This window comes from Catharus ustulatus, chromosome 2, assembly GCF_009819885.2.
Source record: "Catharus ustulatus isolate bCatUst1 chromosome 2, bCatUst1.pri.v2, whole genome shotgun sequence".
Taxonomy (NCBI): domain Eukaryota; kingdom Metazoa; phylum Chordata; class Aves; order Passeriformes; family Turdidae; genus Catharus; species Catharus ustulatus.
This window is the reverse complement of record NC_046222.1, coordinates 116767921-116907715: the sequence shown is the minus strand read 5'-3', so window position 1 is coordinate 116907715 and position 139795 is coordinate 116767921. Positions and strand designations below refer to the sequence as shown.

At 52.9% G+C, this 139795-nt stretch overlaps 3 protein-coding genes across 13 annotated transcripts; all 3 read left to right on the top strand.

Annotated features, from left to right (window-relative positions):
• Window positions 1-38751: 38751 nt before the first annotated feature.
• Window positions 38752-41546, top strand: LOC117010397. The gene is made up of 2 exons (XM_033084832.1): window positions 38752-38797; window positions 40319-41546. Exon 2 carries the CDS (start codon window positions 40364-40366, stop codon window positions 41108-41110), a length of 747 nt encoding a protein of 248 aa, XP_032940723.1. The 5' UTR covers window positions 38752-38797; window positions 40319-40363; the 3' UTR covers window positions 41111-41546.
• A 2019-nt stretch (window positions 41547-43565) lies between these two features.
• BCOR (BCL6 corepressor) lies at window positions 43566-124886 on the top strand. 11 transcript variants are annotated; one of them, XM_033051575.2, is made up of 15 exons: window positions 43566-43760; window positions 85957-86086; window positions 87558-87636; window positions 88550-91375; window positions 92052-92105; window positions 92558-92741; window positions 100594-100875; window positions 101273-101626; window positions 107251-107579; window positions 107910-108173; window positions 114000-114166; window positions 120857-121002; window positions 122151-122228; window positions 122438-122588; window positions 123763-124886. In XM_033051575.2, the coding sequence occupies exons 2-15, from the start codon at window positions 86001-86003 to the stop codon at window positions 124055-124057; spliced, it is 5295 nt and encodes a 1764-aa protein (XP_032907466.1). In that variant the 5' UTR covers window positions 43566-43760; window positions 85957-86000; the 3' UTR covers window positions 124058-124886. The 11 variants fall into 11 exon arrangements, with proteins under 11 accessions (XP_032907466.1, XP_032907464.1, XP_032907471.1 ...); XM_033051573.1 differs by lacking the exon at window positions 43566-43760 and adding an exon at window positions 66772-66834; XM_033051580.1 differs by lacking the exon at window positions 43566-43760 and adding an exon at window positions 66845-67437 and having other exon boundaries at window positions 101375-101626.
• On the top strand, window positions 57338-58987 carry LOC116992292 (translation initiation factor IF-2-like). Its single transcript, XM_033051748.1, has 3 exons — window positions 57338-57421; window positions 57972-58321; window positions 58615-58987. Exons 1-3 carry the CDS (start codon window positions 57338-57340, stop codon window positions 58955-58957), a joined length of 777 nt encoding a protein of 258 aa, XP_032907639.1. The 3' UTR covers window positions 58958-58987.
• Window positions 124887-139795: the final 14909 nt, after the last annotated feature.

The following is a 139795-nucleotide window of genomic DNA, read 5'->3' as shown; positions in this document are numbered from 1 at the left end:
TAGACTAGCAGCAGACATTGGAAGGGCTCCCCTACCTCAAACCACAAGTCTGTTTCCCCAAGAATGCCTGAAATTAGAGGTCTGGGAGTGGGAATAAGCCCACAGCAAAGGTCTGCTCCTTTCCAGAAGGCTCTCCTCCTGCTCTGGCTGTGCCCAGGCAAAGGGAATGCTCACACCTGGACATTCATACTATGATGTGTCTGTTCCCAGCCCAGCACTGAGCAGCCACAGGCACCAGCAACCTTCCTAAGGGCAGGTCCCTCCTGGGCAGGCTCAGGCCAGCCCTGCTGTGTTTGGTTCCATCAGACTTTAAATCACCAGCCACGAACAGCTGAAAGGCCACATAAATAAAAAGAACTTCAGAATTTTCTGATAGTTGCTGAACTTCTTGTAAAAAAAGTCAACAAAGACGAATGAAGCTGATGCTAAATGTTTGAGATTTATGGCCTACAGGATGACCTTCCTTTGAAACAGTGTCAGTGTCATTCCCCTTGCTGGCTGAGTGCACACACACTGTCTCTGCAGCAATCCCCAACCATTTCTTTCTGGTTTCACTTTTTCTCCACCCTGATTTATAAGGATGTGTCCTGTCCTCATGTCTCAGGGAACACACTGGACTTTTCAGTAAACATACACAATGCAGTTCCTTTTTTCCCAAGAGCCAAAAGGAAAAGGCTCCTCCCTACAAGATAAACAACCCACCCATCCATACCCTCAAGCAAACACATCAGGGAAGAGGTGACCAGCTTTGTGCTGTGCCCTGGAGGTTTCCAGCCCTGGTGTCTCCTGCAGTGGAGAGCTCTATCAGTGAGTGCCCTGCCATGGGCCATCTCAGGTTCTGGGACTCTCAGAAAGACAGATGTTTTCCACCAGGGCAGTATAGTGCCCAGGGAGCCAGGCATTACAGACTGCTCTCCATGGCCTGCAGGAGTATCAAGTGATTTCTATGGCTGATGGCTGAAATGTCTTTTAGACTAATAGCATAGCATGGTTTTGATTTAAAAGAAAAAAATATCCATTGACCTAGGGACCTTGAAACTTGTCAAATTTGTCTTACAACCTGACCCCAAGACCATTAAAGTCAGTTTAAAGTCCCCCTTTGATTCCATCGAACTTTAGATTGGCCCTTGGCAAATGTTTCAATTAACCTTTGCTGGGTTCCATGTTTGTAATGAAATCTAAATTCAAGTTAGTTTTGTGCAGCTCCCATTTCTATAATAAATGTTCTTCACCACCTTGTTTCCAGCAAAGAGATGTTCTCAGGCCCTACAGACCGAGTACAGCCTTAGATAAGAGAAAAATCAGTGGCCACGTGGGATCTGTGTTTAGAAGGATGCCCCAGCAATGTCAGAAACAAGGTGGTTATTTATCAGAAGGTCCCAAAACCACTTTTCACCTTAGTCTGCTTATCCCTTTAGCTCTGTAGAGGAACAATCCTCTTACTGGGCAGCACGGGACTCACTGACTTGGTTACCTGAGGAGGGAGGAAAGAATTGTATTGAAGTAAGAAATGCCTCTAAGGCAAAAAACCAGGCAATGAGAGACTCATCCAGGCTCAGACAGAGGAACAAGAGAGCACAGGAGAACCAGGTGCCACCAGTCAAGTGGTAGAAGACAACTGTCTGCATGGCAGCTCTTGAGCTGCACAAAATGTGAGGTCATTCACACCAGCACAGATCTCTCTCATCTGCCACGAGGATGCAGAGATCTCAAATTATCCCACATTTGCCACCTTACAAATCATCAGGGACAGTTGCCATGGATCAGCAGACACCTGATAACTTGTTACCCAGCAGTGAGTTCTTCATGTGTTCAAACTCGTGATCTCCCTTGAGACTGAAAGGTGCTCTGCTGTTTTGGAGTGTGCCAGGCTTCACTCAAATGCTGTTTACCTCTCTTTGATGCCCCTTTATTGCTATTTATTTCTAAGAATACCTTCAAAATTGCAGTTCATGCTATTTTTTTTATTAACTGGAATTTCTTGTTATTCACCTGCTGAGTGGAGTGATTATCTCAGAATACCCTCAGTGCTTGCCCCTCTCCTCACTGCAGCTTAAGGACTATCATTTTGGAGGCTGCTTTTTCTGGAATGGCTGTGTTTGGTGGTACCTCTGAGTGGGAATAAATGACTTCCAGATGGGCTGTGAAAACTAGTCCTTCAAAACACCAGTATTAATCAGGCTCCAACACTTATCTTTTGTATTGTGGCTGCTTGTCTCCCTCATCCCACCAGAACCAAGAGAGCTTAAATTAGCTTTCAAGGACACAAGTCCTACATAATTTTCACTTCCATTCAATTTTGTTTACTTTCTGAACAGTCTAGGCTCAATAGTACCCTGGTATTCCCATCCAGTGCTTACTCAAGATCAGTCTGCAGAGCACATCTGATGATAACTTGGATTTTCAATTTGTCATCCACAGAGGGCCATGATATGAAAGTGGTAACAAGCTTTGGTGCCTTCTAGAATAAAACCTTGCACAGGCAGAAGCCACAGGATGTGCCAGAGCAGAAAGGCAGGCTGGATAGCACACAGTATATGGGAGACCTGGAGAAATTAATTTGGAGCAAATCTAGCTTCCACAGCAACCAGCAGCAGTGTCAGGTCCTTGGGGTGTGTTCAGCCAGGAACCTGATGATGATGATGATGCTCAGATGTTGCTATCACAGAGGAGTTTCCTGAGGGCTGGAACAGTGTGGCACTCCAGTTGCCATTGTCACTTTTCTGCTTTCTGCACACATTTCAGTTCTGTGTGCCACATTCAGTGTGGGTTTCCACAGAAGTAATTGTATATGCTTGTAATAGTACATGCTCATAGTAAATGCTTCACGATCTGCAGAAGGATGACTGAACACACTGAAATCCCTTGCTGAGGTGCTTTTTGGGTACCTTTCTTTACCTTTGGAACCTTTCTTTACCTGGCAGTCAACCAGTAAACTAGCACAGGTATCAGCTGAACAAAAACTCCTTTCACTCAGGGTTTAAGGCCCCACTTCTTGAGGACTGTGACAAATGTGGACTAAAAAGCCATCTTAGCTAGTAATACACTGCAAAAGATGGCTTTAAGAAAAATACTGTATTCTTTACAAACCCCAAGATAATTGTGTTTTGTTAAAGAACTCCTTTCAAGAAAAAAAATAGCTTGATATAAAGCAAATCCTTATGTCTGAGTCAGGGTGGTTAAAACAACAACAACAACAGCAAAACCCCTATAAAGCAAGAATTGAACTAAAAGGACAAGCAAAAGCAAAGGGTAAAAGCAAATGCAAAACATACAGAGCCTTGGAAAGTACAAGAAAGCAGAAAAAGCCTATAAATACTTATGTCAATAAAACAAGTCACTGGTCCTCATTTAATTAGCAATTTTTATTAACAGTGGTTTGTTGACTTGTGCAGTGTTTACCTAGGGCCCACATAAAAAGCATTACAATCAGGAGATAGTGGCATTTTAATCCCCCTATTCCCAGAGTGGAAATGAAAGTGCTAAACTGGTCATTTGTGTGCATCAATAGATCAGGGGCAGAGAGATCACCAATCTTTGTATTTTCCTCAGGAGTCAGGATGCAGGGGGTATAGCCATGGGTCCAGCTGAGCTGCAGCTTGCAGAGAGACAAGAGGTAAAATAACTTTGGCAGATGGCATTTCATCTGTTGCACATGGATTCATAAGACCACAGCCAGCAAAACAACTGCTGGTTCCCAGATCCATCTCTTCCTGCTGTAAGTGTAGCAGGATACAAGCCCGAGGTCACATATTATATTTCCAATCTTTGAACTCAAAACCCATTAAGTATTAATATAAAGTTGTGTCTATATCTAAAATGCAGAATTCCATTCCAGCAAAGAAAATCTGCTGGAGGTTTTGGGCTGGAGAGAAGGGGCCAGGATCCACCTCACCTGGTTTATTTACCACTGTGAAGTGGTAAAGTACTGGTACTACTAGTACTGCTACTGCTGAGTACTAGAGTGATCCTCCTCACTCACTCTGTTGGCAAAATAGGAAACATGATGGTCCACGATCATTTATTTCAGCAGGTCCTTTCTAGAATTCATAAAACATTGCTCTCTGCCCTCTTTCTGCTTCCCTCAATCTGAGGTCAGGCAGGGGCTGAGCCACATCCAGAACTGTCTTTAAAGGTCAAAAAGAAGTGTTAGATGAGGCTGCTCAGGGTGACCCCAGGGGGTCAGTGCACTGCTGAGGATTGCTGGTCCCTCTCCACTCTTGCTAAGGGCACTGTGCCTGCCCAGAAAGGTCTGTGCTACAGGGCAGGGCGTGGTGACAGGGAGCCTGTGACACTGGCCATGGGTACAGGAGGGTTTCCCCTCCATCCCCCCTGTCCCAGGTGAGCTGTGCAGGGCAGGTCAGCCAAGGCCACGTGTCCGGATGGTGTGGGAAGTGACAGGATATTGTTTGCAGTCCTGGCCTGCACCCAGCACGGATCATCCCCATTGCTGCTGGATGCTCAGCCAGCTGCGTGGACTGGAGGAGTTCGTGCAGGGAAGGCTGGGGTGGCAGGAATGCAGCCTGTCTGGGTTACAGTACCTGCAACCCCTAATTAGTCAGATACATCCAAGTCAGACGTTGGTGACTAAATGGGTGTGGATTGAACTCCTCTTCCTGGTGAATCAGCTGGGCTCCAAGGGGCTGGCATGTGTCTGGGATGGGCTAAGGCAGCCAGTCCCTGCCTGGTGTGGGACAGCACACGGGCAGCTCTGCTGGCATGTCACAGGGGTTCTTGTGCCTGCCACATCCCAGCTCTGCTCCTGTCACCCTCAGCATGCCGAGGTCAGCCTGTCCAGCCAAATCCACCAAAGCCTTCCTTGACATTCAAAGGGCACCCCCTGGCTGATGCTGACATCTTTCCACTACCCCAAATAACACAACTCTCACACCTCAGCCCACTGCAGGGAACAAGGAAAACACAACTTTTTTCCATCTTACGTATCCTCAAAAGTGAGGGAGACTGAGCTGTCCTGGGTGCAGAGCCAGTGCCAGAATTTGTGGCTTGGTGCTGGGGCTGGGCTGAGTGTGAGGCATACCTGGTGGCTGATGGCATTAATGACCTTTACCTCCAGGAGCAGGGACAGGAGAGATAACTCAGAAGCGGCTTTAATGGGTGACCATAAATATAATGGGAGACTAGCAATCACATAATTATCTGTCTAATCCATCCATCTGTTGTACACACACTATTGATTATATACACACACACGTATGTATCTGCAATATGTATATATATTTGTGAAATGCTTGACAAATCATCCACATATTGGAAGATTTATCCTACTTGTCACAGCTGCTCAGGCTGCCATTTCCATTACAGCTATTCTTTTCCAGCATGCCTAACTTTCTTCAACGTGGCACTTTTATGCTGGCATTTAGACATTGTGTTTCAGAGGAGTCTGAAAGGAAGAATAGGAAGAGACCTCATTTGACCACTTTTACACTCAGTAAAAATGAAAAATTACTTTTCCCACATTTTTGTGGTAATAACAAACTCCTGTACTCTGTCTGACTGATGATGAGACAATTTACCTGGGAGGCATTGTGATTCTGTCAGCAAAATAAAGCAAGAAACTTCTGTAACTATCGCTGGTCCTTGCTGCCTCAGGGGAAAGGAAAGGGGGGAAAAAGCAAATAAGACTATTTCCTTCCAAGGGAAGGAAAGAAAATGTATGCAAAAGAAAAAAACCTTTATGTCTGAGTTTATTAGCACTATTTGTAAATATTATCCAAGCTTGAAGCCTTTTCCTTCCTTCTTTTCAATAAGAAAAAAAATGTGGGGAGGGATTTTGTCTCATTCCATGAGAAGACTTGAGCTGTTTGAATGTAGGTGGGGATGCCACTGCCCTGCTAACCCCCTGCAGCAACGCAGCATTGCCAGACAAAATGTGAGGGGTGTGAAGGCGGGGTGACACTAAAAGCTGAAAGTTTGAGACGGCTCAGTTTCAAAAGGTTCAGCTGTATATAAAAGGAAATAAGCATTGATTTGGATGATGTGTTTATTTTCTGTTACCAACACCAACAGAAATATGTGGAAGCAGGGGTACAAAGAGTACCTCTCCCTCAGTGTGTGAGCTGGGCTGCTCTGTGTCCTGCCTTGTGCAGGAGCTCAGAGGGATGCTCAGCCAGGCTGCCTGCTCTGGGGAGCTTTAGGTCCAAAAGGTGTGCATGGGAAAGAACTACAGGTGTGCACGTGGCCAAGAGAGCATTGTCTTAGAGCCTTAACTGTCACATTTTCCTCTCCTGTAGCCAAAAGCCAGATATGCCAGGACAATAGCTGCAAGGCAGGAGATGTTGAGCCAAAGTTTGCCGAGGCTGAGCAAATATTTCTAATTTTGGGATCACTTTGTGTTCTGTGCTTTGCAATCCTCCCTGTGCAGCTGTGGCCAGATGCTGATGGAGACAAGACAGTGGGAGGGGATAGGATAGGATAGGATAGGATAGGATAGGATAGGATAGGATAGGATAGGATAGGATAGGATAGGATAGGATAGGATAGGATAGGATAGGATAGGATAGGATAGGATAGGATAGGATAGGATAGGAGAATAGAATAGAATAGAATAGAATAGAATAGAATAGAATAGAATAGAATAGAATAGAATAGAATAGAATAGAATAGAATAGAATAGAATAGAATATTTCAATTGGAAGGGATCTGCAAAGATCATCTGGCCCAACTGCCTGACCAGTTCAGATGGATTTCTGATATGACCTGACAAAGCAGGTCTTATTTTCTGACATGTTATCTGTCAATCTAGTCCCTCTCTGTTTAGGTATGTTACAGTATACAAGGTGCCTACCCAGTCCTTTTTAAACTGCATTGGAAAGGTGTGAAATTTCCCAAACTCCCCTGGGAAAAACAAGGTGGTGTTACTGCTGCTGCCCCATGTACAATGGCTGAGCTGGTGGTTGGGATCAGGAGGCTGCTCTTCACAAGGCTGAAGATGCTGGGGAAGAGGAGATCTGGGGGCTTTGGAGGCAGCATGGTGTCAGTGCAGAAGGTATGTGAGAGCTGAGGGTGCACAGATAGTGAATTCTGACTTTGCTTGATGTTGAAGGATTGCCCTGATAAGAAAGATGTTCTGTAAGCAGGAACAGACTGGATTTTTCTTTTTTTTTCATAATAATTGGGCTTTCCTGACTTGAGCATAGATGTCAGTCTTTCTGTGTGTAAATTAGTCTTAGCTGGTGATTTAGACCTACCAAAGGTCCTATGCTGAAGCAGTGCAGCCAAGGTGCAGTGATCACACATCTCAGTGTGGATGGATGGGATGGAGGAGCTGCCTGGTCCTGGGCTGGGATGGGCTGGAATAGCAGGGAGGAGGGTCCCAGGGTCCCAGCAGGGCTTCTGCCCCTCCTGTGCCACTGCAGCTGTGAAACACTGCAGTTACAGGTGTCCGCCCAAAAAGCTGGCACAGCCTGTGTGTCTCTGGCATAAAGCAGCATCATAAGGGAGGCTACCAAACTGTGACCCTCTTCTGACAGGGCCTTCCCTCCCCAGCTGAGCTGCGCGATCAATCAGCCCTGCAGTCCAGGCAGCGCACACGGGCAGCTCCTGCGGGCTCCATCCCCGGGGATGGGACAGGAGAGCCGGGCTCTGAGCGGTGCCTCCGGCTGAGACAGATCCCGAGCATGCAGGAGCCTGATGCCAGCACCCCCCTCGCCGGCTGTGCGATTTGGGAGTGCCCAGCAGCTTGTCTGGCATGCCCCGGTGCTGGCCACGTCCATAATCCCGGGGCAGGAGCCGTGCTTGAACTGCATGTGAACCGTAAATCCCCGCTCCTAAAGCGGAGGGCAGTTCCCGCTGGCACGCCTGCTGCGGCGGCTCAGCCTGCTCCCCGGCACTGCCGCCCACAGCAGCCGGCTCATTTAAATTGCTTTATAAATGGGCCAAAGAACTCTGGCTCCAGCCTTCATCTGAGTAATAAATACACAATAAAGCAGCCTCAGTGGCTGAGGGAGGCCAAACAATCAACACTTCCAAAACGGGGAGGATGCTCTTACTGAAAAGAGGTCGTCTTTTGTAATGTTTTAGCCCTTTTCTGCCCCTTTTAAGGATTTCTCCCGGAGGAGATGGAGTAGAGGCTATGTTTAGCCAGCTGTATGCCCAGATGGTCACAACACTTATGAACAACATCCCCTAGAATAATTGTATTAAGTCTTCTTTGGATTTTATACTCTTGGGGTTTGGGGTTTTTTATATTAAAAAAAAAGAATTTCTAGAATTAACAGTTTGGCACTTCTGCATTTGATTACTGTATTAAGAAACCAGCCAGTGCCTGACAGGTTTTTGTAACCTCCAAACACGAGACGTCACACAGAACTATGACTTCTTAATGAAAAGATGCAAAGTGTATAATTGAGGCTGAAGTAGGATGTGCTGATGTACCAGAAAGGACATTTGAACCCTGCTATACCAGTGTGCCCACGTGGATTTAACTCCATACTCCCCAGCCAGGTGAGGAGCTCTCCTCACAGGGATCAGAGCCAGTGAAGAGTTCCCATCCTCCTGTTAAGCAGCGCACATGGGAATGAACGTGTGCTCTATTTGGCTTGCAAATTTTACATCACCTATTGCCTTTCCACTCACTTCTTTCTTTGGAGAGAGAGAAAAGAAAGCAACCAGAGAAAAGAAAGCAGCAAACAAGAGAGATCAATGAACCATGGCAGAGCACTCTGCTGCACACACACCTCGCACCCGCCTTGGGAGAAGGCAGGGAAGGGTGGGGGGAATGAGGGGATTAATGAAGGCAAAGCCACACAGTTCAGTTAAGAAACGTGCTGAGATGAGAGTGATGGTGGGAGCTGGATAAAAACTTTCCAGGGAGACCATTTGGAAGGGTATGTAAGTTTTAAAAGCTAGCATGCACTTTCCTGGTGCATCCCAGTGGATTGCAAAGTGCTTGGCAAGAAACAGCACTGCCCTCCTGTTAGCAAACTCCTGTCTGATGCCACCCGTTTTACAGACAGGGACCCTGAGGCACAGAAAGGTTATTGCAAGGAGAAATTAACTTCCATTAGGGACAGATAGATAACACCTGTGATTGCAGAGATCTAACCATAATGGTCAGGAGGCCCTTGCTCAAAAACTTACATTTCTATTTATTTTTGCAGTGTTGGAAAAGCCATGAATAGAGACATAAAAAGGATCTGCAAAACATCCACCCCACACTAGGATCACCAATATTTCTCTGCAACCTCTCACAAAATGTAGTCAATGACCTGCAGCCATAAGTGTTATATTCAGTAAAAAGCAGCTGAAAAGGGCATGACTGGTGGTCTGGGTCCTTGTGATAGCAGGGAATGTACAAAATTGCTAAAGCAGATGTGAACACTGCCTGCTGCTGCAGTGAGATCTTGGACACCAAAGATGTCCTGCATGTAGTGCATGGGAAATTAGATCTGTGCTTCCCTGAAGCCATAGCAGCCTACAGAACATCACACCACAGGCAAAACCAGCTGTTCCTGGCCCAGGAGACCCCAGCAAAAAACAGCTGTCTAGTGTCAGATGAACATTGCTCTCTGCCTCATGTTTGGTGGTTGACATCTGAAAAGTGGCTGCTGCAGGACTGCCCAGGCCTGGTGTGGGTGTGCCTCAGTCCCCAGAGGCTGCTCTGAAAGCTGGGAACAATCTGCAGCAGTAACCTGTCAGTCCCTGCCATGGCCCTTGTTCAGGTGCTGTGGGGGAGTTTGGTAGATGTGATTCCTGCACAGCCACTCCATTCCTCAGGACCCTGGTGGAATGGCTTTGCTGCCCCTCTCTCTTCCTGCACCACTGCAGGCAGCTGCAGCAAACCCCAGAACTGAGGCTACTGCCATTATCCTCCCACCACACACAGGATTCCTGTCTCTAAAACAGAGCAGGAATGAGATTAGCATCTTCTCCCTCTCTTGCTGTGCCAGCTTTTGACAGACAGAAGGATGGGGGAGTAGAAAATGGGGTAAAGATAGAGCTGTGTGTTTTGATAGGAATTGTCATTGCCCTGATAGCAGTGAGGTTAGGTGGGGACACGGTGGCTCTGACTTGCTGCAAACCACTGGCTGGAAGAAAGGGTGGCAGAGGAGCTCTGCATGGAGTGAAGGGGCTTTACCTTAGCACAGACCATGGAGTGCATGGAGATAACAAACCTCTGGCTCTACTGGCACCATAAATATATAATACACAAACCCCTAGAGACTCAGGTCACATTATTCATCCTACTGAATCCCACAGCCCACAGGACCAGGCACAAACTGTAAGCCTGTTTAATGTGTCATCCAGGGATGTACCAAGTAGCTTTTAGTTGTCTTTTAGAAGACACATGTTTTCATTGTATATGCTCCAAGTAGAGGCTAAAGATCCAGAAACTATGGCTATGGAGTTTTGGAGTTCCCTCTCATCAGTTTGGTTAATTGCTCGTTTCATTTACTAGCTGGGTTTTAACTTTCCTATGGATCACTTGGCTCTTGAAATTCCATAAGTACTGAAAGTCAGCAAATTTTGGGAAGTGTTCTCTGGAGGAAAGTCCTGGAACTCTTACAACAGGCATAATTTTCATTTGTGCAGGTTTAGTGCTCTCACAGAATAAATAAGCATTAACTATCCCACAACTGTGCCAAAATGCAGTTGGTTTGTAGCCTGCTGTGTGCTGCACTAGAAGCCTGAGCATTTTACCTTGCAGGCTAAATGCCTCTGTGAACAGAAATTGTGATCATTACTCAGGAGATACTTTCCAGATGAAACCTCACTCAAAAAGAGCTATGCCTGGATTTAATACCTGTAATACCAAGACAATTGTATTTGCATTTAAACATTGACTTGAGTGTGAGGAAACTCATATGGGAGAAAGGTGTATTTTTAACTAACCCTTCTAGCCACTGGGTGCCACTAGTGACTTGTTGGGTTGAGGGAAGAGCAGCTATCCTGAAACTTTAGGGGAACAACCCACACATAAATCCTCACAATACATTAATGCATAGGAAGTTGACCTCCAGCTTATTCAATTTACTTAAAAAGCATCCACCCTGCATGTCTCTGATTTCCCTCTGTTGTAACTCCCAGTGGCTGTATTTCAGTGCCAGGGTACCATTCAGGGTGCTGGGTTAGAGGCTGTGTAACCAGCTCTTGGAAAGCCTGATGAAGCAAGCAAAGCACTCAAGCTTACACTTACATTTATGACAACTGAGCGGCGCCTTTGCAATCAGTGAAACTGCTCACGTGCTTACAGACAAGCACATATTTGACTGGATTAGTGCATGAAGTGACTGGAACTGAAGGCATGATCAGCAAAGAAGCCCAGTGAGCTACTGTTTTTGCTGCTGGTTATCCCTCCCAAATTCATCCTTTGCAATGCAGACACAATTCCAGACCCTCACATACAGCACATGTAATGACTGCTATTAATTCTTAGCAGGAACAGGATCAGACCCCTGGGTTTAATGATCTGCTTTTCATCTCTGTAATCCTCATCCCATCTCTTATTCTGCTTTTCACTTCAAAATTATTTTGCCTCCCTCTCCTCCAATCTTACTGTTCTGATGTTCCCTGCCATGATTTCTCCAAAGGAGGATGGTGAAGCAGTTCATCTGCAACAGTCCATTTCCACAAATAGGTAGATGCAGGTGGAGATATGTACATGAGTTTATTCTACACCTGAAAACATACAGGGCAAAATAAACCCCTGGAATCTACTTGAACGCTATACCTACAGAGAGAGCTCCACTGTTTTATTATCTGATTTAAACCAGAGTGAAACAAATTCTGTGTAGGGACAAGTCATAATGAGCCAGTGATTTGTACATGTACACGAAACCCCTACAAACCAGGTTGAAATAGAAAGTGGGGCCTCAAATAAAAAATCCAACAGATGAACAGGTTTCTGGAGGACAGTGAGCTACTGTGTGTCAGCTACCTCAGGGCAACAGCCTGGTTGCAAATGCCCTAAGCCAGTGAACGTACTCAATGTCTGTGCCAGTCCTGGTTCTCACATCTCCAGTGTGAGAGCAGGTACACAAGCACTTTATGGCACTGGCTGATGTGCTGTAGATCCACAGGCTGGTGTATCTCACAATAAGAGTGCCCACAGACCCCAGTTCACCTTTCTTTCCTCCAGTTCCAGGGCTATCCAAAGTCCACCACTGGCTCTGTTCACCCTCCCTGTGGTCGCCCTTCCCTCGCTGCTGCCGCTGCAGCCGCAGGGCTGGCTGCTCCCACGCTCCCATTTGTATGTCACTCACGCGTCTCTCCCCACTTAGAGCTGTCTTCTGCTTCCTGCTGCCAAGAACCGTCTCTATTTGAGACTCCATTTCAAACCCATGATTACCAGGAGCCTTCCTCTCATCTCATCTCTCTTCAGTTCTTTCTTACTCTTCCCTTCTTCATCTGCATTTTATTTTGGTCTGCGAGCACGTGCTCTGGGACAGGGAAGCCCCACGCTCACTGCATTGCAGGAATGATGTGACAACGTGACCCTCACTGTGCAGAAGTGACCTGGAAAAAGAGGCACTTCATCATCTGAAGGCAGAAGGGACAGTGTTGTGATGAATTTTTAACTGTTATCCCTGATTCTGTGGTTGGGAATACTCCCCTGCCTTCTTCCTGCCAGTAAGACAGCCTTCTGGATCAAGAGTATGGGAGAAGAGGAGCAGAAGTGTCACAGATCTGCCTCGAGTCTCAGCTGATCTCCTGAGCTCCTCCTGGCCACCTTCTAGCACAGGTTGGGGACAGGACTGGGAGCAGCTGGGTGTGTCAGGCTGCAGAGACGCACGCTGACGGGAAGCTGTGGGTGCAGACAGGCTGCACAACAGAGTGAAAAGGTTCCAACCAGAGTTTCATTTTCCAGAAGCTGTACTGGGTAAATAGGGCCAGGACACAGACGGATAATCTGCATTGCTAAGGTCAAGTTCATGGACTGTGTTCAACTGCTCATACTCGCTAGGACTCCCTTTTTAATTAATAAAGATTTTTCTCCTTCAGACATTTTAAAAATTACCCAGACGGTTCCTTCGAGCTGCAGGTTTCACACGAGAGAAGGGTTGCAAGAAATCACCATTTAATTAAATAAACATCTCTTTGAACGATGACCCTTCTCCAAAGCTGGAACCTCCTTGCCATCATTAGAGCCCCACATAAACTGTAGCAGTTAGCAGTCTGCTTCGGGATTACAGTGTTCATAGCAAGAGAAATTGCTCCTGAGATCATTTAACCTCCCTGGGGAGATGACAGGAAGGAATTAATCTTCCGCTGCTAATCCGCCCTGTGCTGCTGGATCAAAAATTGGCATCGATGGGGGTGCCTGTGCAGGGGAGCCTGCGGTGGCATTTACCATCCGCGAGCGCTCCCTCCCACCTCCTCCTCAGCGCGGCTGAGGAAACAGGGGGCAGCTATTTCAGGAAGCCTACGTAACGTACTATTAAACCATTTGTGCTGGCTGAGAAGGAGATTTGGTTTCTGGTGTTCCCCTCCAGTCCTAGCTGTGTCGGCAAGGTGAGCACTACAGTGCTTTAGTCCCAGGATCAGGCTGCTCGTTGGGTTTGTCGCTAGTCGCCATCTATTTTATTTTATATCAACTTGGTTTATATTATTATTGTTATTATATTTGTTAGTGATTCGTATGGATTATTCACCAGTGCCCAGGTACACCAGGTTTTTATCCCCCAGAAAGCTTTTAGGAAGTAAATTTTGCTGGCATGACCCTCTGTCCATGAAAGCCTTTGTGTTGGAAACAGTTCTGCATGGAACGGAAACCTCCATTTTTACTTGTTTTTTCTTTTCTTGGTGAGTAAAATAGACCCAAGAAACAATTCAATATGTTTGTGAGCAACCTGTGAGCAGAGAAGGGGTTCAGGTTTACAGAGTTGAGGCGGGGCCAGACCTGGAACAGGGACAATTCCTTGGGATACAGCACCCAGCCACACAGCAAGAATAGCAAGTAGTGAACGCCCTTAGCAACTGGCTGGTGGAAAAAAATTAATTTGCTAAAGAGCATCGGCACTAAGTCGCCTTGAAGAGTTGTAAATCACAAGGGAAACCTGCTCCTGCATAGTCTGTGAGCAGAGACAGACTATTACTATGGATTCAACTATTCCTAACTAATAAGAACTTAATAGGAGTTCAGAAAATGTTAGGCTCATCCAAATCAAAGACCAAGCTCCTGCTGATGTTGGAAGAGGCAGGATGGGACCCAATGAGCAGATTTTTCACAGTAGAGGACAACAGCTTGTTTCTTTCTCCACAGCATTCAGATTTTCAGCCCAGGACCAGCTGCCCCTGCCAGCCTTTGTTGTCCCACAGCTCCCACCTCAGCAGGGGATCCAGCAGCATGCCCAGCTCAGGCCCTGGCACAGAAGGTGCTGTGGATAGGAAAGCCAAGCCCAGAGCAGGACAAAGCTGCAGTGACGGCTCTCAAGAAGGCCCTCACCAGCTGGGTGGTGTGGGAGCAAAGTCAGAGCCTCCTATTGCTGAAACCAGCCACAGGATCTTTTCTCCCCTGACTGATCCAAACACTTGCAAAGACAGGTTTTCTTTTCTCTAGCAGCACACCACAAATGGGATTTGCAACAAGGAGGTGTGAGGGATAACAGCCCATCCCTCATACCCAACAGAGCCTGCAGGCTTCTTTTGCTGCTTTTAAGTTTCCTGTGCATTAATCCCCACAATAACACACGATTACCAGAAAAACCTTAGGAAATAGGGGGCAGAGGGATATGGACACTTTTCAGAGAGAAAGGTATAAAAGGAAGCAAAAAACAATCACAGTGGAAAAACATAGGTCGTTTGCTCTTCCATTTTGCTGTCAAATGGTGATTAGAAGAGAAAATGTTCTTTCTGTACCAGTCAGGAAAGGAAGAAACATGTTCCACTTCTCTCTCTTGAAAAAAAAAAAAAAAATCCAGTGAAATAAGAGTGATGCCATTTCTCTAACTCAGAGAAGCAAAGTAGTCTCCAGGAGTCTGTGAAGGTTTGTGAAGGTGCCCTTGCAGTTATTGTGTTGCACACTGAAAAAAGCTGGTTTCCCAAACATGTTCAGTAGCACAGATGACTCCAGTAAGCTGCTTGTCAGTTCATGGGTATCCCCAGCTACCCAAACTTGCCTCCAGTGTCTCTCACCTGCAGTTTTGGAAAGTTTTCTAAAGGTTTGGAGAGTTTCTCTGAAGCTGCTTCCCCATCTCTCTGAAGATCACAGAATCACAGAATCACAGAATCACTGGTTGGAAGAGACTTTCAAGATCATCGAGTGCAACCCATCCCTAACACCTCACCAAACCCTGGCACTGAGTGCCACATCCAGTCTTTTTTTAAACACACCCAGGGATGGTGACTCCACCACCTCCCTGGGCAGACCATTCCAGTACTTTATCACCCTTTCTGTAGGAGATTTTCCTAATATCCAGCCTATATTTCCCTTGGTGCAGCTTAAAACTGTGTCCTCTCATTGTGTCAGCTGCTGTCTGGAGAAAGAGACCAACCCCACCTGACCACAAACACCTTTCAGGGAGTTGTAAAGAGTGATAAGGTCACCCCTGAGTCTCCTTTTCTCCAGGATGAACAACCCCAGCTCCCTCAACCGTTCCTCACAGGATTTGTGTTCCAAGCCCCTCACCAGCCTTGCTGCTCTCCTCTGGATGTGCTCAAATGTCTCAGTGTCCTTCCTAAACTGGCCCACAACTGGACACAGCACTTAAGGTGTGGCCTCACCAATGCCAAGGGGAGGAATGGCCTCCCTTTTCCTGCTGGCCACACTATTCCTGATACAGGCCAGGAGCCACTGGCCTTCTTGTCCACCAGGGCACACTGCGGGCTCATGTCCATCCTGCTGCTGACCAGCACCCCCAGGTCCCTTTCTGCCTGGGCACTGTCCAGCCACACCGTCCCCAGCCTCTTACACTGCAGGGGGTTATTGTGGTCAAAATGCAGGACTGGGCACTTGGACTTGTTAAACTTCATCCTATTGGACTCTGCCCATCCATCCAATCATTACAGGTCACTCTGCAGAGCCCTCCTACCTTCCAACACACACTCCAAGCTTTGTGTCATCTGCAGATTTACTGATGAAAGACTCAATACCCTCATCCATGTCATCAATAAAAAGATTGAACAGAACTGGCCCAGCACAGACCACTGGGGTGGCATTAATCCTCAGCAATGTTTGTCCTGGTGTGCCTTGCTCTGGCTGTACCCTCCTGATATTGGTACTGAAGGAAACCAAGGTTCCCTCTGAATAAATTTTTTTATTTCTCTGCTCCACAATAGGAAGCTACAGGTAAGAACTGGGATATACAGAAATGCACTTGTGGAGCACACAAATGCTGATGTTCTTTATTTCTGATCTGGGATCATGCCTTCTTGTATTCTAGAACAAATGATAGCTCACATGACACAAACACTGATGTTTCAGCTTACCTGAGAAGTATATTTCTTGTTCATCTCTTTCCTTCAGCATTTCTGCATTGTGATACCTCTTTTTTTGTACAATGAGCATTGTGGTTTAAGCCAAAAACAATGTTTGGATGTGTTTAGGATAAACCTATTCTGCATTTTGTTTCAAGGAGAGTACGTTTGCCTATGCCAAGGCAAGTCTTCTAATTTATGAGCTGGGGTAACAAGCTCTACAAAACTGGAGCACATCACCGAATTTGTGGCATTAGGCACAGACTGGAGCTGCCTGGTCAATCAATGTGCAGCAACGAATGGGGCAGAACTCACAAATGGCAATGTCACCCCTGTGGGTTCTGGCACCACAGTTCAGCAAGTCCCTGTGCCCAGCCATGCTCTGTATTAGTTTTGTGGGTGCTGATGGCATGCACCAAGCACAATAAGGTCTCATCTAATACCATATCACACAAGGAGTCACTCAGGCTAGTGGGTGCAAAAGTCCTTTATTCGACCCGGCCCTTTGACAGTCAGTTTGTGTTCCCTAGCACAACATGGTTAAAAACAAACAAACAACCCAGTATAAGACATAAGCAGCTGCAGCAGAATATATATTTCATTTTTCCTTTAAAAACTACTTACAGTGATAGATGACAGCCCGGTACAATCCAGAAACCAGCTGCCTGTATTATGCATTATATCAATATTTATTTTAATTCTAAAGAACCGTAGTCTGGGGACTTTTACTAAAATAGACACTGCAAATGGTATCCTGGTGGATTATTCTTCCTTCCAAAGTAACTTTACTTGGACATCTCTGAATTCTGTTTGTCACTTCTCTGAGTTTTTCAGCAGGCTGAAAAAAGAAATGATAGAGTAAAAATAGAGCTAACTGTGTAACTGAGGTGAGAATAATCTTCCCTGGCAATGGAGCGCAATTGGTCTCCAACTGTAATTACTGCCTTTCTCATGCTCTAACAATAGATCTGAAATGGTGTTCTGGGGATACAGGGCTTTCCTTCACAGAGCCATTGCTGTGTGATGCCCTGTGTTGGGTGGCTGTGCTCCTTCCCTGCCCCGCTGAAACCTCTCCCAGCACCAGTGACAAACTGCCTAAGCAATACCACACACGTGCAGCACGTTGTGCTATGCAGAAGGAATCACCTCAGCACAGAGGCTCTGCCAGCACTGCCAGTGGTGCAAACTCTGCTGGGAGCAAAGGAAGCCAGGGCTGGGCAAGGGGAGCAGCCAGAGCCCCCTGTGCACAGGAGCTTGTGCTGCCTCTGGAGTGACCCAGGGTAGCAGTTCCTTGAGGCCAGACAAGGACTCGACATTCAGAAGCCTCAGAGACCATAAATAAGGACATTTTGCTGTATCACCCATCTACAAGATTTTTCTGCTGCTCTTCCCTTGCAGAGCCAAAGGTGAAGTAGCATAGAAAACACAATTCAGGAGTTATCAAAAAGCAACACAGACAATTTTCACTCCTTGAAAATGTGTTTATGTTTTTGTGTCTTCTCCACTGCATAATTGCTCTTTTTGGTGGGCAGCATAACTAAAATGTAGCATTCATGTCTATTAGAAATTGGAAACAGTGAGCTATTTCTTTGGTGGAGCCCTGTTTATTTGCAAGTAATTGGTACGTAGAATGCGGGAGGAATCAAACAAGAGAAACAATTTCTTTTCCTCCAGTTTCAACTTTGTTTCTGGAAGCACTTTAACCCCAGAACTCTTTCTTTGAGCATTTTCTCAGTCCTGCTACAAGTGATGCTATGATTACTGCTTGCTTGCTGACTTTCCTGAAGCTGTCCATGTGGTTTCTCTTATTTATCATACATACAAGCATCCTCTTCTACTCATTTTCATAGCTACCTATTCCAGTTTAATAATTCTCTTAAGTGAAAGATGGTGGTTGCACACTTCAGTTCCCATATAACTTTATTAGCCAGGTTAATGATGATATTTAAAAAGCCAGCACTTTGTTAAGGATATTCAAATCAATGATCATTCCTTTTTTATTGCAGTTACTGCAATGATCCAGAATCAGAGAATCATAAAATCACATTATCACAGAACGGGTCAGATGGAAGGGACCACCATGGGTCATCTGGTCCAACCTCCTTGCTCAAAGCAGGGTCATCCCACAGCACATGGCACAGGATTGTATCCAGATGTGTCAGGAGTATCTCCAGTGAGGGAGACTCCACACCTTCTCTGGACAATCAGTTCCAGTGCTTGGTCTCTGCACAGTGAAGAAATTCTTGCTCATGTTCAGGTGGAACTTCCTGGCCATCAGCTCCTGCCCGTTCCTGCTGTGCATTGCTGGGAGCAGGAGCAGAGCCTGGCCCATGCTCTGCCCCTCCCTGCAGACACTGACACACAGGGATGAGGGCCCCTCTCAGCCCTCTCTTCTCGAGGCTGAACAGCCCCAGCTCCCTCAGCCTTTCCTCCCTGAGATGCTCCAGCCCCTCCATCACCTTTGTCACCCTCCCCTGGACCTGCCCCAGCAGCTCCATGTCTGTGCTGTGCTGAGGAGCCCAGAACTGGGCACAGCACCCAGGTGATCCTCACAGGGCTGAGTAGAGGGGCAGGATGACCTCCCTGACCTGCTGGCAGTGCTCTTTGTAATGGACCCAAATCCTTCAGCCAAAATCATTTTGGGGCACAGTTTCAGAGGGAAGCAGCCACTGCCATGTGCTTTATGCAGTTTGTGCTCCCCTGTCTCTGCAGGATGACTCCTATGCACACTACAGGGCCAACATCCTGCTCCTTGCTGAGCTCTGCACCTTTACCTGCTTCTCCAAGGGAAGCTGGGGCAGGACCAGGATGTCATCTCCTTCCCCAGCACCAGAGGAGGCAGGACCTGCCAAGACAGGGGCTGCATTTCCAGGAGATCCCAAGTGCCTCTGTTGTAGGGTCTGACTCTGAGGCAGATGCCTGTGGTGGGACACAGGTTTGTCTTGGGTAGCTTGGAGCAGGCGCAGAGAAAGCTCAGCCCCAGTACAAAAGCTTTCATTTTCTTCAGACTGCTGGCTCCAGTCATGAGCATTTTTAAAACTCTGGAGTTGAAAAGTTGTCTAATCTCCCAGCAAATCTAAGAAAATCAATCCCACCTCAGAAACAAGTTTACTGAAATGTTATGATGCTTTTATTATTGACATTAAGCTGCAGTCAGATTTTACTGGGAGGTCCTCAGTGGTGACAAGGCTTTTTCTGCCCTTGCATTATTTAAAGGTTAAAAGTAGAAGGGTATATCACTTAAGATATAGGACAATATATATATGTATGTAAAGATAATGATCCTTCAAATAGTGAAACCTGAAAAGGGCTGTGTGGGTGTAGCCTAAGGAATGACATAAACATCAACCAATTATTTTTACATTTTCTCTTTCTTGGTGCAAGCTTCAGCAGCTGGGTCCCATATGAATATGTCATGACAGATGACAGTGATATGAGCAGATGAACCCCAAGGCAACCCGCTATCCTGTCAAGGAGAGGGCAGAGCTGGGTCCCCTAAATATGCATGGGCTGTGTCACTGACAGCAATTTACTGTTGTGGTCAGGCGCCTAGAGTCTGTATTCTTCCCCAAGAAGCAGGTTTTAAAGTATTTTTAGGCATGAATACCATTAAAGTTTGTCTTCAGTAAAAATCGCTGACAAAGGAGAGCCCAATCTTCCACAACCTGGTGAAATTTTGTCCTTTTTTAATCTGGCATTTAAAATTATGCTCACCTAAGCCCTGCCAGCTGCCCTACCTAGCAACATTATGCTGAAAAGATAGGAAAAGAGGTTACTGGGATGATTTATAATAAATGATTACATTTTATAATAGGCTTACATCTGTGTTTTGTCTGGTTGTGTCCATGTGGTTCAAGACACTGAAAATGGAGGCAAATGCACAGTTTCTTCTTATAAAGGTGAGGTTCCAAGCACCAGAAGAGTGCAAAAGGAGTGACCACTCCATTACCTCCCTTAGGAGCTGTATAAGCAAAGTAGCCACCCTGTGATGCTGACAACACACAGCCTGTTGCTTGAAAGGTTGGATCAGTTCCTCTTCTGGCTTGCACCACAAAAAAGGCACAGTGACTATCACAGATTGTGTTTGACAGTGCAAAGCAAGGGCTGAGTCTTGCTCCTGGTGTGTCTGTAATGTGAGGAATTCAAGAGCCTCATTTAAATATTAAATCTTTCCTTTTCCATACCCCATTTTCAGTTGCTTTCTCCATTTCAAATACCTTCTCCACTCTCAAGCAGGGACCAAAAGCTTTCCATGGTATTTTGAAGGGATGCCAGTGATTTCTTATGGCAGGAATTTGTATTAGGGAAAGCTGGTGTGCATACTGCTAAAATAAACTGTGCTCAATCGAGTAAAAGGGGAGATGTTAGTGCTAAGGTCATAGTTAAAGCCAGTCTGGAATTCAGCCAAAACAGGAATCAAATCCCTCTGTATCAAACTTCCCTGAGTTCAATCTCCAGATTTTGGAGACTAGATTTTGCATAAGGCACAGAGGGGTTAACATTATTTTCTGGCAAATCAACTCATTTCTAAATAATGTTAATTTTCTTCCTCATTTATTTCTAAATAATTGCAAATACCAGACTTTACAGATGGAAGATCTGTTGGCACCAAGTTTTCTGTTGTTTTGTACCTGGGGTATTTCAGGCACCACAAATGATTCCTGCTGCTTTGGGGGGCAGGTCCGAATTATGCAGAGTTTAGCCAAAGGGAAGGGTTGGGTTTGCCAGTAATGTGAGTTTAAAAGCCTTCCACCTCTTGCTTTGCTCACCTGGTAATAGAAACTACGGAGGTGGATTTTCAAGATAACAGGGGAGTGAGATGTGTGGGATATGTGTGCTGTGCACATGATGTGACAAGCAAGTGACAGCACTGGGTGTAAGTGGTTAAGCCCCACTTAAGCCCCAAGTGCTCTGCAGTAGAGGAGGAATGGACTAAGCCTGGCTCTGAGCCCTGAGGTTCTGCACCAGATCAGCAGCACTTGCAGCTGTCCTTGCAGAAGTCTCGCCCACCTCACTGTCTTCTCTCCTGCTCTCAGCCCGTGCCAAAGGAGCTGCACCTTTGTGCTGACTGCCCTGACAGCCCTGACAAAGCTGAGGCAAGAGCAAGGGGCATCCTCTGAGGGCTGACCCCGTGGGGTTAAGGGCTGCTGGGCTTTTACCCCACCAGGAACCCAGCCTTGCTCCTGCTCCTTCAATCTCTCCCTGGCACACTGATTATCCACACCACAGGAATCTCAGCTGGCAGGGCAGAGGGGTGCAGGCAGCTGCAGCAATGGGACTGTGTGGGGCAGCATGGAAGGGGAAGGAGAGCTTACATGAAAGCTGTTCAGGGTAGAAGGGCTGCCCAGGCTTTGTAAGCTCGCAGTTCCCCTGTTTCTCCCTGCTTGGGTCCAGATTGACTACAGAGCCAGTTTTCTCACCTCTCCCTCCCCCTTGGAGCTTGTCAGTCCTGCAAACCCACAGAGAACATTACAGACAAGCCCCCACCTACACTTCAATATCTTTACCACCTCTTCTCATGCTGCCCTCCTTACTGTCCCACACATATCCCCTTTCTCTTCTCCCTCACTGCCTTTATTTTTTTCTCTGTGCCTATATACAATGATCCTGTATAAGTGAGCAGTGAAAGAGCTGACCAAAGAGTCAGAAAACAGGAGAAAATAGTTAGTCTGGGCTCTAAGAGCAGCAGAATATAGAATTAATCCAGGACATGGTCTGGGAAAGGAAAGGGAGAAGGGGAGTCCAGTAAAGAGGTCATACAGAAGACAAGGTGGTAAAGGGAAGATTTAGGCCTTTGCAAGACACTAGGGGAGGAACAGAGATGAAAATACATGAGCTACCCATGCCATCTGTCAATGTTTGCACAGAAATCCCACCAAACCAAAAATATTGTTTCAAATCCATTAAAGTTGCTCATGGCACATCCCACCAACAAAAACATTAGAAAGCCATTGAGTCCCTAGCCAAGCTTTCACTTGGTTTTGTAGCCCTTAACCACAGTTTCATGTTCAGCATGTCACCCCACCACCTTCTAGAACCCACAGGCTTCCTCCCTCCCTTCCCACTTGAAACCCTCAACCTGAACCCTGCACACAAACCTCTCCTGCCAAGAAAACAAAATTCAGCATCAGTGCACCACCTAACTCACACCAGCACAGGGAGCAGGGGAGAACTCCAAACCATGAACTCTCCAACAATAGATTCCCACTTCCAAACAAACAAAAAACATTTGCACCTTCTCACATAGCTCCCTCCCACCAGCTGCTGAGACCGTACACCCTGAATTCCTGCTGCTTCCCAGGGCACCACCGATCCACACAATTGCTCCTCCTGCAAACCACACTGCACAGTGTGAGTTCACGGTTACGCAGTTTGTGTGGGGACAAAGGGAGGAGGTGTATGGGTTGTGGGTGGTGGATGTGGCTGATATAATGTGGAGAAGGTGAAATCATGCTCACAGATAGCTGAAGGCTACACTAGCAATTTCATTGATTATTTCTATAGCTTTGAAGTGCCTGGTGTAGGTAAGACACTCCTTTTTTTTCTCTTTTCAGTAAATTCTGAGAGAGGATGAAAGTGGTGGTAAGGACTAACCACTAAAACACAGCAAAATAATAAGCTGTCTTTCTTTCAAAATGTTTTTTTTTGTTGACACATTAAGGTCACAACTGTTGGCTTCACTCTCCCACTGTGAATGAGAGTGCACTTCTGCATTGGCCAGGATGTGGCCCTGTCGTCTCATGAAGATCTGGGCTGCTGCAGCATTGGGTAGGAGGAGCAGATGGCCTGAGACAGTGCAGTCATTGGTTAAAAAACAGAACTCAACTGTATTTAGCAAATGTAGTAAAGTAAATTATTCAAAAATGGATAATCTCACGGTGCAGAGACAGTAGAAAATATCTTGCAGTGCATCCTCTGCTCACAGTTTTCACCATCTTCCAACATTATTACACGTGCATGTTTTAGCATGTTTATCCATTCTTGGCTGACCAGAATTAAGCAGGAATTTTTCTAAATAGCTGCTGATTGCAAGTGCTCCCACTTTTCCACACAGGCTGTAGCTGAGTGCCCAGAAATTAAGGCCTTTATAATCAGTGGCTTTTTCTGAAAGTGTCTCCCATGATGTACCTATCCAGTGCACTGGGCTTTGTCTTTAGAGTTCTTACATGGCAGCCAGAAGATGCTTCTCAGCAAATCACAGGGCTCTGAGAGAATCTCTTTGCTCATCAAATGCTTTGCTTTTTCTGCCAGAGATTCCCCCAAAGATATCAGTTGTGTTCATACTGGGTCCCCAGTTCAACCTACCTCATTTAACAGAGACCGTAAGTTTAAAACAACTTTTAATATAATCATGGACATGAACTTAGTGGAACACAGATTAGAAATTACCCTGTATGAGAGCTGATTTGATGGCCACTGGGAACAATGTGAATCTTTCCAGTGATCCAGCAACTGGGACAGATTTCTGGGAGACTGGATCAAGCGAAAAAATTCTACATCTGCTCAGTGTTACTCACAAGGTGCCAAATATTATGTTGGTATTACAAGAGCTGGATCACTGTGCATGGCACAGGAAGGGCTCACTGTTTTGAAATTAGTGTTTGACCGGGCACCAGTGGACAGACGTAATGGCAATAGAGAAGCAGAACACAGAAGAGCATTTGCATCCAGTGACTGGCATGGTTGTTGGCGCAGAGACCACTGACTGACTAAAATAAAATAAAATAAAACAATGACATAGTATAGCATAAAGCCACATTACTCGAAGTAATGAAATCCCTCGCGTGTTGTGAGGATTTCCCATCCGGCGGGAAGTAATTTCTCCAACAGGAGGAGCTCTTTGCTTTGGTGAGACGATGTCAAAGGAGTGGCCACAGTTTTACTCCAAACCTCCTCCTCCTCCTCCTTCCCCTCCCGCCCCCGTTTTATACGAGAGCGGCAGCTTAATTGATTTGATAACAAAATAAACAGCAGCCGAGGGCTGCCCGCGGGAGACGGCAGAGGACGGTGATGGATGCTCGCCGCACGACTTTCCCCGGCCGCCGGCGGGGAGCGAGATGAGCGGTGCCTGCGCATCCCGGTGCCCCGAGCCCGACACTCCCGGGGGCTCCGCTCGCTGCCGGCCCCGCGGCTCGCAGCCCTCCCGGCGGGAGCGAGGCTTTCCCCGCCGAAGGAGGAGCGGGAGGCAGCCGTGCAAAGGGGATGGCAGGCGCGGCATCGAGTGCTGCCCTGGGGGCTTCTGAGCGGAGCGAAGGGTCAGCGCCTGGGCTTTCTCCCGGCGCCAGCGCGGGTGATGTTTTATTTAGCTTGGATCCCCTCGCTGCGCCGAAACTTCGAGGGGGAAAATGCCCCGCACGTCTGATTAGTCTAGGGGTTGTAGAGTGACTGTTGCCTCTGGGTCGGACACTGCCGTCGCCTTAAACCTCCCGAACCCACCGCGGGGAGAAGCTGCCTCCCACCCCCGAGTTACCCTGCTAAGCCATCCCTCTGACCGAGAGCAGTGTAGGGTTTCGCCCCGTCTTGGCATCTCTCACCTCACTTCCCACCCGTGAGAAATCCCCCCCAGCAGCCGCCCCAAGCGATAGTGGCTGACTTTGCAGGGCAAATTAATCTGCTGTCCGTAAAGGCACTTCGCTATAATACTGGGAATCAGCGGGCCGAGAGCCTGCGTAAAGGTTGCCACGGAGGGAAACCGCCGTGGGGGCTGCGCTTGCCCGCAGGGCATGTTTGTGACGGGGAAAAGGGTTCCCGAGCAGCCGCAGCAGCAGAGGGAAAAGCTGCCGAAATAGCTGCGCTAAGCGGCGCTCGGCCACAGCCGTGCCCTCCCGAGGGGACTGCCCGCGACCTTCGTCTCCCGCGGGCTGCGCTTGCCCTCCCGGGAACATCCCCACATTGACCCTCGGGTCCCCGTCCCTGCCGCAGGAGAGTCACTGCGCCTGCCCCTCCACCCCCTCCGCTGTCCCTTGGGCACCGCGGAGCCGCAGGGAGCCCCGCGATCTCGGGGGGGCTGCGGGATCCCCCGCGGATGCCCACGCGTGTGCGGGTGGCCGGGCGCGGACGCAGAGGGCAGGGCAGTGGCCAAGGGTTCCGTCTGCCCCCGCCTTCTGGGATTAGCGCAGCCTCGAGCAGCACCAGCGTGGAGTTTCCAGCGCCTTGTCCGCAGTTTCAGCTTGTTTTCCTTCCTAATTATTTTTTAAAGACTCGATGACTTCTCTGTGTGGGTTGTGCCTTTTTTTTTTTTTTTGTAATTTTTTTTCTTTTTGCTGTTTGGTTGATGGGGGTTTTTTTCCCTCTGGTTTTGTCTGCTCTGCGCTGCAAAGGGGATTTTGGGCTGTAGAACCCAAAACCGGGAACCGTGACTAATTTAGGGGTGTATTTCTTCAGTGCATTCATTTTAAGACAGTAAAACTTAAAAGATGGAGGTGGGGGATGGGGGGAGGTGGCTGTGAAGGAGAAAGAGAGGCGGGCACGCGGTGCTGTGGCTCTGGGGAAGTTTGAGACCCCCTGACACACGCACGGTGTGCGGGGCTGGGGGCGTGGGGGCTGGACAGGCAGCCGGTAACGAGCAGATTGCCGTATGATTTAGAGCGATGATGAGGTTTATCATTTGAACACTGATGAATTCAGGGAACATGAGAGCTGCAATTGACATTCCTAAAAACAATTAAATCGGTGGGGAGTACTGCTGGAAAATCGATACGGCCCAATGTAATACGGTTTGACTATAAACAGATTCCTCCCGTAGTAATAAACCACGAAGTGAGTGTGAAGTACCGCGATTCCCTGGCTGAAAGGAGGTCTTCTCCCTTCAGCGTCTCAAAACACATCCCCCCTCGCCCTAGGCAATGCTCCCCGGCTCCCGCGGTGCGTCCTGGTGAGCCGGGGCGACGGTACCAAATACCTTGGGGAAATTCTCCAGCAGCAAACCTTCATAACCCCGAGGGGAGGTCGGGGGAGGTATTTAAATAGCTTCCCGAATAAGTAGCGAGCGCCTTTGGTCTTGGACGAAAATAAACTGGGAGTTAAGCTTTAAATATCCAGGCTTGATTTAAGAGCACGATGCATTCGGCTGAGTGCTCTGTCGGGGTGGCCCCCCGAGAGGAGGCCAAGGAAAGGAAGGGGAAAGGGAACTGGGAGGGAAGGGAGGGAAAAGAGGAAGAATGAGGAATGGAAGGGAAAGGAGGCCTCCGGGCCCCGCTCGGGCTGTGCCGCCCCCGCTGCTCGCTGAGCGCGGAGGTAACGTTTCCTGCGTCCCCTCGGTCGGATTTGGGGGGGTGTGGGGGACCTCGCCGGCGCCACGGCCTCGCACCGCGTGAAGGCTTCCAACAGAGGGCGAGGGAAGCCCGGCTGGGCTCCGAGTCCGCGCGGGGACCGGGATCGACACGGGGACCCAGGGACAGCTCGGCTCCCCGGGACCCCCCCACGCCACTGCCAGCTCCCACTGGAGAGAGCCTGCGGGGAAGGAAAGGGGAAACCGGCGCCAGGCAAACCCCGGGGGCGTTTGCGGAGCTGGCTTTCATTTCGGCTTTGGCTGGCGAGCGGAGCGCTCGGGGCCGCCGAGCCCCGCCGTGCCCGCGGCTTGGCACGGGCAGGCAGCGCCGGCTGCCAGCGCCGCGCCGCCCTCCGTGGCTGCGATCGTGCGGTTTGCAAAGCAGCGGCTGCACGCCGGAGGCCCCCGCCCGCGGGCGGGAGCCGGGCCGTGGCCAAGCCCCGCAGGGGACGCCTGGCAGGGCCCGGGGGCCGCCGCCGTGCGCCGGGCGGGGGCGGAAAGCGACCGCTTCCCCCGGGACCGCCGCGCTCCACCGGCTGCGAGGGAAACAGGATCCCGCTGCCGTGCGCTGCACGGGAGCCTGTTCCTGGCAGCCGCCAGCTTCCCGGTGCCTCCAAGGAAGAGGATACAAGTTGAATATTGTTTGTGCGGCCGGGACAAAATATCCAGGGCTGACGGGGATGGGGGAACGGGGGAGGGATTGTGTTCGTCCGCCCATGATGAATAATCCGGGCCGGCCTCCCGGCTGTGGCGGCCAAATCGCTCTTGGATCTGCCAAGAGATCAGCCGCTACCTCTGCCCGCGCCTCGGGCGCCGTTGGCCTTTCCCCGGCTGGCTCTGGCAGCACGCACATCGCAGCCGCCGAGCGCACAGCTCTGCCTCCGCCGGGGCCACCCGCCCGGGGGCCGGGCCGCAGCCTCAGCATCAGCCTGGGACGGAGGATGGGGGACGGGCGTGTAAAGTGTGGCAGCGAAGTCTGGAGAGGAGCGATGGGGGTTCCCCGGTCTGGGGATGCCCGGCAGCAGGTGGAGGCTGCGCCGCCGCCCCGCGCGGCCCGGGGCGGGGGGCACGGCGGGGAGCGGAGCCCCGGGCTGCGCGGTGCGGGACCTGCTGACCTTTCCTCCCCCCGCCCGCCCGGCCGTCTGGTGGGAACAAACACAAGCTGTTCCGGACCGGGGCCGCGCAGCTGGCCCGGCGGTGGCGGCGGAGCGCTGCCAAAGAGGCCGCAGGGAAGGTCCTCGGGTTTCCCGCAAGCGCACACACGCGGCCGCCTGGGCGCGGCGCTGGGACCGCTCCCAGCGGCCGTGAGCGGCGGGGGCCCCGCGTGTGTGTGCGGGGTGGGGGGACGGGCGTGTGCGGGTGGTGACGTGCCCGGAGAGCAGCCGGGGACGGCGGGAGGTCCGCGAGTGTGGAAGTCTGAGGCGGCGAGTGCCTGCGAGACGATGTGCGTGGGGAGCGGGAGCGCGCTGCGGGGGAGGCGCCGCGCGTGTCCCTGCGTGGGAAACCCTGCGCTTGTGCGATCGCGTGTGCGGGTCAGAGTGAGTGTGTGTGGCTGTGTGACAGCCCGGGTGTGAGAAAGGGAACGTGAGAGGCGCTCGGCGTGTGTCCCAGCTGAGAGAAGCAGCGAATGCGCGAGAGCTGCCGTGCTTCCCCCGGAGGATGCAGTGCCCGTGCGATAGGGCGAGTGTGCGTGGGAATAAATGTGCGTGTGGCACGGAACGTGTGCGTGACACGGCACGATCGAGAAGCGGCAGTGCGTGTGCCACACGGAGCGTATGCGTGACACGGTGTACGAGAGGCGGCGTGCCCGTGTGACTCAGCGTGCGACCGTGTGAGTGCACGCGTGGGCGAGAGCTGCCGAGCCGCTCGGGGGGCGGACGCGCTGCGGGGCCGAGGGAGCCGGGCAGAAACTGTGCCCCGCTGGCGCCCTGCCCGCACCCTGCCCGGGCGGCCCCCACTGCCCCACTGAGTCTATTGGCCACCGGCGGTCCCGTCCCTTGGCCGGACCGAGCCCCCAGGCCCATCCGCCTCCGCGCAGCGCGGCCGGCGCCCGCCGGAGGAGGGAGCTCCCGGGGCAAGAGCCGTGGCTGGGCGGGCAGCGGGCCATGGAGGAGGGACCCCACGCCCCTCCCCTCCCGCTCATCGCCGAGGGCCGTTCTGCCCGTCCCCACCTTGTTTATGTGCGGCAGGAACGGGGATTTTCCATCTGCCTGCTCCGCTGGTCGTGACCTCCGCGCAGAGCTCGCAGGCACCGGCTCTCGTGAGCGGGCCCGGGCTGCGGGGGCAGCGGGAGCTGCCGCCGCCTCCCCGGAGGAGGACGCTAATCCTCACACGGGCTCCCGGGGTGGAAAGGGGACGATGGAACGGCGGGGGAAAGGGATGGGACTGGCGGTGGGAGGCCCTGGAGACCTGCCCTTCCCGAGGAACCCTGCCAGTCCTGTCCTGCCTCTGCACGTCCAACCACTTCGGCACAAGTTTGCCTTTTCCCGCCTCGGCCCGATCCCTCCTGCCAGGGACAACACAGGCCCTCAGAGGGGTTTCGGGAGAGGGAATCCCCAGCTTACTGACACCACAGAGAGTAGGCAACCCCGCTGTGGCTGTTGAAGTGCTGACGAGAGCAAGGCCCTCGGTTCGGAGCGGGAATCTGCTCCTGCTCCGCTGGATCCCAGAAACACGAGCAACTGCGTGGGAAAGATGCTGCGCCGGTACGGGCTCCTGTTCCCACTCGCGGCTGTGTGACTCTCGCCCGAAAGGGCTGGCAGGAGAGTGGGACGTGGACCCCGGTCCTGCTTGCTCTGGCAGGGAGCGGGGCGTGCCCGTGTCTCCGATCCGCTGATCCCCTCCAGCTCCCGGACACGCTGCCCCGCCGCTGGGCTCACCCCCGGAGGGATGGGGGTGCCGGCGGGCCCCGCAGGGAAGCGGCACGGAAGTAGCGCTGCGAGGGAGCAATGGCTCTTCTCCTGTGCTACAGAGCAGAGGCTGGCTCTGTCTGAGCAGCCAGCAGTGATAAGAGCTGATTTACAGGTAGAGGTGAAACGTGCTCTGAAAATCTCGTGACACTTTCCTCCGGTGGATTCAAATGATATATAAAGACCGTGAGGTGGCGATCTCCCGGGTAGCTCCTAGGATGCGTGGCGTTGTTGTTAACACATGTTTCAATTTTGGATTGAGACTGTCAATTACCCGCTGAGCTGTGAGTCTTAGCCTCAGGCGGGCTGGGAAGAGGGGACGGGTGTATTTATTAACCTCTCAAGCCTGGCGAAGATGCGCTTCCAGCCTCTCGCTCGGCCTTTCTCGCACCTTCCCTCCGACCCTGCAGGTGCCACCCGGGCTGGCCCGGCGGCTTCTGCTGCCCGTGGCAGCCGTACTTTGCCTCCTCCGGCCCCTGCAGAGGCTCCCAGTCCTCGCATGGGCACAGCACCGCGATGAGCCCCACAGCTGCGGGGGGAGGAGGCGATTCGCCTGGCCGAGCCAGAGGTGTCTGCCTTGGCCAAAACGACCCCGGACGGAGCGGGGAAACGCACGGGCGGCGATTCCCCTCGCTGCCCAAATACATTCTGTTTCTCAGTCGGAAAAACAAACCATCTCACCATAAACGTAGTCGATTGGGTTTAAGGTTTTTTCCCTGAGCGGAAGAGACCCCCCATCTCCCCGGGAGCATAAGCAAACAGCTCCGAGAGCCCGCTCCAGAGGCTGAAGCGGAAGGGCTGACAATTAACATTTCCTCTGGTAGCAGAGGATCTGCACGCAGATCGCTCGGGAAGCGCATCGCCCCCTCCCGCGGCGTGCCCTCGCCGCATCGCACGGTGCCTGCTAAGCACTATGCGCTGTTCGCAGAGGAGATTTCTTCCTGGAGGAGCCCTCCCGCTGCCCCGGACCCTGCCCCGCACCACCCCGGGCACGCTCCGCTAGACCAGCCCGGGGAGGCCCCCAGCGCCGCGGTTTGCCCTTTTTGCGTCTCCACCGTCCCCCTGCAATCACCTGAAAACAAGCCACCCTAACTCGCTCAGTGCAGCGCCTCTGCCTTGCCTTTCTGTTACTTTCCCTTTCCTTTCCCTTTCCTTTCCTTTCTTTCCCTTTCCCTTTCGTTTCCCTTTCCCTTTCTTTCTTCCTCCTCCCCCTGACCTCCCAAAGTTCGCTGGTCGGGGCCGAGTCGAGCCCTGCGACCCCCGCCCGGCCCCGTACGCCTCTCTGTGCTGGGAGCTGCGAGTGCGTCTCTCCGCACCAAGCCTCCGTGACGAGAAAGGCATCGTAGGCAGCCTATAAATAATTTCCATTATGTTCAGCTGACAGCGCGAGGCGATTAATTTTAATAGCTGTATATTTGCCTGTTTCTCCTAATGCTCTGTAATGAGATGAGAAGCCATCCAACCCCAGATGGCTCCAGCCGCCTCGTTATTTATTTATTTTGTGTGTGCGTGTGTGCAAAAGAGGGGCGAAGGGGAGGGGGGGTGGCGGTTCCTGCGGGACCCGCGGCCCCCCCGGAGCTGCCCTGTCCCCGCTGCTCCCGGTATCGCTCCCGGTATCGCCCCCGGGCCGTAGGAGCCATCGTGACACTGCACATTCAGCCGCCGGACTCTGCCACTCGTGCGCGGGGCCGTGGCAGGCAGGACCGGGGGCCACCACCGGCTGGGTGTTTCGGGAATATTTATTTATTCTCTCCGATCGCGCAGAGAGTGACTGCGGGAGCGCCGGGGGCCGATCGGCGCGGGAGTAAATGCAGCGGATCGATGTCGTTCGGGGTGAGGGGCGGGCGAAGGGGACCACGGATCAAAGCCCATCCTATTAACCTAAATTTCGGCTCTGCGTGGCCTGCGGTCCGGGGGCCGGCGGGAGGGGAGCGCTTTGTGGGAGCCGGGAAAGCGACCACGCCGCCCGCCGCCGGCACCAGCCAGCGACGTGGTGGTGGTGTGTGTGTGTGGCGGTGTGACAAAGCCTCGCCGCGCTGAGCAAGCTGTCCCTCAGCCCAGGCGGCGGGCGGGGGAAGGGAGGGTGAAGGGAGGTTTCGACAGGAACGGTGGAGCGAGTCCCAGATTTGGGGACTCCAAAGCGGGGGAAGGGGAGACGGGGGCATTCCCTGCTAGGACGAGGTTGCTTAACCAGGTGGAACAGCACCGAAGCGAGCACCTGTGTCTTTTTCTAAAAGGCGTGTACTGATAATTACGAGAGTTAATTGCATTGCTTTGAAGGTCATTTGAAGTTACGGGGCTGTGTTTTCTTTTTAGGCTAGCAGACAATGCCCGTGCACTGTTTTAAATGTAAATCAGAGGGTATCCGCATAAACCTGTATTGTAGGATCGAGGCGTAATGGATTCACTCCGGCTGTGCCTGAGCTCGCCACAATACAGCTGAGCAGCCGAGCTGCGAGCGCGCCGGGGTTTCTCTGCGGAAACGCAGTTGCCGAAGAACATGAAAAGCATTAAATCGTGACGGGAAGGGGGTGGCGGGGACGGGGGGGATGCGTTTACGCTCGGGGGGGTGAAATCTCGGGACCGAAAGATGCGTTGCAGCGGCGCAGCCACCCGTCGCTAGCAGCCAGGAAGTTTCTCGCCCCGGAGAGACACGGGGCTGGCGTGTCACGCACCGTGGCACCGGCGGGGACGGCCCCTGGCATCGCTCCTCCCGCGGGCGTGGAGAAGCATCGTCCCTTGTTCCCTGTCATGCCCTACCTCGGGCACGGCCCTTCCCAAAGGCTGGGGAGAAGCCTTCCGGGCCGGGGAGAAGGGCTGGTCACCCCCAGGCCCAGAGGACCTTGTTCTCGCCGCCCCCTCCTCGGAGTGGGGCAAGTTCCGGCCCGGCCCGATCCAGAGGAATGTGGCATAAGGAGGACGGGCCCTTACCCATCCCCACTGCCTCTGAGCCTTCATTAATCGCACCGCCCGGGGCCGCGACGTGCCGCCGAGCTGGCCTGCCATGCGATTAGCCCGACGCTCCGGGGTACGGCTCTTCCCGGCGGCGCTGACAGCGAGCCCGGCCCCCGTTGCCCTCGCTCCGGCACCTGCGAGCAGCTCCGCCGGAGGCGAGGACGTGCGGAGGAGTCCGCAGAGAGCCTTTCTTCTCTCCCCCTTTCCCCACTAATAACAGGGCACCGCTCGCAAGACGGTCGCGCCGCACGGAACAAACGTTCATTGATTTCCACCGCCGGGCTGCGGAGGGACGTGGGGCGCCTGGGGAGCGGGCAGCCGCTGGCAGCCGTGCCGCGGTCCCGGCCCTGCAACAGCGGGGGCCAGGGGGCACGAACGGGGGAGGGACCCGACCGCATCCCAGATGGGAGGGTGTGCGCACATCCGTGGGGCCGCCTGTAAGGGAAGACGTTTCTCTCCCCAAAGATGTGCCGGTGGTTCGCGGCTGCCTCCCGGACGAGCGGAGGGGCCGCAAGGCGAGCGGCGGCCGCAGGAGATGCGGTCTGTCCCTTCCCGCGATGCCGGGCCACCCTCATGCAGATCGCGCCGTGTCACCTCCCTGATTGGCAACCACCACCCGCCTCTCCAGAAAAGTCGTCAGCCCGGTACCGCCGCTTCCCCCGTTGTCCACGGCAACCGGCGTATCTGATTGAACCTCGTTGTAGGCAGTGACACCCGCGTAATGGATCATCCTGTCAGTGCTTTTTTATCACAGGCATTTATTTTGGTCACGGCTGGTGATAACTTTGGTGTTTATCCCTTGTGTCGTTATGGGCCCTGCCGCGATCTCCCTTCCGCCCTCCCTCCCCGGCGGGCGTGCTGGGTGGACAGGCTGCGCTAGGACGGCGGGAGCCGCTGCGAGGGGTGCCCCGATACCGCCCACCGCTGCCCTGGGCTTCCGCGGCCCCGGCTGGGGACGGATCGATCTGTTTGGTTGGGTTCGGTTTGGTTAAGCGCCCTCCCCCGATCGCCCCGGCCTCCCCGGGGCCGGGTTATCTTGGGTCATGCTGGCGCGGAGCGCCGGGTGCGGTAAGAGGCTCCGGCGGAGCCCTGGTGCAGGAGGGAGCCGGGGGAAGAAAGTGCCGTTCGCAGTTCTCCATCAATCCAGACACTTCAAAAGTAAATAAAGCAGGGCAGGGAAGGGCCTCCAGGGAGGGGAGAGAAGAGGCCTCTGACAGGCGATTGTCCAGGGCGGAGCCAGGGCTATTTCCAGCCCGGGAATAACAACACTTGGGCTGCGGTGGCTCCGACCCGCGTGTCCAGGAAAGACCGGATCGGGGTGTTTGTTTTGCTTTTAATTATTATTTTGACGGCAGACTGACGCAGCGCAGGCAAACAATAACCCCAAGCTGTCCGAGAGGGGCACCGGGGAGCAGCGCCGCCCCAGCCCGGGGGGGAAAGAGCCCAGCGAGGGGGCGGGCGCGGGGCCAGCTTTGCTGCCTCCCGCGGAGGTCGGGGCCGGAGCCACGGGGCCGGGAGGAACTCGCCGGGGCTGAGGCAGCCGCCGGGGGCGGCCCCGCAGGGAGGCAGTGGGAAGCAGGACCGGGGCCCCCAGCGCGCTTGCGGGCGGGGGTGTGGGGGGAGGCCGCCGCTCTTATCTGGGTCACCGGGGTTAGAGGGAGCAGCTGATAGAAACAGAGGAGCTGAGCTCCCGCTGCTGCAGAGATAGAGCCGCGATATGGGCCAGGCAGGCACCGAGCTGGAGGAAGGGCGGGAGGGAGGGAAAGAGGGAGGAGGAGGCGGCGGCTCGTTCCGGCTCCCGAGCCGAGCCCAGGTGCGCTGTGGTTTCCCTGCGCTCAGCGCTGTGCTCGGCGGCCCCCCTTCCCTCGCTCCCCATCCCCCGTCCTCCTCCCCGTCTCCCTCCAACGTTTAACCCTTTCCCACCTCCGCGGGGCTGGAGGCTGAGGCGTGCGTTGGCCCGGCCGCGTCCCCTGCGGTTCCCCACTCCCTCCGTGGCAGAGACTGATCACGGTGGGGGAGAAGCCGGGGGGGGCCGGGGGGGTTGGCCTTGTGCTGTCGAGCACCGCCCTCGGGCAGCTCCCGGGACCCGGCTTTGTACACACACACACGCACACACACACCCAGCTGCGCTGAGCCGAGCCAGCCCCGGGGCCAGCCCCCGCCTGCCGCCGCCGCTGCCCGTGCGGCCGATCTCGGTTACAGCCAGCCACCCAGCGGGGTTGGCTGCTGCAGCCGCCGCCTTCCTCCTCCTCCCCGGTCCCCGCCGCCCTTTTCCTTCCTGCTCGGGTTGAGCTGCCCCGGAGCTCCCCTGGCTTGCCGGCGGCGGTCAGTCCCCGCTCCCGGGCCGCTGCCGGTGGGGAGGCGGATGCGGAGCGACCGGGTAGGCGAAGGGCTCTCCGAGCGCCCCCATCTCGCGCCCAGCCCTTTAATCAATTTCACCCTATTAATTATTAATTTTACGCCAGTCAAGCTTGCCCAGGAGGAGCGAGGAGGGGGAGGGGAGGCTGATGTCAGTCGGAGGCGGCGGCGGGGCCGTGTGCCAGGCTCCCCGCTCAGCCCCGGCCCAGCAACTTTCGGCTCCGCTGGCTCGGGCAGCTCCGTTCGCCGAGAACCGGGGGAGGCGGCGATTCCCATTCCGGTGAATGATGCGGTCCCCCCCTCGCACACACATCTACACACGCTCTCCCTCTCTCTTTTCCGCTCCCTCCCCTTCTCTCCCCGCCCGCCCCCCGTGTAGACACATCCATACAAGGGCCCATTGCATCGTAGCGATGATGGATCGTGCCTAGCGGGGGTGATTTGGTGTTGATCGCATATTATCACGGGCAGGTTGGACTGGTTGCTGATGGACGGCTTTCTAGCAAGCCGCTCCTTCCGACGCTCGGGGAAGCAGCTCGATCGAAAAAGCAGCTTGCTTTTAACTCCTTCTCTCACCAGCACGCGTAGGGCAAAGCTTAGCATCTGTCACAACAGCTCTCCGGATAGCACTTTTCCCTCCTCCCACTCCATTTTCGCCGCGGCAGCCCCACCGCCGGCTGGTTCTCCCCGGCACCGGCCGAGCACCGGGCAGGTCTGGGGGGACTGGTGACGAGGGTTACCCCGGCTCTTCCTCGGGCGAGCTGCCTGCCGGGCGGCGCAGTGCCCTGGCAGAGATGATGTACCTGGGGGTCCCCACACCCACCCGGGGAGAGCCCGGGCTCGCTCCCCGCCTGGAGAGAGCTGCTCTCTCTCCGTCGTCTCCTTCTCGCCTGTTTTTTATGTATGCTCCTGCAGATACAAAGGCGGTTTCGTAATGCCTCCCGTCTGCGAGGACCGGGGACCTTGGCTAACCTTTGGAAAAACTGATTGCAAGTGCCTGGCAGCGGCCCGCACTGGCGGCGCACGGCACCGGGAGAGGGTCAGCGTTTCGGTGACAGGCACCGAGGTAGCCATGGATCCCCTGCGAAAGGCCTGCTCGCAGCCTGCCTCCTCAGAAACGCTTCGTGCGAACGCTTATTCTCTGGCGAGAGAGGAGGGCGGTGGAGGGGAGGCTTAACCCTTTCGCTTCGCGCCGCCAGCCGCCTCCCAGCCGCCCGCCCGCTGCGAGCCGTGCCGTGCCGTGCCGTGCCGTGCCGTGCCAGTCAGCCCGGGGCTCGGGGCACCTCCGCCGGGACCAGGTCGGGCGCTGCCCCGGGATAAACTTGCTCTTCTCCTCGTGATGACGCAAGACGGGGAGCCACAAATTGTATTTTTATTTGTTTATTATTTATTTTAATTTCATTTTTCTTTATTTTCTTTTATTTTTTTTTAACACAGGACTGGAAAGCGATGGTGCAGCGAGCTGCCTCCTTATCGCACTCTTCGCTGCTAGTTTAACTCCTTCCGCCAGGCCCAGCACAGGTTCCTCGGGCCGGGGATTGTTTTCTGTTTGGAAACTGGAGAAGGGGGGAGGCTATCGGCAGGAAAGCAATAGCTCGCTCTCTCTGGAGAGCTGCTCTCCAACAGGCAGCGCCTTGAAATCTATTTAAAGAGAGGGAAAGGCGGAGGGGGGGGAAGAACAAAGGGGGAGGAGGAGGGGGCCGAACCAGAGCCAGCCAGAGAGGGAGAAAGCGATGGATCAGCCGGTTTGCAGCGTACATCAAGCTATCACATCTGTATATGCTCCGATCGATGAAAAGGATGGATAATATTTGTCAGCTGCAGACCTTTTTCTTCTCACTTCCCAAGGAAAGGACGGGGGTTGGGGAAAGAGAGGTAATAGGGAGTTTCAAGGCCAGAGGCACTTCCTGGTACAGCCAAATAGAAAAGAAAGGCTAGGGATTATTATTAATTATTTTTATTATTCTGTAGCCGTCAAAAGGACGATCAGGGGACCGTGCGGCCTTCTCTGCCCAATTCTTCAAGCTCTCACTCCTTTTCCTCTGCCTTTTTCTTTCTTTTTTTTTTTTTTTTTTTTTTTTTAACTCTGATTCCTTGCAAAGCTCTAAAGATTTAACCCATTGCTTGAGGCTTGAGGTGGATGAGGCACAAAAGCAGACCGTGAAGGCCTTGGAATGGAAAAAAAAAAAAAACACCAACCCCCAAAAAAACCCACCACAAGCTCAGCGAGAAGTCAGTAAAACGCACCGTTACACACACATGGCTTTAGGGAAGGCAAGGTGGGGGGAAAGCGCGAGAGAGACGAAGCCTCGGTCTCCACCGTCCCCCGGCTCTGCCAGCCCCTCGCCTGGTGCCTGCAGTTGCACTCTGAGTAAATAGTTCCCACACATGGTCCACATTTTGCACAGCAGCAGCGTGTTTCCTCTCGGTCTCTCATTGCTGCTCTCCGAGCAAAGGAAATAAAAGAGAGAGAGGTTTAGAGGAAGTTAAAAATCAGACGAGCTGAGAAAAGACTCTGTGTTACACACATCCTGAATGAAAGCGAAAGCCCAGCATTTCGCCCCTCTGAGCGCCAAGCTCTCACCTCCTTAGTAATGTCACTAACATACATGTTGGACACAGCACAGTAATCACTTACACCCGGCGAGACGGGCTCTCGGGGGCTCACAATAGCCGGGCTGGCTGCGGAGCCCTCCGAAGGAGCCCGGCTGGCCACTCGCCTCCTGCTCGCTTGGCCGCAGGGCCGCAGCTGCACGCAGGGAGCGCCCCGGGGGAGCCGGGCTCCTTCCTCGCCACCGGGGGATTCTTCTTCCATGGAAATGGGAGTGCCCGGCAGCTAAGACGTGTGTGCAGAAATGGCGATGTCCTACACTCGCTCGGCGTTTACTTTCCCAGGGCATCAAGTATCCCTGGAGGGGCGGCGGGACGGGGATGCTGGGTGTGCTGGGTGAGCTCCTAGAAGGTCACCACCGTTCTTTGCACCGGGCCTGTGAACTGCTGCTCTCCCCTTGCTTGGGGAGCTGCAAGACAGGGTGCTGGAGCAGAGCGTGCTGCTGGGAAACCATTATCCGGCGTCCTCCTTTTCTTCTCCCTCCAGGCCCTGGCTCCGTCCCCGCCCGCCCCTGAGCCGGGATCAGCCAGATGATCCTCCGGCCGTCGGCTGAGTGGCAGCCGCTTCGTGGGTAGCATTAGAGCTCGGCCACTCCGCGCTCCCGTGACCCCGCCGTGTCTCTCTCCCTCCATCGCAGCCTCTCCGAAGCCCAGTGCCCCATCAGCTCTCGCTGTGTGATATTTAAAAGAAGGGTTGCATTCTCCCCAATAGAAGCCCACTCGTTTCCTTGTTGCCAGGAACAAAGCGTACATTCAGAGGGGTGGCTGTTGACGGCTCCCTCTGTATAGCACTGGAAAGCGGGTGGCCTTTGGTTACTGGCAAGGAAAATTCTAATCAGGGTGCTTGTAAGCGGGGCTTTATAGAAGCTTAGTTACAAAAGGCTTACACCAGAGTAATGCAATAACTATAATAACAGCCAGGGAGCCCTAAAGAGGGTGGAATGTGCTTGTGTCTGGATGATTTTCCCCGCTCGCACAGAGAGGGACTGTTTACCGCGAGTGCCATTAAGTATCGCTGGAAACTCACCAACCGCAGACTTATTTCAATATACTTTATTGTTGCATCTGCTCTAAAAGCAACTTGCTTCGGACGACTTCTAGATCGTCCTAGAGGAGAAGCGGAGAGAGGCCACCCTCGGGTATTGGAGGAGGCTCTGAGCGCAGGGGTAGTGCCAAGGGTGAGGGAGCTGCAAGCCAGGGCCCAGCCGGGTCGGGCTGGCCGGAGCGCGTTCGGGCGGGCGGTGCCGCCGCCGAACAAAGAGGCGAGCAGAAAAGGCCCCTGACCCAGCGTCAAAAAGGTGTCGGGCTCCTGCCCCCGGAGGTGGGTACGCAGCAACGACCCCTCCGCGGCCCACCTCGGCTGTCTCGGCCGATAAGGGCGTGGGGACCCCGAGGGACACGGGGATAAGGAGGGGAGGAACCCAGCATCGCCCTCCCTCCACTCCGGCCAGCGCCCCGGGGCGCCCCTGGCAGCGCTGACCCCGCTGTTCCGGCTCAGCCGCTCTGGCTTGACGAGGCTAATGGGATCAGCCGCTGCCCTCCACCACCGCTGCCGCGTGTTGATTTTTCCAACCTCTCCGCCCAGCCCCGATGCCCGCCGTCCCTTAGCCAGACCCAGCTACTGCTTGGCCGCCGGCTCGGGGCCGCGGCTCCGGAGGGCAGGAAATGGTTTGGCCGGGGAGCCGAGGCGGTCACCCCGCCCCGCCGCGATCCCGGCGTACGGCGGCGGCCGGCGCGGGCTGCTCCGGGAGGCGCCCCGGGACCCGCGGCCACGGGCGGGACGCGTGAAGCGGGCAGAGCTCCACCACCACCCCCCCATTACTAGCCTCCCCCGGCACCCCCGAGCAGACTTTGCAGCGCTTTATTTTAAAGGAACAACAGAGCGCGGCGAGCAAACTGCTGCTCCGCGCAGGGCAAGAGAAATGGGTTTTTAATAGGCAAGGTCGGCGTGCTTGGCAGCCGGCCACCGCGGCCGGGGAAATAAACAAACAGAGGAGCTGCAACTTCAGGTCGGAGCAGAAGTTGCGTTCCCGGCGAGATGAGCCCGCGGCATGGCCCGCGGGGCGAGTGTGCAGCCGCGTACGGAGCGGCCGCGGGGAGCATCTCCGGCCGCCTGACCCCTCACCTCGCCCCTGCGACCCGCCGGCTTCCCTCGGCCCCGGGACAGGAGCGGGGCCGGGACAAGCCACCCCCTGCTCTGCGGGTGCCGTGCCGGTGGGCTGGCAGCGGGCGGAGGGCAGATGGCCACCCTTGTTTATCGCGTTCCGGCGGTGCTGCACGCCCAACCGCTGCTGTGCGGCACGGTCGGCCCCGGGGAGAGAGGAAGGCAGAGGTGGAGGGAGCGAGAGTGGAGCCTCCCGATCGTGAAGCGGCAAGACGGCGTCTGCCGGAGGGTTTGCAGCCACGCTCGGGGGTTCCCTCCCGCTCCCTCCGCCGCCGGGGCTCGGCCGTGCCGGCCCCGCTGGCCGCACCGCGGGGGCGCCGCGCTCCCGCTCTCGCGGCGCGTTCCGGGCTCGGTGCCGAGCACTCCCGGCTGCGCCGCATCAGCCTCCCCGCTGCCTCCCGCCGCCGCCTCGCTCACTCCCGGCTCCGCAGGCGGCAGGGCAGAGCTGACCCCGCAGCCTCTCCAGTGGCACTGCTCCCCGGCTTGTCTTCACGTCTTCTCGGAGCAACGAGCCCGGGCAGGGGCTGGGGGGGGGGGTCTCCCCAAGCCTTTCTGCAGCGTCGGCCGCCACAGACCCACACGGGGGGGAGGGGGGCCCCGCCTGAGCGGATTTTGTGCAGCCCCTCTGCTCGCGGAGGGCTCGGAGGGGACATCACTTTTGCACCCCGTTGCCAACAGGGACAGAAAAGCCCCAACGCTCTCGGGGTGAGGAAGGGACTCTGCATGCCCTTAGCAGAGGAGGAGGAAAGGAGCTGTGTCAGGAGAGCGAAGAAGGAAGGAGCGAAGTCCAACCCTGGGAAAGCTGGACGAGAGCTCGAGAAGAGGGCGGCCACACTCGCCCCGGCGGTCACAGACCTTTCTATCCCGGCGTGGCGGTGGCAGGAGAGGAGCTCTTGCCGCTGCCATGGTTGCCACCTTTGCACGGCCCGATCTGGGGCCCCGGTACGCCGGGAGGAAGAACGAGAGCGAGCCACGTCCCTGGAGTTTCCGCGGAGCTGCGGCCTGGGCTCTCAGGGGTGCTGCACCGCCACATCACGGCAGAGGGGAGAACCACCCCCGGTCCCGTCACCCCACGCCACCCCTCGCAGCTGGAGATATCGGGGGCTGCGACCGGGACGGGCGCCGGGCAGGGCGGCTGGTGCTGTCAGCAGCGCTCCCGCTCCTCCCCGCCCGGGCAGCTGCCAGCTTTTTGGCAGATCGCTCTGCAGACGGCTCCCAAGGACTCCTGCGAGGGCTGAGACGGGTCACGGGCAATTGCTGAATAGCGCGATAGGCCGGGCTAAAGCACGGCACATTCGAGCCAGGGAGAGCGGGGATCGGCCAGGGTGGAGAAACGAGAGAGGTGCAAAGGCCCGGGAGGGGGTGACAGGCAAAGCCAGCCTGCAAAATGCTGAGTTGGCAGCGTGCCGAGAATCTGGGGAACACTGTAGTGCCAACAGCCAGGGAAGGGGACATGAAGGAGCAGCGTGAATGGGGCAAAGACTGTTTCTTACAGACCTGGTGTGACCTATCGTTAAAAAAACCTGGCTTCCCCTTCTAGTGCCAGGCTGTACCTGCAGGGTAGTCTCTGCCTTTCTGTCTCTCGTCCCATTATTCCACTACAGTCGAATCCTTCTGTTGTGACCTACAGCAGCGCTCTGATTTATTTTTAATGCGTTCCGATTCCTGTTCCGTTGTCAAGAGATGCATTGAGATTCATTTTCCATCCCCTGCTTTTCATACTTCTGTTCTGCTGGAGGGACCCGCCAATAGAGTTTAATTCGATTTGATATGATTTAATGAACACCTTTATCTTTTGTTTTTAGCAGAAGGATAAATAATACAACTGCATTCGGCTTTTGCTAAATCAGACATGTTTTCCACCAAAATCCTATCTAGTGACACACACTCACTGTAACATTTCATTAACAACCTCCCTGATTTATTGATTTTTAATATTTGTATTAAATGTTGTGTAAAATTGAACTCAGGCGTTAGAAGAGATTGTGCAAGTCACAAGACATGACTCCTACTTAATTGTTATTTTTTTTTTCGTCCTGGAACAACAGTTGGAAAGAGGCCAGCAGGAGAGAAAAAAATTAAAAATAAATTCTCCGGGAGGGGAGGCGAGGAATAAAGGACAATGCCCGGGACAGTGTGGGGGAGATGGAGAGAAAGTGCAGCCCTGAGGGAGGGCAGCAGGGCCTGGCCGACGCTTCTTCGCTCAGCCCCCCAGGCCCCTCGGGGGCTGCCCCCGTCTGCCCCAGCGCCCTGGGCCGGGCCGGCCACCCGGCTTCCCACTGCTCTCCCGCTCACTCGTTCCGTGTTGCCTCCCTCCCTCCTGCTCCATATGGTTTCTCCCCTCCTCCTCCTCTTCTCCCCCTTCCAGGTTGTCTCCGTGACGCTCCCTACTCCACGCTACTTCTCCGTTCCCCGGGGGAGCGTTTCCCCGCCGTGGAGAGGCCCCGCAGAGCGGCCCGGCCCGGCCCGGCCGCAGTGGCTGAGGGGCTCGGCCGGGCCAGCACGCAGCGTGCAGGGGCGAGCGGGAACAGCTGGGAAGACTGGGAGCCAGGAGAGGGCCGTGAGGAGGGGTGCCAGCCAAAACTCCCGGCCAAAATGTTTCCCGGGTGTGCGGTAGAGGAGCTTAAAGAAGTTCATCTCCCCCACACTCCCCCTCTTCTTGTTTTCTTTTTCTCTCCTCCCCTTCTTCTCCCCCCTCCACCCCCCGGCCGCCACCAGGAATACGAGGCATTCAGAGATCAACATAATTCACCTGCATCAAAAAAAACCTCGCAAGCTATAAACTAGCGGCTGATCCTCCGCTTAGACTAGTGTTTAGCCGTTCATGCATCATGAGTGTCAAATAAATGCCTGATTGAGGCCCTCAGCGGAGGAATTAGCTTTCCTTGTGCTGGAAATGCATAATAGAGAAAGTGCTGAGGCATCCTCCCCGGAGTTAGCTCGGGCTCCGCTCCCTGCTCTCCTCGTTTCGGGAGTTTTCCCTCCCTCATTCCGGGTCCGTCCTCCTCCCCACCCTCCAACCTCCCCTTATCGCTCGCCCTTATCAGCATGCCCAGCTGGCCAGGGGTGAGGGAAGCCCTCCGGTGTGTCCCGGACCGAGGGGGGGCCACCTGAGGGCGAAAGGAGCAGCCGAGCATCCCTCCCGTCGCCCGGGGCCCCGGCGCTGCCTGGTCCGCCCGAGGGCGGAGATGTAGGCGGAGGGAGCGGGGAGCGGCGGGGGGACCCCTCAGCGAGCTCCTTGTCGCTTGGCCGCCCTTCCGCGCCGGGGGCCTCATCCTGCCGGCGGGTACGACCCAGCCCCGACGTTTGGTGGCGAAGGGGGCGGGGGGGAAGGGCTGGCCAAGCTCTCGGCTCCGCCGGCCCGGCCGCCCTCCGCAGCTCCGCGCCGGGCTCGCTGCCCGAGCGGGTCCGGAGCCCCTCCGGGCAGGGGACGCCGGCGGAGCTGGGCAGGCGGCCGAGGCACACAAGGGTTAACCGCGCCGCGGCCGGGAGGAGCAGTTAAAGTGCACGGGCTGCAGATGCTTTTCAGGCCTCGATGTCTACCGTTTTAAATTAAAAAAATGCACCCGGCCCGACCATACACCAGTGACCTGCAATTTCCCCTTCTTTTCAAACTGAAATATGGCCAAACTATCTTCAAGTTAACTTAGGGGTTGGGGACGAGGGCGGGGGAGGTGGGAAGGGGGGGGGAGGAGGAAATCGCTCTGGGTTGAGATCTCTGTGTCAAGTTTCATCCCCTCCTGACATGTCTGGCTCCGTGCCAAAGTCCTGAAAATGGAAAATTGGGGAAGGGCGGGCTGTGAGGGGTGGGTGGAGGAGCGGGGGGGTGGGTGGAGGAGCGGGGGGGTGGGGGGAGCGGGCCAGAGCTCTCGGCGGAGCGGCAGTAGCGAGAGGCTCTGGCCAAGAGGGATGCATGAACGAGCCCGTGTGAGCGGAGCGCGGCGGCATCTTCCGCCATCCATTCCGCCGCCCAGGCGCGTGGAAAGCCGCCGGCCGCTGCCATTGTTACCGGCGGGCGATGCGGGGACCGGAGCCGCCGCTCCGGCGAGAGATAAATAGCCCCTGACAGCGCCTCTTCGCACCCACAGCTCGGCAGATTGGATTCGGCGGACGGCCGCAGGTCTGTGTCGCTCCCTTTCGCGGGAGTTCCTTTAAATCACGGCTCCACTCCCCCCTCACCTCTCCCGGGGGATGTTCCCGACCGTCCCCTACACAGCAGCGCTGCCGCCCTCCCCTGCTCGCTCCCCCTCCCGCACCCGGCTGCGGCCCCGCTGCCACGGCTCGGCGCCACCGGCCCGGCGCGGAGCTCCGCCGGGGGAGGGGGAAAACTCTCTGGCGAAATACTTTCGGCACGCTGAGACTTTGCCAGGAGGGGTCTTAGCGTCGGATCTTTTGTCTTGGGGACTTCGGCTTCGTGCCCCAGAGTGGCTGGCGGCTCTCCCGAGAAGAGCCTCTGGGCAAAGCGCCGGGGAATCCCGGGTTGCCGCCGCGGGCAGCGGAGCCCTGGCCCCTCGCTGCCAGCGCCCGGGCGGCACTTCTGCAGGCTCGCCCGCCTCCCGGTTTCCCTTTCCCGCCGCAGGAGCCGAGGGGCTGGGGCTGGGACCTGCCCTGCGGAGCTCCGTCCCCCGCCCCGCGACGCCCATGGGTGGCGAGCTGACATTGGCGGGCCTGGGGCGCCGTGTGCCCCTCGCCAGCTGCAGTGCCCCCCTCCACCGGCCATCCCGGAAACAGAGCAGGGGACAACTCCGGTAGCCAAGGCGCTACTTTCCAGCTGCTGCCTTCCCCTGCGCCCGGCGTGCGCTCCGGAGCCCCCTGGCACCGGTCGGGGCTGCCTTCCCCGAGGACACCGGGGAGTGCCACATCCTGCGCGGGCTCCTGCGAGCGGCTCGGCTCGAGCCGAGTCCGCGCTTAATTTTTTTTTCCATCATGACTTTCCTCCCCTACGCCCCAGCCAGAGGCGAGCCGGGGTGCGTGTGTACAAGACGAGGTTATCGCCAGCTCGAGTCATTATTTCCAGGCCGACTGCCGCGGGAGTCTCTCCCAGGTGGAGCCGGTGCGGGCGGCCGGTACCCGGGGAGACAAAGGCCGGAGTGAGGGGTGCGAGCGGAGCCCTGCTGCGCCGGCAAGTGCGGGCTCGGCCGGTCCCGGCGGGGCTCTGCCCGGACCGCGGGGTGCTGCCGCCGCCCCGGGGAGCGCGGACTAGGCTTTTCCGAGTTACATTTGTTACATTTCCGAGTTATATTTTCAGTTATACGGAATCTACTTTTAGGCGATTGTTTTCCCTTTCCACTTGTTTGTCTCCTGCTAGCCTCGTAAACTGCCTCATGATTTATTACCTAGGCTAAGTGCTTAATTTGTGAATATGAAACAGATTAAAAGGAGATCGGCGTATTTTAGCAGTCAGGCCAGAGCAAAGCCCGGCAGCTGTTTCGAGTTTGTAGGCATCTCCAGCCTCGTGTAAGCAGCCCAGTCTGCTAGTGATCAAGGGGGTATCCCCGGGCTCTCTCCGAGAGGCCCACCGCCGCTGGCTCCCCTGCGTGCTGCTGGAGCGGAGACCGCCAGGGGATGGCCGCTGTGGGATTTTTTGGGGGGACGGACACACGAGTGATGCCGTCCGTCAAAGCTCCCGCGGCTCCGGGATTCACGAGCGGCTGCGCCCCCGCCACAGGCGGGCTCTGCCGGCGGAGGGCCCAGCAGGCACGCAGGGGGTTAACGACGACTCTGCCCTCTCCTTCAAAGGACTCACTCGAGATAGAGTAAATACGGTCGGGGCGGGGGGGATGTGTGTGTGTGCCGCTCGGGCCACATGATGCAAAAGTAAGACAAGCACACTCCGGAGAACAAAGGCTTCCTACCCCCTTCCTCCCCCTCCTCCCCCCCAAATCTGTCTTAATTCTGCAAGTAAACTTGAGCAGCTATAAAACAAAGGCGAACGATGAAAGTTATAGCCAAGGGACAAACAAAATAAATACCTTTGATGCAGTCCAAGCACGCATTTGGTATTTTCTGGAGCTCCCTGCTCCCCCCAGGCAGCCAGGATACCGCGGGCTCTTCCCCGGACAGGGGTGACATGCACGGCCAGGGTTTTGGCTCGGGCTGATGCAGGCCACGTTCCTCAGCCCGGAAAACACTGCCCAGGGCCAGCACCACCTCGCAGCCCTGGGCGAGGCAGGCAGGGCAGGAACGGGCCGTGCCGTCGGGGCTGGGGCCGGGGACGGCAGCAGTGGGACAGGGCTCCTCCGGGTGTCCCCCGGGCTAAGCTAGCCGGGATGACCGTGGGACCAGGAGACGTCCCAGTGAGACGCGCCCGGCTCCCCGAGGGGGACGTGCAGCACGGCGTGGGGCTGGGAGCGGTGTCTGAGCCCCCCGGGAACCCGACGGGAGCCAGCCAGGGCGGTTTGTCCCCCGACCCGGTAATGGCCCGGCCCCAGGTCATGCAAGTGACACCTCCCAGCCTGCGCCCCTCTGCTCCCGATCGCCTTGTGCTTGCAGAGCTGACCAGCTGCCTTTGTGCTCGTCACCAGCACCCTGGAGCGATTCTCATCCCCAGTGTCCCACAGACCTCTGCCTTCTCCCTCTGCTCCTCTCCACCCCCTTGGCCTTTGGAGGAAGTTTTAACACATCAGTGTCGGCAGAGGAAGCAAAGGGGCACAGCAGCAAGCCAGCTGCCTGTGCAGCCCTGCAAGCAGAGGTACTGCTGCTGAGCTCGAAAGTCAGAGAGGCAAAAATCTGTAACTTGTCCTGTACCTCTGAGTACCACTTAGGGAGCAGGAGCAAGAGCACTGTGCCACTCCAACAAAGAGGACTGGCTAGGAGGTAAATGATTCATGTGCCCTTGTTGCACCCTCTGGTCCTCCAGAAGTGGCAAGTGTTGGCACAGTGGATGGTGCAGGAAATGGGGACAAACTGGGCAGACCATGGAGTAGAGGTGTGGTGTGGCACATGCCTGGGCAGGCTGAGCCCTGGTCTGCCTGGGAGCAGGAGAGCAAAAGATGATGCATTTGGCATTCAGGAAGATCCCTCTGTGCATGTGTGTGTGAAGATGTCAGAGTAACTCTTGTCTGGGGAAAACTGAATATAAGCTGTGGTTGGGAAGCAGTCCTGCAGGTATGTGTAAATGTGTACATGAGGGATTGAGGATACCCCCTCCTGTGCCAAGGAAGAACCTGAAAGAAGAGTGCAAGAATGAGACAACAGCAGATATGTCTGTGTCAATACAACTCTTTCAGGCTGGCTTGAGACAAGGTCCTTTTTCTGTATTTGGGACAAGGTTTGTGGCAAACCAATACTAAAACTCATTTCCCAGGGGTCTGATGGAGTTTGGGTGTAGTTGCTTGGTCCCTGCCTTGTGAGGGGAGAGATATTGCATAGCTATTCTTTACCACCACTCTTTCTAGCCCTGGGCCTTGTTGTTCACTGTCTGAAGGCAGGACTGAAACTTTTGAGCAACCTGAAGAGCAGTAGGCAAAAATGGCCCCAGGGTCTCCACACCTCCCTGTAGGTTCTGCATGGACCTGCTCTCTGACTAGGTACATCCAGCATTTCAGAGGGAGAGAAAATACAGACTTGTATCTTGATGGTAACATACATCACTTTTCAAGCAGTATGCATACCAAGAAGCTGGAAGACCAGACAGTAGCAATGAAAAAGGAAAACAATCTTTTCCAACTTGTTGGCTTGGCCATTTGCAGTCATCCCTACCTGAGGGAGGGCCGTGGTTACAGTGTTAAGTCTTGGTTATGCAGCTGAAGTTCACTGTGCTTAAAGTCACCTGGTCCCTTGAGCACTCTTGTGAAGCACTCCAAGGTCCCACAAAAAATGGTTTGTGTGTACTTTAAACTATGTGGATTTGCTTCCAACAGCACATTATGCCACTTTCAGCCTGATCCTGTCTGGCTTTCACTGAATTAATGCCTGGATGGATCTAAGTCCCAGCATCTCAGACTAAGGTGGTTCTGATAGCCTTCCCACTGCTGTCCCCTTGCTGCTCCAAAGGCATTTTAAAATCTCCTTAGCAGTGCTGTTGTGATGGCTAAGCCTCAGAAACAAAGCAGTGGAGAACATTACTAAAGCACAATGGGCAAACCCCAGTGGTTTGGAGCAGCTGGCTGGTACACCAAAGCTTCTTCACTTCACTGGCTGGTACACTGAGAGCTTCTTCAGTTTGGAATGCAGGTGCACCCCAGGTCTCTTTTCTAACCTCAGCCCTTTGCTACTTGTCTTAATTCTGCAAGAAGTAGCAGGCTGCAGGCACCCAGTCTCCACCAGCCTGCAGGCACCCAGTCTCCACCAGCCTGCAGGCCTTCTTGCAGCTAGGCTTACACCTTTGATGCTCTCCCAGTTACAGTTTGTCAAGTCTTGTCTCTCTTTTTCACTGTTTTGACATCTCACCATCCTCAGAACACTTCTGAAAAGGGGAAAAACGATTTCAAAAGTCCTGTTGTGGAAAATTCTTAAAGACCACTGCATGGCCACCTAAACTATGCCTTCATATTCTTAGAAACTCTGTTTATACTGTCTGACTTGTTTCTTTGGGGTAGACTCTGCTTTGCATCATCTAATGTACTGCTCCCATTATCAAAATATAAAACAGTAAGGAGATGTTTTGAGCTAGGGTAAGGCTCAGGTCACACAGAGATACATAGGGGGATCAACATATGCTAAATTTGAGTGGTACTTTATCTTTCCAGGCTCACAAATGTTGTGTTATGTGCCAGGAACTTTAGAGTGCTGGGCACTCTCTAGGCACAGAAGACAGATTGCTCATGCCTGCCCCAAAAATGGAAGAAAAACATTAAAGTCTATAGAGGCAGATGAACACAAGTGCTATGCTGGTGGTACAGGGAGGCAGGTGAGGTCCTGGACTTAGTCATGGGTTCCTTTGCCATGTCTCACCAAAGCCACCACTCCCAAAGTCTGTCTTGTGGTTAGAAGGGAACAGTGCGTGTTTGTGTGTGTGTGTTCATGTGAATGTAATTGTGTTTCTACATAATGTGGATTATCTTTCTTTTGGCAGCAAATCTGTTCAGGGGTTTAGATAAAAAGATAAATCCTGCAGCCGTTCCCTCCCTGGGAAAGGCCATGTCTTCTGTCACTTTCTCTGCTCTTTTTCTGAGTGGTCCCCAAACACACTTTTTCCTAGCTCAGCATCTGATATCACCTTGACAGCCTGCTCACTCTCAGCACGACACTCCCACATCAGGAATGGGGGAAAATGCATGGAATAAGGCACAGTAGGTGGGGTGTTGCTTGGATGAATGGGAAGAGAAAGGAACCAGGGTACAGGGTGTAGAAGGACCCCTGAGCAGCATTGCCCCATATGGTGCTGATGTGAGGGTTCCACTTCCACAGCTTGACAGGAAACTCTCCTAGCAGGGAGATCAGGTGTGCCATAGGTGCAGGACACCTAGTGGTCTCCCTTCTTTGGAACCCTGGCAGAACTGCTTGGCTTAGTGTGAAAGCAACCTTCTCAGGAAAGAGAGCTCCATTGATTTAAATGCAAAATTACCCTCCTGCAGTTCTAATTTCCCAGGCGAGGGCCATGCAGACTCTGAAAGCATGAAAGTTGTTGATGTATTGGTTCAATTAATTTTTAAAATAAGTTTGAATGCCATTTGTTTCAAATTTGATGGGAAAGCGCTGTAGATTTTTGCAAGCAAAGAGTGAAGTGAGTGTGGATGGGGTGTGTATTTTGCATGGCCTTGAAAACAGGGCTTAAATGATGCATTCATTAAGTAGCAGACCTCTGCACAGGGATAAGTGAGGCCCGTGGTGAAAGAAAAAGACCTGAACCTCTGTATTTGCTAAGTGGCACTGGCAGCAGTCAGCCAGCTCACAGAGAAGGGCAGACAAGTGGGTGTGAGGCCCAGCTGAGACTGCTGGGTCCCTGGTGCTTTTAAAAGGAAATAATAGCTTGTGGGGGAACCCTTTCTGGTGGCCTTGGCTCCCGTGACCCCCCTCTGATGTATGATATTTAAACAAGGAAATGTCAACATTGGTTTTTACACAGGCAGCCTCGTTCCGCTCTCTGTGAAAACCACTGGCAAACCCCCAAGAGAGGTGGAGGGGAGCAGACCCCAAAAGAGTCGCTCAGACCCAAATACTGTTGGCTGCAGCAGCCTGGCAAGAGGCAAGTGCAGGTTGTCATGAGTGGCTGAGCAACGTGTGCTTGCAGGTAAATTACACAGAAGAAAAGCAATCCCATTCTGCAGCATGCAGTGCCTGAAAGCTGCAGGTCCGATGGCTTGAATGATTATTGCTTTTTAAAATTATAAATCGCGTTTTCGTACAGCGAGTGAGGATAATGTGCTGCTTACTAGAATTAAGTGCAACTCAAGGGTGTTTTGTTATAACAAAGGTGACTTCTCTGTGCTCGCTTTTTCATAGTCAGGTCTAATAGAGAGTTTGATTTGAACCCGATGGCTATCTAGCAGTGGTTCTGGAAAGGAGTAATGACCATTGTATGAGAGGATATCCATAAACTGGGCCATCAGATGTGCCTTCTGATATATGTGTCCTCTGAGGTAGGAAAGTGTAAGTCATAGGAAGAGAGGGCAAGTGTGTCTGACTCATAGTAAAACAAGGGCACGTGGAAAGTATAAACGAAGAGAGGGCTGCTACAAGCAGGACTTGAAGACTGTGCTGTGTGTCATGGGAAAAATAATTTAAACTCATGGATAATTTATGATTAAAGGGGCATATGTGATGCAACTGCATGGTGCAAAATGTGAGATGGGGCATAAGAATAAAAGAAACTTAACCCTTGATACTGTGCTGTCCCTGTCTTGGTGTTGCTTTATGCAGGCTGGGCCTTGACAGGTATTGCAGTAGCATCCTCAAGGTTCTCTAATGTAATGTGAACTTCATCACAGTTCACCTTAGCATAACAAGTGTAGCTACACTGGCTTTGTGCTCTGCCACCACATTCCCAGAGGTAGTGGTAGAATAAGTGGCATGCAAGTCCCTTAAGCAGCTCTGTTCAAATGGAGAATAATTCCTATGTGGGGACCAGTTTTCCTGGGCAGGTCATAGCTACTTTCCCACTGGGAGGTGACCATGGTGCAGGCCCACTAAGCTCACCCAGTCTCCAGCATGTGCCACGACCTCTGTTAAGGCACAGATCTCAGTAAGGACAGCCTGGGAAACCAAATAAACTAGAAGATGCCAGTCTGATTGCCTTTGGTAGGAAATGCACCTTTGGTCTGATGCATGAGCATGACCAACCTGAATCTCCAACTGGAGCCATGAAAAAAGACCTACAATTTGGGAAGAAAATAAATAAAGCAGTGTTGCTCAGGTGGGACTCCTGCTAGGAAGCACAGAGGTAGTGTATGAAGTTGAGGCTCAGCCATTTCCCAGAACGTGTCTGTTCTACATGATTTTCTGCTTTTGAGGATACAAATAAGAAAACAGATTGTTGGGTCAGACTATTTCATCCTTGCTGTACAAAGCCCAGCACAACTACTGTTGGGGCTTTTGGGAGCCTGTCTCACCCAAATAATCTAGGACATTTTGGCTTCAACTCAGGCTGCCTCTCCTGCACAACAGAGTCCAGGCTTGCAGAACCCAGTGTAATGTCACTCAGGCCCTAATATGCTTAATGTCCATCTTTTGGAGCACATGTTCATGAGAAGGTGGATGGGCAGTGGGCTCAGGTGTGAAAGCAGACCCTTGGACACGGCTGAAAAAGCCCTCATGGAATGTCTCAGTGAGCTGTCTGGGGAGGAGTGTCCCTGAGTCTTGGAGCAACTTAATGAGGGCTTTGGTACTGCAAGAGAGGAACAGGGAAAAGAGGGAACGGTGCAGTGAATCTCTCTCCATGCTTCTCTGTTGCTGTATGTCCAGGGCCAGTGCATTGTGAGAATATGCAGCAGTTGCTTCTTACAGACAAAAGAAAAAAATATTAAGCCCTACTGAAGGCTAGGGCTGAAGGAGCACTGAAAAAGCCCCAGCCATTAAAACTAAACTAGCTCTGCACTTCGGTCAAGCCATGCTCAGCACTGTGATTTTGATGAACAACGCTAGTCTGCATGAAGACAGGTGACTTTTTAAATGGGGTTTTAATAAAGTCAGTATTGCTAAAGCTATCTATAAAAGCAATCTGCATAGGGTTTTAAACAAATAAACTTAATGATGTCATTAGTGCTTCCGACATGAATGAGGCTGTTGCTGCAACCCTGTGTCCGGCTCTGTTGTGGTGTTTGCATGTTAAAAGTGCATTGGCAAATTAATATGGGATCAGAAGAGAGCTAAAAGAGTGATTCAAGGTCTGGGAATCGCATCTTATTGCAAAAGACTAAAGAAATCCCATCTATTAATTTATCCAAGAGGAGGCTATGACTTGGTTTGATCACAGTCTTTAAGTGCCCTAAGTGTCTCTATGGGGAGATTTTTGATAGTCAAGATCTCTTTAATGTGGCAGACAAAGGCATAATGAGATCCTATGTTGGAAAATGAAGCTCTATGAATTCTGAGCAGAAATAGGTACTTTAAAAAAAAAAAAGAAGTGAGGGGACATAACCACTGGAACAACTGAGGCAAGCAGTGGTTTTTCCTGTTACTTAAAAGTCTTCAGAGCAAGACTGGATGCCAGGTTAAAAGCTCAGGCAGAATTTATGGCTCTGATACAAGAACGTCTGGCTGAAATTCACTGGCCCATGATATGTGGCAGGTCAGACCAGCTGATCATAACAGTCCGTTCTTGGTTTAAAAAAATCCATGAATTAGGTATTTCCAGTCCCCTGAGCCCTGATATTACTGGAGGTCTCAAAGGAATGCATTATAAGCTGTCATCATTTAATTGTAAGCAAACAGGGGCATTGCCATTTTCTTTTTTTTTTATTAATAAACTTATTTTCCAAGAGCTTGCTAGACACTGGAGTTAAGCAGCTGTTCACAAACATGACAACATTTTAGAAACAGTTCAAATAATTCTCCTTCTCCCATTTGCTCAGCTTTGTTTTGCAGCAGCACAATTTTATTCATGCCACATCTACCAGCGCTTCTCTAGATGAAATAGCAAATTCCAGCAAAAGGAAAAATGCAACCTCCATACTTAGGGTGGGCTCCTTGCACTGTGTCCTCTTTCATGTGCATCCCTTAGTCTCACAGACACATTACAGGTTTTCTCTCAGTACCGTGTAAGAGCAGAGCAGGGACTAAGTCCATCCGTTTTCTGGTGCAGGCCCCTCAATAGGTGGGAATCCATTGTCTGTCACGGGAGTGCTTGGCCTGCAGAGCTCCTGGTTTGTCTGAGTAAATGGCAGAGAATGAGAAGAAGGTATTAAGGAGAGACCTGGTATTCCTGAAATTATGCAAGCTATTAACCTCCTTGAGGTTTCATAAAATGGCCTCCAGCAAATGGTCAGAATATTTTTCTTACAGAGTAGTTTTTTCAAGCAGCATGAACTTTCTTAATATCCCTTCAAAGGGAAAAAAAAAAAATAAGAAAAAAAAATAAGAGAAAAAGAAAGATAACAGAAAATCCCAGCCATGGCTCTTGGGAGTCCTGAAATTCATATGCACGGTTGTGTGGACATTCTAAACCCCTGATACATTCAGTGCCTCGGTAGCCTCAGTTACCAACACTGAAACAAGAGGTGCAAGGAGCGCAGCAGAAGATGGAGTTTAAAGTCGCTCGAGGACTGCACTCCCGTCGATGGGAATCCTCGGCCGCCTCCCTCCGCCCCGCGGCGTTTGATATGCAGGCAGTGAGTCAGAGGGACGGGGCTCCGCGGCTCGGCCGGGCGGGGGCCGCCGCCGCTGCCTCCCGGGGCGCGGGCGGGGAGGTCGGCGGGGAGCCGAGCAGCGGGGGGAAAGGTGAACCCGGAGCCGAGCGGGGCACAGACCCATTAGTCGCACATAACTTGGGAAGACGCTTGGCCTCGCCATGACAACCGGCGGCCCGGGCTGCTCCCACGTCCCGCCGCCTCCCCCGGGAGCCCCTTTCCGTCCTCTTTCCCGGCGCTTGGGGAATGCGGGGCTGGAGAGACGAGCCCGGTGCTGGTAACAAAAGGGAATGAAAGGAGCTCTGTAGCTCACTTTACACGTCCGAGAGGCATTTTCATGCCCCGTAATGAGAAGGGATCATTCCGAGGAAGTTCAGATCAAAGGGGAGAGCGTCCCGGGCATTTGCATAATTGCCGGATTTCGGAGCACGGGCTGCAACCTGGGCACCTCACCGGCGGCTGCTCCTCGCTGGCCCAGGGGCTCCGCTCACAGTGGAGGTTGCAGACCGTGCTCCTCCGAGGATAGAAGAGAGGCCTGCCCCGGGAACGAGATACGGGGGTGGCCGGGCCCCGAGCGGGGTGCTGGGGCACGGCTGCGCTGCCCGACGGCAGGAAACCCTCGGGGACTGCGCAGGGTGCGCGGCCAAGCGGTGCCCGGGTGCCCCGGGGGCCGCTGCCCTTGTGGAGGTGGTGCCGCTGGGGATCGGCTCCCTGCTCCCACTCGGCGACATCTGCGGCGCCGAGCCAGCGCGCTGCCTCCCCGGCGGCTGGCGGGTGGCTCCCGGCCCGGCGGCTCGCACTGCCACCAGCGAGCGGGGATAAAGGGATTAAACGGCACGCTCGTTCCGCCGGGCGGGGGTGGGGGCGACACTTGGCTCCAGCCTCCCGCTCCCCTCGAACGCCTCCCCCGCCGCCCGCACCCCCGGCCCCGCGGCGCTGCCCCCGGCCGGCCCCGGCAGCGGGGAGGCACCGGGCGCGCCCGCGGGGGCTCATTGTTCCCGCAACCAACCGGGGCTGCCGCCGGCGCTCGCGGTGCTCGGGGCGACGGGCTTCGCCGCTGCTGCTACCGGGAAGGGGATGCCCGGGGACACCCTTTTCAGCCATTTTAAAACAGCAAAGCTGGCTTCTCGCCACGGGTGCCCCGTTCCCCCCCTTCTCCCTTCGGAGCCCATTCTACGCCCGGACGATGCTGACGGAGATGCGGGGTTCCCCCCGCCCTGAAGTCCGCACCACTCGCATACGCCCCGCACCTGTGGTCTCCGGGCGAAACTCCACCCTGCAGGGACACCGCGCTCTTCCCGAGCCCTGTCCTGGGGATGTGGCCAGTCCTGGCCCCCGCTCCCGCCCCCGTGCAGCCAGCTCCCGTTCCAGCCCCACATCGGGATGCAGCCGGATGCTTCCCCAGCTCTGGCTTGGGCTGCTGCCAGCCCCAGGCCGAGGTGCAACCTCCCCACGGGAGTCGCGGCTTCTCCCTGCACGGCCGGGCCCGGGCGGGCTGGCCGGGCGCCAGGGAGGTGAGGTCGGCCTCGGAGCTGGCTGGCGGATGGCATGTTATTGTGAAAAGCGAAAAGCGAGCGGGGAAGGCAAATAGGAGCATGGCACGGTATAGGCTCGCCACGTGACCGAAATGTGTTTATCTCGCCCCGGAGAAGCCGGGCTGCCTGCGGAGGCCAACCCTGCCTTCACGGCACAGGCACAACTCTCGTGGCCGCGGACGGTTCTGGGCCCTGCGAGAGACCACTTCTGTTTGCTTTCGCTGTCGCTTCGGCTCTTATCATTCGCCTTGTCATTCATCATCAACCTCTCCCGGGCTCCCTCCCCCTTGCTCCCCCCCACCTCCTCCCCCAGGGTCAGTCGGGAAAAAACTGAGAATCCATCTGAGTGAGACGCGGGAAGAAGGCTTGGATGGCGATGTGGTTGGGTGGAGGGCGGAGGGGGTGTGTGTGTGTGTGTAAAAGCAGCTGCATGCAGAACAAAGGTGCTGGAGGGTGGCTTTTGGTGCTGGAGCAGAACCTCGTAAATGGGAGATTTCCGTTCACAAGACTCCGCTTGCACAGTTTCTGTCCTGCCCTTGAACTGACAAGTGAATATCTGCATTGCAACCAGAAAGTAAATCACACCGAGCCCGGCTCGGGGAGGGCGCGCACGACGCCTCAGTCTGTTGCTAAGTGCCAAAAAGTGGAAGATTTCAGCTTCCTAGCGCAGCCCCGCTTCTCCGATACAGTATTTACTTTGGGCGCCCAGCGAAACGCGCTCAGTGTTTATTATGGAGAGTGCCGGGGCAAGCTCGCATTTGCGTGATCAGGAGCAAGCGGAGGAGCTGCCGTGGCGCGGAATATCAAAGCGAGACCGCCTTGGCAGGGCTCCCAGGCAGGGCTTTACTGGCACCCGCGGGATTCCGCGGGGCAGGGCGAGCGCGGCCCGGGCGGCGGCGGCTGCCGCTCCCCGCTCGCCGCCGGGCCACGGGGGGAGCCTCCCTTCGCGGGAGGCCAGAACCAAACGTCCTTCCTGCCGTGGGCTCCGCGTAACGAGGAGCAGCGCCCGGCCCGGGCTGGGCTCTGTCCGCCGCCTCGGCGCTTCCCAGCCCCAGCCGCGGCCAGCCGGCCGGTAATCTCATTAGTGCCGTCGCGTTTGGGGAGTAAAGCGCCCGGCGTCCCCGCCCGGCCTCGGGAGAGCAGACAAAGGTCTGCGAAGCAAGGCCCTGCGGCCGTGGCACGCCGGCCGGCCCTGTTAATGTTCAATCGAGAGCCGGAGAGCCGAGCCTCTCCGTGCCGGGGGGGCGCCGACCCCCGCCCGCCGCTGCCGGGCAGCTCGCGACGAGGCCGGTCCAACGTAGCACGCCTGCCCCGCCGGGATATTTTCTCTCTGGAAGTTATGCTAAAATAACATTTATGTGCACGTTAATGATTTATTTATGTGGCTAATAACGCTCACATTCTCGCTGATATTTGTCTAGGCGAAAGACCAGCTGCGAAATGCCCCGCAGCTGTAGCCAGAGCTAGAACAGAGTGCCTTGGAACCAGAAATCAATGCTCCTGAAATGAACAAGTGGACAACTTATTAGGCTCAGTCACTCCACACGCCGTCCCCTGATAACGAATAGATGAAGTAGACGCCGGAGAAGGGACATGCCTGAGAAGGCCACACATGCCTGCTCCTTCCCGCAGTGGCTGGGTGACACCGCGGGGCACAGCCAGCCGCACGGACATCCCCGGGCAGGGCAGGGGGCCGTGACACGGCACTCGCGGGCTGCCTCGGGTTAGATGGCGATAAATACAGCGAACGCCCGGGAGAACGGCTCCGGGGGTCACTGATAAAGGTGTCCGGTTTCCCTGCTCCTCCAGAGAGCACAACCGACAGGTTCAGCGAGATCACGTAGTCGTGGCTTCTCTGCCTAGAAACAGTCACGCTAATTTTGCATTTTTACCATCCACAGGGAGGAAAAATACCTGTCGTCCCGCAATGCAAATCCTTACGCAAATAGATCTGCGGGAGCACAGGGAGCTGCTGGCAGCCTGACCTGCCAGCCGAGAGTCCCTAGTCCCGAGTTTAGAGGTGCCGGCCAGCAGCGGCACGCCCCGAAAGCACATGGGATCTTGAAAACTCCCTGTTAGCCCCTCGGAACCTATTGCTGGCTCAGAAAAGTCCGAGAAAGAGCCTGCGGTTAATCTCCGAGGCCTTCATACATCCCTGGCGAGCAGCGCCCCAGCGCTAAGTGCAATTAACATAACAGACACTAAAATAGGAGAGCGGCGCTGAATTTAATTTGCAGGCTTAGGAAAAAAAAAATCAACAAAAAAAACTTAGCACTTAGAGCGGTCTGGTGATGAACGCAAGAAGTGATGTGGAAGGCAGCAGAGTAGCCCTCCTGTCTCGGAGCGGGTCCGTGGTCAGTTCATGGACCCTCTCCGGGATCTGGGACCACCTTGGTGCGCGCAGGTTTCCAGGCAGGTAAACTCCTCCGACGGAGATGCCTCGCTCTGCACCGCCCCAGCGCGGCTCGCCCCCCCGGCAGGCGCTCCTGCGGCGGCCAGGGCAACCGCAGCGCGACCAGGTCGCCGGCGCGGGCAGGCACCTCCCTGAGCCTCCGTGCTGCCCGCCCCGACACCCACACACCTGGATCCTGCTCACTTTCCTGCCCCCGCTGGGGAGAGGGGGGACATGGATGGAGGGCAGAAGCGGCGGGGTAACCCCCTCCCCGCTTTTCCTTCCCCCGCTTCCCCCCGCCTCCTGCAAACTGCCGCTGAAGTTCACAAAAGAGCGAGACATAAAGAGATCGAGGTTTCCGAGAAAAGGGAGAGGCGAAAATAGCGAGGTAAAAAAAAAAAAAAAAAAAAAAGGAAAAAAAATCGTCGCAACAGAGGGACCCACCGACCGGTTGGGAAGCTGGTGGTATCCGGCCAGGGGAGAGGGGGGAAGGAAGGAGCAAAGAGGGCTTTAAAAAACTGGAAGGCAAAAGCTGTTGGGGAGGAAGTGTAAACCGAGAGGGAGGCTGGGGGAGGGGAGAGAGCGCCATCTTTTCATGTCACAGTCACAGAGACAGCGCTGGGCTCGGCCACAGTGTCTCGGTTTCTTTTTAACAGCGGAAAACGTGCGATTAGCAGGCAGACGGGCGGAGACTACCAGCCCTGCGCGCACACACAGCCCGCAGCTCTGTCTCCGCGCCGTGTAATCCCAGCGCTCAGCCCTTCTGCACCCCCTCATTAAAAACCCGGAGATTTCCTCCTCCTCCTCGGCTCTCCGAGGAAAACAACGCCTGCCACCGCCTGAACCCTGGCAGCGCCGCCCGCCCCGCACCGTCCGCCCGGAGGCCGCCCAGGGGCCCCGCGCTCCCCGGCGAGCTGCGCGGTCCCCGTCACTCGGCCCCTGCTTCCTCTCGGAAGGGTGATCCTCGCCCCCCCATCTCAAAGGGCCGCCCCCGATGGGACGCACAGCGGGGAGCTGGAGGGTGTGGGTAAAGCTGGCTACAGTCCCCTCTTACCCCCCGTTTCCCGTCCCCAGGGGCTGCTGCTCCCCCGCTGCCAGGGCGGCTGCTCGTTTCCCTCCCCATGCCCTCCCTTTATCCATCCCGAGGGCGAGGGTGGGGTGCGCCGAGCCGGAGCTCCCCGCACTGGGGCCGGCGGCGGGGAGCAGCGCCGAGATCGCCCGGGAGCCGGCGATCCCGCGGTGGAGCCGGGCACCGCCGCCCACGGCCCCATGAACAGCGCTTTATTCCGCAGCGCTCAAACCCCTCATTGTGTTTGGCAGAATCACCTGCCTCCTCCGGAGCCGAGCGATTAATTTAATGCGATACAGAGTGCGCTCTCTCCCGGCCCCTCCTCAGCAGGGAGATCTCCGCTGGGCGCTCCGCGCCGCGGAGGAGGGGCACGGCACAGCACGGCAGGGCACGGCACGGCACGGCAAAGCGGGCTGGCATCCTCCGAGCACCGGCTCTCCCGGCGGCGCCCGGAGAAACATTCCCCGCCCGGTAGCGGTGGAGCAGCAGCTCCAATTGGAGTCGCACACAAGCATCCGCCGCGCAGACCTGCTCGGTGCCCGGGGGGGCTGCGAGGCGGGCGGGGGCCGAGCCATGCCTGGCCAGGGGATTTGATGGGTCGTTGGCTGCGCCTGGGGAAAGGCGGGCGGGGTGGGGGCGGTTGGCTGCGCCTAGCGATGGGGGATTTGAGAGGGAAGGGGAGGGGGGGCTGAGCTCGGTGGAGGGGGTGCTGACTGCCGCGACTGCTGGGGACGGCGGCTGTTATTATTGTTATTACTGTTATTGTTATTTTTAGGGGGCGGCGGTGGTGGGAGCGGGGGGGGTGGGGCGGTCCGCGTTAGGCGGGGGGCGACGTGGTAGGGGGGCCGCCGGCTGCGCCCGCGGAAGGGGCATGAGGTGAGGGCGGTGGGAGGGAGAAGCGTCTCCTCTGTTTCTAATAAAGGAAACGACTTTTATTGAACGATAAATGCAGGGGAACGAAAGTCGTGTGGGTGCGCCTGGTGGGGGCGATTGATTTGGCAGGGGAGGGGTGGCGGCTGCCCGTGCCGGCGCGGGCTGTTCGGGGCGGGAGGGGCCGGCTGGCCTCGGCTGCTCCTGCCCGGGAGGGATCACGGGGAGGGGGCGTTGGCCGCCCCGGTGGAAGGGGACGAGGGCTGCCCCTGTTCGTGGGGGATTGAAGCGGGGGAGTGCGGGATGCTCGCGGTGGGGGGTCCGGCGGGAGGGGGACGTAGGCCATGGGGTGGTGCCGCCTGCCCCTCTCGGGGAGGGGGGGGCTGAGGGGGAGGTGTCGGCTGCGCCTTGCCAGTTGGGATTTGATAGGGGCGGTAGGAGACACGTCTCCTGTTTCTAATAAAGGAATCGGCTTTTATTGAAGGATAAATGCAGAGAACCAAAGTCGTGTGGGCTGCAGCCGCCGAGCTTCGTTAGCTGCCGATGTGACTGTGAAGATAAAACGCTCCACAATAACTCGAGCGCGAACAGCGCCGAGGATGGGGACGCGCATTCCCCGATGGCCTTGGCCTCCGGCCCCCTCAGCCCCGGGCCCCTCGGCTCCGGCCCAGCGGAGGAAGGTGCCCGGGGAGCCTCAGACCGTGTTAACGGCTCGGCCTTGGGACTTTGCCAAGTTTCTCTGACTTAGGGGAACTCTGGGGATGAGTAATCGCGCCAGGCTAGGGTTTGGGAGGGAGTTTTTTTTTTTTTTTCGCTCGCTCGCTCTCTCGCTCTCTTCTTTTTTCCCCTTGTCATCAGCTGCTGACCCACTCACTTCGAGAGCACGGCACCGACGGGTTTCTGAGAACGGCGGCAGGAGGAGATCGGGGGTGTGGCGAGCCAGGGGAAGCCCCCCCACCGTCTTGGCTCCCCGCCGAGCCACCCCTGCTCCGCTCCGGCCCTGAGCACGTTGGGGCAGCGCGGGGTCGCTGCTATCACGTTTCCCGTGCGCTGCCCTCGATGTGTCTTTGCCGGGGAACAAGGGGACGCACCCAGCCCCCCACGCCACACACGCTCCGCTGCCTCGCGTGGAGGCCCGTGTGGAGGTTTCCCAGGGCAGCGAGGACACGGCGCTGCCGCGCCTTGCCCTCGGGAAAGTGTCGGGAAGCCTTTTCTACTCGACATTTCGATTTATCGCGGGTGGCGACTGCTCAAGGGCGGGAGGGGGAAACTCCGGGCGCAGGGGGAGGTCCCTGGGGACTGGGAAGCAGCGCAAAACCCCGGCCGTGGTCGGCGCACCGGGCCGGGGCGGATCAGCGCCCGCATCCTGCCCGCGGGCTTCGGGGCGGGCGCGGCGAGGCCTTGCCCGGTGCCGCAGAGGGCAGGGCCACCGCCGTGAGCACCGGGCACCCTGCCCGCACACGGCCTCCGCCTCTGCCTGCCGGGCCGCGGGGGCGGCCGAGAGGCTCACAATCAGAACCGAGCACGGATCCTGCAGCTCGGCTGGGGACAGGCCGGGCTGGGGCAGTGTCGCCGTCGGGGGTGCTGCAGCGAAGCGAACTGGGAAAGGCAGGCTGGGTCTCGCTTTGCCTCACCCGCCGCAGCCTTGGGGCCGGCGCGGGGCTTTCCCTAGCGCAGGTCTCTGCCCACTGTACGGGCAGCGAGGGGCCGGGTCCCCCGCCTGCGACGGCGAGCGGGCACGGCCCGGGAGCGGCGGGGAGCCGCTAATCTCGGCGCCGGACAGGTTTCGGTCCTCTGATTACCTGCGTGATTTGGCTTCCGAGAGGCGCTCTCTGAAGCGGCTGCTGCCCTTGTTTGGGTTCCGTGATGGCGGGGGGGCGCGGGGGACGACGCTGTAGAGGGATGAAGTGAGGACGGGGTTTTAAATGGCACTTCTGAACGGAAAATACTTTTTATTTTCCTTTGGATTTTTGAAGCTGTTTTCGAAATGAACATTTTCTGCGATAAGAGGTGACCGATCAGAATCGCTGGGGGGAGGTTGTAAGCAGACGTTTTGCCCCAGCTTACTGTTATCTTATCTTTCACACTTGCAGGGCGAAAAAGTGGCTTATCTTTATACCCACCCCCCTCTCGCCTTAATTGCTAAAAACACTGTGAAGTGTTAAGTACAGGACCAAAGAATCTCTCCGCGTGTCTGCCATGCGAGTGGCGGGGGAGGGGGTGTCCGATTTTAAAAATTAGGGGCTTTTCTCTGGAAAGGTACACACATGTACGCACCGAGAGCCCCTCCCTGCCCTCGCTCTGCTGCTGCTTTGATGTTGCAGGCTCTCATTTCATATGTATGCACCCCGACGAGCCATCCGCCGCTGCGGGGCTCCCAGCCGGGGCGCAAATCCCGCTCGGAACGCCGGCGAGCCCTGGGGCCGCGCCGCGGGGCGCGGGCGCGGAGGGCGGCGGAGGCCTCCGCTGTCACCTCTGGGGCGGAGTGAATAACCCCAGTGTTTATGAACCCGGGCTCGGAATTGGTATTCAGCGCCGAGCCACCGTCTCCTCGCTTTCTCTCCCCACCCCCTTCGAAACAAAACACAACACAAAAACAAAACCAGAAGGAGGACGGAGGTGATTCATCGACTGTATCCAATTATTAACATACAAGCTGTAGTCTGCACAAACACACCTTCAAACCATGGCGGTTCCCCCGGCCGCCGTATTATGTTTAAACTCGGGAGCATGGTGGCTTCTGTTCCTCCGCCAAGTCACCGCTCGCTACCGCTCCTCCCCAGGCCGCCGAGAGACGGGGACGGGCCGCAGTCCGCGCCTCCCGGGGCTCAGGGACCCCACCGGGAAAAGGGGCTGTAGCCTCCAGCTCCCGCGCATCGCCTTCAAAGGCGAAGGCTCAACCTCGCTCGCGTCGCTTTCCGCCGGGCCGGGGTTTTGTCTGGCTCCCGTTCCTGTTCGCCCCCGGAGCCCTCCACGCCGCCCTCCCGCCGAGCCCCACCGCTGCCCCCCGCTGGGCTGGGGGGAGGCGAGGAGAGCGACAACCTCGCCGGCGCTATTTTTACTCCTCTCCAGACTTGTGCGGCGCACGCCCCCTCCCCTGCAGGGCCTTGCCTAGCGGCTGCATCTCTCCGCTCTCAGCAGCGGCCGGGGCCGCCCGCCTTTCACCTCCGCCTGCCCCGCCGGCCCCAGCGCCGGCCCGGCCCGGCCCCTGCGCCCGGGGCAGCGCCCGCAGCAGCCCCAGGGGACAGCGCGGGGGCGGGGGACACGCACACGGGCGCGCCGCAAGCACACAAAATGGCCGTGGTATGCAAGTGGGAGAGCTGGAGGGGGCAGTTCGCATCCAGCCTGCCCTCCTCTTGCAGCTGGGCTGCCGTCCGCCTTCCCCGGAGCGGGGCCCGGGCCGCGCATCGAACCCTGGTGGGCTCGGCGCTGCGAGCTCGGAGCTCTGCCCGGGCCCGGCGAGCGCTTCCCCGGCCGCGGCGCAGCAGGCCGGGCTCCCCGGCCGGGGGCAGGCCGATAGGGCGAGTGTTTGTCTGCCTGTCCCTGCCGGGCCGTCCGCTCCGGGCGGACAGCGGGGTCCGCAGCATCGCGGGCATCTCCGCTGTTTCCTGGAGTGGGGAAGGGGTGCGGAGCGAAGCAAAGGCAAACGGAGCGATTTGTCATTCGCCTTTGTAAGATAGTGGCGCTTAGTCCGTGAACCGAGCGCGTTTCGGGCTCTTCTGGGGAGACAGAAAGAAAATTATGGATCTCCTGTCAACGGAGTAGCCCTGACCTACGAAGTAAAATTATAGTACTTCCTGCTATGCAAAACCCCTTTGATTGAACGGGGAGTTTGCATGGTGGTGTAACAATATGCTGACGCCGTGTCAGGTCTGAAAGCGCTGCAGACCCTGTATAACGCCAATTGAGGCTTGTCTTGTTTTGTTATTCAGATTTCTACACTTCCATTAAAAACAGCCTTACAATAACCAATGATAAAGGTCTGATTTAAGACACACTGAAGCAGGGCAATTCAGAGCTCAGGACAGTGATCTGTTATTTATAGGCTTTTCCTAGCACTCATCACTAGGCTGTCTGAGCACCTCGCTCGCATTAATTCATTTTACCTTCGCAGTGCCCATCTCCCCTGTGTCTCATTTCCCGTGCCCGAAGGACTCGCGTGCTCCCGGTGCCGTTTGGCGAGCAGGGGAGCGGGTGTAGAGCGCCAAGGGCCCGGCCTCGCCACTCCTGAGGTTTAACCCCCAACTTTCTGAGGTGCGCGGGCCGGGGGCGCGGGGAAGCTTCCAATTAGAGGCGGCGCTGGAGGTAAATGAGAGCCGGCATAAAGCCATCCCACTTGGAAGCCTCCTGCGAGAAGCCTATTCTGCCATTAACAATGGATTTGTCTTTACGAGGAGGTTAAGTACTTAGCATTATCGGAGCAGCCGTTTTTGCGAGCGCATCCTCGCCCGGCTCCTCGGCGGCCGCAACAGCAGCGACAGCGCGGAGCCCCCCTCCCCTCCCGGGGAGAGAGCAGTGTGCAGCGGCCTGACCCGGGGGTCAGCTCCCTCCGGGGCGTGTGGGAGGGGGGGAGGCCGCCCGGTAATCCGCAAGGCAAGAGCATGCTTTGAATTTTCCGGGGTTAGCTCGGCAGTGCCCGGCGGACCCGCGCTGGGGAAGGCGGCGGGGCGCGCAGCCGGCCGGGGCAGGCCGCGGCAGGAGCGAACTGAAGCCCCAATGTCTTCGCCGGGAGCCGCCAGCCTCCCGCTGCAAAGCTCGGGGACCCGGGGAACAAAAAAGGCACAGAGGCGAACAAGCGCGGGTCTGTTCCTCCCCGCCACGAAGGAAGCTGCGCTCACAAAGAAAAGTTTACGGTTAAAAATAAAAGCGGAGCAAGTTTACCCCGCGATAACTTTAAGTCATTAGTGAAAAACAAAAAAACCAACCACCCCTGCCCCAAGCGTCCAGCCCCACGCTGTAGGCACACACTTGTGATGCGGACTTCGAGAAGGGAAGCGGGTGACTTTTGTGATGCAAGTGCGGGCCGCTGGCACCGCAGATCCAGACCTGTGGGGAGAGACAAAGCCCAGATCAATGAAGCCGGGAAGCCGCGGCTGCGGCCACCTCGCCAGGAAACGCGCTAGTTCTGCTTTCATATCGAAAGAAGCAATTTTAATGAGGTTTTCCTAGGAAAGGGGGAAAAAAAAAAAATCCAACAGAGGCCTTCCCTCCAGCTGTGTGCCTGTAACTCACGTGTGTTCAGTCTAATAACTTTTAATGTCTAGCCCTAAAACATCTTTATAAAAAATAGCTTTACAGCGTAATAGGCCAGGTGTCTTTCTGCTTGTTATTGGAGATTAAAAAAACGTGTGGGAGCCTTTTCAGATGCGTGGCCCGTCGCGCCGGGATCAAACCCGGCCGCTTCTCGGGGCAGTGCTCGCCGTCGGTCAGCACGGTGGGACCACAGCCCGCTCCCCGTACTCGGCGGCTTCCAGGGCTCCCCTGCGAGGAAGCTGAGCGGTACGGCTGCCGTTTCGGGTTTCAGATGGTGAATATTTCACTTCTGCTTTGAGACGGGCGACTCTTTTAAAAGACGCAGTGAAACTCCAAAGCCCGTGATGGCAGTTCCATGAAATGCCAACCCTCTGGCCATGACCCGGCTGCGTGTGTGTATGTGTGGGTCGTGTGTGCTTTTCTCTGGACTCTGTGTCCTTTTGCCGAGCAATGGGCGACCCTTTTTTTAAAATTTTTTTTTCTTTCTTTCCCAGACGTACTGTAGCTTCTCTATTAAAAGCTTTTGGATTTGGGAGTGGGGGAGCTTTAGTAGGGACAACTTTGCAGAACTCATTTTTCCACCTTCAGAGAAGCAGCGGCGCAGAGCAAGCAGGCAGCCCCGGCCGTCCTGCTCTGGCATTGAATTCGCACCGCCCTGCTTGCTGCTCCGGCGCCCTCGGTGTGGGACGCTTTCGCAGCTCATAGCGTCTCCGCAGCCTTTTCGCGCAGGGTCCTGAACGAGGCGATTAAAAATCCCCCCCGGGGCAAACTGTCCGCGTTAATCGCCTGGCGTTTGGCTGGCAGTCGCTCCCACACAGAGCGGCGGCGAGAAGGGCTCGATGCGGCGCCGGCGGCGCTGAGGTGGCAGAACTCCCGCTTCCCCGGGAAGGCGCCGGGAGGTGCGGGGGAGCAGTGGGGCCGAGAGCCCGCCTGGCCCTGAGGCCGGGGCCGCCCCGGGAGCTTCCACGCCGCGGGCTCTGCGGGACCAAACCTGGGAGTATCAGCGGGGATGGGCGTTATGAACGTGAAATTTACGAGTCGAGCTCGCCGAGCCAAAAGTTGCCTTGCCAAAGTAAATAGATGCAGCCGATAACTACCAACCCGGAGATTAAAGGGCTCCACGATCCGGGCAGAAATCTTAAAGCAGCCGTAGAAATGCCAGCTGGGGAAACGGCGCTTGAGTCGTGACCCCACCCGGGTTGCCACACTGCTCACACCGGGTAAAAAGCGCGTTAAGGGCTGCCAAAGCCGGATCAGGCGAAAACGCGCTTTAATAAGGTCCCCCTCGCCCCCCCCGCCCCCCGCAATGCAGACGTTGACAAACGAGTGGCTTTTTTTCCCATCCCGATTCAGAGCGCGGAGAAGCGGACCGGGGCGGAAACGCGGAAATCAGCGCGGCCGAGCCGCGGACCGCGCGAAGTTGGGGGCGGCGGGCGGGACCAGAGAGGGGCCCCGGGGTCGGGGGGCGACACACCCCCCTCCGCGAGCGTGAGAGGCTGCGGCCGAAAGGGTCCGCCCGTGGTGTGACCCCTGCGGGGGGTTACGACGGCTGCGAGCCCTCGGCAGGTCCTGGGGGAGCGGGGATGCCTTTGCGCGACGGGGGGAACCCGGAGCCGGCGGGTGTGACCGGGGGCGCGGGCTGCATCGCCGGGGGTATTCCAGGCGCCGCTGGGATCACGGGGGGAGCGGGATGGGGGGGCCGGGGATGCCCGGCGGAGGGGTCGGGGGCGAGCGGGGTGGCGGGGGGTGGCAGCGCGGCGCGACCCGCCGCGGAGGCTCGCAGCGATGTCTGGCAGCGCCGCCGCCGCCGGGGTTTTGACAGCTTGGCGGAGCGGAGTGAACGGAGCTTTATGGTAATTGCGGTTCTCCACTGGCCTTCTGGGTAGCGAGAGAGGGGAGTATCGGCGGGGCGGGGGGGGCGGCTTTCCCCTCCTGCCTGCTGGGGAGCGCGGGAGCGCGGAGTCCCCCCCCGGGGCGCCGCAGCTTGGCAGCGACCTGTGCCAGCCGGGGGGAGCGGGCGAGGCGAGGGGCTGGCGGCGCGGCGAGGGGGGCAAATCAATTAGTCAGGGCAAGGGGGGGAGCGGGCGAGCGGCCGGGCGAGCCCTGCCTGAGCAGGGAAACGCAGCCAGGGGAGGGGGAAACTTGCTGAGGGAAAAAAGCGGTGGCGGCGCTGCTGCCGCTGCTGCTGCTGGCGGCGGCTCCCTCGGTGCAGCGCCTGCCCGGGGGGAGGGGAAGGGAGGGGAGGCGACGGCTGGAGGAGGAGGAGGAGGAGGAGGAGGGAGAGAGGGAGGGGGGATGCGAGGGGAGCGCAGCGTGCAGCAGACGGAGCCCGGTCTCCCAGCGGCAAGGTGAGGAAGAGCGGCTTTCCCGGCGGACTAAAGAGGGGAGGGGGGGGGGAGAGGAAGAAAAAGAGAGAGAGAGAGGAGGAGAAGAGGAGGAGGAGGAGAATTAAATCCCCAGCCACACACACACAAAGCCGCGGCGGCCAGGGCACGGGAGACGGCGGCGCGGGCGAGATGTGGGGAGCGCCGCGCTCGCCAGCGCAGGAACTTCGCCCGGAGCAAGCCAGCAACATGGCGCTGCCAAACCAGAGCCGGCAGCCGGAATGAGCATCGCGGGCTGCCGCTCCCACTGCCGCTGCTGAGCCGAGCCGAGGAGTAAAGCCCTTCCCGCGGGCACCTGCCCCGTCGGCGCGGAGGGCGGCCACGCTCCTGCTCCCTGCGCCCCGCAGCTCCCTGGGCTTTCCGCGTCCCTTCTCTGACCCGCCCGCGCTGGGGCAAGCCGCGACACAGGCACCCACGGAGAGGGGGAGTAGGATCGTGAAACTTTTCTCGCCTCTTCCTCCCGCCCCCGACGGGGCTGCCCTTCAGGGAGAGCAGCAGGGCCAGGCGACGGTGTGGGGACCCGCGTCTCGGACCGCGCACGCCACAGCCCCGCGGCGCGGCAGGAAGGTCAGTGTTCCGCTCCGCGAACAGCTCCCGTGCGGAAGCGCCGCCGCCGAGTCCCGCGGTGGCGGGGCGGTTGCGGGGCTCCCCTCGGCCGCGGGAAAGGCAGAGCGGCGGCGCGGCACAAAGTTACGGCGCGGGGCTCGGGCGGGAGTGGCGGGCAGGCGGGGGCAGGAGGGTCTGGCGGAGCGCCTCCGGGGCTGCGGTGTCGGAGGGGAAGTTTGGAGGCAGTTGCTTGTGAAGATGCCTGTTCGGGGCAGCGGAGGCGGGGGGAAGCACCCGATCGCGTTGTCGGCTCCGGTGCGCCCGTGTGGGGAGTGGTGGCGGTGTTCCCGTCGTCTCGCACTTTGTGATTGGGAAGGCGCCGGAGCAGCGGCGTTACGGGGGCTCCCGTGGGACGGGGCGAGCAAGGAGCGGCGCTGCCGGCTCGCGGAGCGGGCAGAGCTCCCGCGCCGGGCGGGCCGGGCTCCGCGCTCCCCGCCGAGAGCAGCGCGCGGTCCGGCGGCGGCGGGCAGGTGAGCGGGAGCGGAGCCCGCTGCCGGCTGCCTTCTCCCCGCCGGGAGAGCCGGAGGCGCTGCTCCCCCCGGTCCCTCCGCCCCGGCGGGGCGGGCGCCGCGGCGCACGTGGGACGGGGCGGCCCGGGGCTTTCCCGTGCACGGAGCTGTGCTGGCGTGAAGTCCGGCGTGACACGGAAGTTTAGTCAGTCCGAAAATGTAGTTTGGAGTTGGAAGAGCGGGCCGGAGGGAGGCTCGGGGCTTGCCATCAGTGGGCCGGCCGGCCGGGGACGGCCAGGCGGGCAGGCAGCGGAGGCTGCTTTGTGAAGCCAGGGCCAAGTGAGGCGGCTCTGCGCAGCATATGAGGCATGCATTTGATGTTCACGGAGCGAGTCCGGGGGCGAGGGCTGCGGAGCGTTCACGTTCCTCTTTCTTTCTCGATGTGTGTATGTTGGGTGTTTTTTTTTTTTTTTTTCCCCTTTCCTCCTTCCCTCCCTCCCGTTTCCGCGATGTCTGTCGGATCCCGGGTTTGGGGATCGCAGAGGGGGCGAAGGGAAGGCGAAGAGCACCCCCCGCCCCCAATCTACCCCGACAAAAAAAAAAAAAAAGCCCCGACCATAGCGAGCGGTGTAAAACTGACAAAGTGTGGGGACTGACTTTAATGGTGTCGCCTCGGAGCTCCTCGCAGCATTAATTCCCACTAATGAATCTTTTCCAGAAACTCTGTTCATTGCTTTCATCTGCTCTTTAGAGCCCGCAGCTTTTGTATTCGTGTTTGCATTAAAAAGGGGGGGGGGGGGGCGGGGGGAGCCCAACCCGCACCACGTAGCCAAGCCCGGATTTTCCAAAGGTTTCTATTAACTTTTTTTTCCCCCGCCCCCTCCCCGTGGCCCTACCGCGGGGGGCGGCCGGGAAGAGCAATGCCCCGCCAGAGCCGCTTGGGAACAAAGCTGGGGGCGAGAGCGGGCGGGCGGTGCGGGGTCTGGGTCCCCCGGGCAGCGCCCGCACCCCCCGCCGGTGGCTCCGCCGCTCCCGGGTCACCGCGGCCCGCGCTCCTCCCGCGGCTCCGTGCGCGCCGCTGCCCGCCGAGACCGGCGTTCCGCTTCCTCCGGCCGCCGCTCTCGCCGACTTTCGTCCCCGAGGTGTCGAGGCTTGCCTGTCTGTCTGGAGCCCGGTGCTGTCGCCCTTGCAACACACCGATTCATTTCCTTTCGGTTCTGCTGTTGGAGCTGCTCGGTGGGTTTTTTTCTTCCCTATTTTTTTTTTCTTCCCGAGAGGTAGCCAGCGCAGCGCTCACCCTAATTGCTTTTAGGAGGATTAGGAGCAAATTCCTCCCCCGGCCCCCCCTTCCCTCCCCGCCCCCCCCGCCGGGTTGCCTTCGCGCGCCGGGGTTGCAGTTTATCCCTGGTGCAGTTCTTTGAATTGCTGTCACAAATAGGTGACTCAGAGTTAATTAGGAAGTATGCACCGGATCAATGGGCTGCACAGCTCATTAGTTATTCCCCAGCCTTTTGCAGCGTTGGACCTCCGGCTCCTCGCCCCGTATACCTCTTTAATACGCAACCTGGAGGGCTGGCAGGGACCCGGGAGTACTTGGGGTGAGGGGGGCCGGGTGCGGAGGGGCGTGATGAATACGGATATTGAAGCTTCCAGGTTGGGAGGTTGCATACGGACAAGTGACCGGGACCCACATTGTTCCCCCCGCACAAACCTGCCGTCACCACGGGCGTGGTGGGCCCTCGTCCGCCCCGAGATCGGAGGGGCGAGCCCGGAATGTTACCAAAAACAAACAGGAAAAAAAAAAAGTATTGTGTTTATTGGAGCGTACGTTGAGAGAGCAGACAAAATCTCATTTGTCAGGCATGAAGGTGGGCTGTGTGGAAGGCTATAAATATACCGGGGAGGATTGTATCGCGGTCACTTTTATATTCTTCGCCATTTCTAAGGTGAGTGGCGGAGGCTGAGGGACCGGGCAGGGGCTTCTCCTGGTATTGTTTGTCCGTCTGTGATAGATCGGTCTAGACAGCCGCTCAGGCTCCCTGCGAGCTCAGGAACCGGAGCCTGAAAGGGAGAGTGGGGGAGACGGAGAGGAAAAGGTCACCGCGATATTATTTCTTTTTTTTTCCTCCCTCTTTTCTTCCTTCCTTTTTTTTTTTTTTTTTTTTTTTTGTGATGGTGGTGATGGTTGTTAACCCTTCACGCCAGAGGGGTTCGGGGCTGGCTCTCTCGGCCTGGAAAGATGCGGCAGCACAGCAGCGATCGCAGGGATGATGTCGGAACAGGCGGGACGGGGTAGCGCTGCCCCGTCCATCTAATGGCTTCATACGAGATGTTTCCCACAACAGGAAAAGAGTTCACGAGGCGAGTGCCAGATGATTTCGTTCCCAGGAGTTTCCTCCCTGGAAACTCCGAGGAGCGCTTGGAGCCGGGGTCGGCAGCCGCAGGGCCGGGGCAGCCCCTCGGGCTCGGGGTGTCCCCGGGGCTCTCGGCCCCTCCCGGCCCTGCCGTGCCCCCCTCTCCCCGCGGGCCGCAGTGGAAATCCCGGGATGGAGGTTCCCAGCCCCGCGAGGGGAGCGAGTTTCCGTGGCCGCCTTCAGGTTCTGTCAACTTCTCCCCCAGCAGCTCGGCGCCCCTCGCCCCCCGGGGCCACATCTGTGCTCGCAGCGTGGGGCAGCCCTCGGCTCGTGTCTGTGCAGGCAGGAGCCGGCCGTACCTGCCCCGGGGTGTTTGGAAAACCCATGGGAGCAAACACACCTCGTGGAAAGAGGGCAGGTGGAGAGCGGGGTCTGCCTTGCAGCTCGGGTGGGTCGGGGGTTGTTCGCAGCTCCTCCGTGCTTGTGTGCTTCCTTTTGTGCTTGAGACGTCCTCGGTGGATGAGATGCGATCCTGGCGTGCAAGCCTGGGCGGTACAGATTAAAAGCAGTTAAGGCTTTAGAGCGATAGATAAAAGCTGGTTTTGTTGGATTCGCCTGCAGCGCAGACCATTCCCATCCCTCTTTGTCTGAGCCCTGGTTCCGGGCGCTACAGCCTTATTGGAAATGCTCCCGAGCAGTCCACGCAGCCAGGGCAGCAGGCAGCTCAGCGCTTATTTACACGTCACATCTAAATACATCTCTAATTAGATAGAAGCAGCGCCGGAAATGGCAGATTTGTTGCATATCTAATAGAGACCAGTGCAAACAGACTCAGCAGGGTTTCCCCTGTCTTCTCCCCCCACAAAACACGCCCCCCCCCCCACCAAGACCAAGCCAGTAATCTGAGAGTGAACAGAAATGACTTCTCCCATTTGAGTGCATTATGAACCACATTGGCGAATGTCTCTAATATTTAAAGCAATACTTGGGATGTGTGAGCTGAATGCCCAAATATGGACTGGGTCTTGAAACAATACTGGTGCCTTGGCTTTATTCCTGTGCTGGTGGACAATCCAGGCTCCGTGTCACACGCTGCATCTGCCTTCACCAGAATGTGCCAAGAGCTGCAGCTTCTCAGGCAGTTCAAAATCATCATCCCCCTTCCCTCCTCTTCCTCCACCCCATGATAATTCACTGATGAGGAAGCCAGGGTCCTCTAACAGTAACTGAGCTGCAGGGGCTCCCGTACAAGCAAACTTTCTAGATCTGTGCAGCTGTGAGAGTGCACAAAGTTGTTGACATGTTTTCATGTCTCCATTGGTGGAGAAAATGGACCCAGTTCACCACAGCCCAAAATAATGTGTGCTGCACATACCAAAGTAGTTTTGGCAATGTGTGGCTGTCGTTTACAAGGTCTCTCAACTTTGACCGATGAGTGGCCCCTGCAAAGACAGGCAAAAGGCCTGTTGCAGTTCAGGTCGTAGCAGCCACGTTGCCCTCAGACTAAATATGGCTTGGAGAAAACCGGTGCTTAGTGTGGAGGACAAGTGATCTCCGATTTCTGCATGTCTTGACAGAGATCTGTGCTCTTGCTGGGACCCTGCAGCACAGTTGGGTTGCACAGGTGATGTGCGATGCGCTGTCTTTCCCCTGAACACTGCAATACATCACATTTTAGTGTGGGCTTAGAGCAGCATGAAGCCGAGTTTAATACTTCCTTCTTAGGCTGGTGTTGCTTTAGAAATAATTGACGGCCAGAGCGGGCCTGCTCCCCTCATCCTTGGCTTTGCAGGAACCTGGAGAGTGGCCCGGGGAGCCGGGCTTGCCCCTTTCCCGTGCGCAAGCAGCGCTCGCTGGCTGCATCGCGTGTGCGTGCCGGAGGGAACGCGGAGGCCCGGGCTGCAGGCAGGGGGAGTTCCCCTGGCTGTGAGCAGATCCCGTTAATCCTCTGGCCTTTCAGGGAACCGGCTTACAGCAGCCGCTGCTCCGGAGCGACCTTTCCCTCCGAGCTGACCTGCTCAGGTCCCCGGGCTGTGGCCGGCAGGGCGGTCTGTGCCAGGGAGCGCATCCTCCGTGGGGTTTCTGCGGAGCGGGATGCCAGTGCTCCTCTGAATGGCCGAGCAGATGAGGTGGGGACAGGAAGGAGAAGGCCAAGAACTCCTTGCAAATGTGGCTTTAGGAAAGTTCTGCTGCTTTCCAGCAGGGAATTCATTTTTCCTTGTTTGCTGGACAGCAGTTCTTGGCTGGGAGGAGGGGAGATTTTTTCCCCCTCCTCTCTTCCACTACTGTAAAAGTTAGCGAGTGAGAGCACACCTCAGCACCTGCCTACCTGTTTTCCAAAACTGTTGTCTGAATTATATGGGACTCTTCCTTCACTCTTTGCACCCCAAAACTACCCCATGAGCTGATAGATTCGGTGCTGTGTGGTTACACATGCAAGGAAGTTCGCTTGGAGAAGATCCTGACAGCATGAAATATAATTTGTGATCTGAAAGACAGTTTCCAGTATAATCTCATTATGCACCACAGACTCCCGGTGTTATTTTGTAGAAGGCGGACAATGATCAATTTACATTGACCTAGGGCTGGGTGAGCTTTTAGATGGTAATTGCCATATTGATTTGCATGCAAAAAGAAGACCTGCTAAAATTAAAGACCGGAAGCTAAATTAAAGTAAATTTATTGTCTAGGTGCAAGCTAAAAGACTTGTTAAAGTCTATGGTAGACTTGGAAAGCTATGAAATTGAGAGAATCATGATTCTCATCCTGATAACTCCGTAAAATGAATCTACACGATGGGACAAGGGGCTGCAAAGCACCCATTGTGAGTGGAGGCACACAAGCCGGGGCTGTTCCGTGTAAGCCCTGACTCCCTAAACAATCAGAGAATAAAATATCTCCTCTGTCCAATGAAAATCTCGGTCTGAATGTTGGGATTGTCGTGCTAAGGAAAACAAAGCTTTATTTGGATAAGACAATTAAAGTGGAAAGCGCAGAATCCACCAGCCACACTGGGAACAGCTCGTATAAAGAGCTGAGTGTGTTCAGCAGAGCACAGGGGAAAGGGGAGGCTCCGGGCTGTGCTCCACATCGGGAAAGCCTGGCATTGTGCTTCCTCTGCCTGCTCCTCGGCCAGGAGGGCCGAGAGTGCTCCCAGCCTTGGTGCTGTCCTTTCCCTGGCTCCTGCTGCCCTTGGAGTAATCTCCCACATCCAGGAGCTGCATCAGCTTGGTGCCGTGCTGGGGTCCTTCCCCATGCCCCTCCAGACGGCCCATGGTGGGTTGCAGTCTGCCAGCTCATTCTTTCTCAGAGCGTGGTTTGCTTTTCATTTTCAGCCGGAGTAGCTCTTGGTCTTACCCCACTACCTCACCTGGGGGCCTCATATGCCTTTCAGTATTTGCATATTACTAAACATTTGGGCCTGTATCCTCAGTTATAAAAGTGAGAAATACACCTTCCTTCACGGGAGTATTGGAGTAGCTGGGACTTGGCACAGCTGATGGCAGAGAGAAGTACACCTGTACTTGCAGAGAGAGCAGACTGTGCTTGGGGAGCCTGGTGGGTGTCCTTGTCCCTGTGTGAACAGGTGCTGTGGGGCTGCCTGTCCTCACCCACCACTGTGTTTCCTCTGTGTTCCCCTGGGGTGGGGTGGCATTGCATCTGGGAGTCTCCTGGAGGGGTGAGAGAGCTTTGTGGGGCTGGTTTAGTCATGGTTTGAGTATGGCATCTGTGTATGGTGACAGGTAGGGACAGGGAAGTGAAATCAAATACACTGGAGGGGCGTAGTCTCAGCTCTCCTTGAAATTCAAAGAGAACTTGTTAATGGCACAAGGAAGGGATGGGCTGAGCTCCTCTTTCTAAGTGTAAATTCGCTCCCTGAGCCAGACTTTCTCCATGTGAAAGCTCCCGGCTATGGAGAGATCCTACAGGGATCTCTGATCCTCGGGCAATCCCCTTTGCTCCCACGCCCTGGTGTGCTGAGTTGTGCTTTAAGCTTCTCCGACTTGCCCACAGCAGTAGGAGGCTGAGCTGGGTGTTGAGGAAAGCCCTTCCCACAGGCTGCAGTCCCCCAGGCTCACCTTGTTCTGGCCTGGTCGTGCTCCCCGTTCAGTGTTTTCCTTTCCTCCCGTTTCAGTAGTCAAGCACAAAGTGGATTAGCAAAGCCCCGTGCGGAACTAAGCAGCCCGGTGTGAAGTTATGTGGAGCTCTGAGGACTGGCCTGCCTTCCCCTGCAGCCCTCCTGTGCTGTGCTGTGCCGTGCTGTGCCGTGCTAGGGCAGCCCAGGACCCGTGGGCAGGGATGGATGCTTTGCGGGGTCTCCACGCCTCGCTGGGCGAGGAGAGAAACCTCTGGCTAAAGTTGGGCACAGCAGGGGAAGCCGGAGCGGTACTTGCAAGCAGGAAGTGATGTCCCAGGGTAAACGTTTTAATGGAAGTGTAACCTGGCATTGCACAAAACCCCAACCCAGGGCGGGTGCTGGCAGCTGGGGAGGATGCAGGGCTCGGGGAGATGCGTGGGAGGCTGTGCCGTGCAGTGCCAGGGGCGCCCACAGCGGAGCCGCGTGTGCGGAGCTGGAGGCGGCTGTGGCACGGCCTGCCCTGAGCAGGTGGCTGAAGGTTGTCTTATTTTAGCTACAGAAATATCTCTCTAGATCCATTACTGCGAGATCTCGTTTGCAATAAACTATATTGGCTCCCCTCTTTATACAAATTGCTGGTATGAAAGAAAACCCAGCCTATATGCATGGAGGCAGGCATGAGCTAGTGAGATCAGGTTTCCTACTGAGCTCCCAGAGGAGAAGTCAGCATTTGATTGAAGCTACACTTGGTTCTTGGTTCCCAGGGGACAGCAGCCCTGAAACACGAGAGCCCTCCCTCCTTTTTTCCCCCCTTCTCTCTCTTCTTCCTCTAAAAGCCTTTGTGCTGAAAGAGCCTCAGTAGGCACGAATCGCCTGTCTCTCACAAGACTGTGTTGCAGCCTTTGCTGACATTGTTCTGTTAGCAGTGGTTTTTACCAGGCCAGCAGATTTCTAGCTACGAATAGGCAATGAATAGTCGATGATACTGACCTGCGAATATGTACTGGCGTCTTTGCGTGGTGAATCTGATTCGGAAGTCGATTGGAGACTTGCCACATTGGTGTGAAGCACCATACCTGCTGGGCTAGTTCTGCCCTTTGGCAGGAGTTAGGCCACGATGGAGACAAGCTTCCAATAAAATCACTTATTTTTCCTTACTGGTGCTGGCTCCCAGACTGCATATAGGTACATAGAAAGTGTGATTCCAGCTCCCGTGGCCTCCTAAAGAGTTTGTGCGGGACGCAGATTTCAGAGAAAGTTGCCGTATCTCGGTTTTCCCTTAAGAGATGCACAATTTGAGTAATGCCAGGAGTCAGAATGGGCAAGGAAAGGTTTCCTCAAACAGATTTATTTCCCCCATGCTTCTGTAAAGTAAATTCCACGTCTCCTCCAACTTTGCTGCTGATGTAAAAATAAGTAAGGGCAGGGAAGGAGGTATGACGATTTACACTCCACTGCCAGCTGTGCCCAGCAAAAGGCCCTCTGAGAGTATGCAGGCAGTCCTTTGCTTCCAGGTGATTGTATCATGAAGGAACCTGGAGTCGTGCTTTAGGTTATTGGCATTTTTCTTTTTCTTTTTTTTTTTTAATTTCCTCCTTACGGTGGAAAGGAGAAGGTGGGAGCGTGTCTCTGTCGCCCGGCTGAGCGGAGGGGCCGGGGCCGCCGCGGGTTGCGGGGTCACCGCCCCGGGCAGGGGTGGCGGAGGGGCCCCTCGGCGGGAGGTTCGCTGCGACAGCAGATCGGGCGCTGCCCGGTGCGAGGGGCCGGGCAGGGATCGGGGGAAGCCCGGCGTTCCCGGGGAAGGGCTGCTCTGCTCGGAGGCGCGCCGCGCCGCGGGGGCGAGCTCGCCGTGTGCCGCGGGGCGCTGCGCAGCTGCAGGCGCGGCTTTCCCCGCTACAGCGGGGTTCCCCCTCGCCTTTCCCAAAAGCCAGACCGAGAGCGGAGCTCAACTTGTGATTGTGCGGGCGTTTCGTCGGGCGTGAGTGCTGACTGGAAACCCCTCTGCGCTGTGCGGGGAGAGCCCCGCGGCGCTCGGCACACGCCGACATCGGGCTGGCGGAGCAGCACCCCCAGCCCCGGCCCGGCCCGGCCCGGCCCGCAGAACCCCCCGGGCAGAGTGGCCCCGCCTGGCCAAACCTCCGGGAACAAGCACGTTTCTGGCCTCGGGGCGGGGGAGGTGGGCAGAGGGTGTTCCTTGTTTCGAGTAAACCAGCTGCAGTAGTTGATGGTAAAGCAATGAAGGCAGACACAATGCTGCTGTTGTTGGTTTGATCTCTAACTGGGGATTGTTAGTCTGGATTTAACTCTGTGGCAAGGGGGGCGGGGGCTGTGTGTGTGGGGGGGAGGCGAAGGCTGTTTACAGCCAGTGCAAATAATGTGACAGCTGTTGGAGCGCGAAAAGCCCGCGCCTCGCTGGCACTCGCACACAAAAGCTCTCGCTGCGGCCGGAGCGGCCCCGGGGCCGCCCCGCCGCTCCCGGAGGCACCGCCCGGCGCTGCGGGGCCCGGCGGGGCGCCCCGGGGCCCGGCGGCATCCCGGGCAGCGGCGGCGGGCACCCAGCCGCGCTCCCCTGCCGCCCGCCGCGACGCTGAAGCGAACGCCGCTGGCCGGGGAGAAGCGTTCCGCCCCCTCCCCCCCGGCCCCTCTTTCCGCCTCCGCTTGATTTACAAGCGCAGGGAGGCAGCGGGAGGAGCGGCCGGCTCCGTGCCCGGCCCCGGCGCTGGGAAATCCCTCCCGGCGGCAGGTTTGCCCGGCCCCGGTGACTTTGCGGGAGCGGCGGGCGAGGTGTGCCGGCAGCCCCGCGGGAGGAGAGGCTGCGAGCCTGGCCGGGCTGGGGCACGGCACGGCACGGCACGGTGCGGTTCCTGGCAGCACGGTTCCCTCACTAACACGTGTTGGTAGAGCAGTAATCGCTTGAGATGGCAGCGTACGACCCCTGATAACCTGGATGTGCAGGGATCCTGGAGTAGGTCTTCAGTGAAAAACTTCTCGTGCATAAATTTTCCCGAGTGGCTATTTTCTGCTCAAAGCCTCTGCATCCCATGGCTTGTCTTCTGAGCGTAGGATATAAAATGCTGGCTGTTCTTGAAGTTTGCTCCAGTACCCAGAGTGATCTCCTGGCCCTTTCAGAAGAGCCTCTGGAAAGTCGAGGAAACTTGGAGAACTGGGTTCCGGCCTATATTTGTACCTGACATAATTTCACTACCTACGAGAACCGCTGTGTTTTATATAGTAAGTGACCTCCACTTACTATTGTCTTTTTGACGAGGCGGCTCTGGGGTGGAAAGCAGGTAAGAAGAGGAGATGCTTATTTCCTCCCTCACCCCCCTTTTAGTCGTTTTGGTCGATGGGTTGTCTTTATCTATTTCTCTCCAGTCAATCTATTATGTTTTTTTTCTCTTTTGGCCTTGACCGTCCCCTTGGTCCTTTATGGATTACACTGTGCTATTAGTGGCAAAAGTACACCAGTAGTCATTCAACAATTTTAGCATCAATTCCTATAAACTGGTGTTTTATATGACATGTGCCATTTTTCTGCAAGAATACTGCTTGCGAAACTAGTTTCGCCTTGGAGCAAAGGCGGAAAGATAAACAAGCCTGCATAGCCAAAACACTTGCATAGCCAAAACACTGGCAATTGCTGCCTCCTTCCAAATCTTTTAAAGTCACGGAGTAATATTTTCAGGATTATGCTGCTGCCTCTGAGGAGGGAATGTCGGCGGCGTTAAAAAAAAAAAGAAGCTAATGCAAATTAGAGAAAAATAATTTTCTTTCAGCGATATGCAATGTATTAGTCACTTGTTATCATGCTTAGAGGCAGACCTCATTTGCGCGTCTGCCAACTCGTTCACATCTGCTCAGAGCTGTTCAGGGCATTTTAACCTTGGCGGTGTCGTGTCGTAGTCCCACGGATCAAGAACGAGTAATTAAAGCTCTAAGCAGCAGCAAAAAATTCATAGCCGCCCATCTGCATCGCAGTTGATTCGCTGCTTTGTTTCGGTGCGGAGCGCCGGGATGGGAAGGCAGGGCCTCCACGCTGCCTCTCTCCTCTCCGCCGGGGCACGGCCGCTACCGGCAACTTTATATCCTTTGTATTTCCTTTTTCTTCCTTTTTTTTTTTTTCTCTTTTAAAATTTTGTATTTTTTTCGCGTGTTGTTTGGTTCCCCACCCCTTTTTTTTTTTTGGCCCCGGTGTCTTCCGCACCGAGCCAGGCGGTGTTTGGCGCTGGCTGTGCCCACCCTGGACAGGCTTTTCCTCCAAAGGTGTGGGGAAGGTGGTGATGTGAGGTCGGAACACGTTGCAGAGGTGCTCGTAATGCAGCTTGCTTAACTGAGGGCTCGCCAGCGCTTTCCAGAAGTGCTCGGGAAAGCGTTTCCCATTAAGGAGAAATGTTAGCGCCATAAACCCGACATAAACTTTGGGGCGAGGCTAATTTTTGTGCATTGTTCAGCAGAAACCAGGCTGTTTGTTTGTTTGTTGTTAAGAGGAGGAGGAGGGAATTAAAAAAAAATAAATAAGGGAAACCCCCTCAACTTCCCAAGCACTTTTTCTCGCATGCGGTCGCCGAAGGTCCCCGTGCCCCGACCCTGGCCCTGCCGTGGCTGTGCAGACAAAGCCCTGCGGGAAGCGAGAGGCTTCCGTGCTAGGTAAAACGAGAGACGGAGGCTCCCAAGTTTAATATTTGCCTGTTGTCCGCGGCCATTTGCTGCATGGGGCGCGGAGCCGCCGTCCCCCGGCGGGGCTGGGGAGCGGAGTGGGGGGCTGGGGCAGCGCAGGGAGCCGCTCCCCATCCATCAGCTCCGCGAAGCTGTTGCTCCGTAAATGAGGGAACCACAGGCCCTGTCAGCCGCAGTTATGCAAAATGAAGTCGTCCGTGATCAATATCTCCCAACGTCCCCGACGGATGTGTGGGGGGGCCGCCCCCGCCCAGCGTGCCGCGGCGGCTCCGCGCCGGGGAGCGGTGTGCCGGGGTGGCCGGAGGGAAACCAAGGGCGTACGGCCCATTAATCACTCCACCCCCCCGGGGGTGCGGTGGGGGCTGGGGGAAGGAAACGGGGGCCGTGCTCCGGTATTTCTGCAGGGATAACGTTGCGGAAGTGAGCGCAGGCCTTCGCCCAACTCTCGCTGGAGCGCTGGGACTTTTGTATTCAATGTGGGGGTGTTCGCCCCCCCCCCAGCCTGCCTCCTAAGTTTCCCGAGCTATTGGAGGCAGGGGAGGGCTCGCCGGAGCCCGGCTAATGGCGAGCCCGTGGCGCTGCGCTCTCCCAGCCTCCCGCGGACGAACAATGGGGGACGAGCGGGGGGAAGGGGTTGGCGTGGTGGTATTTTTCTTTTTCTTTTTTTCATTTCCTCCCCCCCCCCCTTTTTTTTTTCCCCCTTTCTATCCCCTCCTGGAAAGCAAAAGCCATACGGAATAAAGGCAACAATGACGGGTTCGCGGGATGCCGAGTGCGCGGCGGGTTAATGGGCTGGGGGGGGGGCGCAGGCCTGCGCTTTTCCTTCCCCGCTCCGGGAATGCGGCCTTAAATTACCTGAAATGCACATTTCTGCCTGGCCCGCGGTGCGGGGGTGTGTGTGCTTGCGTGTGTGTGTCCCTCTCTCCCACTGCTGCCGCTGCTCCGCCTGCGCAGCCCGGGCTCGGCTGCTGCCTGTTGTCTCTGGCAGCGGCAGCGGAAACCTCGCTCCCGTGCGCGCGTGTGTGTGTGTGTGTGTGTGTGTGTGTCTAAAATGGCGCGGACGGCCTGCGTAGGGAGATGCCGCGGCGGGTGGGCGACGGGAGGGAGCCTGGGCTCTCCCCGGGGGGCCCCGTCTGCGCGGGGGCCCGGGGGTTCCTGCGGATGAGCCGGTTTGTGGCTCCCTCCTCCGCCACCGCCTCCTCCAGTAGCCTCGATTCCCGGCACGGCCGGAGCGGCGGCAGGAATCCCCCGGCGCCCCCGGAGCGCTCGTCCCGCCCGGCCGGCACCGCGGCGTGCGCCTGGGGGACAGCGGCATCGCCCGCCCCGGGGGAGGCACCGCGGGGCCCGGGGGAGGCACCGCGGGGCCCGGGGGAGGCACCGCGAGCCCCGGGGGAGGCACAGCGAGCCCCGGGGGAGGCACAGCGAGCCCCGGGGGCGGGCGCCGTAGCGGCGGTGCGGGGCTGCCCGTGCGGCGGATGGGGTCGGTGTTTCCCGCGAATCTCCGGGAAATCCTTCATGCGATGATGCCTCAAAGTTGGGTACCAGCCGCCTCGCCTCCCCCCGCGGGGTGTGTGGGAGCATTTGCAGCCTCTCTATGGCACCCCCACGATGTGGTTCAGCCGGAGGGAGGAGGGGACAGCGTGAGTGGCCCCGCCATGCCAATGTCCCGTAACCTTCAGGTGTGGGCATCGCGGTGTGCGGAGGCAGCCTTGGCCTCCAGGAGCGTGTGCCCAGGGGTCCGGCTCTTCCCCCGGGGTACCGCGGCAGGCACTGCCGTGTGGGCTCCAGGGGAAGGCAGCCAGGGTTATTTGAAGGATCGCCAGCCATTTTAACTTTCCCTCATTGGCCTCCTCCCCCGCCCCCTTCCCCACTTCCTAGGCTTATCATTAATTGAAAACTTTTTGTCCTCCCCCTTTTTGGCTGCCGCCGGCAGCTTAGAGCGATGCAATGATTCGCCTCGCAGCATATGGGAGAGGGGAGCGCGCCGCTGCCGCTCGGGCGCAGCGCCTGTCTGTGCAGGGTCCAAGGCGTGACAGGCGGCGCGGGGGGGCGCGGGGGCCGCCGCTCCCTCGGGCCGCCTGTGCCGGGGACCGGCCCCGACGGAGCCCCCATGCCCCGGGGGTGTCTCCGTGGGGCCGGAGCCGGGCGCAGGGCGGCCCGGGGCGGCGGTGCCCGGGGCGGCGGTGCCCGGGCCGGGAGGATGCCCCGCTGGCGCTGCTGCGGGCGTTGGCGCTGGCTCGGCGGCCCCGGGTGCCCCCGGTCGGCTCCGCCGCGCCGTGTTTACACGGCAAAAAGTCCCGGTCGCTGCTCGACACGTGACGGTGTGGGAGCCGCGGAAGGGGGGAACACGGGGGACACGGGAGCGATGGGGGTGGCTGCGGCAAAGAGCCTTAAAATAGTCGCCGACCCCCTTGTGCTGCCTGCACGCTGCCTAAACCGAGATGCACTACAGTCGTGCATGACTCTATATGTATTTTAAATCGGTTTAGCGATCTCGCTGGCGCATTGTGCTTAGCTTTATGGTTAAATGAAATGCCACACGTCCCGGGTAAAGGTCAAACTTCTCTAATCCGCGGATCCGTGCGGCGGCTACTTAGTCTGCAGCTTCTTCCTCTGGTTTACAAAACGTGTCACTAGCGGTGATGTCGTGTGGAGATTGCAAAAAATAATCCACGGTATATTTTATTTTTTTATACGTATATATAAAAAGCGCAGCCAACCCTGTTCTTTTAACACTTGTCTAATATTAGATCGGTGGCTGCTGCCAGAGCTTTATACGGCGCATTGTAAACGGTGCAGCAATACGGTGTCTCTGAAGTCTCCTTCCTAGCCGTGGCACAGGTCGTTGTTCCTGTAAGTCGTAAATACGTAAGTCGGAGGTACAAGATAAACGAGGTACCTAAACACATTCATAAGCATCAGCCCGTATTTAAACTTATAAATACCGTGCGAGCGCTGCCCTTTAAATCAAGCTCCGGAATGAAGGGGGGTGAGGGCTAATCGAAGTAGATCGCTACGAGTCCCCGATTGCTTTTCACTTCTTTCTCGGGGATTTTCACAAATCTAGCAATGATCCTTCCCGTGGCCTGGAATCGGGCGGTGAGGATGCGGGGGGAGGGGGTGCCGGGGGGTGATGTAGGGGAGGGATCAGAGGCCGGTGATTTATTGCATCGCTTTTAATATCCGAAAGACTGGGGTGTTTGCCGAGGCTCCCGGAGCTCCGTCGGTGCCATCGGCTCTCGCAGAGGTTTTTTTTATACCCCGCGCAGCCCTCCCCGCCGGCTGCCGCTGCGCTGCCGCTGCTGCTGCCGGCTCCGTGGCTTGTGCAGTGGAAACTGGCAGGCTGCCAGGCGGAGCTCGGAGGTGGAAAAGAGTAAAGGCGCCAAAAGGGAACTCGTGCGCCGCTGCAATTCTCCTCCCGACCCGCTTCCTGGCTCGCTGCGGCCGCCGGCCCCGCCGGGCTTCCTCCGGTGCCTCCCTCCGCCCCCCCGCCCCTCGCTGAGACTTTCACCTCGCAAGCTCGCCGCCAGGCACCCCGGGGTCATGCGGGTGGAGAGGGAGGGGGAAGAGGAGGCTGCCCTGTCCCGGGTGGCGATGCCATCCCCTCCTCTTTTCCCCGGAGGCATGGAGAAGCGGAGTGTTCTTCTTCCTCCTTCTCCCCCTCCCCGCGGGCATCGGGTTTTTCTCGTTTCCACGCCAGGAGCGTGTTAACAAAACTTTGCTGCTGCTGGCGTCAATGGCTGCCAAAAGTCTGTTGACGTTGCGAGGGAGACCCAAACGTTTCCCTTTTTAATCAGCTGCCCGAGCAGTGCGGTGTGTGCCTGTGCCTGCCTCTGCGGCGCGGCCGGCGGGGCGCGGGCAGCGCGGGAGCTGGGTGGGTGTTCCCGGCACGGCTCGGCACGGCTCGGCTCGGCACGCCGGGGCCCCGCTCGGCAGCACGCCGGGAGGCAGGTTAGTGCTTGCAGGCGCTTTTCACAACTGGTTTCTCACGGCGGCATCGCTGCGGAACCGCGTGTGCGTTGCGCGTCTCACTCTCTCCCCCCCACTACCTCCCCCCCCCCCGCGCCTCCCTCCCTCTCTCTCTCTTCCTCCCTCCCTCCCTCCTCCGTGCATCACCGTCTATATTTAGCCGCAAATGGCTTTATCGGCCAGACACCTCCCGGAGGAAATGCCGTGCGCGCTCCGGCTGCCGAGCCCCGCTCCGCGCCCCGGCGCGCAGCGCAGCGGGGGCGGCCGGGGGGGCTGCGGCGCCCTGGGGCGCGCTGGCGGTGGCCCGGTGGGTGACAGGAGGAGGGGAGGGAGGCAGAGACGTGTCCTCGGTTTCCTCGGTGCGCCGGGGCGCTCAGCCTGCCGTCGGGGTTGCATAACGGGACCGGCTGCGCCCACCCCCGCGGAAGCTGGGTATAAATAGGTGCGGTGCCCCCCACGCCCCCTCCGCTGCCCCCCCCGTCCCCGCAGCGCGGAGCGCTTGTGGCGCTGCCGGCGTTTGGCTGAGCCTCTGCGAGCGGTATCCCCGACAGGCAGCTGCTTGTGGGGAGAGAGAGGAGGGGGAGGGACAGGGTGTGCGAAGAGTTAAAAGTCTGCTGCTTGTTGCAATGAAATTATGGCTGGCAGTGGCGCCGCTCCTTGTTCAGCAGACCTCCACTTTTAAACAGTTCACGAGAAGTTCATCAGGGCGGCGATGATTATAACCGCGCACACGCGCGCACCCGGGGCGCGCAGCGACAAGGGGTGGCTTTGGGGAAGGGGCTGGGGGCGCGGGCTCTGACCTGCCCCGTGGCCCCAGGACGTCCCACCACGTCCCTGCGACCGGGCGGGTTTTGCCCTTGCTCGGGGGGTGGTGGCTGTGGGACATGAGGCCTCCAGATTACCCGCTTTTGGCCGGGGAAGCTCTCACTCCCCCCATGCAACTTCAGCATTTCGCTATCTGCACGTGTCAGGGGATTGATGGGCTCTAGTTCAGGCACCTCGCCTTATCTTAATGATACATTTCCAGCGAGGAAGCCGGGCGGGCGCAGCAGCCCCTCTCGGGAGCTGTGGCCCCAAAGGGAAGCGGGGCACGGGGAGCCGGGCTGTGCCGTCGGGGCCCTGTCCGAGCCGGTGTGTGTCCCTTAGAGATGAGGCAGCGCACTAAGGGTGGCTACTAACCTTACGTAAAACCCTAAATCACTCTCTCCATGCTGCTGCTGCCTCTATTGAAAACATTACGAGCAGCGCATCTGGAAACCAGTAAATCTGTCCAGAAAACGTCTTTCCAGTGAAATAACTCCTTTTGAATGATAGCGCGGTAACTAACCTCCGCGGATTTTTGTTTCCTCGCGGCGATTTGTGCGGACTTCATTAGGAAAAGCTAACCGTTGTGGAGAAAGGAGGGTCAACGCGCTGTTTCATTAATATACATTTGTTCCAGACGTGGAGTTTTGCACAAAAGGCCTCTCTGAGGGGAGAAAAAAGTGTTGGGGAACAAGGCTTTCCTGCCGTTTCAGTTCTTAAACCTCTCTGAACGTGTGTGAAGTATTGTGTTAAAGGCCCAATCTGGGCTTCTTCCCTATTAAATGCCAAAGTGATCATTTGCATATTTTGTAGCCTGACAAAGGAAATGAGTTTGCTGGGGAAGCATGGATGCTTTGGGAGACGTTAGGCATTAAACTCCCAGTGGTCAATCGCCCGTTACTGGCTTGTGTGTGTGTAAAAGGAGTATCATGCCTCCTGCTTAAAGGCTTCTATTTTTGTGAGAGAGGAAGAGCTGAGGGATATCCTGTGCATTAAAGGCTCCCCCTACTTATTAACCCAGCATTTAGCAGCAGGATGCAGGCTGAAGCTCAGTCAAAAGAAACGACTCAACCTCCGAAGAGCAATTAAAATCTTGCACTGGAATAAATCATGCGCCGCGATAATCCTGTTAATAAAACGCAGCTTGTCCTGACACTTCGCTCATGCAGCAAACTAGAATTTAATGCGAGCGGAGGTGGCATTAGGCAAGGTAGAGGGGAGGAAAAGCCTTTCCCTCTCTGCTGCTGGACGTGAAAATGTGGTTACCTTTCACCTGCCTCTCTGGCTGCACACGGCGCCGATCCTCTTGGACTGCTAATACTTCTCCAGTGAGCCCGCTAATGATTTCTTTCCCTGGAGTGAGCAGGCATCATTGAATTACTGAAAGCACTCGCAGCAGCAGCAGCAGCAGCAGCGGCAGCAGCGGCAGCAGCAGCAGCAGCTCCAATGCAGAAGCCACCAGGGCTCCTTGCTTAATCAAATCAAGGGGTGGGGAGCTCGCCAACCTGCTTACTATTTTTAACCCCTTTCTCCAAGTTAGTCATGTGCAGACGCTGAAAGGGAGGTTTTTATTTAGATGCCTTCTGTAGCAGTGTCTCTTCAGTTTTAAGTCCTTGTGTAAAAGCCTTATCAGCTATCAGCGTAGCTAATACACGTGGTATGTGGTTGTTCTTGCCATGCTCTCCTACTCTGTGTTCCTAATGCAGGGCTTTTGTGAGCCCCTGTGAGTTTGAATGTTCCCCCAGGCTCACGGGGTCTCCCTCCTCAGTTCAGTCTATTTGAGAAGAAGATTTGGGGACTGGTGTGTACTTGGCTGGCTGAATCATTTCTTGTGGAAATGAAATGCTGTGAAGAAACTTTTATTTGTCGATAGTCTGGAATGATTCTTAATTTTCTGGATGGGCACTGGGGAAAAGATCCATCTCCTCTGACCTATAAATGCCCTCAATTTGCTCCTTTATTGCCGGGTATCTCCCTTAGCGGTTAACGTAGGCAGCTCACTCCCCGCACCAATCCTGCATTCATTATTAATTACCCGGAGGGAGGCTGGCTGCTCCGCTGTGATGTTTGCACTTCCTCCTAGACAAATCTACTCAACTTTTTTTTTTTCTTTTTTCTTTTCTCCTTCTTATTTTCTTTTTTTTAATAGAATATAAAACCGTGAAGAAAAGTGTTGATTTTTAAGAAGACGTCATGCTTTCTGCAACTCCCCTGTATGGCAACGTTCATAGCTGGATGAGCAATGAAAGGGTCCGCATGTGTGGAATTAATGAAGACAGGTAAATATTTAAGCTTCTGGCAAGTTAAACCACACTGTAATTCTGCAGAGCGAGGTCTCGGAGTTTGCTCGCTTCCCTAATACTGGAGCAGAGAGCTGCCACCTTGCATCGAGATCAGCCCAGCTTGGAGGGAGGGCAAAGGGAGAGAGTCAAGACGTGCCTGAGAGCAGTAGAGCAGATGCTGATTTACTGTGGAACAGGCAACCTGGGTCAGTGACGTGGGGATGCCCTCAAAGCAGCCTTTGAATGTGCTTTTACAATTAATTTATTGTTTTGCATTTGTGAAGGGGAAGGAAGCCAAATAGTGCACGTTTTCTTGTGACTCTGTGGCAGGGGGACTCGTGCCTGCAACTTGGGGTTCCCTGCCTTTGGACCCACAGCTTGTCATGTGAAATAGGATCAGTAGTGTCTGTCTCCCACAAGTGAATTGCTCTTTCTCCCCACCTTTTTTCCTGCTTAAGGTAATTCAATTGATGATCAAAATGGGGTGACACAGGCACTAGCAGGTGTCCCCTTCCCTTAAATCCCAGCTTTTTAAAAAGAAAAATGATGCTGGACAGAAGCTGCAGATGCACCTTCAGTTCTCTGTGCCAGTTTTGTGTGCTTTTAGTATTTTTCTCTCTTCTCATTCTCTGTTCTCACTGTTGTGTGAGAAGCCTCCAAAAAGCTGGTGGAAGTTTTTGGTCTTTGCAGGGAATACTATTTGCAAACATAAGCTGAAGGTAAACAGCCAAGCATCTCACTTTGCTTTCTCACCCTCCCTCCCCACTTTCCTCCCAGTTGTTCAGGGATAATAACTGTACGTGCTACTTGCAGGGAAGGTGAATCTTTTAAAAACGAATGTATTAAAATCACATTTCTGCTTTATGGTGATGATGTGCCTTTAAGCACTTTGGTTGAAAGGAGTTCTTTTGGGTAATGCTGAAACTTTCCTTCTGTTGCATGTCAGTGATTTTTATCCCTGGGATTTGGAATTTGGCACTAAGGTATATTCTTTATTGGTGATTTCTGTGATAACAAGTCCCAGAGCTGCAACACTGGTATGGCACAGATGTGCAACTCCCTCTTTAGCATGGAAGAGCTGATGTTCATATGATGTTAGCGTGTGTGTTTTAATTTTATCCTCAGCAGTGTTTATGGATGGTATATGAGCAGAGTGTGTTTAAAATGGGATATTCTCCCCCTGGAAAAAGGAAAGGGCAAGGAGCAAAAGAGAAGACCTTGACAAAAACTGCTTGCTTTGGAAGAGGCTGCTCTGAGATGTGCTTGGTGTGTTCTTGTTGTCAGAACCCTTTATGCTTATTTTCAAATGGTCCTTGCTTTTCAGTCAGCATGGATGGGTACAGGGAAGGATAAATATGTTATCTCATGGGACTTCTCTAGGGGAATCAAAATATGGAGGTGATATGGTACTGTACTGATCTGAGATGCACAGGATGTTTTCAGATAGTAAGCTTTTGTTTTTCAATAGGAAAATTCCCGTTAATGATGGTGATGCACCGAAAAGCAGACTGGAGCTGAGGGAGGAAAATCACCTGAATCACAGTGTGGTAAGAAGCTTCATGCTGTAGATGAATCCATGCTTGTCCTCCCCACTGTGACTCCTGCCCCTGGCTGTTACTATGTTATCCATTTGGAGGAATGATTAAAAACACCTTCCTGTTGCAACCCTAGCGATCTTGGGCACGTTGAAGTTGTTTTTGTGAAACAATGAAGTTGGAGCTTTATTTATCTCATTAATCTCTTGATGCTTTGTAATATGTGTTGCTGTATGACGTCAGATTCTTAAGTTTGCTGTTATGAATAATGCCATGCAGAATACCGGCATGTGTAACAAAAACAGTTCATGTAAGCATTAGGAACATCAATGTTCCAGCAAAGTTGGTGAGATTTTCCTTTCTTTGAGTCTACATGGGGAGCAGCAGGTGGGAAAGAAATTCGATGGCAGACCTTTCTTCATGCTGCATCCTCAGATGCCTTGCCCCATGTATCATGTGGTGGTGGTGGTGAGCCCCAGAGGAGAGCTGTGGTGGAGGGAGAGGTCCTGGAGGAGGAGGAAGATGAGGATGAGAGCCACTCTATCCTTCTCTTTCTGCTCTCCACACCACAGCCCACGCCTTCTTGCTCTGAGAGGGCTGGGGCTGAAGAGCCAGTGGTTGCACAGGAGCAGTGCCTCTGAGCATTGTCTCTGGGCCACTCCTGCCTGCTTGAGGAGTCCTCACACCTTTGTTCCTGGCTGTTTGAATTTTGGAGGGATCGGTGTTGATGTTTGTGGTGTTACACATATTGCTCCGTAGGTTTCCGTTCTCCCATTTTCCAGTGTAATCAGCCTCTGTACGTTTTCACAACAAGCAGCATGTTTGCATTGTTACTGCTTCTCGTCCAAAATGCTGATCTATCTGTCGCTTGAATGGTAGTCATGTTGGTGAGATGTGAAAGTAACATTCTTCTTGTTCTGTGAAGGTGGATGCGACTACAGCACATCGCATCGACAGTCTTGCTCTGAGTATGGACAGGTCTGGGCTCATGCGGGAAGGACTCAGAGTCCCCAGTAGCATTGTCTATTCCAGCTTGTGCGGACTTGGCTCGGAAAAATCACGGGATGCTACGGGTTCGATAGCCAGCCTGGGATTTACTCCTGAAAGAAATCCAGAGATACAATTTAAGTCTAATCCCCCCGAAGCGGTGGAAAGCGCAGCTGTCTCTGGAAAAGCCCCGAATGGCTTCAGCGCTATATACAAAACACCACCTGGAATACAAAAAAACTCTGTCCCGACAGGGGAGACACTGGGTTTGGACCGAGCCGCGGGTGACAGGCAGAGTCCCCTCGGTGTCAATGGTGCTAGTTACCTAAGGCTCCCCTGGGTGAACCCCTACATGGAGGGCGCAACGCCCACCATATACCCTTTCCTTGACTCACCAAATAAGTATTCGTTGAACATGTACAAGGCATTGCTACCTCAGCAGTCCACCTACAGCTTACCACAGCACCTGGCTTACTCGCCTGTATGTACGAACGGTGAACGTTTTTTATACCTGCCTCCCTCCCACTATGTTGCCCCTCACATCCCTTCGTCGCTGGCGTCGCCCATGAGGCTCTCGACTGCTTCAGCTTCACCAGCAATCCCACCTTTGGTGCACTGTCCGGATAAGAGCTTGTCGTGGAAGATGGGTGTGAGCCCAGGCAATCCTGTCGACACGCACGCTTACCCCCACATCCAGAGCAGCAAGCAGCCCCGGGTCCCCACCGCCAAGCCAGCCCCTGCCAACTTACCAGCAGATCCCTCACTCCTGCTGCCGCACTCACCCCGGCCGTCCCCCCGCCTCCCCCTGCCTGCCCAGGTCGGGGATGCCTACGCTGATTTCCACAAACATTTTCCCAGGATCACCACCTCTCCCTCCTCTGCTGTTACGCTCCCAAAGCCCTACGTGAACATCGGCAGTGAATTTCCACCTGCTCGCGTCTCCAATGGGAAGCTTCCCAAAGGCAGTGATGCTGGGGAGGCGCCCCTGCCATCTGCCCCCCATGCACGGAAATCTGGTCACGACCGGAAAGACAGCAGGTCTCCCCCGCTCCTGGAAAAACAGACCCCGACCAAAGACGTCACCGACAAACCGCTGGACTTGTCAGCGAAAGTGGTGGATGCGGAAACTGCTGGCAAGTCCGACCATGGTAAGAAGATTATGCCAACGGTGCTGGTGCATGGAAGGGCAGGAGGGGGGACACACTTGCCAGGCAGTGACATCGTTCAGAAAGAAACCATTTCTCCAGGGAACAGCTGCCCCATCTACAGGCCTGAAATTATCAGCACGGCACCATCCTCCTGGATCGTTCCCGGTCCCAGCCCCAGTGAGGAGGCTGGGAAGAATGTCCAACTGAAAAACAAGGCACTGGACTGGGTTATGCCACAGCCACGGAGTTCCTCCTGCCCCAGGATGGGTGGCACAGAGGCAGTGGTAGGCAGTGTTTCGGGGACGGTGTCAGCGGGGGGGCGGCCGGCGTCGGCGTCGCCAGCTCCCAATGCCAACGTGGATTGCGCCAAGACGGCGCGGAGCTCGGCAGAGAGCACCGCCTCAGTTATACAGCACGTCGGGCAGCCCGTCGCCACCCCTGCGAAACACAGCAGTAAGGTGGCCAAATCCTGTGGTCAGGAAGCCAACTTCAAGGCGACCGAGACTGCCCTGGCCTCCAGCCCCATCTTCCTGCCGCCCAACGAGGCATTTCGCTCCCCGCCTCTGCCCTACCCCAGGAGCTACCTCCCATATCCAGTGCCGGAGGGGATTGCCATCAGCCCTCTCACCCTCCACGGGAAAGGACATGTCTACCCTCACCCTGTCTTGCTCCCCAATGGCAGCCTCTACCCCACCCACCTGGCTCCCAAACCTGGCCTCCCTTACAGCCTGCCAGCTGGGAGGGGGGAGTTCATGACCTACCAGGATGCGCTGGGAGTGGGGATGGTGCACCCCATGCTGTTGCAGCATTCAGCTTTGGAGATCAATAAGGAGGAGAAGACAGAACGGAGGTCGCGGTCTCACGAGAGGGTCCGCTATGAGGACCCGACTCTGCGGGGCCGATTGCCAGAGCTCCTGGAGAGCGGCGGGAAGATGCATTTCGAAATGCCCGGTGACAAGGGCGTGAAATTGCACCAGAGCTCTGGCCACAGTAAAAACTCTGCAAAAAGTGACAAAAACCTGTTCCCGGATCTTCTGCGAGACGAACAAGAGGCTAAGAGTGAAGCAAACCTAACGAAAGCCAGCTTTGCTACAGAAAGCAGTAATCAGACTAATGACCCTACAAAGCACAAGGTAGAGCAGGCGTCTCAGCACAGAGATTTTATTGTAATGAGAGAGGAGTTTGGAAGAAATAATGATGTTCACGAAACCTATAATTTCAAGCAAGCCCAGGGTTCATCAGTGTTTGGCTTAAGGAAAGAAGATTTATCTGTGAGCCAGCCTAAAGAGAGAGTGGCGGTCCAGCCTTCTCCTGTTTTCTTGGAAAGCGCACACGAGAGCGATGCTCCAGCTCTGGCTTTTGGCAAGGTGCAGGAGGACGCGAAACCATTCTGCATGGGGACCGCGCCGCCAAGCATCGATGCCAACCAGACCTATACCAAAGACGGAGCCGACGACGCGGAGTCTGCTGATGGCAAAATACTGAAACCCAAGCCGTCTAAATTGGCCAAGAGGATCGCAAACTCTGCCGGTTATGTAGGTGACCGATTCAAGTGCGTGACGACTGAACTGTACGCCGACTCCAGCCAGCTCAGCCGGGAGCAGCGGGCGTTGCAGGTGAGTCCGCCGCGCTTTTTGTCGTTATTTCTCTGTTGCGAGTCACAGTTGAGTTTTTAAAGTTGAGAGAAGCGACACTGGTGGGGAGACCAGAAAATTCTTTTGTTGGGGCGTACTCTCCATAAATGGTTTTAAATAGCAAAGTAAGTTTGTTAATGAGAGTGAGGCGATGTAAAGAATAGCGTGTGTGGCTTATAGGTATGTACGGGCTAGCAAGCTGTAAAGGGCTTTTACTAAGATCTGATACAATGTTAATGCACGTTAATGCAATGTTTGTGCAGTTTCAAGGGGAGTTGGACAGGCATGCATGTTACCTTGGCGCTGGCTGTAATCTCTGAGCTGGCCTGCAGTGCCAGCCAGCACAGCAAACCCAGAAGTTGTGATTAGTGTGCCAAATGTGCCATGGATGGTGAGGAGTTGCAGCCATGCACTAGTGGGTCTCACACAATGCTGGTGCTGAGTGAGCGCCTAGGGAGGAGTAGGAGTGGTATTGAGGTTGATGCTGAGGGATGATAGACAGATACTGTGTAGGAATATTCTTAGGGTGTTTTACTTTTAATGAAGGGATGAGTTAAGCCAAATTGTTTTGCATTGTTAAGAAAAGAATTGGTTTATGCTTATAAAAATGGATGAAATTATCTAAATGATCCATTGAGTGCCCATTTTAATTACATAGATGGAAGGATTACAAGAGGACAGTATTTTATGTCTACCTGCTGCTTACTGTGAGGTCAGTTCTTCAAATTTTTATTACTAGACTCTTACATAAACCTTTGAGTTAAATTTCATTTCCAAATACACAAAGGGAAGTTTGTGGGCCATGGTCGTCTTTTATTCATTGTATGGTTTTGTGTTGTTGTTTTTATTTTGTTTTATTTTATTTCTTTTTGTTTTTGTCTCTTTTTACCTCCAAAATGGAATGTTTTTGTTTTATATATAATATACATTCATATATAATCTTTTATATATATATACTTATATATGAAAGAATTGTGTGACTATTTGCTTATAAGATGCTAGAACACTGTTTTACAAGTCAGGTGTGTTAAAATCCTACCCTTAGCTGTCTATCTGAAACCCTGGTTTTGGGTCAATTTTTCTTTGGAAATGCTTTCATATAAGGTAAGGTAAATGAAATGGTTTTATTGCAAGACTTTTTTTTCATATCAATTCTCTTTCTAGCGTGCAATGATGCGCTTCTCAGAGTTGGAGATGAAAGAGAGAGAAGGCCAAACAGCTACCAAAGACTCAGAGGTCTGCAGATTCAGCCAGGCAGACTGGGAAAACTTGAAAGGAAACAGTGAAAAGAAGCCAAAGTCTGTTGCTCTGGAAGATGCCATTGCTGACCAAAATGACAATGACAGATGTAAGCGAATTTAGATGGCTTTCTGAAGCGTGTATGTGTCTCTTTGCTATGGCAGCTTGCAGCAAAGCAAGCAAATCTTGGTGTTGTCAGTGTGTTGCTGGTGAAAGTCACTGACCTCATCCTCTGCAGGTGCTGAGTTGCCATGGCTGGTACCCTCTGTGCTTGTTTTGGGGTTTGCAAGTTCCTTTGCCAGTGCACCTGCTTTTCAGGAGATAGTTAGCTCTCTGTCACTGAGCTAGTGCCTCAGGGAGATCCTCCTTTTAACTGATGGGGTGCTACATCAGCCAGTGAAAGCAAAGGTACGAGGTTATATTCTAAATGCAGAAAGGAAAAGGGGGAAGAGGGGAAAGCAAGAAGGAGTTCAGCTTCCTGAAATTGCAGTAGCTGTGAGATATGCCAGTATTGCAGTCTTCAAAGCAAGGATGGAGGATGGAAGAGTGAAGGGAAGTGGGGAAGGATGTGATCTCCCAGACTGGCTGATCCATAAAAGCTACCAGTAACAACTCCAAATGATAAGAAGCTACTTTGCCTGGGTGACTTCTGCTGCAGTGGCTGGGAGGTTCTTGCAGGTTCTTGCAGGCAGTCTGTGAAATTCCTGTGGGGCTGTCTGTTCCTTCTAGACTGTTACAGGGTGTCAGAGGACTATAGAAAATGCAACATCCTAAAAGTAAGATAAACTTAACAATAAATAAATGGCATTAGGGATTTTTTGACTATATGCAAGAAAGATGAGTTCTTTTTTGTTTGCACTCTTGGTAAGCATATGGCTCCTGTCAGTTTCCACCTTTTTATTTTTACTGGTTTTACCTAGATATTTAAGGAATGGATCAGTTCCTTTTGTGGCTACTTTGTTTTGAACAACTCAGAAAAAAAGTTCTTTGCTGAAAGCGTTGCAAAACAAGAGGAATTGTACTGCAGACTGCACTGTGTGTGTGTGTGGCTGTGTAACTCAGTGGTTAAGTGTGCTCTTTGGTAGGTGGAGATTCATGAGTAGGGCTAGTAGAAAATTCCATTCAGGCAATTTAATAACTTTGAATTATTGTTCTGGTCTTTGGTTAATGCTTTTGGCAGAGAGCATGCTGGTCAGTCGTACTTGCTCGGTTACTCACCTAAATTCGAGTTACTGTGGCGTTGCTATCATTGAAACAGCCTCAACAAAAGTTGGTGTGACAAAATAGCAAGTGAAAGTTTTAATTGTGGAAGTGGGGAGGGTGCCAGGGTGGAGAGAGACAGGCTGGGCAGCCTTTTCCTTCTCCCAAGCTGTATCAAGGTAGCTGTGGGGCAGAAGGCACAGCTTCCTTTGCAGTCTCTGTGCTAAAGCTGAGAGCTGGGCAGGCTGCTGCCCTGGCTGTCCCTATGGCAGCCTTCCTTGCTCCTCTGAGCACTTGGGATGCCCTGGTGATGTCTTCTGTTAAATTCCACCCCGGGTGTGCAGGAAAGCTGGAAAAGCAGTGGCAGCAGCAGTCCTGCTGGCTTGTTCTGCCTGCAAAGAGGGTTCAGCAAAGCGGGGATGATGGGCTGTGGAGTTGGGAAGGGGGATGAGAGATTAACAGGGAGGGAAGGCAGGCTTGCTCAGGGACATGGGGCGGCGGGGGGCTTGGAGAGGAGGATGAGTGTCAGACCATAATTGTGTGCTGAAACCCCTCCCCCCATCCTTGCAAAAGGCTGATGATATGGTTCACCATTTAGTGAGATCTCTGGCACTTGAATCTGCTGGCTAAAATTTGAGATTGTTAAATAACTGTTGGAAGCAGGGAAAGTATGTTCAGTCTTATGTTAGTTCATTCCTCTCCTCTGCTAATTAGCTCTGACTTAACAGGCTATTTCAGACTTTGGCCAAATGTCTAAACTCCTAAAAGCACAGATCTGTTCTGCTGAGGGAGCTCCTTTTTTTTTTGTACGCCCGCCTGGGCAGCAGCAAATACTTACCAGTACAGATTCAGGTCTCAGTAAAAGTTTTTTTATCGCGGTGGTTCACCTCCTGCCCCTCGGGATAGCAGCTGATAAATCAGGAAGCCGAGTTTCACACCTCTTGAATGCCTCTACTGTGGTGGCTTTGGGCTCTCTGTTGGGGCTTGAGCCACCAGCAGCCTTAAAGCATCTCTCACTGAGCAAAGGGGTGATGAGCTCTGCCTTCCCCTTCGGTGAGACCAGGGTTGCTTTTTACCGTCCCTTTGCCTTCCATTTCTGACCATGCTGTTGGCATGTTTGGCTGTAAAGCTCCTGAACAGGAATGAGCTGATGGTTTGCAGCCTCTTCTGTTTCCTTTCTGCCTCCTGCAAGCAATCTTGCTGCTTGAGAAGTTGTTTCCCTCTGTTTCGTGTTTGTCTGGCGCTCGCTCGAAAGCGAAACAGCCGTGATTTTACCTGTGTGAGGAGGGAATTCAGGAGTGAACCAGCGAGCTGTTCAGCCCCCACTGCCAGCCCTTCACCTGCCTGGTGTCGGCGGGGAAGGAGGAAACTGCATCCAAATCTGTGATTGTGGCACGGAGCCAGCTCCCAGGGCTCCCCTGCTACCGCCTCGGCACGGTGGCAGCCGTGCTTGGCATGGAGCACCAGAGCTGATCGGGGCCCTGGCAGCTGCCTGCCCCCTTGGCTCCTCTAAACCCACCAGTGCAACAAAGGGCTAAATAACACAGGCAGGTGATGCTTACAGAGGCATTTCATGGGATGGAAAAGGCTTTTTTTTTTAGCTGTTCCTAAGACTTGCTGTTTTTCCTAGCTGTGTTGCATATGTGTAGACTTTTTTGGAAGCACATGAAGGCACAATATCCGGTTCCTTAAACTTTTCCTCTGACTTGGCAGCGTGTGGCTTTGCTGTACTGGGAGTTTCCTTGAGTTTGAGCACTGAGCCTTCTTGGGAAGGGTAAAAGAAGTGGGCTTTTGTTTTGTTTAGCTTTTGTTGTACCTTTTTTTTTTTTTTTTCTTTTTTGCTATGCCCAATTTAAGGCAGGTAGCCATGTTAGCTAATTAATGAGCAATTAAAGCTGAGCAGTAAAGTAGAAGTGCTTCAGTTCTCTCCCATCTCATCTAGGTTTTGCTGGGCATCTGAGACCGGGCATCTGAGAGCAGCCACAAAGCTGCTTTGTTGCCAAGGTGACTTGTAAATGTTGCTGAGGCAATGCTGCTCCAGTGCATTTTCATAGCACAAACATGATAAATTATGGGATGCATATGTCATGAGTCATAGGATTGTTCAGAGATCAAGTGATTTAAGCTATTGGCACAGACACACGCATCAATACGGGCATGTGATGATCGCATGTCGGTTCGTAACAAAGCTCTTCCAGAGGTTCTGAAAATCACACTGAGTGTGAAACATTGAATGAATTCTACAAATTGTGAGTTTCTTGATTGGGGAGCATGACTTTAACAGTCTACTTAATTTTTTAGGATGGAAGACACTGCCTGTTTAAGCCTTAGCTGGACAAATTTACCCCAATGTGTTAGAAGCCTGATCTTAAGGCATGAAATCATGAGGAAAAAGTTAAAGCAGTTGGTATGTGTGAAGGTAAATGGTGCAATGTGTCAAAACACGTTGCACAATTGATCTTAACATTGTACTGAGGTGCCAGTGTCTCTTTGCATGGTGATACCCTGCTCTTTCTTTTTTCTTGATGGTCTGTGTGCACACTGGAACAAATGAAAGATGGAGGCAGTAAACATGTCCTTTGCCCTGGTCAGTTATTACCTTCCTGCCACAGGACATAGTGGAAAAAAAAAACAAAGAAGGGAAAAAAATAAAAATCTGTGCACTGAGAGTGGTGGTTGCTTGTTTGTGCAGTGTGGTAATGAAACAAGTGTGGAAAGCTCCCAAGCAGAAGTACTTGGAGGGAAAAGTGAAATCAGCTGGGTTCCCTCTGCTCCATGGGATACTCAGAATTGAATTCTGAGGATGTCTTCGGGAATTTCTTACTGTTGTTGTGATCTCCATGCTGAATACTGGGTTTTAGTGTTTGGATTGTCATTACTGTTCTTGGATGAATAAAGGGTGCCTTGCATATAAGTGAGCGCAATGAGAGGTTGGTCCAGGGAGGAGGAAAGGCTGTTTTTAGCTGCCATGTTATTTGAACAAAAGAATCTGTGGCTCAAACATGAAGATGTGTTTCCTTGTTTGCCCTGGATGGGAGGGTCTGGTCTCGTTGACAGCTGTTGACAGCAACAGGAAGATGGAAAAACGAAAGAAAGTTTTTTTGGGTAGTGTGTTTGTGCCTGTCTGTAACTGTTTCTTGTGAGATTGTAACACTAAGAAAATATTGCTTCACAGAAACCTGTGAAGAATTATCTTCTTAATTCTTCCTTGTTTCTAGATTGGTAGGACAGTGATAAATGGTTTGAATTGTTGGTGCTGGTTGTCACAGCTGGTGTGAGACTGGCAAATACTGGAGGCTTGAGGAAGGAACACATTTAAGAGTTTAATCTCCTTACTCATAGAGGTGTGTTGCTATGAGAACTCAGCATTTATCCTGTGTTTCTGGCTACCTCGCCACTGTTTGAATAATGATGATATGAGAACTCCCAAGTATTTTGTTGTTGTTTTCTTCCTCAGGCAGAGAAAAGGATGTTGTAGATACATGGCACGGAAGGGGGGTGTTGGGAACAAAAGCAGATAAATTCTCCTCATCTTTGTTGGGCATGCACGTTATGCTTATGTTGCTGTGCTTCTTGTTGACATTTATATCTTAATTTGGGGAGACATCGCGTCTGATCCTGGTTGCTTGCAAAACAGTTTGAGGACACAGCGGAATCCGGTGGTAAAATATTAATAGAGCCTGTGCTCCGTGAGGCAGCCGCAGCCGTGCCAGGGGGAAGAACCTGTGGGCTGCGAGGAGAGCCTGGCGGCCCGGGGGCTGTGCCGTGTCCCAGCAGTGAGTGACCTTTGTTCCTTGGCACGGGAGAGGCAGGAGCGCCGGGGCGCGCAGGCAGGGACGCGTCCCGTGCGGCTCCGGGCTGCGCTCCCGGCTCCGAGCTGCGCTCCCGGCTGGATGCAGGATGCAGGGTCATTACACAACCGGGATTATGTGCGGAGGTGTCGCTTCCCCGGCGGTGTTAGCTGCAGCCAGCGGGACGGGGTTGCAGAGCTGCGTGTGCAGCGGGCGGTGCTTGAGAGGCATTTCTGGCTCAGCAGCTGCCGAGATGTGGCTCTGGTCCCCCGAGGGTCCCTCTCGGATGTGACCGGGCAGCGGAGGCCAAGGCGTCACGGGGCTGCTGGCAGCGAGGGCTTTTTGGATGAGCTGCGTTAGGTGTGTGCTGTTCTTCCCAGCCCCGCAGAACTCTGACAGCGACAAGCTGTTAGCGAGGTCTCTCCCCTCTTTATTTTTCAGCACAGTCTGAGCGAGCGGCGCTCGGCATCCCCGTGCCAAGTCCTCTTGCAGATAGAGAAGGAATTAATCTGCGGCAGGTTGCTTTCGGTGGTGGCAGGCTGGAATTAACTTGCTGTTTCCTGCAAGCCGTAAAGATTAAGACCATCACCCCCCCTCCCTGCAGCCTGCTACTTCCTTTGACCCTGCAAGAGCTTCTCTGGGAATTGGTCAGGATGTGCCTGCCTTTTCTCAGGCCAGACAGTGTTAGGAGCAGGAAAGCTATCCCAGTATCCCATGGCGTGTGGCTGCTGGTGCTGTTGGAGATGAGAAGGCTCTAAGACAGCAGGAGTGTGGCTGAGAGTGCCCTTACCTGATCTCTTCAGGCAAACTGACCATAGGAGTATAATATTTCCTTATGAAAGGAGGAAAATAGCAGATTGCATTAAAAATGTAAAGTGAAATCTGATAGACGCATTTATTTCTATTGTGATACTTAAAACGTGGCTGGGCCAGCTGCTTTTGTGCTGTGTCCAACAGGACTGCTGGTGCTTTTGGTGTGGTTATAGGGTACAGCTGTGGGGCGGTGTCCTCATGCCAGATGTGCACGCACAGGGTGCTGCCAGATCCATTCTGATCTGGGAGGACTCCGTGATTTAGAGGCACGGTCGTAGTAAGCCGAGATACCTGTTCTCTGGAATATCTCAGCATTGTTGGCTGGAAGAAGTGTGACAAAGTGCATTTTAAAGTCTTGGAAGGAGCATGTGTTGGCCAGACGGCCTTGTGGAGAGGAGCATCGCCAAACAGCGGAACAGCCCGAGCGTCCCGCTCGCCTGCAGAAAATCAGCTTTTGTTTTGATTTTTCTTGGCCGATATCTTGTGCTGTTTTACAAGCAGCCCTGCAGGCAGCTTCCCAAGCAGTGTGAAAATTATGCTGGGGTGTCTCCGTGCCCACAAACATTTCCAGAGCCCTTGGTGCTACTTGGAACCATTTCCAGATTGTGGTGGAGAGAAAACTCATCAGGGAAATTTCCCCTCACCACCCCCTCAGCCTTCCATTACTGACAACAGGTATTTCGAGGATGGTCATGAGACCAGGAGGGGTTGGCAGAGCTGTAGGAAGGTGCTGTCAGGATAAGGTGGGATAGAGTTGGGCTGCCTCCAGACGCTGCCAGTGCTGGTTCTTGGAGGGCACAGGAGGGGAGAAGGGGCTACAGGGGAGCAGTGTCTGCCCTGATAAGGGAAAAAAGCACAAGGTGAAGGCCAGGCTGGACAGGACAAGAGACTGAGTAATAGGGAGAGAGGATCCATGGGAGGGAAGGGCAACAGAACTGTCAGGAGTGCAGGTAGGAAACCAGCAAATGTGTTTGCAGGAAGGGAAGTGGGAGAAGGAGGAAAGGTAAGAAGGAGGAGGAGGAAAAGGACAGTGAGCCATGGGAAGGAAGGATGGAACGTACAGTTTGCCAAACAGCAGCAGAGGTGTGGGGTATTGGTTGACCAGGAGGGCTGAAACACGTGGAAATCCCAACTTGTTTCTGGGAATTGTAAACAGGAGCTGATTATCTGTGTTGAAGCCTGTACTGCATCTCTGCCTAACCTTGCCTTTGCTAGTCTGGTTAAACCCAAGAAAATACCGTTATTCAAGATGGTGATTAAGTGTAATTTTAAATCAAGCATCCATTTAAAACTGCATAGACTGTCTCTGAATTTGGGCAAACAGTACTGGAGGGAAGCTGAAGTTAGTGCGGGCGAGCAGCCATGGGTGTTTTTGTGGCTAATTTGTCACACCAGTTTCTAGTAAGCTTTTCAGAGCTCACCCTCTTGCTATTGCTGGAAATACTCTGTGAAAAAATTGAGGTCTGTTTTAAAAGGAGGTGACAGAGATCATGTGAGGTACGGTGACTGGTTGGTTACTTGAAGTGAGGAAGCCTTTTTATAACCTTGGATTCAAGTACTGCTTTTTTGCAAAATATCACAGCTATTCTTGGTGGTATTTCTGTGTCCGTGTGTGCGTGTTCTGTATCCCATTTATATCTCCTGAAGAAGGGATGAATGCTTTTAAGTCAGACTCTGCAATTTGATGGGAGAAGTTAGTGAAAGATTAGGAATTAAGGGAGGACTAATACTTGGTTGTCATCAGAAGGTATTTTTGAACTGGATTGTTACGTGCCACAGTTTAAGGGGGGGTGAGGTTGCTTTCTGAAAAGGGTTTGTGCTTTCAGTATCTAAAGATGTTTCTTTATTTAAAAAAGCATATTGTGATGTTTCTATGGATACAAGTATAGTGAATATTGTGCTTCTTAAATTAATGTAAAAACAACACAAAGTAGTGTGCATCTGGAGATGTTGTGCTTAACTGTTGAGAAAACTGCTGCCTTAGGCTGGGCAGAGCAGACTTGTTCCCAAGTACAATTTTGTGTTTATTTGCATGCCCCATGAGCCGTAAGTCATGATGGAGATGACATTGAAGAGATCAGAGAGCAAAGCCTTCTCACAATGAATTGTGTCGTATTTATTAGGTCTTGTGGTGTTTTGTTTGTTTTGTATTTTTAGGTAACTTTACTAGTACAGAAAACAACCGAGGTCACTTTCTTGAAACTCCAGAGGAAAAAGATCTCTCGAATGAGAAATGTTATTTAGAGAGACATTCTGTATATGAAAAGGCGGAAGACCAGCCAACAGAAGATTTTGGCCAACATTCATGTCCACGTCTGGACAGGAAACGTAAACACTCTGGTGAGAGAGTGCAAAATGATGGCAGCCAAAATGAAAGCTTTGTGGATGAACTGCAGGACGAAGTTATATCAAAAGCAAAAAAGAAAAAGAGCTCCAAAGGTAAGACAGCATTTTACTTTGGTCTCTCTCAAGGAATGTCTTGTGAAAGGAACGTCCCTTTGGCTTAATGTGTTTCCATTTTTGAACTTGCTAGTTACTAATGTGAGCACTGTCATTTCACTTTGAATTATATATATGTATATATATGTATGTATATATATGTGTATATATATATGTATATATAAAAAAACTTGGTATGTAAGGATAAAGCACTAGTCATTGGACACTGTAGCCACAGCAGTGCAAGTTACTGTAGTGCATGTAACCCTTAATGAGCGAAGCTTTAAAATGCATAGTGTGGTGGTAAAGCTGAGACTATATGCCCCGAAAGTGAAATGTAGCTTTTGTTTTAAGTTGAGGGGGCTTTTTGATTAATTTTTAGTTATTTTTCCATTAGATGACTGGCCTGAGAGGGAAATGACAAACAATTCCTCTAACCACTTAGAAGAGCCCAATTGTAATGAGGTGACCAACCTGAAGGTGTGCATTGAATTAACAGGGCTCCATCCCAAAAAGCAGCGTCACCTGCAGCATCTTAGGGAACTATGGGAGCAGCAGGTGTCACCAGAGAGATCCCCGTCCGGCAAGTTGGGCCGGCAAAGCAGGAAAGATTTAGCTGAGGCTGTTCAGCCAGAGGCCACTGCAAAGGTCAAAGACTTCACAGAAGAAAGGCACACCAAGAAAAGGTCAGAGGCCAAAAGCAATAGAAGTTGGTCTGAAGAGTCCCTCAAAACAAGTGACAATGAACAAGGTATGCAGAGACTACTAGGGAAACCAGCTGGCTTTAGCATTTACAGTGACGCATGCTGCCACCAATGTTAAGGAACTGTTGAGAGTTTTTTTTCTTCTTTCTTGTTTTTTTTAAAATTATATATATATTTCTGTCGATGTCCATTTTTATAAGGACTGACACCTCCTCTTTAAGAATTGCACTCTAGCTGATATTTGTCAGACAAGAAAACGTGTTTGTGTATGTGTGTGTAACTATGTGTTTGTGTGTGTGTGTGCGTGTGTGTTTTGGCTTTAAGTATTTTTGTAGATGATGTGGAAGTTTATGACTCGAGAGCTGGGGAGGGCATAAGATGTGGGCATGCTTTTGGGTGAGAGAGGGAGCAAATGGGCTGCTAGTTGGTGTAAGGGTGTTTAAGCACACAGGATTTGAGGGGCTGTGAGCTTCTGAAACAGCGTCAGCACAGCTGTAGCAGCTCTTGATCTCGGGAACCCAACGCCTCCAGCACCCTCAGCACTGCTGGCTTCCCCTGCCTTTCCCAGACCATATGCTCAAGAGCAAAGCTCATCCTTCTCCTGACAAGGATGCTTTGCTGGTTCGTCCTGAGCACATCCTGTAAACTCCTTTCACCCCACTTCCTGGCCCCTTGGCAGAGGTCTTCCAGCAGCTCTCTCCTAAGGGCTTGCTTCCTCAAAGCATATCAGCTTTCCTTGACTTGAGTTTGGCTTCTTGTTCCCCTCACTCCACTTCCTCCTTTCCCCACCCTCCCTCCCATTTCAGTCGATTCCCTATTCTGGGGGAAAGCCTGTGGATGCAATCTGCCAAATTTTCATTGGGATGGACAGGTTGCTTTCCTGTCCTCACTGTCCTCAGCCCCTGGGCACATTTTCTGCTCTGATGCTTTTCTCCTTCCCTGCAACATCTTGCTGCTGTATCTTGGCTGGAGAACTGATGGGGAATAGAATCACACAGTCCACAGGGAAAATCCCCTCTTCTCTTCTTTCTCTTTTCCTGCTCTTACCTCTCCAAGCCCTCTGCTTGTTTTTGAGGAAAGATGGTTTCTGGGAGTGGGAGCTCTGTGTATGGCATTTGGGCTCCTTCCTCCTTCACAAACCTGGGAGCTTCATCGACTGGAAGACATTCACATTGCAGCTGACCTAACCTGTAGTTTAGCTGAGATCCCCCTGAAAGAGAGAAGCATGAGGAGAGGATCCTCTTGTCCCATGCCATGGAAAGGTCCGAGTCCAGATCGTCCTGTAACAGTGGGGATTTTCCTTGGTAGTGTCTCTGAAACAGTCACAGGCAAAAGTATCAGCTTCCCTTCTGTCCTAAAGTTCCTCACCTGTCCTTCACCTTGGTAGGATTATATGAGGGCAGAAACCCCCAGACTTTGATGCTTATTGATGGGGGAGGTTCTCCAAAAGGATTTGTGGAGCAGGAGATCAAAACTTGGTTTAAAAGGAGCTTTGACTGTTACTTCCTTGCTTTATGTGCTGCCTTGGCGAGCTTGGTATGGGCTCAAACACCCCTGCCCCTCACCTTTGTACTTCCAGACAGAGATACCTTGTAGAGATTAAGCAAGGGTCACTAACAAGGAGCTGTATTGTGTAAGGATGCTCTCACTTTCCCCTGCAATGCCTCCTATGGCAGTGACAGGCTCATGGCCTCGGGAAGGAAAAAGAGGTGGCTCCCAATTTATGCACCATTCCCAAAGGCATTCAGGTTCAGTTGCCCTATGGCTATGAAAAAACTCTTGGGTTTGGAAGCTGCTATAAAATCATAAACTTGACTAAATTGTGCCTCACTCTTCATTGTACAAAAACACTGGATAAGATTAATGTAACTCTACTGGTGCTTCTCCAGCCTTGTTGAAGTGTAAACTTTTGAATCTCCTTGTTCTTAGTTGATTGGGATGAGGACGTTTTTTCCCCACTGTGTGACAAAATATGCTCTGCATGGCAGTCTCATGGGGATGGAGACTTCCAGCTTGTCTGTGTTGCTCAGGAGTAGTCCTCAAACCTTTCTTAAGCAAGCAGAGACTGTGAATATGAGAATACACACTGTCACTTGCAGCTTTTTTTTTTTTTTTAAGTTTGGGGTTGGGAACAGCTGTTCCCTGTGCTCAAGCACTGCCTGCAGTTGTGGCAGTCTCTGCTGCTGGGCAACTGGTTGTATCCCAAGGAGCAGGCTGTGACAGAACATGAGGGTTGCCTCTGTGCTTCTGAAGCCTCAGTCTAACATTAACAGGATGATGTTCCATTCCTGCCTGCAAATCTCTGGGAATGTGCAGGTTTCTGACTTCTGAGTTTGTTACCCCAGTTGTGTTTATCCAAAGCAGTGTGGGCAGCAGATTGAGGGAGGTGATTCTGTCTCTCTGCTCCTGTGAGACCCCACCTGCAGAGCTGTGTCCAGTTGTTGGGCCCCCAGCATGGGAAGGACGTGGACCTGCTGTGGCAAATCCAGAGGAGGCCACGAAGAAAATCAGGGGGCTGGGTCACCTCAGCTATGAAGACAGGCTGAGGGGGTTGGGGTTACTCAGCCCAGAGAAGAGAAGGCTCTGGGGAGACTTTATAGCACCTTCCAAAACCTAAAAGAGGGCTCTAAGAGAGCTGGAGAGGGTATTTTGACAGGGGTGTATAGTGATAGGACAAGTGGTAACAGATTTAAGCTGACAGAGGATAGGCTTAGATTAGGTTATTAGGAAGGAATTCTTGACTGTGAGAGTGGTGAGGCACTGGAACAGGCTGCACAGAGCAATTGTGGCTGCCACATCTCTGGAAGTGTTCAGGACCAGATTGGATGGGGCTCTGAGCAACCTGGTCTAGTGAAATGTGCCCCTGCCAGTGGCAGGGGGTGTTGAACTGGATGATCTTTAAAGGGATGATCTCCTTTCCAACCCCCAAACCATTTTATGATTCTCTGATCCTGTTGCAAAGGGAGGTTGCCATGCTGGGTCTCCATGGTGCAGCAGGTCCATGACACCTCAGGGCATCATCCCAGGGCCTGCTCAGCCCCAAGCACTGATGGGGTCCCAGCTGAGCAGTAATCCTGTACTGCTGGTGATGCAGTGCCAGCTCTCCTGATGCTCCCCGGGGAGCCGCAGCCGCTCACCTGGTGCGAGGAGAAATCCTGAACAGCGCGGAAACAAAAGCCCCGAGGAGAGGAGCCAGGAGAATCTCACCCACTGGGAAGCATGTGCCAGCCTCTGGGAGCTGCCTGGGGCTGCAGGCAGAGTGGCTGCCTGGGCTTGGCAGGCAGGAGGAGGCAGCTGCTGGGGTGGGAGCTGAACAAGCGAGCATTCAGGTGACGCGGCAGCAGCTGCTTTTCCGCGCGGACCTCTCAGCTCCTGCGGGAAGGGAGACAGGTCCTGCTCTGAGTCAGACTTGCCACAACCCACATCAGTCAGAGGCCTGAGTTTTTTGGGGTTTTTGGTTTGGGTTTTCTTTTTCTCCGTGGATATTTAGGTATATTCCTGCTCGCTCTTGTTTTTCTTCTCTCTTCACGTGGTCAGAGAGATGAGGTGGGATTCCAGGAATAATCGCTTGCTGCTTTTCTGCCCCTGTTGTCTTGCATTTCCCAGGCTGATGCTTGGCTTTTTCTGTGTAGCTCTGGTGTCTTGCAATGTTATTGATTCTGAATCTCCTGGGTGCACAGCATAGTTGCTCTACATCTCTCAGCTCTGCTGCATGTTTAGCCTGGTGCCTGCTGTCACCACTGTGGAGGGTTAAAGTGAAGCACAGAGCTGATGTGGAGTTTGCAGGCAGGAGTAGGCATTTTTTGTGGTGATTAAACTTCTGCTTTCAATGCCTCAGCATCTTTGCATGGGAGAGCCTGCAGTTCTTTGAGATAAGCTTCCTGTTCTTTTTTTTTCCCTCCATCCTTTCAGTATTTCTGTCCTCCTCCAGACCTGTTGAGTTTTTCGTTCTGTTGTAGTTTTTCTGCATGCAGTTGTTTGTTCCATTTGCACTCACCAGAGCTCCTCACTGTTGCTTTCCATCTTTTCTATGTTTTTCTTTAGTAAGTGATTAAGTAGGTAATGATGGTACTTCTGTGTTGGAATTGGGCTTTTCACGTGCTGCTCAGTTGGGAACATGAGAATTAAACACTCCTTACTTTGTGCTGTCTACAGAGTTGGAAAGACAGCCTTGCATCCACAGGCTCAGCCTACGACTAGGTGCCTTCCTTCAGTATTGCAAAGCCTGAAAAACTTATATGATTTTTGCTGAACAATCTGCACATCATGTGTCCCATAAATTCCCTGACATCTGCTTGGCAATCCGTGGTATGTGTCTTTTTCTAGAAAGTGGCTCAAAAGAACTGAGGGATTTCTGTTTTCATCCTTAATCTAGAAAGCCTTCTGTGAGTTGCTTTCACAGATCTATTTAAAGGAAGACTAAAGTGTGAAACTGCCCACCAAGAGGATTCTAGATTTTATTTTCTTTTTTACCAACTGATTCCGGACCGAGTCTCTTTAAGTAAGGGTGTCTTTCCTCTGAGCACCTCCTTACTTGCTCCTGCCGTCTCTTCTGTTCTGAAAAGTACCATCACTTCAGAGACTTCTCAGAGCAAGGGAGCCTCTTTCAAGTTCTGAAAGTTTTTTCCATACCTTCCCTTGTTGGTGTGGTATTGTCTGGCTGAAGCGTCCCTTTCTCTCCAGCAACCTTTAATTTTTCTGCAGAGGAGTTGGTTCTGAGGTCACCTCAATTCTCCTCCCAAGGGAAATTCAGACTATAAAAAGTCAACTTTCCTGTCCTTGTTTTGTTGTTAGCCTGCTTGCACTCTGAAAAAAAACCCCAAAACTAACCATGCTTTTTGCATGTGGCCCAGATTGTGTGATCCGGCTTGTTGGAGCTAACCCCCAGAGAAAACCCAGCCCTGCCAGTATCCTGTCACAGGCAGCAGAGCACTGGCCTTATTGTCCCAATGTCCCAGAAAGACTTCTGAATGGAGTTCTTGGGGAAAAAAACACTTGATTGCTTTTCTTGCAAAATCCCTGTGCTTTCTGGTAGAGAGCTTGCACTGAGCTTCTGTAGAGACAGCTCTTTGAGTAGTCTTCCTTCTCTTGGTTTGTTTTTGAAGTCAAAATGCTGGCCAGGAGGTGTTCCCTGACTTATGGCCGTTTTGGGGCTAAGCTCAACATCCCTACCTGTGCTGTCCCATTAAAATCTGATCCATGCTCCCACCTTTCTTCCTGTCCCCTCTTCCCACTCCATCCCTGTGTCTGCACTTGCACCCCATTAAGACAAGCCCAGCTGGGCCCAGGCTGCTGGAGGAGTTGGTTCCCCTTCAGATCAGGCAGTCCTAGGTAAGAAGGCGAGTTTTTCCCTGCAGCTCTGCCCGTGCTGGCTGGGCTGTGACACTGCCAAACTGGCCTGGCACGCGTCCCCACGGCCCTGGCGCTGCCCAGCACCTGTGTGGGGCATTTCATTTCATTCAGAGATTTTTATTAGAGCCCGAGAACCGCTAACGTAGCGTCAACGGGCGAGATGCTATTTACAGTTTGGATGTGGAACGCTTAAAATATTAATGATTTGAAAATGTAATTGTAGATCTCTTAAGCAGTTGAGGAGCTTGTGTTAAGTGCTAGCAATGCATTTTCCTTTTAACGCACCATGCGATGTGTAATGCCTTTCCTTCCCATTTAGGCTTGCCCGTATTCCCGGTGTCTCCGCACATGAAGAGCCTTTCATCCACCAATGCAAACAGCAAAAGGCAGGCTCAGCCAAGCTGTACTCCAGCCTCAAGGTTGGCTGCCAAACAGCAGAAAATTAAAGAAAGCCGGAAGACAGATGGGCTGTACACAGACGAAGAGGAGGATTTCCAACATGCATCTCTGCTGCCGAAATACAGCGAGTGTGAGAAGCCATCAGGGAAACGTCAGTGTAAAACAAAACACTTGGCACTGCAGGAGAGGAGAAGGAGGTCATCTCTGACAGGGGATGACACCACAGATATCGAAAACGCTGAAGATAAGGTATCTTTATTTAGACTTAATTGTTCACTGGCCTCTGAGAAGGCAGAGCCAGCTTGCTTAAAACTAACGCACTGTCGTGCATGCAGGGTAGCGGGGATTGCGTTCAGATTTGTCTGTGGATGCTTTGCACATTTTGTGTTTGCTTTCCTTAACCTTAGTTGAAGGCACAGTTGCAGGGGTGAAACATCTTGTGTTTTAAAGCTCTAGCGGGGTCTTCCTTTAAAAATTAAATTTGAGTAGAAAAGTGTAATTCCTTGCTGACAAATACGGTCCCGTCGCTGTGCTGTGCAAACAAAGATAACAAACCCCCCACCGTCATGGCTTTGACAGGTAACGCTAACGAGGAAAGTCAGGAAGCGACCGGAGCCGAGTTCAGACTGTGACTCCTCGCCAACCAAACCGTACGAGCCGAAGCCGTATGAGCGCCTGCAGCAGCCCTCGCTGCTCCCCGTGCCGCAGCCCGCGCTGCCTGTGGCCAGCCCCCCGCCGGAGACCACCCCCAGCCGGCCCATGCCGCCCGAGGCGCGGCGCCTGATCGTCAACAAGAACGCGGGGGAGACGCTGCTGCAGCGGGCGGCGCGCCTGGGCTATGAGGTGAGGCTCCCTCGGCGCCCTGTGGGATGAGGGCTTTTTTATTTTCTCTTTTTTTTTAATTTCAAAAGTTTAAATCGTCTTCCCGGTTCTATAGATGGAAATTCTGTGGATTAGCAGCTTTAGGTTGGGTGGTTGGGACTGCTGTTGCCCTGCTGCTTTCCCGTGCCTGGTGTGTGGGGTTTGGAGGCAGGTTGCTGTGGGAATGAGTCCCCACCGCTGCTGGGTCAGCTGGCAGGGATGCAGGGTGAGCAGCATCCCGCGGGAATGAGCGAGGGGTAAAGTTTTATTGGTAACCCTCACTTCCCTTTAAATAGAAACCATCTGCAAACAGAATGAATGTATTTTATTTTTTTTTTCCCTCCCAAGTAATCTTTATGGTGATCTTTAATGAGCTGTATGTTTTCTGCTTTTGTTGCTTGTGAAGAGCCTGTAGTTTAGGAGAAGGGTTTTATTTTTGTTCTTCTCTCCAAGGAGTATCTGGTATGTGACACAGGATGTAGCGCTTGGAGTGTCCTCTTGCATGATCAGACGCATCATAGGAGCACTCTGCATGCTTTATACTCGGCGTCTGGAGCTGCTTGGGGTAGCTGGAACAATGTTGTCTAATGAAAGGGGCCCCCTGTTGCTGCAAAAATCAGAAACCGATGAATCCCTTAGCTCTGCTGTTTTGAAGCACGCTTTTATTGGGGGAATATGGGCATGTAGGTATGAGCGTCGCTGTTGCTGGATTTCAGATCTGGAGCAGAGGTGTTTCATTGCAGAGAGTGACTGCAGGGTTTGGTCTGTGCTGGGAGGGCTGCTTGGGCCTGGGAGCTGGGCTTGAGCCCCACGGGGGAAGGTGGCATCAGCCCACGTCCAGGTGGGACCTGCCCGCCTTGGGGATTTGCTGAAACCATGGAATGCCGTTTGTGTAGCTGGAGAGGACTTTGTGTGGAGCAAGGCCTTGTTCAGCTCTGGAAGGCAGGGTTTATTGGCAAGGTTTTGTTTACCTTAGGCAAAGGTTTCTTCTAACCCAGGGCACTGCAGCTCTACCTGCGAGAGGTGATTGTTACAACATTGCCGTTGTATTCTCCCTAATTTAAATGGTTTCATTTTCTGTGGGTCCAAAATCAAAATGTGTTGTAGCATGTGCTCCAAGCTGTTGGTGTGTTTTCTTCCTGCATGGGGTGTGTCAGGGACAGACCAAGTGTGCTTGGGCACTGTGCCTGGCACCTCTGCTGAGCACAGCTCAATGGGAGCAGCTCCCAAACTCAGTGATGGGCTGACGTCTTGCTCAAGCTGGGGCCCAGAGCTCTCCATTTGCTTTGATAGCAGGAGCTCTCTGCTATCAAACTGGCTGATTGCAGAAAGCAGGGGGATACCCAGGCTCACCAAGATGTGGGTTAGTAACACTGTGTGCCACCATGCCTTCCCATTATCAGCTGGGTGGGGATTTTCATTTTCTGACTTGAATTCACCCAAAAGTTGAAGTGAACACCATGTTTTTAATAGGATTAAATATTCAGCTCGTTTGATTTGATTGTTCAGGTGGTGTTGACCATGCAGCAGTTGGTTCTGTTGCTGGTGGAATGAAGGATGGGGAAAGAGCCCAGTCCATGCACCCAAACCGCTGCCAGAATCTAATGTTGTCTGTGTTTTTCAAGGCTCAGAGTGATATGTGTCTGTGCCATCCTGTCAGAGCTATATTTGGCCCATGGTGAGCTGTGATAGTTTGATCATCCATGGAAGCTCCATAGCTGAGGGATTTTCTTGATAGTGATGAGACTACTGCAGTTAGTAGAAAGCTGAATTTCTTCCGTCTGCACAAAGCATGAGAATGGTCAAGAAGAAAGAAATTCCTCTATGTTAAAAAAAAAAGGAAGAAAAATGTGTATGAGTCAAGGTAACATACTGGTCTGTGACCCGTGGCAAGCACTCAGGTCAGTTTTCTGCCACCCCTGTTAGCAGGGCAGCCACCTCTGGTGGGCACACGGGGGCTTCCCTGGCTGCTGTGCTGTGGCCCTTTGCCAGCTCAGTGGCAGGGGAGGTGGATGAGTTTGCATCATCAGGGCCACAGCTTGCACGGGGAGCCGAGTGCTGATTCAGGACTCGGAGCTGGAAGCGGCTGGCACCGCAGGGCACCACCGAGCCCTGGCAGGAATGCTGGATTGCCCTGAGACCGGATGAGCTCGTGCCTGCCCTTGGCAGCCTGCCTGCTTTTGCAGCAGGGATGCCCTGAGGCTGTGCAGAGATCCCACTCCAAACCCTTCAGCACGCAGAGGTGCTGGCAGGCTGTGTGTATCACTGCTGGTTCCATGGGGAGCCCAAATGCTGCTTGGCCATGAGCCTGTGTCCTGCTCTCAGTCCCACGGTGCAGATGTGCTCTAGATCACCGCAGGAAGCCGGACACACGCGGAGACAGTTTTGTGTGTAAAACTGACCCAAGTGTGAGATATTGAAGGACAAGTGTGGCTTGTGTCTGGTCAGATAAATTGCAGGGCTGCAGCCAGCAAGGCTGCTTAAAGACAGTGCAGTGCTGGAAATCCCTGATGATGCTGGTGGGAAGCTTTGCCTTTCCCTTCCTAAGGCTTCGGCTCCAGGCCGTGCTTCAGTAGGATGTTACCATCCCCAAATCCATTCTGTTTTCCCCATTTGAAACAAATGACTTGAGATAATGGTAGTCTTAAAACTGTAATTTACTTTTTGTGAAGAGAGAATTACAGGGAGTGTAGAGTCTTTTTGGGAAAAAAATTACAAAAGGCTTGTGTAATGAATTTGATGTGAGAGGAAACACTGGCTGTCTTTCTGCGTTGTGCTGCTTTTTGGTGTGTGTCTGGATGTGCTGGTTTTGGCTGGGGTAGGGTTAATTTTCTTCCCAGTGGCTGGTATGGGGCAGTGTTTTGGATATGTGCTGAACACAGCGATGATAATATAGGGATGTTTTTGTTATTGCTGAGTGGGGCTTACACAGATCCAAGGCCTTTTCTGCTTTTCCTGCTGCCACACTGGTGAGGAGGCTGGTGTGCATGGGGGGCTGGGAGGAGACACAGCTGGGACAGGGGACCCAGGCTGACCAAAGGGACATTCCAGACCATGAGACATCACAGCTCAGTGTGTAAAGATGGGGGGAAGGGTAGGACGTTTGGAGTGATGTTTTTCTCCCCAGGTCACTGATAAGTGGGATGGAGCCCTGCTCTCCTGGAGATGGCTGGACACCTGCCCAGCCATGGGAAGCAGTGAATTAATTCTTTGCTTTGCTTTGCTTTGCTTGTGTGCATGGCTTTTGCTTTCCTTATTAAACTGTCTTTATCTCAGCCCACAAGTTTTCCACCTTTGACCCTTGTGATTCTCTGATTCTCCCCCTGGTCCTGCTGGTGGGGGGCTGAGTGAGTGAGTGAGGCTGCCTGGGGCTTGGCTGTGGCTGGGGTCAAACCAGACAGTGGACTTGGAAAGTTCCCTCATCAGTTTGTTATTAAATCCTTCCTGGGAAGGCAGTGAAATTAGCAGAGTGTGTGGTGTGTGATAGGGCATTCAAACACATGTGGAGGCAGGGCTATCCAGGCACAGGGAGTTCCCAGTGTCACTGCCACAGGAGCAGCAGCTCCAGAGCACCATCCTGCCCTGCACAGCCACCTCAGGGCTCCTGCATCCTGCCCAGGAATGGGCATCACCTCAGGGGTTTGCTGTGATGCTGGGGGGAAGTGTTAAGGCTCAGCATGTAATGCCTGACCCAAGGGCTGCATTTTGAGGTTGGAATAGTGCTTCTTGGAGTCTAGGGATTGCTGACCTCTTCCCCTTGCATATGAGGATGGACCATGCATATGTGCATATCCTGACATTGCTGTTTGCAGTTTGGCTGAGAAAATGCAAGCAGCAGAGGTGGAGGTGTCTGGTTCTGTTCTAGTTTGGCTCTTTGGGTGAACTGACAGTGATTTTCAGAATGCTGGTTTAAATGCAGCACCTGAACAGACATTAAATTGCCCTGTTGCATTCTCACAGCCTTCCCCTAACCTTAGTGAGAAATGCCTGTGAAACCAAAAGTGTGTTTGTGGCAACACATGTTCCTGTATTTGGCAATGGTGGCTAATTTTTTTGTAAATTGAATAAATCATGTTAAAAAAAGTTAATGAGGCATTTAATTAATTAACAATGTAGAGTTTTATGGTCTTTATGGTTACATTTTGTGGTTAATGACATTCTTCTTATAGCCTCTTAACACAGAATTGCCCGACAAAATTAGCTTTTTTGTCCAGTAGTGGGTATTCCACCCTAGGACGAGCCTTTCCTTTTTACAAAAATAGATGAAACATCTTTTATTTTGAGTTGCAAAGTCTGTTTTAAATGGTAACTGTGTGCTAAAAGTGGTGCTGAATACAGCAGCTGCTTCTGCTACCTGTATCCATCTGCTAATTTGCCTGGCAGGGAGATCTGGTTTTGAAGGAAAATTCATACCTCCAGAGTATAATTTTGCACAGCCCTTTCTTACGAGCTTGAGCCATGTGCAGGGTAAAGAGCATCCGTTCTGGAGTGATTTTTGGCCTTTGGACTGATTAGCAGGAGCGTCCAGAGCCCCTGTTTGGTGAGAGGTGGGACTGTGGGGGTCCTGGGTTAAAGTGGTGGGTGCTTTGGGGTAGGTGGGTGCATCCCCCGTGACAGGGTGGACGGAATGCTCTGGAGCCTGGGACAGGCAGCTCATTAGCTCTCAGCTCTAGCCTGGTTGGTGAGGGCCTGCTAAAAGAGCAGCTTCATGCTGTATCCTGGATACCAGCTCTCGAGTCAGGTGTACCCAGAGCACAGATTATTGCGGGCTTTCCGGTTTATTTTGAAACGGGAAGAATAAATGCACTGCGCCCGATGTCGTTTAATTCTCTTGGTTCGGCAAAACAAGCTCTCGCCCCCTCCGTGCCATATCTGGCTTTGCAAGGATGCCACTCAAATGCAAAATTAATGGTTTATCACTATTTTGGGAACATGGAGGCTATTTTATGCATTGAACATCTCTTAGAAATGTGCTTTGTTTTGTTTTGCTTTCTTTTGCATCCGACTCAAGTCGAGGAAGACTCGCGCCATCCTAAACGTTCGGTTGAGTGATGGAGCAGTCATTGTTCCAAGGCTGCATGGCAGCGCAGAACTGAGCCTGGCCTAGGCTCTGGAGCGTGGTGTATTTGACTGCAAGATGAATTGTGTTAAATTCACACGGCTTCCTGCGGCGCCGGGCTCGTTATAGGAACCTGGCGCCTGGCTTTACTTCTGCATGCAGAAAACTGGGGTGGGTGAAAATGGGATTTCCCCAATCTCGATAGAGCCAGGCTGGTTTTTGTTTGCTGGTAGCAAACCATCCTTTGTGTGTCTTAAATGTGTTTTGTTTCGGGTCATGCACTTTTTCTTTTTGAAATCAAACTGACATTGGCTGCGTGGCTGTTGCACTCGCAGAATTTTCTGTTAAAGAAATGCAGATGGAAGAGTAGCAACCTTCCCACTAGCTTTACATGTAGAAGTTCTCAGAAGTGGAACATTGTGAGTTTTGTCTGTGAAATTTCTATATTCTCCCTCTGTGACAGTTCCTGATGTTGGGGGTTACAGGGTCCTGCAGGGCATGTAGCTCTCAGTGTCACTTTGCCCAAATTAGTCTGCTCAGGGAAGTCGTGGTCTCTGCTATGTCTCCTGAACAGACAGGACTGTCAACAGCTCCCCCTTTTATTTTCCTTTTGACTGACCCATCTCATAGAGGGTAACTTAGCATATCATAGGGATTTTGTCTTTAGCCCCTTTCCTTTGAGCAGAGAAGTGCACATCGACACAGCAAGAAATAACTCGATGTTCTTCTGTTTTCCTTCCCATTTCCAGGAAGTGGTTCTGTATTGTTTGGAGAACAAGGCGTGTGATGTGAACCATCGTGACAACGCGGGTTACTGTGCCCTGCACGAGGCGTGTGCCAGGGGCTGGCTGAGCATCGTGCGGCATCTCCTCGAGTACGGCGCGGACGTCAACTGCAGCGCCCAGGATGGAACCAGGTCAGCAGCACCCTGGCCCATCTCTGCCTCCCTTCCCCCTGTGCCTCTCCTTTATCCTCCCCTGGTCCTGCCTCCCCACCCTGGTGCGCTCAGAGCAGGTAACACTGCCCTGTTGCTGGTCCTTGGGCAGCGCTGCGTGACCTCCTCTGCTCTCTGGTTAATGAGGCAGCGGGGACACGCTTCTGTTGTGACTCGAGTTTTGGGTGATTTCTCTTTTCTGCTGGGAATTTTAATAAGCTGTGCTTTGGCTGGGTTTTGTTAGTCGGTGGAATTGCCAGCTGCAGGGCAGGAAGGAGTGATACTTGAGCTGCAGCCCTGCTCATGTGCCCTCCAGGCCCTTTGAGTTGTGCCAAAAGAGGGAGTTTGCCTCCTTAGCAGGGTTACTTTTGAGAGCACTTCAGGCTTTTGTGGCCATTGGGTGTGCGGGTCCTGTATATGCTGTATAAAAATGCTGTTTGCTGAACTGTTAAACTATCTTCTCGTTTGATATTTTGGATTTACTTTTTCTTTTTTCTTTTTTTTAATCCCGAATTAGCTCTTTTTTTTAGTTTCCTTCACAGAATAGTAGGGGTGCTTAGTTCCTGTGCTGGCAGAATAGATAGCGAGCTTTTCTTTTTAGCTTTGTGGAGGAAAAAATGCTGCTCCGGACCTTTTTTTAAGCTTCTTGTGTATCTCCTAAAGCACCTCTTTGACCACCTCTGTGAGGCTGACCTTGGGGTAACTTGTCCTGAGCATATGCAGAGCGTTATTCAGTCTGTGCATTTTGGGGACAGGTCTCTTTGTATTCTGTGAGTCTCCTGCAGCTTGTTATCTTAAATGGTTTATCGCCTTCCCTATCACCATCCAAATAGCCAGGGAGGTAAAATTAGCGTAACTAAGAGTCTGCTTCTTTTGTTTTTAAGCTCTTTATTTATTAACTTGGGAAGGGAGGAGTCAGGAAAACAAAAAGAGGTCTGGTTAGGATGGTCCATTTAAAGTTCATGATGGTCCATTGTTCCCAGCCCATCACCAGCCCATCACAGCCCAAAGGAAAGCTTTTTGGAGAAACATTAAAACCCTGACTGGATTGTCAGATTCCTGCTCTGTCGCCCAGGTCTTTGTAAGAGCTCTGAGCTCTCCAGGCTGACAAACAGCCTCGCATTTTCTGCTGCCTTGGGCTTTAATATGTGACCTGTGCAACAGCGGTGAGTTACTGTAAAAAGAATCCTAAATTATTTTTGTCTCATTCGCTGGAATAACCTATATAGAAAATTATCCCTGGGAAGTGTCCGAGCAACCTCAATCACCCGCCAGTTTAGAGTCCACCTTTGATTTCTAGTCACAGACTGAGCTGATTTTCAAGAAAGAAACTTGGCCAGTGTACTCTGAAAAGTTGTTTTTGGGAAAATGGATTTTAGAAATGAACATAATGATGATCTGATCATAGATGGTAATGTCAGAACTCAGCGTGCCATTGCCTCTCTTTTCTGAGGGCAGACTTACTTTTCATTTGGAAAGCTGCCCAACAGACAGCAAGAGTCCAAACCACAACTAATAGACAGAGGAAAGATGGTCTGAGTTGGGCAGGACAGAGAGCAGAAGCTTCTGTAAGGAATTTTGGATCTGTGTAATGCACTGTCTTTTGGCAGGATCAGACCTCTCTATCTCTCTAGAGTAAGTCAGGACATTCATAAGACAAGTCCCATTTCTCTCTTGAAGGTTTTTCTGCTTTAACTTTTAGGAGGAAAGATGTGTCAGTCTTCCTCAACTGTGTTGCTTTTAAAACTAAATTCCAGAACATGTTAAACCCTTAGAAATACAGTAAAGTCTTTAAAAGAACAACAAAAAAACCCCAAAACTAAACGCAGAGAGTGCACTAGAAGAGACTTGTCCTTCTCCCCTTGCTTTTTTAATTACTCTGAATATGCTTTTTATTTTCCCCTCTGCCACCTCACTTATCCAGAGGTACTGTGGAAGCTCTCAAGCCTGCAGACAGTGGATGTGGATGCGTGCAGTTCTGTTAGTGTAAAGCAGCACGGAGGGGTGATGTAACTGGGATGCAGCTGTGTGAGTGCAGCTGTGGTACCAAGGTCACCTGGAGCTCTGGGCTCTGTTCCTTGCTGTCTGTGTCAGCTTTTTGGGGGACACTCTGAGAAGTTGTGGCTGGTGATGATATGGCTTTGCTCTGTCCAGGATGTCCGTGTGAGTGTGAAGGATGCAGGAAAGTTCTGTGCATCTCCTGGTTCTCTGATCAGTTTGTTGGTTCTGCTTGTGTGTGTTTTGGGATGAGGCAGGCGTTCTGGTTCCTGATGCTATCAGAAATCTCGGTGAAGCCAGAAACAACCAAAGTGCCAGACTGGTGTAGGGGCAAGGAGGAGACAGTGTTTGGGGTGTAGGAATGGTGCAGTCCTTCCCTCCACCCTTCACCCCGCTCGGCACAGGATGTCCCTCTCTGCCCTATTCACAGCACATCTGGCCAGGCTAAATGTGGTAGGTCTGGGATGTTTTTCCCCTTAAACTCTCTGCTGATAGACCACATGCAGTGCCTGCAGACCCTGAATACACAAGCACTCTGCTGCTCAATTAGTGCCTAATCAAAGATTATTGTAGAACCCGGAGATCTTTAAGACCTGTCTCCGAGGTGCTGCAGTCACTAAGGGCTCTTAATCGTCTTACCTATAAATAATAATAGACCGTGCTTAAGAGGTGAGAGCTTCCCTGACCGGACCCCAGTAAGGCAGTAGCTCGAATAGGGGTGTTGGAGCTGACATTAGCAAGGCTGTTCGCCGCCTGTATTTGGCTTTATCTCGCTGTTCTGCTCCTCTTACCTCTGCAGCTGAACCCGTGCCATTATAGAAACAAAGCCACATGCCAAAAATACAGACATCCCCTGCCTGTTAGCGAGGGCTCCACGTTGCCTCAGAGTTGCTTCAGAGTTCCCTCGCTAGATTCTCTCTCTGCAGCCAGTTTTGCTATATCCTTCCCGCTGGCAGCTGATGAGCTCAGCCTTTTTTTTTTTTATTTTATTTTTTTTTCCCTGCGAGGACCATGCCAAGATGGCTCTCTTCCTGTGTCCTTTCAGCTGGTCTTGGCAGAGCCATACCTTCCAGCAGCTAATTGCGTTAAAGAAGAGCCAGCCTGCATAGCTGCCTTCCTGCAACTCGTGCCTTGCCTCTTCCGTGGGGCAGCCTTGCATAACGGAGAGGATGGAAATAAAAACAAAACGCCAAGATATGGCATTGCTCGGCGAGTTGCAAGACCTCTTACTGCAGAGAGGAGGATTCTGGTGGTGCCTGAAAGGCTGAGAGCAAACCCTGACTGCTCTAAATAGTTTATAATTTTGGTGGTGGAATGATAAATCCCCAGTGAAATGTTTTCCTGACTCTAGTGGCAGTAAAAATAGTAGGAAGAATTCGGCAGTACACAAGAGAGGGTTGAGATGTGTGTCTTTTGTAGGATATTGCAGCTCTCGAATGTCCCCAGATCCTTCTGGGGCCTTTTGAAGGGTTTGTTTTAGAAACGAGCTGTGCTACGTTAACTGTACCATTAGGGATAGAGAGTGTTTATTTCCACGATGCTCAGGGTGGAAGAGATTGTATGGCAAAGCAGCCCAGGAGAGGACTCCCAGGGATCTTCTTTTATTTTCACATCTGAAAAAGTTGCCTATTCCAGTAGTTGCTTTTACATCCTACAAAGAGGATGGTTAAACTCTGCCAAGACTGAAGAATACTCCCTCCTCTGCTGGCCCTGCTGGGAGAAGCAAACAAATAGCTGTGCCTTTGCATGGTCTCGCTCTTGAGCTTGCCAAGAAGCTGTTCTAGCCAGTAAAAGAGTCTGTCAGTGCTCTGTTTTGGCCTTTTCTTCCTTAACTTATCTATGGGGAATCTCCCCCCCGCCCCAATCCCAGTGTTTTCTTTCCTTCCTTCTATTTATTGTTCTTCCTTCTTCCGCCCTACTTTACTACGCCTTTCCTTCCCCATGCCTCTATAAATTCCCCTCTCATGCCCAGGCAGCCTCCCTGTGTACTCTGAGATGACGAATCTGGTTCTGCCTGCCCCGCTGCCTCTGTCTCTGCAGCACCACGTTGGGCTTGGTGACCTGTGAAAAGGCAGAAGGAGGTTCCACCACAGGGCTACAGCCCATGTGCTGCAATTTTTCCTTCCTGGGGAATGCCCAGGCACCCTTTAATAAACTTGTCTGAGTGTCGTTAAATCAATTGAAACACTGGGCGGTGATTTAGATGCTGTTTTTAATAAGTTAAGGGATCATCTTGAATTCATTACTGCTTCAAAAGCCACTTAGGTAAGTCAGTTAAAAAGAAAAAGAACCACAAACAAGAAAACCCACAAACCAATAATCCCACAACACTCCACAACCCCCTCCCAAAACCAGAAAATCATAATTCTGAAGTAAAATTTAAAAAGAGTTCAAAATTAAAGACTCTAGTAAAGAGGGAGAGGGGGAGAAAGAGCATTCCCAGCACTTGACAACAGCCGTGGCTCTGATCTGCTCCTGGTGCCTGTTGCCAGACTTTCAGCCAGGGATGCTTCATGCCCAGTGGGGGACAGGAGGGTTTGCAGCAAGGCTGACCTTTCCTGCTGTGGATGCTCAGAGTGCCATGACCCAGCAGCTCAGGCCTCAGATGCTTGCTGACAGCAAGAAACACCCGATACTTCTGCAGCCTCCGTGTCAGCACCTCTGCTATTTGTTACCTCCTGCTTGGTGTCACCTGGGCTGTGACACTGCCATGTAGCACTGGCCAGATCCTGGATGTGATGCTTCCCTGGGGGGAAGCACTGAGTCAGTAGGTGGAGGTGGGAGGGTGAGACTGGCAGGGAAATCCCAGGAATGCTGTCTCCTCCAACGCTGTCTGTCTCAAAGGCATCGGTTCCAGTGTTATTTTAGAGACATTCCCTCAGAAACTGAGAAGGGATATCCTGTCCCTTTGCCGGTGATCCTCATGGATCTCTCCGGTCCTAAAATGTGAAGGTGGCTTTCCAAAGAGGGGCATGTTGGGCTTTGAAGGTGTCGACATGTTGTGTTCTCTGCTGCCAAGGGTCGGAGGAATTGGCACAAGCTGGACTGATGACTGTGCTCAACAGCTTGAGGCCCACCTGCTTCCTCACTCTGTTGGTGGCATGGGGTGCACGGGAGGCAGGCAGCATGGGATAAGCCCTCTTTCCATAGGGAACAAACCACCAAATCCCCAAGTGCACTTCCTCAAGTCAGTGTATTGTGCATGTGTCAAAACTGATCTGACATGCAGCTTTCCAGCAAGATGGGTGCAAGTAAGAGCATGCAGCAGATGTTAGTCACCCTGAGTCACGACCTGCTGGAAAGTACTTGGAGTAAATACATGTGGCACATCGTTTTGAGACTTACTAGAGTCGCCCTCCTACCAGCAGTGCTGTGTGATAGATGGAAAAACAGTGGTGTGCCATCCTCTTCTGACTGATCCCATCCTCCCCCCCTCTGTCCTGAGCTTTCGTGATGCCAGGTCATGCCAAAGCAGTGGTGACATTGAGGGGCCATTGCCCTGTGAGGCAGCAGTGGTGGGATGTGCCCTCTTGGCAGGAGGGAGTTGAAGCTTTGGTTGTCAGCGTTGCTTGGCAGATGGGGAGCTGGAGAGGAGAGGTTCACTTGGCTGTGCTTCCAGATGACTTCCCCTGGTAACATCTCTGTGAAAGCTTTCCAGGAAGGCAGTGTGTGATCCTGGTTAAAGTCCTGCCTTGCATTTTCATACAAGCTCCCTCGAAAGCCTTGTTGGGGGCAGCAGTGTTGACAGCCCAAAGCAGGAGTGTTGTGCTGAGCTGGACTGCCATCATCTCTGTCCACGCTTTGGGTTCTGCTTTTAGTTCTTGCTCTTGCTGTCTAAGGAAAAGATGGGATTTTAACACATCTTCATTAGTCTGAAGGGTAATATGTTCTACTTCCAGACAACTCCCTGTTACGTATAATCAATTTTAAAGGCAAAAGTTAATGCGATTTATAATTAGTGATAAGGAATTCTAAACCTGGAATTTGCAGGCCTGTGTATTAATGAATAATCCTTCTGAAGGCTCACAAAATCTATGTCTGAGCTTGTATGGATTGCTCATGCCGCATGAAATGCGTTAATTTCTGGGTGGACTACACTTAAAATAACATGTTTTTCTATTCTCTGATTAGAAGGGTTGAATTGTGCTGCAAATATATTCACAAGTGCTGTTTAAAGAGGATGTTCTGCAGAGAAGTTTAATTCCTAGCAAATTTTCATAACTTATTTCTGTGTACATAATTTAGGGGCTTTGGGTAACCGATTTCCGTGCTTGCCCAGAGGCAGGCTGAATGAGCCTTGCTCCACAACACGCTGTTAAATTGGCAGACATTTGGAACGGTAGAGTGACTTGCAGCAAAATGATGTTTGTGAGGCTTCACACAAACTCCTGCTTTCTGTTACAGCAGTGTAATTATTTTACTGTCCCTCGAAAACGTGTATAGCAAGGAATAGACGTAACAGAAATAAGTGCCCTGAGCAGTCTGACTGAAGACTAGAGGGGAGGGGGATGATGTGCAAGTAAAACCGACAATGAGATGATTGGCAGCTGTATTAATAGTGTTACTTTCTATAAATAACTTTGATCTACAGTCAGGAGTTTCTTGTCAAAAACATTTGCATAATACTGTTGAGTCAAAATGTAACGCCGTGATTTTTCTTTCATTTCACACCAGACCAATCCACGACGCGGTGGAAAATGACCACTTGGAAATTGTCCGCCTGTTACTGTCCTATGGTGCTGATCCAACACTTGCAACCTACTCTGGGAGGACCATTGTGAAAATGACCCACAGTGAGCTCATGGAGACCTTCCTCACAGGTCTGTGCCCGCACTGCATGGGGCTTTCTGGTCCTGGCAGATGGGGGCTTGTTCCCTGTCCCTCAAAGTCACCCTGGCAGGGGTGACTTCATCCCAAGGAGCCCTGGGGTGGGGTAGACTGGGCTGCAGTAGCTTCTTCTTTGCCTGCAAAAACCCAGAGGGTGCAGGTGGGAAGCACAGCCATGCTTGGGGACTCCTTCTAACTGAAACTCTTAATAAGTCATAAGGATTATTCCACTGTCAGATTTGATAGGTGGGTAGGAGGTCAGCAGGCTGTTGCAGTGCCTTCAGTTTTCTGCTTGAAATGAAAATAAGAAAGTTGCCAATTCAACTAGCTGTTTGTTAAACATACTCATGTTTTCCCATGGTCTTGCTTTTTATCTCAGACTGTTTTTGGTTTTGCCAGTTCTGCCTTGTTCTATATCTGAAATACTATAAAAATGCATTAAAGGCTCTTGTCTTTAAACATATCCATGTTGTAACATGTTTTTAGAGTGTTTTTTTCCTGTTAGTTTTGGATGAAGACACTTACATTCCCTAGTAACTTACCTCTGAGTGTGTTTGCACTGTTTGTAGTCCATGAGTTTGTGTTCTCATCTCTTTACCTATTTAAATGATGCAGTATAGAACACACACAGGTGTTTCAGAATGCAGTGAAGTCTGGTATCTTTGACTTCCTCGCATCCTGAATCCCAGTATCTTTTCACCAATTCAGTTTGTAGATCTCCCAAATGATATCTGTAGAAAAGAGCTACATCTTCTGAACATACCTGTGTGGAAAAATCTTTTTCATCAGTTTATTTGGGGGCCATAGTTTCACCCTCAAGTTGGTGTCCAGAATAATTGTGAAGGCCAAAAAATGTGGTACACCCTATTTTCACAAAAATAAGATACTACTCTTGGTATCTGAAGCTTAAGGTTGGGTCTGTCCCTGTTAGGTGATTATTTGATGTGGTGGATCATTATTTGATGTGGAGGGATGGTGTATTTATGCTGTTGTTTGTAGGATGTGTGCCAGGAACATGGTGTGGGATTTTTTGATGGAAGGTGTGGAGGACGCGCGTGGAGGCTCCGCGACGCGCGGTCTCTGAACTTGCCAGCTTTTTGTTCTCATCACTATGTTTTTTTTGTTGTTTTTTCCTCTCCAGAGTATTTAACTGACCTGCAAGGTCGAAGTGTTGATGACCCTGGTTTGTACTGGGATTTCTATGGCAGCTCTGTGTGCGGTGAGCAAATGTTGCCCTTTATTTCTTTGTATGCAGAGACTCTAAAAACACGGGGCACGAGGGGGTGGGGGCTGTTTTGTTGTTGTGGTGGACGAAGCTAGGAAGGAAGCAAACTGATTTTGTTTACAGATCACGTTATTGGGGAAAAAAGCAAGACCTGCAACAGCCTTTTCACTGCTGACTTAGCACCTTTATTCAATTTTATTTAGAACCAAAAGATGAATCTGGATTTGATGTCTTGGCAAATCCTCCCGGCCCAGGTGATGAAGATGAAGATGGCTTCAGCGATGTGTTTGAATTTGAATTTTTGGATGAGCCTCCCTTACCGTGTTACAACATTCAAGTGTGTCTCTCTCAGGGGTAAGAACAAAAAAGATTTTTGGGTAAAAGCAGCTGGGATGATCTGCTTGGGTTGGTGGCGATTTGTGTCAGTGGGGAATACTGTTTGTATTTATATAACATAAATGAGACATTAATATTGTTAATTGGGTTTTCTTTTGAAAGCAAACTAGTAGGAGGTGAGAGGGGAAAAGGCTGGCTTGTCAGGGCTGAGCTTTTACTGCTGTATTCCTGGGTGGGACAAGTGACGTTTGAACACAAATTCCCTTCCTCATCCCAGACAGGCATCTTGTTTATAACTTTCAAAATAGGAGTGCTTCTAGCACTTAAATTTGGGTGTGATGTTGTAAGGTGTTAATTGTATTTCGTGGGCTTTTCTGTTCTGCTGCTGAGTGGGCATGCTTTTGTGGATGACAAAATGACACAATTATAGCTTTTCTAGACTTTGTAGCAAAACTGGTTTAAAGCCCTGAATTGGAACAAACAAAATATCTTAGGGAAGATCCTATGATACTTAATAATAAGCAAAGACCTGGAAAGTTGTATTATCTATTATATTCAAGGTATAAATTAGATTTGTAAACAACTGTTGTTTACCATTTGCACCAATTTTGATGACAGCTAGTTTTAAATATTGATCCATGCAGGAGTGTGTGTTTTTTATATTTTTGTTACATGGGTGATGGATCCAACTTAATTCCCTGAAGTAGACAAGTGCAAAGATTGACTTTTAAAACTCTGTTGTTTATCTGATGAAAAACCAACTTACTGTTGACTTCTATTTAATATTGGCATCTCTGAAAGTGAGGGGTGCTGAATTTTGTGGTTGTAACTATAAGCCACCTCCTTATTTATGAAATGAAAGTTGGGTCAGGTGGGCTAGCCTTCAGGTGTCTGAGTAGGGATGGCTGCTGGCCCACCTGGGCACTGAGGAGCCCAGGTTTTATCGGTCCTAGTGCCCCCCTGCATGCCTGGATCCTTCCTTCCCAAAGCTGCAGGTAGCAGTACTCTGAATGCACACATGCACACCTGCTCGTCTGTTCTGTTCGACCCCTGGGCGACAGCTTTGATTTCAGAGAGATTGTTTGTGGGCGTGGGATTGGGGAGGGTTTGTCACACAGCCAGGTGGGGAAGAGTCAGGAATGCTGTGAGTTAATATCAGTTATTGGAGCCTCTCTCTCCTTTGCTTCCTCAGACCACGGAACTGGCTTCTGCTCTCGGACGTGGTGAAGAGGCTAAAAATGTCATCGCGCATCTTCCGCTGCAACTTCCCCAACCTGGAAGTCGTCACCATCACAGAGGCAGAGTTTTACAAACAGACTTCCCTCAGCCAGTTGTTCTCTTGTGCTACGGACCTTGAAGCTTTTAACCCAGAGAGCAAAGAGCTCTTGGACTTGGTTGAGTTCACAAGTGAGCTCAAGACTCTGCTTGGCTCCGAGCTTCACTGGTTGCATCCGCACGAGGACCCTCCGTTCGACATCCTCTGGTGAACCATCAGGCCATTAAATGTACAGTGCTTATACAGTTACTTCTTTATGTATATGTGTTCAAATGAAATTGTTTCTGTAAAGAAAGGACACTATTAAATATGAAAATATCTTTCCTTTATATAAGAGATCTGAATTCCAGTTGGATGGATTTTGGAAGAATTTTTTTTTAACTTCAATCAGTTTTTACGAAAATTGTTATATAATGTTTCTTTAAATGCACACAGGCTTTGGGATAAGTTTGTTATTACTCGGAACACATTTTTTTTTTAAAGAACACACCCACACACATTGACTTTGTTTCATACAAAGCACTGATTACACAGAACATACTTTTTCTAGGTGATGTGATCAAAGTCGTGTGGCTTGTTTGGGAGGTAGAACTTGGTAAGGCACTTGGTGATATTATTTTCATTTTTTTTGTTTACAGAATTACCTGCTTTGGCCAGGTAAGCACTATTGAATATAATTCAATAGTTTGTAATATAAATTAAACCATATCCATACGCATCAACTAATTGTAAGAACTTTTATATCCTAATTTAAAAGCTGTGAAATTTAGTTTTCACACATCAAACCGGATTGTTTATATATGTTTAAACATTTTATGCTCTTTATTTAAAGAAGACTTTGAACTATTTTTTCTGTACCTTGTAAAATATTGAAAAACTAACATATGTTGAAGTTGCTTGAAACTGTACATAAACTAAATTTTCTGAATTGTGTGTTTATGTTTGAGATCTGTGTTTTAACTTTGTAAGTAAATCTTCTGCCTTTGTATTTATATTTTACAAAAATTTTCTTAAAGGCAATAAAACTGTTGAGAAATGAAGAGGCTAAAGTGACTCCCATTAACTCTGTGCCTGGTTGTGACATGAACTTCATCTCATTAATGTTTATGAAAGGAGGGTGTAGTTCCCAAAGTGGGGCAGGGCTGGTGGAGGTGCAGGCAAGCAGCTGATGAAATCTGGGGTACAGTCTGTATTGGCTTTCTAAATTCTGTGTTGCAAGAAAACATCAGGTGGGTGCTTTTGGTGGGACAAGGGTTTAAAAGTGGCGTTCACAATACCTTCTGCACCATCTTTTAGTTAAAGAATTGTGAATAGTTTCAATCATTTTCCCTCCTTTGACGTCCTTTTAATTTCAATTGGCTGAATTCTCTTTTCAAGGGAATCTGCAGAGTGGAGGAAAGCAGTACCAGGGGAAAAGCTTTGGTTTTAATGTGGAGTATTAAACCTATGAGCACCTTTTGGAAGGATTTAAAGGAACAGTGACCAGAATGTCACTTTTGCACAGCTTGAACTTGTGTCTAAGAGGCTGGGCTCCCTGGGCTTGAGCAGACCCTCTCTGTCTTCCCCTTGTTGCAAGGAAATTCTTGCTGTGAGCTCAAACTCCTGAGTTTCAGTTTGGGTCTGATAAGAGTAGTATGTCTTAGGATAGCCAATTGCCTCTGGAGTGTTTAAATTGCACTGTTCTTCTGATGGGGGCCAGGGCCTCAGCCAAAGGTGAGGTGTGTCTGCTCCTGAGCAGAGCACCCACTCAGTCTGGGAAAAGCATCCTGGAGAAATTTCTCCACTGTCCTGAAGGTAAGGGAGAACAGTGCCTCATTTCTGAAGGTGCCCTGGAGGGGAAGAGTCAGAGCTGCTGCTTCTCCTCTGTGTTGCCTGTAATTCTTCTGCCAAACATTTGTGCTGTGTGGCTTTACAGTGGGGCTGTTCTTGTGGGTAAGGTGGTTTTGTAGCTGAGCCAAGAGGTGAGAAGAGGGTTCAAAAGCTGTCTGCTGCTGGATGCTGAAGTCTCACTTCTGCACAAAACAGGGAATTTTTAGTCCTAACACCTCTGCTGACCTCCTTTTTCCAGGCTTGGGGTAAGGAGGATGATGGTCTCTCCTACACAGCTTTTATGTGTATGCTGGATTTCCTTTTCAAGCAGTCTCCAGCTTTGCAAGGAACTGAAACACAGACACCCCTACTCTCCAGTGCCATCTGCTTTCACCCCCTGATTTTTCCCAGAAAGAAGAGGGCTGGAAAATGTAAGGCAAGGGAGAGCACTAAAAGCAGCTGTTACAGACACACCTTTATCTGATCAGCTGGGTAGAGCTTGGATGGCTTGAGCTGGGTGTAAATCAGCTTCACGTGCATTTCTGCACACACCTCTGGGGTGTGTGGCAGACACCTCATTTCTCCCTGAGCCCCTCGGGCATACAAAAAGATTGACATGGCTTCCTCTTTTGGCCAGCTCTTCAAAGAATCCCAGGCATGTGCTCCTGGAGCATCTCTGCTTAGTCAGCTTTCCCTGGTACAGTTGGGCTCTCTCCCTGCTGGCTCCTGCCTGGTGTCAAACACAGCGACAGCCTCATGCTGCTGTAATGCGAGTGTGTGTGCCTGCCCCAGGGCCTGTGCTCTAAAAATAGGGTCATGGCAGGGAACACCTGATCCCAGCGCTGTCCCTTGACATAATGCAACCGTTTTGTACTCTGGGATGAACTTTTTTTAAAGGGATGTCGCTGTGCCAGGTGCTTGAGGGAGCACAGAAGGTTCGGTGAAGCTGGAGGGGGCATGAGCCTGGAGCCTGGCTTGGCTGCCCTGTGCTGGGAGCTTTGGGAGAGTTTATCACAGGAGAGGCTGGATGCAGGTGTAATTTTGCAGGAGGCAAGCCCAGGGGAGCGTTACCTTGGGAAAGGAGAGATGGCAGCGTGCCAGCAGGGCGGGGATGTGGAGACAGCGAGTGTGGCCGGGGGAGTGAAGCACTGGCCAGCACTGGGACTGTCTGGATCCTGCAGGGCACAGAGCCGGGGCTGGGCGAGCTCCAGCCAGCCTGGGGGCTGGGATCAGCAGATCAGTTTCTGATCTCACTCTGTTCTCCTTTAAAGTGCCTTCCTGTGCATCCTCCTTGGGCCAAACATGCTTGCTTCGCACTGCTGGCTTTGCTCCAGGTTAATAAAAAAATAAGGAAATGGAAACGCAGCCTTTGGGGATGGTAAAACCCTGCTGATCCTGTTTCTTGCCTTCTGCAAGGTGAAAGCGCAGTGTTGATGCTGCTGGGGACAAAGCCAAGGTGCTTCCTTGAATTTCCCCTGCTTACCACTTGGATTTGCCTGGCAGGGAGTCTGTGCTGCCCCGTGGAGGTGTTGGACAACCACTGGTGCCATAAGGAAAAACCCTATTTCCAGCTAGAGCAGGCAGATGAAAAAGAGGTTCCTTTGTCAAACTTTTACTTGTTGCTGGCTGGGAAATCCCAGGGAATACCCAGCTCCAGGCTGGCTGCCTGGCAGGGAGGCTAAGGGGGAGCCACAGAGTAGGCAGAGATACAGATAAAACCAAGGGAGGTTTCCCCTGAGGTAAGTGATGCTGCTGAGGACCAAAATATCGATCCCTCCTTCGCCTTCCTGCCTTACCCAAGAGTTCTGCAGAGTGGGGTCAGCCCTGGGAGTTTCCTGCTTGGGTCATTTCTCCTTCCAGCCACTCTTCTCATTTCGTCTGCTTTGCTGTGGTGGCTGAGCTGGAGTCTTGTACCAGAGCCACTGATGCAGTGAGTGGCAAGCAAAGGTCAGAGGAAGGGTAGATGTGCTTATACACATGGTTTAGTGTTGGATTTGTCGGTGCTGGGTTAACATTTGGATTTGATAATCTTGGAGGTCTTTTCCAACCTTAACGATTCTATGATTTTAGTTAGCAGGAGCAGAATGGAAATTATTTTAAATACTGCTCCCAGGGGCCAAGCTCACTCCATGAATCAAAAGAGTTTGAAGCTGACTCCTCCCTTTATTTCTGTGCTAAATAATGAAACTATAGATGAGACCCATCATTTGAGCATTAATGTATCAGGGAGTGGTAAGTGCAGGCAGCTGCCATTCCCAGGCTCTGTGGGGCTGCTGGTAAACATTCAGCATCATCAATTTGCTCAGGGAAAAGGCACACATTATTGCTTTAAACTTGCACAGATTTGGATCTGGTAGCTAGAAAAATAGCATTTTATCTGCTTAAAATTTTTTGCAGAATATATTTCCATTTCAGTGTGAGGCCAGTGGTGGTAGGAGAAGGCTTGGCACCACCACACAAGGCAGAAGAGTTGAATGCCTTAATTGTGAAGACACAGATCTTTTCTCAGTGTGCTCATTCACCATTGCATTTCTGCTAGAAGGAGGGGCAGAAGAAGGTGACAGGAATCCAAGTTTCACTTGGAGCAGTGTCAGGGGCAAAAATCTCCAAAGAGATTTGAAGATGAAGTTTTAAGTATCCTGCCATGATGTTTACCTGCATCAGTCTGGCCAGTTCTGCATTTCACCCTTAGTGTGGTTTGCATGGGTTCCCCTGACTGCATGGTGAAGAGACTGTTCCTGCAAGGGAAAAGTGATGGATCCCTGGAGCAGCACTGCCTTCTGCCCTTGGGGAGAAGGAGCTGTGGCTTCTTTCTGGTTTGCCAGTCCTGAAGAAAACCCTGTCCACGCCATGTGCACATTTTCCTCCAGCAGACTGATGTGACTGTAGATGGTTGCTCTCTTGAGCCAGGTAGGAACCACAAATCTGTCACTAAATAGATTTTCCTTTTGTTGTCACATTAATTTGCAACTCATTAATAGTGACAGCAGTGAGGTACTGCACGGATGCAGATTTGCATATTCATGGTTAACTTATTATTAAACAAATAAGATTTCCCTAGCTTAGGGAAAGTACCAGAGTAATGCCACATTGTGCATTATAACAGCCTGAATGTTTTATTTTCTTTTTAATATGTTAATAGATGCAAGGGGCGCTCTTTTTTTAAGTAAATGTGCATCTATAAAATAACGCGTAATTTAAAATATCACAATTGTTTAAACAGTAATCTATTAACAAACCTGCCAATAATTGAGCACAAATGCCTATTTAATGTACAAATCAATTAATCAATTCTAAATGCTGGCTTTGTTGCCTGATGACCGTAACACAGGCAGTACCAGCAAGGCACAACCAAGCACTGTGCTGGCGAGCTGACCCAGGGGTGGAGAGCTGATCCCACGTTTTATGGTTCGTTACAGCCAAATTGGTTGGTTTTCACAGTTGCTTTTGTTTCTTCTCCCCAGAGGAGTGATGGGAGAGAAAGTGAAGACGGAGCTTGCTGTGGTACCCACTGCCACCCTCCCGTCCTGCTGGGCATGGCTGAGGAAAACTTGGAATCTCAGCTCTGCAGGGACCTCCCTGCTCCCCTTTTCTCTGCCAGCAGGCAGCTGGATGGACCACCTAGACACCAGCTTTGGCTCAGTCCTGGTGAGGAGGAGGGCAGAGCTCTGCCCCCAGCGCGGCAGAAAACTCCCCTGGCACCGTGGGTTTTTCCCCTGTGCTGAAGGAACCGTGGTGAAAAGCCCTTGGAATTCAACAGGCACTCCAAACCTGCAGGTGAGAGGAATGGGAGATGTGGAGCATGGGGTTGTCCTGCAGGCAGGTGTTTTCATTTGCTGGTAACAGCAAAGGTCCTTTGTCCTCAAAGTAGCACAAACTTTTTTCTACTGGGCTGTTCAAGACTACCCAGTATGCATAGCAAGCCCCTCTTCAGATCCCTAATACCACATCCATATTTCTCATTCCTTTCTGGCTCTTTTAAAAATTTGTGGGGTAGTGGGCATAATTACATGTGAGGAAACCAGCTGGTTATTGCAGGTCCCCTCAGTCCTGAAGTGAGGTTTTTTTCCTGACATGACTTTCCAGAGTCCTTTGACAGTGTTGCCTAACCACAAAATGTGGTTCTTACCCCATCCTGCTGTTTCCTTGTGAGTAACCAGCCACCCCCTTTGAACCACTGGCCTGTGCTCCCAGCCTCCCTGTTTCTGGCTAATTGCAAAGGGTTCACAGCCCTGAAGAGACACAGATAAAACCAAGGATGCTGAAACACCACCAGAAGTCACCCCAAAGACTGTATCCCTGCAGGTGCAGAGCAGGGTGAGGCTGTTTTTAAAACCTGTGTACAGCAAGCTCAGAGCGCCCTTCTCCAACAGGGAATAATTTAATTTTCTGATGTGGGATCTGCTTTTATCTTCGTCTCCTGGCTCAGGTCTTTCCTTGGCACAATGAGCAGTGCCAGTGGGACTGCAGCCCGATTTCCACTGCTCTGTGGCTGCAGGCTTTTCCACACACTGAGGATGTAGAGGGTTAGGCAACACATGTGGCAGACGCTCGTGATGTCAGAGACAGTGTTTAGTATTTGTAGCTGTCGAAATTTCAAGGAAAAGACTACCTAATGAAAACCCTTTTCAAATATGCCATGAAACTCCGGTTTAAGTAAAGCCTACGTGAAGGCAGGTCCTGACAGGCCTCTTGAAATGAAAAGGGCAGATTATTTAACAGCTGATCAACACTAATAACCCTTGGCAAATACAGTATGCAAATTCAGAGCTGGAGCCAGCATGTGCCAAAGGGACTCTTCTGTGACAGCCTGGCCTGGCTGCTCTCAAACTGCTGCTGGTAACCACAGAGCACTGGGAGTGGGGAGACCTGGGCTGCCACTGCTGTGTGTCATGTCAGTGGTCTGTGGCTGCTTGTTGAGGAGCAGTTCCTCCACCACCACAGGAATCCAATGGGCATTTGGTGTCTGACCACTCAGTGGGGCTGGGCTTGGGCTCCCTTGCTCCAGTGCTGGAGATGATGGCATAAAACACAGAGGGAAACAAACAGTTTGAAGCTGGGTACCTTGTCTCCCTCACTTCATGACATTTTTACGTATCATTTTTAAGTATTTTTGTGACCTGCCAGTCTACACAAATGTAATTCTTCTTCCTGAACTGGGCCAGCCTGTGGGCAGTTGAGCAAGGGATGGAGCTGGGTTTCCAGAGTGGGTTCATCCTTCTGTCCCCTAGCTCCATGACATGAGGGTGGCTTTGTATTTCCCTGGCTGCCCTGCACAACTCAGCCTTCTCAGCCCAGGGATCCTATCTGTGCTACCCAATGGCTGCTGTGAGCACCTGGGGATTTGAATCACCTCCCTGCTGGCTCAGCTCAGCACATGGCAGTGCTTGGGAATGTCCCCACAGGGGCTGGATGCACTCACTAAACCAGCAGACCACAGACCCAGGAGTCACTCAGGGTGGGATGGTGCAGGGTGGGAGACCACCCATCCCCCTGCAAGGGAAGGAGGCAGTGCTGGGAGCAGGGCAAGGGGTCAGGGAGAGCCAGGGAAGTGTTGCCCTTTTGGTGGCAGTGTGGCATTACCTTGGCTCAGAAAGTTGGGTAAGCCTGTGCCTCCGAAACCTGGATGCTGTGCCCATCCACCAGCTGGTGCTCCCAACACAGCCCTGAGCAGCCTGGTGACCAAACCTGCCTGGTCCCCAAGGGGTTACCTCTCCTGAAATGGCTGCCATGCCCAAAGGGATGGAGTGCCTTTGAGTGCTGCTGTTTTCAAAGGCTCAGGAGTGAGCTTGATTAGCAAAATCAACAAAGAGATGCAAATACGCTGCAGCAAAAAGTGCTTTGTAAGTCTGAGTCGGGGCCCTGGGTGTTGGGAGGAGGCAGCTCAGTGTGCTGGGAAGCCCTGGAGAAGGGAGGGTGTGTTATTCTGGTGATTCTGGAGAGAGCAGCGCCTCGGAGCAGCGCTGTGGACACAAAGCAGCGCCTCTGCCTTCAAGGTTATTTAATGGTAAACAAGAGCAGCCAGGAGGGAGGGAACCCCCTGCACCCAGGCACTCTCAGCTACCCTGTGAGCACAGCAGAGGTGGCACAGGCAGTGCAGGCTGGGGGAATGCAGAACACCCTTGCCCAGGCTCATTTCTACAGCTGCAGATCACCTCAAACACTCAGCCTCACGCTCAGCCCACGTCTGGCTTGCCAGGGCTTCAAACACCCCAAGTTTCTAACAACGTTAAAGCCTTTCCTGCTCGGTGTTTGCTTTCACTTCACCTGTGGTAGCTCCTGGTGCTCCATGGGGCCCTCAGCTTTGCTTTAGAGGCAGAGCAAGGTGAGTCAGCCCCATCCCTCACCCAGCCAGTGCTGAAGGAGGAGGATGACGATGAGGATGTGGAGGAGGAGGAGGATTAGCAGAGCGGGTCTGCTCAGCAGCTGGTGCTGAATCACAGCAAGACAGCCCCAAGGACAGTCCCTCTTCTGCTGCCAGTGGCTCCCAAGTGCACAGGAATGCACTGTCCCAGGCAGTCTGTTTGTGAAAGCGTGAGGCAGCTTTTAAAATACACAACAGAGACTTGTGTGGGGCTTGGTCCTTTATAAAGGAAATTTATTTGACAGGTTTATTTCTGTATCAGGTATTTGTCTAACCCCGTGACATTGAGAGACCTGATTTTCTGGTACAAATGCTAAAATGTAAACTCTCAGAAATGTGGACTGTCACAACCAGTGTCCAAAATGTCCTCACCCCGGTTTCTTATTGAGTGTCCTGGTGTGACAGCAGGAGACCCCAGAGATGCTGGACAATCTATGCTGTGATCCCACCAGGAAAAGAGCCCAGCAAGGGGACAGGAGGCAGACCTCAGGCCCATCCTGGCTGAGTGGCTGGTGGAATCAGGGGTTAAAAAAGCCTTTTGCAAGCAGTGCCTCCGCCCAACAGGATGGAGAGATTAGAAACACCTAAAGCGCCTGAAGGTTTGCAGCACCACTGACTGATCAAATAAAAATATGTGAATCATAAATCAATGTAATTTAAAGCAGACTTATTTAGAAATTGAGATTGGGCACTAAGGGACTTATTCAAATCACTCTGGCTTGCCATCAGCCACCCCCTGCAACTCTGTGTGCTCTCTTGGGGCAGGTGAGCTGGGGGTGCAGATGTGTTTGGATCAGACCTGGGAGCTGAGACAGGGTGGTGGGGAGGGACCAGGGTGGAGGGACTGAGCTGCCTGCTCACCCTGGCTGCTGCTGACCCTGCTGGCCACCACAGATGAGGGCCAGAGGGCAGGAGCAGGCTGTGCATGTGGCTGTGGCTCGGGATGACACGAGGTCTCATCAGTGTCAGGGACCGCAGTCAGTCCCAGCACAGACACACTCTGCCGAGTGCCTTCCCTCGCTCACTTGGCTCAGCAGACAGCTTTGGCTGTGCTCCTGCTGGCATTTGCCACCTCCCCTCCTCAGCATGCAGCAGTCTGAGCATCTGAGGGACGTGCTGTAGTTGTGCACAGTCCGTGTGTCTGTGTGTCCGTGTCCGTGTGTCCGTGTCCGTGTGTGTGTGCAGGGGGTGCTGGCCGCTTGTTCCCAGCCCCAGCTGTGCAGGAGATCCTATTACCTGACCCAGAGCAGGAGCCAGGAGGGGAAGGTTGGCTCTTTCCCATCAGGCTTGCAGTCACCCTGCAAACACATTAGTTTTCCTAAAAAGGCACCGGAGAGCTTGAACAGCAATACCACCGTGGCATTTATTAATTTTTTAGCATAGCTCTCCCCCCACCTCCGCTGTGATTTGCATACCTCTTAATCCTCTCCCTGCTGCAATAATTTTGTGAAGGATAGGGGAATTATATCTGAGCAATAATTCCTTGACTCTGAAGCTGTGGAGCCCTGTGTGCCACCCTGATCAGAGCAGAGACTTCCAGTCAGTGGAAGCAAGAGGTTTAACCTCCTAAGAGATGCATCTCACAAGACCCAAGGAAAGCCATCCATCCTGATTATGTGGAGCCCACCTCTGCCATTCCCAGATGGCTCTGTCTCCAGAAAAGTCCCTGCCCTTGGCAATATTTCACAAAATTACCATTCCCTACTGGCAGCATCCCCCCTGCAGCAAAGTTGCTTCCTGTGGGAGAAGGGAGGAAAGCTGTGCACTCTGGAGGTTTCATCACTTCTTCCAGCCCTGCCTGGGGAGCTGGGAACACCACCAGCTTCCTTTCCATGCTGGGACTGATCATCCCATGGCAGGACTGTGCTGTGAGGCAATCTCTGACCCCAGCATTTTGGATGACTTCTGGTGAGGTCTGTGACAGCTTTAACCAGCAAGAAGCTGCAGATCCTAGAAGATTCATTCATCACCTTTCTTACTGCTGTCTTTATCTTCTTCCCCCCAGCTATTTATTTCATTTGAATTGGTGAGTGCCTAACACCTTTTCCAGCAAAAATCCTAAAGATAAGTCCGTTAGGTCCAGGTCCAGAGAATAAATTCCTCCAGAAATTCCTGGAAAAGTTGAGCCAAGTTTTCTTGTCATCCCACTTCCTCTGTGACCAGGAGGGGACAGGGCAAGTAGGCAGGGGAGGAAGGACAGCAGGGAGATGAGTAGGTGGTGCAGAGCTCTAGGGAGCTCCCTGCCCTTATTTGGAGCCAGCAGTGTGGGTGGACAACAGAGGGAAGCACAGGAGAAGAGCAGGAAACTAAGTTTGAGGAGGACACTTTTATCACATGATGATAAGTCCCCAAACAACAAGCATCTCTTGGTGAGGGAGTGACTAAAACCCCTGTGCTGCAGCTTTGTTAAAACCGTGCTACGCTCTGGCTCTGCTGGAAAAATAAATAATTCTTAAGGTCTGGAAGTTGGATTTTTGAGGGCTCTGGCATCCCTGTGTGCTGTGTGTGCCCCTATGTACACAGCTGCACAGACTCAGCGTGCAGCACTGAGGGAGGTGAGAGGGAGGTGATGCTCACCATCCCCTCTGTCCTGCCACCAGGAGAATCTGCCCCTGCTGCTTTTGGCCAAGCACAGGCTGGGAGGACCAGAAACATCAGAACAGCAAATCCAGTGTGAGCCAGGGTGAAGAAAGGCTGCACCACTGTCCTGTAGGGCCAGCAGGGAGTGTCCCGTGGCTCTCTAGGGACAGAGGCTCATGCCACAGGCAGGGTGGGCAGGGCACACCTGGAGCAGCAGACGAACACAAGCTGGCTGGGTGTCCATGCTCACACCATGCACAGCCCAAAGTGACTGAGGCAGGGAGGGGCTCATCAGACACCCCAGCCCTGCTGGCAGTGTTTCCTCCATCAGGCACTGGCCGTGGGGTCTGGGAGGTTCCTCTTTCTGGGCTATATAAAGGCACACAAAACGGCTCAGGAGTGGGGTGAGAGGACAGAGGGAGTTGTGAAAGAGCAGCACGCCTGTGAGTAACTGAGGCCTTTTGGCAGTGGTTCAGAAAATGGGGTGGTCCAGTTAGGGAGTTCAGGAAATTGTCTGAGTTAGATTAAACATTTTCTAAAACCTTCTGGGTTGCTTGAGAGCTGACTTGAAAGTTGGCAAAGTTAAATAAAACAAAAGTTAACACATTCCCCTCAAATTATTTTGTTACAGGTCTAGTACAAAATCAGACTATTTTTCATTAGTTTCAACATATCTGAAGGCAGGAGTATCTGCACAGCAAAGTGCTGGCATGCTTGCATAGCCATGCAGGGGGCCACATGTGACACATAAGAGCCTTAGAACACATTCCAAAAGCCATAAACCACATAACTTTTAGGCAGAAAACTGGATTTCTCTCTGGTTGAAGCCTGGGTGTGAAAGAGTGGCTCTGGGTCTGAGGCTCACTGGAGTCTTCCTTCAGCACCAAAGCCCTGGAGTGCCCAGCAGCAGAGAGCTTGCTCTGGACATGCTGCTTGTTCTCCACTTGGTCCCTCAGGAGACAAGACTGCCACAGTTTGGGCAAGGGAAGCATCACCTCTCACATCAGCCCTGCACAACAGCAGCAATGGAAGCAACACCCTCTGGAGAGGATGGGAGGTGCATGATGCCTGAGCAAAACAAGAGCTCTGCCCTCATGCCCTCTGAGAAGACACCTCAATCTGGGTGTCTCCTCTTTCCTTTGGAGAACAAGTGGAGTTTGGGCTGCCTGAAGGAAAGGATTTCCAGTGCTCATGCAGGCTGTGTGCAGCCAGGAGATGCAGAGCTCACCCACACCCTGCACCTATCCTTCTCCCTGCTGGGAACAGAGCTCCTGATTCAAAATCCCCCCCAGCTTAGGAAACTCCTCGCTCCTTGTCTCTTGGGAAAAGTTTCTACTTGTGGAATCGGAAGTGGTATCAGGCACAGAGCAGATGTTGGCAGCTTCCTCACTCCGTGGAAATAAGGAAGTAGGAAGCCCATTTAGACAAACAGCTCCACATAAATCTTAGCCTGATGTTTCTTGCCTGTACGGTCTCTGCAAAGGGTAAATTGAACTCTGCTTCATTGACGAAGCCCAGTGCTATTAGTTATACCTGTCTTTACTGCAGAGCTGCTTTGGGTGAGAAAGGAAAAGCAGCATGGCCCCAGGAGAGAGAAGGAAATCAGAACATAAATGCAGGTATCAAAGCAGAAAAATGCAGAGAGTGGTATTAGCCCAGGGTATGTTGGAGAAGAAAACAAACTCTTATCACAGCAAGAGCAGAGGAAGCCATCCCACTGAAGGGAGGAGACAAGGAGGACAGCCGGCATCCTGTGGAGAGGGAATCTAAGGTCTGGGGGAGGGAGAGCACAACCCCAGAGGCATGGCACTGCGAAGGGATGGGGCTCTTAAAGCCACAGCTTCCCTGCCTGCCTCTGCTGACGGGCAGCCTGAGAGAGGCAGCCCCAGGAGCAGCTCCCAGCAGCCGGGGAGGCTCAGGGCAGGGCAGGGCTGGGAGTGCCTGTGCCTCCCAACCAGGGCTGGGAGTGCCTGTGCTTCCCAACCAGGGCTGTGCTTCCCAGCCAGGGCTGTGCTTCCCAACCAGGGCTGTGCTTCCCAACCAGGGCAGTGCTTCCCAACCAGGGCAGTGCTTCCCAACCGGGGCTGTGCTTCCCAACCAGGGCTGTGAGTGCCTGTGCTTCCCAACCAGGGCTGTGCTTCCCAGCCAGGGCTGTGCTTCCCAACCAGGGTCCTTGCCATCCAGAGTCCCAGGAGGAAGTGAGAGCCTAAACACCCACCTGGAACCTGGTCAGATGAAAATGAATTATTAAAAGAAGTCAAGATTTATTGCCTTTAAAAATTTATTAACAGGACAAGGAGAACAACTTTCTGCAGCAGCAATGTTGGGAGGCAGCAGCAAATAAAGGGAGTTTTGCCTTTGAATGAGGCCATCTCCAGGGGGAAGCTGGTGGCTGCTCTCTGGCAGGGCATCAGAAAGGGGTCTGAAGCACCCCAGCTCCCACCCAGTGCCCAGTCCTTTTTGGCAGATGTTGAACATCCAAAGGACAATGCAGGGGGACCAAAGAGCCTCCCCTTTCAGTGTACAAAGCTCATCAGTGATGGGCACCTTGGCTAAACCCTGCAAGAGCCACACAAGCCTGCTGCTCTGCTTTTGGAGGGAACAGTCACTAGTATGCCCTCAGGCACTGGATTTCCAAGATATCACTTTTTTTTTATAGCTAGGAATTGAGAAGAGATTCCTGCTCTGACCTCTAGCAGAGGAGGAGTGACGCTGTGGGGATGAGAAAAGGAGGAATGATCCAGGGGAGGATTCCCAGCAGTGAGTCAGAGGGGAAAGAGGCCGAGGTGGAACTGGTAAAAATAGTTCAGGGAACAGGGACAAGTCCTAAAATGAAAGAGTGTTTGTGCAAAGAGGATAAAATAAAATCAGAAAGGGCTGGAGCAGCACCACAGAGATAGAGCTGGAACTGAAGACCAGGAAGAAAAGGCAGGAGGGGAACACTGAGAGTTTCCTGTCAATCCTTGTGGTCAAATTTTAAGACCATCATAACATTTTGTAACATGGCAACACAAAATTTAAGATTTTTTAACCCTAGGTCTTACTGGAGGCCTTGCTGTTTCTAGCCATCAATGTTGTCTGCACTGACAGAAGACACTTTCCTGGTGACTTCAGCTTCCAATCGTGTTCTTTATGTCCAAAGGGTGCTACTTGATGCAGAACAGCTAAAGGAAGACCTTGCTTGTCCACTTCTGATTTTAGTCACACCCTGGTAAGTATTTTCAGGTGAGTCCACCTCATGCTGGAGCTGGTAAAGAGTAAAAATTCCTCCTGGCACTCCTACCCACTGAAATACTACATCTTGACAGCAACTGCATTGCCAATCTGGATTCCAACCCCCAGTGCCCAAACCTATGAAAATGAATGTAGCCATTTGTCTTGTCACCTGCCTTCGTCTCCAGGGGTTCTGTCACACAAGCAAATCACAATTACAATGAGAGGGACTAAACCCAGCATGCTCTTGGACTTCCCACAGGTCCATCCCTGCTCTTCACCTGCTGAACATCTCTGCCCATCCACTTCTGAGGGCTTTGGTCTGCCTACCTCATGGATTTTCTTTTGAACTTTTATTTTTCCTGCCTGTGGTTGAACGTCCTTTCATGCACATAACATTGAATTTGTGTACGTAGCAGTGACGTTGGCCACACCAACAACAGAAGCAACAGAAGCAATTTGCTCATGTTGATTTACTTTTAAGAGCTCCTTACATTTGTTGACTGAGATGTGAACTCTTGCTTATTTCTATTGAAACACACAAAGAGTACTAGAGCTCAGAGCTGTGACCCAGACTGGAGGAAAACATCTTGGAGCTCTAACAAAAGTGCAAGGGAAGTCTCCCTCTGATCCCTGGGCTGTGGTTTACAAACCAGATGGCAGCTTTTATGTATGTATAGCCTTTTTTAACCACGCTAAAACACTTATTTGCAGAAGACCTGGCCTGATGATAGAGGCTCCATATTTGCAAACAAACAAACCTGCCAAGATAAAAACAAAGTTCTGCTTTAAAGTGTGTTTCACTGGAAACAATACCAGACCCAGCTCCAGCCATTATATTCAAAAGAGAAGCAAACTCTCTCCCCAAGCCCCATATCTTGGAAATCCCATTGTGTCAGCAACAAAGACTATCAGGAGCAAGCTCTGTGTCAGAGCTAAGTCACAGGGAATGCTGCTGTTCAGTACTGGCAAAGGCTTCAACGTGGAATACAGATGTGACAGCAAAGCTGGCTGGATAAAACTACAAAAACAGCCCTGCCAAAGAGAAAAGCAAGTGGCTCCAGCATCCCCCAATCTGGCTGTGCCTGGTTAGCTTGGTGTGAGTGTGCCTGCATGAGGCAGGGTCACAGTGATGCTCACACCTGGCACGGCTGTGGGGGCAGACACCCTGGTGCCCATCCACCAGAGCTCTCATGTGTTATATTGTTCCTTGCCATGGTGTGTACAAATGCTTATTCACAGAGTAAGATAAAATAACAGACTCTGTGGTGACTCCTGCACCTGTGATGTGAGAAGAGAAAACGGGATTTTGCTGCATTTAAAAAAAATAGGACAAGATGCTAACTCATCAATATTTTTGTTGTGCTAGTTAACCTGCCTCAAACAGGTACACAACATGGCCAAGCAATTGTGGAGTGTGTTTGAGCTGAGAAAGAAAAAGGGAAAAAAAAGAGAAAAAGTTATCTAAAGGAAAGTTCAGATACATTTCAAAGCGCTACAGCTCTAAAAACACCAAAGGAGTTTTATCAAACTTCCCAGCAAAACTTTTCTCTGAGAGGAAATAGGGCAAGTGAGATTTCAAAAGGAGGCATCTGAGATGTGACTGAAAAAACCTCGAACCCTGAGCCTCCTGAATGTGCATTTGTCCTGAGCTGTATGTAGCATGGCGACTGTCAGGCTGTAATTAAGATGAGAATATGCACTAAGCTCATTGACTAAAGTTCTGGAATAATCTTGGCTATAGTTGAGACCTTAGATTCACCCGTAGCACCTGAATTATCACAAAGCATTGATTCACCAACGCTTAAAAAGAGTACAGCCTTCAAAAATTTTTTATTATTTAATTTCTCTTCTAATTAACAGCAGGTAGTGAATAGGGAAGTGTTTATCCTCCCCCCACCTCAGCTCACTACCCTGCTGTGTTATGACAGATGGAATGTTAATTAACGTGACCTGGCATAGAATATTTAATTCAAGACAGAG

What these genes read in the sequence shown, in the direction of transcription:
- LOC117010397 (XM_033084832.1), top strand. Translation starts at nt 40,364, where the DNA reads ATGCCCTTAGCAGAGGAGGAGGAAAGGAGCTGTGTCAGGAGAGCGAAG.
- LOC116992292 (XM_033051748.1), top strand. Translation starts at nt 57,338, where the DNA reads ATGCCTCGCTCTGCACCGCCCCAGCGCGGCTCGCCCCCCCGGCAGGCG. An exon ending in GGCAACCGCAGCGCGACCAG is followed by an intron (nt 57,422 to 57,971) that starts GTCGCCGGCGCG and finishes TGCGATTAGCAG; the next exon opens with GCAGACGGGCGGAGACTACC. An exon ending in CGGGGAGCTGGAGGGTGTGG is followed by an intron (nt 58,322 to 58,614) that starts GTAAAGCTGGCT and finishes TGTGTTTGGCAG; the next exon opens with AATCACCTGCCTCCTCCGGA.
- BCOR (XM_033051575.2), top strand. Translation starts at nt 86,001, where the DNA reads ATGCTTTCTGCAACTCCCCTGTATGGCAACGTTCATAGCTGGATGAGC. An exon ending in TACCTGCTGCTTACTGTGAG is followed by an intron (nt 92,106 to 92,557) that starts GTCAGTTCTTCA and finishes TTCTCTTTCTAG; the next exon opens with CGTGCAATGATGCGCTTCTC. An exon ending in CATGGAGACCTTCCTCACAG is followed by an intron (nt 121,003 to 122,150) that starts GTCTGTGCCCGC and finishes TTTCCTCTCCAG; the next exon opens with AGTATTTAACTGACCTGCAA.